The 117,351-nt window shown below is 37.4% G+C and overlaps 2 protein-coding genes across 2 annotated transcripts; both read right to left on the bottom strand.

Moving 5' to 3' along the window:
• Positions 1–13,070: 13,070 nt before the first annotated feature.
• Positions 13,071–60,603, bottom strand: LOC118591964 (transmembrane protease serine 11C). The gene is made up of 10 exons (XM_036200394.1): positions 60,500–60,603; positions 54,074–54,189; positions 44,895–45,013; positions 32,628–32,695; positions 28,626–28,786; positions 23,917–23,955; positions 20,524–20,695; positions 18,820–19,079; positions 17,234–17,376; positions 13,071–13,507 (listed from the first exon to the last, which is right to left on the bottom strand). Exons 1-10 carry the CDS (start codon positions 60,553–60,555, stop codon positions 13,346–13,348), a joined length of 1,296 nt encoding a protein of 431 aa, XP_036056287.1. The 5' UTR covers positions 60,556–60,603; the 3' UTR covers positions 13,071–13,345.
• A 14,846-nt stretch (positions 60,604–75,449) lies between these two features.
• Tmprss11d (transmembrane serine protease 11D) lies at positions 75,450–105,250 on the bottom strand. The gene is made up of 9 exons (XM_036200376.1): positions 105,070–105,250; positions 101,856–101,974; positions 98,223–98,290; positions 93,856–94,010; positions 87,863–87,901; positions 85,754–85,931; positions 80,696–80,955; positions 78,573–78,715; positions 75,450–75,611 (listed from the first exon to the last, which is right to left on the bottom strand). The coding sequence occupies exons 1-9, from the start codon at positions 105,248–105,250 to the stop codon at positions 75,450–75,452; spliced, it is 1,305 nt and encodes a 434-aa protein (XP_036056269.1).
• Between the last annotated feature and the right edge of the window lie 12,101 nt (positions 105,251–117,351).

Below are 117,351 nucleotides of genomic sequence, written 5' to 3'. Positions count from 1 at the left end.
TTTTTATACTGTATGCTATTCATTTATTTAGCAATGAATTACTGAGTACTACATAGACTTCCTTAGCTTTTGTTGGTCATAAGGCAGTTTTTTGGATATATATTATGAAGAAAGTCATAAATCAAGCTAAGTTTAAAATACATGAGTGGGTGCATTAGAAAGGCAGTTACAGCAAGGTGGGGGAACTTTTCTGTAGATCTAAGATGCTATCTGATGACTGTCTTAGCTTCTGCGCTAGTGGCAACCAGTTGCCTGCTAGGTTATTAGACTTCCAAAGGTTTTCTGTATTAGCTACAGGATGTTAGTTCTGATAACATACAAACAAGGACCAGGAATAGATGCTGTGGGGCTAAAGCTAGCTCAAATTAGCATCTGGACCACATACCACACCTTTAGTCAATCAGACTTTGTAAACACAAATTCTTTCCAGGAATTTTTCTTCATGTGAGAAATAGGCTTTTTAGAAAACTGCAACTCATCTATCACGTTTATTGAGGACAAATGCAGTACAAGCATGCAATTGGCACTCATTGTTTGTCACAGTTATGTTCTATGAACTTCTGGAAACTGAACTAATGAACGTCAGCTATCGTTCCTAGCAAAACAAAGAGTGAAGTCCTATGAGGCAAGGCCGCTTGCCAAAGCCCTGTAAAGCAGCTGCTCTTATCAGAACCACAACCTGTTCTTCCTCATAATGTTTTCCCTGAATAGCAATTGACAGGCATTTTAAAAAAATTATTTTGTAGCTGCAGAACTTGCCTGACCATAAACTTAACATTTTCTATACCTTACAATGGGAAATATGCAACCATGAATTTCTTGGGTTTTGAACTTTGTGTGAACGTTCTTCACTACATTAAAACAAACAAACAAACAAACAAAGACCCACAAGACAGAAAACAGATCTAGTGCAATGAATTATGAATTTAGCCACTTTTCCATAGCTTCATCACAGAGAGTCGATCTCCCGCACTTTCTGGAGCAATCTGTCATGTACAGACTGATGAATTTTGTGAGTGAGAATTCCTGGAAAGAGTTTTGTCTGCACAGACTGATTGGTTAAAACTGTAGTAACAGGAAGATTGTAATGTTGCAAGTCAAGAGGTTAACTTCCTACCTTGGGCTACCTTTGGTACTTTCCAAACCCCTGAGAGCCATTCCTTACCCACTTCTCTGTCAGAACTAATGCCATTTGACAAACAGACAACTTTTGAAATATTTTAACTTAGCACTACAGCTTCCACCAACCAAAACCACTAAGAACGCCATCAGAGGCCTGTGGAAAATCTTCCCCCATCTTGCTATAGCCTCCTCTCTGATGTACCCCCCTGATCCATTTTAAACTTCCCTTGATTTATGAATTACTTTGTTCTGTAAAACTATGAAACTTCATGAAATTGTTTACCTGCTGCAACATGGAATTTGGGGTAACCTAAACCTGTCACTCAAAATGGCTCTGGAATAAACTATTACTTTCCTTTAAGGTGAGAGAGCTGTGCCTCCCCCACTCCTTTTCTGCTGTGGTATGATCCCTTTGTACACCTTGAAGACTTGTCACTATAATTGGTTTACTAAAGAAGCTGATTGGCCAATAGCTGAACAGGATCAGATTAGGAGGGAGAGCCAAACTGGGAATGCTGAGAGGAAGAAGGGTGGAGTCTGGAGGCTTGAGAAGATGCAAGGAGAAGCAAGATGGGTATACCAAACTGAGAAAAGGTACCAAGTCACATGGTAAAGCACAGATAAGAAATGTGTGTTAATGTAAATGGCAGAGTTAGCTAGTAACAAGCCTGAGCTATTGACCGAACATTTGTAATTAATATTAAGATCCTGAGTGGTTATTTGAGAGGCAGCTGCCAGGACAGGAAAACCCCACCTAGACTTTTCATTTTCCATTTTTTATTTTTCTATTTACCCCCTTCCCCTTTATGGACAGACTCTTCCTTTTCCTGGATGGATTTTATCCATAAAGTGAATTAGAACTCTTGTATGTGGTCATGGAGGCATATCAGCACCATACTTCAGAACCATCTTAAATAGAGAAATCACCAAGAAAAAGTTCAGAAGTGTGAAAAGCTTGACACTAAACACACCACCAAAGGGCTGCTTATCGACACTGTGAGAACTAGAGAGCAAAACTGACACTGAGATCTGCCCTGTTCATTTTCCGCTTGGAAACTGTGTCAGGAAGCTGGAATCTTGTTGTTCTGTGTGATTCCATGTGGTGATGATGGAAGGGCTAACAACGTAGGGGTAACCTGTGCCCTAAGTCAGGTATGACCATACTACCAATAAATAGAGCCAGTTTACAGTGAAATGAGAAAAGGGAGATTTTTTTCAATGTGGCCACCTGGGAAGAGTGACAAAGGGATCCAACCAACCCCTCAAGTCCATCTTTGGCATCCTGAACTGAAAGAAGTTGAAACAGAGGCCAAAGATTTGCACATCTAAGCAATCCTGTCAGGGTGAAGTTCTAGCCACCAGCAACTCCGAGTTTCAGGCTCATCTTGTGTGAAATCTCTGTTAGGGATAGACGTTACTTCTCTGGCAGGTGCTGTTGCTTCTCTTAGCATGAGATTCCTGGGGAAATTCCCATTTCTCTGAGGTTTGCTGTTTCATTAGTTTGACAGTCAGATTCAGAGACACAAATGTATCTTAATTATATCTTTATTTTTGCCAGGCAGGTCACATTTCCCCACTTTCTGATTTAGCAGCAATAAGCAGAATGCAAGTGGGGACCAAAGTTAGAACCGAGTGGATGGTATAAGAATCCTTTTTTCCCCTTTCTCCACATCCTCTCCAACATAAGCTGTCTTCAGAGTTTTTGATCTTAGCCGTTCTGACAGGTGTAAGATGGTATCTCAGAGTTGTTTTGATTTGCATTTCCCTGATGACTAAGGATGTTGAGTAATTGCTTAAATGCCTTTCAGCCATTTGAGAATCTTCTATTGAGAATTCTCTGTTAAGCTCTGTAGCCCCTTATAGTTGGAGAGCTTATCTCCAGGTGCCACCAAGCCCCCACGGTCCTACAACCCATGTATAAAATAATCACTCAGACGCTTATATTACTTATAAACTGTACGGCTGTGGCAGGCTTCTTGCTATCTAGTTCTTCTATCTTAAATTAACCCATTTCTGTCAGTCAATAAGTTGCCACGTGGCTTGTGGCTTACTAGTACCTTACATCTTTCTTGGCATGGCGGCGGCTGGTGGTGTCTCTCTCCCAGCCTTTACTTCCCAGAATTCTCTTCCTCCTCGTCCCACCTACCCTATCATTACTGCCTGGCAACTGGTCAATCAGCACTTTATTTATTTTACCCAATCAGAGCAACACATTTGATATACAGAACATCCCACAGCGGCCCATTTTTTAATTGGACTGTTCAGTATTTTGATGTCTAGGTGTTTTAGTTGTTTATATATTTTGGAGACCAGCCCTCTGTCAGATGTGGGGTTGGTGAAGATCTCTTCCCATCCTGTAGGCTGTCGTTTGGTCTTATTGACATGTCCTTTGCTCTACAAAAGCTTCCCAGTTTCAGGAGGCCCCATTATTAATTGTCGCTCTCAGTGTCTGTGCTACTGCTGTTATATTTAGGAAGTGGTCTCCTGTGCCAATTCGTTCCAGAGTACTTCCTACTTTCTCTTCTATCAAGTTCAGTGTAACAGTATTTATATTGAGGTCTTTGGTCCACTTGGACTTGAGTTTTGTGCATGGTGACAGATAAGGATCTATTTGCAATCTTCTGCATGTTGACATCTAGTTATACCAGCACCATTTGTTGAAGATGCTTTCTTTTTTCCATGGTACAGTTTTGGCTTCTTTTTCGAAAATTATATGTTCATATGTGTGTGGATTAATGTCAGGGTCTTCAATTCGATTCCATTGTCAGCCACTCTGGAAATCAGTATGGTGGTTTCTCAGAAAATTGGGAATAAGTCTTCCTCAAGACCCAGTTATACCACTCTTGGGCATATACCCAATGAATGCTCAATCTTACCACAAGGACACATGCTCAACTATGTTCATATCAGCATTATTCATAATAGCAAGAACCTGGAAACAACCTAGATGCCCCTCAACTGAAGAATGGATAAAGAAAATATGGCACATATACACAATGGAGTACTACTCAACAGTTAAAAACAATGATATCATGAAATTTGCAGGCAAATGGATGGATCTAGAAAATACCACTGCTGGCAGTGGTCCAGAGGGTGCCTGGAGTGGTCTACTCTGGTGACTAGCCTAGCAAATAACCTAGCTGTCATTATAGAGCCTTTGTCTAGTGACAGATGGAGGCAGATATAGAGATCCATGGCCAAGCACCAGGCTGAGCTCTGGGAATCCAATTGATGAGAGAGAGGAGAGATAGTGCAGGCGAGGGACTTTGAGATTATAATGGGAGGATGTGCAGAGATGACCGGCCACACTAGTGGAAGCCCATGAACTGTGGACTGGTGGCTGTGAAGCCCCCATGGGACTGGAGTAGGCCCTCTGGATACGGAAGATGGTTGTTTGGCTCAAACCGTTTGGGGGCCATCCAGGCAGGTGGATTGGGATCTGTCCTTGGTCTATGGGCAGGCTTCTGGAATCCGGGGCCTGTGGTGTGACACCTTGCACAGCTTTGGTGCAGTGGGAAGGGGCTTGGACCTGCCTAGGCTCAGTGTGCTGGGCTCTGCTGACACCCCATGGGAGACTTTGATTTGGAGGATATGGGGATGCAGGGTGGCTTGGGAAAGAGAGCTGGGGGGTTGGAGGAGGGAGGAGGGGGGGTCTGTGGATAGCATTGGAGTGTGTAGAAATTTTCTTAATAAAAATGAAAAAGAAAACAAAACAAAAACAAAAAAACAAAAAAAATAAAAAAGAATAATTTTTCAAGTGAATAAAAATTTTTCTTAATAAGAAAAACAAAACAAAACAAAAAAATAATAATTTTTCATAACTTCTTGTGTATAGTTACTACATCACCAAGAATGTTGTGATTGGGTTACAAGTAAACATTAGAAAATCAATAAATTTGCAAATATAAAATTTTCAGAGTACTTTCAATAAGGAGGATCAGTTGTAAATAAGAGTAAGCAAAAGAAATTGAAGAAATTTCAAATTCCACTACATATCTCAAGTAAATTATATTGCAAAGGACTCATAACATTAGAAATAAAAATTTTGCCCCCATTTCATAATATTTTAAAAGAAACATTACTTTATGAACTTTCGGGGATTGAGATTTTAATGAAGAAAGTGAAATCATGTTTACATAGACTATAAATAAAATATTTGTGACCATAAATGTGCCTACTATCATAGTTATAATGACTTCTTTGTGAGAAAGCAGTTCTAATTGAGATAGCTTAGTTTTCTTTAGAATTCAAAATATACCAGACAGTTAAGCTGATCAAGGCCATGTACTTGAAACAAAACAAAAAACCAAAAAAACCAAAAAACTCCAAACAGCAAGACAATCAGTGGGTTAGACTGATGAACCTGTAAAGTTAGGACATATAGGCCAGCAACACAAACCACACCAAAACCAGAGCCAAAGCTACACCAAACCAAAAGGAAAGGGAAAATATTCACGGTAAAATCTCTTTATACAGAAGCAGCTTTTGCTTTTCCTGCTCTGCTTTTTGCTCGTTTGTTTTCAGCGCTGGCGGGTAGACTGAGGGCCTTGCACTTGTGAGCAAGCGCTACCCCCTGAACCACTCTGCTGTTTCCTTTCCCTCCCTCCCTTCTTTTCCGTCTTCCTTGTCCCCTCTTCCATTGCTACCCCCTCTTCTCAGTTCCTACTTCCTGTCTCCTTCTCTCCCTTCTCTTCCTTCCTCTCTGCTTGTCTTTCCTTTATTGTGGAAGAAGTCATAACCTGCAGAGTTTTGGCAAGAATACAGGAGATAGAAAAAAATAAAAAAGAAAAGAAAGAAACACGTACACTGGGGTGCTTTTCCATTTTTATAGAAAGGATTTTATTTTTGTTCAGTATTTGATAACGCAATATGTAAAACATCTGCAGTTTTCAGAGTTGATTGATATTTTTTAATCAATGCTGAAAATGCTGCTTCACATAAGTTTGTAAGTTAAAAAGTCAATTCTGAAATTCTATCCTAATCATAAGCCAAAATTCACTTAATTATTTTTTTTGGTTTTTTTTTTTGTTTTTTGTTTTTTGAGACAGGGTTTCTCTGTGTAGTTTTACTGCCTGTCCTGGATCTTGCTCTGTAGACCAAGCTAGCCTCAAACTTACAGAGATCTGCCTAGCTCTGCCTCCCAAGTGCTGGGATTAAAGGAGTGCACTATTGCCACCTGGCTTAATGATTTCTTAAAATGAAATCTAAGTCAGGAACTCAAACAACATTAAAAAAACTTTCATTAATTCTTTTTAGATTTCACATCATGCATTTCAATCTCACTCATCTCCCATCTCCTTACATCTGCCCTCTGCCCATGTAACCTCCCCCAATCAAAACCAAATTTAAAATAAAAACCAAAAACCAAGCAAAACGAAGAAACAAAAAATAGAAATAAAAAAAAGAAGGAAAAAGGATGAGGATGAGGATGAGGAGGAGGAGAATGAGGAGGATGAGGAGGAGGAGGAGGAGGAGGATGAGGAGGAGGAGGAGGAGGATGAGGAGGATCATCATCTTGTCATGGAAGCTGTAGTGTGGCGCAGCAAGTCACATGGTTTACCTTTTAGGCCATTAAACAGCAAATTTTAAGGTCGGACATTCTAATACAATTTGATCCAAAGGCATACTAATATTGTATTTACATACTAAGGAATAATACTAGAAAACATTAAACTCTGTTTTTCTATAATTAAACTCTCATGTTTATGTTAGAGCAGAAAATTGTGTATGTACAGTAAAAACACTGTGATTCAGAGAATACCATAACCTGGCATCTGAGCTGAGGTGTCTCAGGCAGCACATGTTGCAGTTGCATGGATGACAGCACACTAGAATGCATGTTTTATGTTCAGAACCATGGCTGTGGTGAAGTCATGTGACATAACATGGTAAGCCATTATAGAAAATCCTCAGATTAACTGATATTATGTATATATAAAACCTCTTGAGTTATAAAGAAAAATAAATTTACAATTAGGACTGATTTTTCAAGTTAGTTGTGGTGGTTGGACACTCAACAGCCCTTTATCATTGCCAGTTTTATTACCCCTGCATTCAGTTATAAGATGGGCTGTGTGATCGAAGGTTCTGTGGCTGGGTTGGTGTTCCAGTCCCACCACTGGGAGCCTTGTCTGATTACAGAAGATGGCCGGTTCAGATCCCCATCACTAGGAGTCCTTGCTACGGTCACCCTTACGGGTTTCAGGAAGTTTCTACTGCACTAGGTTACCATCCTCCCCCAATACACCCCAAACTCCAATTGTCTCTCCCCATACTCTCTCTCTTTCTCTGTCTTTCCCTCCACAGCTTGATCCTTTTCCATCCCTACTCTCCCCCAGTCCACCAACACAATCTATTATATTTCTGTAGGTAGACTTTTCCCCCCATCTGCCAGTTCCCAAATAACTGACGTGGAGACTTAATATTACTTACAAATTCTTGACTGATAGCTCAGGTTTGTTACTAGCTAACTCTTACACTTAAAATTAACCCATATTTCTGATCTACCCTCTGCCACTTGGTGGTACCTTCTTTCAACACGCACGTTCGTCTTGCTACTTTTAGAGTCTCTTGAAATTTCTGAGACTCTGCCCTTCTTCTTAGAATTCTCTCTGCCCTGAAAATCCTGTCTCACTATTGGCCAGTTAGCTTTTTTTTCTTTCTTTCTTTCTTTCTTTCTTTCTTTCTTTCTTTCTTTCTTTCTTTCTTTCTTTCTTTTTTTTTTTGGCTTACTGTTTTTCTTTTTCTTTTCTTTTTTCATTTTTAATTATTTAGAACTTTTCTATTCATTTTACAGACCAACCACAGATCCCGCCTCCTCCCTCTTCCCATCCTCCAGGCTTCCTCCTCCCAACTCTCCCCCCCATCCCCACCTCCTCCAAGTCAAGGTCTCCCATGGGGAGTCAGCAGAGCCTGGTACATTCAGCTGATGCAGGTCCAAGGCCCTTCCCCCTGCACCAAGGCTGCACAAGGTGTCCAAAAAGGCTAAGCACTAGGCTCTAAAAAGCCCACTCATGCACCAGGGACAGATTCCGAAGTTCAAGCTAAACAACTGTCTTGTGTACCCAGAGAGCCTAATGCAGTCCCACGGGGGCTCCACAGCTATTGGTCCACAGTTCATGGGTTTCCACTAGTTTGGCTGTCCATCTCTGTATGCTTTCCTATCATGATTTCAGCTTTTTGTTAACAATGAGAGCAACACATTTTCACGCTATACAGAAGGATTATTCCACAGCCATATTTTGCCTCCCCAGGGAGATCCATGCATTCCCTGCTAAAACCCTCTTTGCTACTTAACCTCTCTGAGTCTGTGAATTGTAGCATGATTATCCTTTACTTAACAACTAATATCCACTTATAAGTGAGTACATATCATGTTTATCTTTCTGGGTCTGATTTTTTTTCTAGTTTCATTCATTTGCCTATAAATTTCATGATGTTATTTTTTTTGGGGGGGGAACCAATTAAAAAAAACTTTATTAAATTTTTACACAAGTGAGTAATGTTCCATTGAGTAAATGTACCACATTTCATTTATCCATTCTTCAGTTGAGGGGCATCTAGGTTGTTTCCAATTTCTAAATATTATGAATAAATCCACTATGAGCAAATAACCCTGTGGTAGGATGAAGGATCTTTTGAGTATATATGCCCAAGAGTGGTATCACTGGATCTTGAGGTAAATCAATTCCCAGTTTTCTGAGAAACTATCTTACTGATTTTCATAGTGACTGTACAAGTTTGCACTACCACAAGCAATGGAGGGGTGTTCTTGCTCCACATCTTCTCCAGCATGAGCTGTAACTTGTGGTTTTGATCTTTGCATTCTGACAGGTGTGAGATGGAATCTCAAAGTCATTGTATTTAGATCTCTTCTTCCCTAGTCATTCTCTTTTTAAATTGCAATTAAGAAACTATACATTTAAGCTGACAGTATAGAATTATAATATTTATTTCAACAGGTTTTTTTTTTGTTTGTTTGTTTTTTTGTTTTGTTTTGTTTTTTTTGCCGGAGCTGAGGACCGAACCCAGGGCCTTGCTCTTGCTAGGCAAGTGCTCTACCACTGAGCTAACTCCCCAACCCCCTATTTCAACAGTTTTATTAACTGAACTTTTATTGACCACATATTAGGGCATACGTATGGGATGCAGAGACAGGCTGGCTAAAACTTATACTTGATCTTTCCAAGCTTGTTTGTAATCATGTTATTGTGAGATACTTTTGTTTACATGAAACTGAGATGAGAGTACTTTTTATTAAAACAGTAAAATTTAAATTCCACTCTTGAACAAAAAATACATTTTGACATATTTAAGGATTTCTATCTCATAAAATAATTCAATTTAAAGTATGTCTTCATTCTATAATCTTCAGAATTAGAAGTTTGATCACAAAATATCTGAGAACTGTATTATTTAACCATTTGTGATAAATAAAAATATAAATGAGAATTCAAAATATCATTTGGAAAAATACATGTGATTATTGAGCACACATAAAATTGATATACTATTCTAAAGTACTATATAACATACTACAAATTTCATCCTTACCCCATTTTCTTATTCTCCTTTTAAAAGTATTTCCATCAAATACATTTATAAGAGTGCTTCATTTAGTCCTAAAATTCCCTGATGCTCCTTTCAATAAACATTTGTGAAAAAAAAAAAACCCAAACATTTCTGCTTTAAATTGTGCTCTATGTCTCACAATCAAGAGTGCTAAGATTTAATTTTCTCTTAGCTAAATTTCTGAGGATTTATAAGTTTTGTGAAATACTTATTGCACCCATGTTTTTAGTGTGTCAAACTCTTGTAAATAAACATTTTTAACAAGTGCCAATGTAAGAATTATATGTCAGGAACTATGCTAAGTGCTTCATACATATCTGTATTGAATAGTCATGGCTACCTTTGGAGGTAGAAACTATTATTTCCTTAATACTACAGTGGGGAAATGGAGTTATAGCATTGTTAAGTGACTTGTCCCAAATCACATAGCTGTTATGAAGCAGAAATGGTTTGGATCTAGATTAAAAACCACACATGGAATTGACTTTTATTCTTTGTAATTCATAAATATTTATTTCAGAGTCAACATATTCTTTGAAGGTATATTTTCATTGGACAGCATTAAATAATATTCAGGACATAAAAATAAAACATAATTGAGCAGGGCATGATGGTACACATCTTTAATCCCAGCACTCTGGAGGCAGAGGCAGGTGGAGCTCTATGAATTTGAGACTGCCACGTTGAGGCAGGGTTGTGTTGTTTAATTAATGCAGTTGTTCTCAACCTGTGGGTTGCATATCAGATATCCTGCATATCAGATATTCACATTGTGATTCATAACAGTAGCAAAATTACACTTATGGAGTAACAAGTAAATAACTTTTTGGTTTGGGGTCACCACAACATGAGGAACTGTATTTGTAATTTCTTTAGAAACTTTCATAGTATTTTTCACAGTGGCTTTATAAGTTTACATTGTTAATAACGGTCCTCTTCCTTCTTGTATGAGGTGACAATGACTGGTTTAATTTTCACCACTGTGATGTTTATTGAGGTCTGAGACCCTTTTTATACCCCTGCTGGCCATATAGACCTTATCTGGAAGAAATGTCTATCAGGACATTTACACATTTTAAAATCAGGCTTTTGGTTCTTGTTTCTTTTGGCACAGGGCTGCCTTGTCTTCTTGTATATTTGTTGTCTTGGGTATTTGTTTATTATATACTTGTCAGATCTATGGTTCACACATTCTTTCTTCCATCCTGTAGGCTGCCTTTTCATTTTGTTGACTACTATGCAGAAAGCAGCTTTTCAGTTTCTGTAGTTTGACTGTTTCTTTTATTATTTATCGTTGTATGAGATTTTGGTCTTATACCCACAGAAATCTCTGCCCAACTAGTGTCAAGGAGCTTTCCCCTTAAGCCTGTATGGAAAAACGGGGGTTTTACAGCTTCAGGTAGTATGTGTGAGTCTTTACTGTTCAGCTAACTTCTGTGAAAAATCCAGTTTAATTCCCTTACATGTGTTCTCATCATGCAGTCTTGCCAGAGACTTTTTATAGCAGAAATACCTGTATCTGAAGGGAGACCCAGTAATTATGACACTGATGCCCAAATAGAGAAAAACCATTATTACTGTTTGTACTTTCTGTTTTGACTTATTTTGAGGAAAGGGAATCTATTATTATACAGTGTATCATCATGGAGCTGGGTCATTTAAATCATCTTTATTTGAAGGTATACTCTGACAGTGCATGTGTCTTCATGTGAAAGTATGTTCTCCATCAAAAATTAAGTATTTTATACTTTTCTAACATAGGCAGTTCATACTTTTTGCATATATTAAGAAATTAAGTGAAGGAGAGTGCTGGTAGTTTAAGTCATTAATGTGTATTGATTTATTGATTTTTCCCCCAACAGAACAGAATATACATGGCATGCAGAATCTGTCACTTAAAACTTAACATTAATAAACACAATATAGTCTTTATAACATTATATGACTCTGGGTAATATTCCATTAATTCAGAACATATATTTCACATTGGGTAGTAAATAACTAATTTTTATTCTTTTTTTCTGTGTCTGCTTCTACTTAATTTGAGGGGTTGTTAACCAAAAGCCCCACTTCTTCTATGGTCAATGTCAGACCTGGATCCAAGCTAGGTCAGTCTTCAACAATATGCATATACTTTTATTTTGTTTATGCCTTTTTTTCTGAAACAGCAAATTAATAGAAATACCAATTCTTAGGAATATGTAACAAGATAATTTGAACATTATAAAAGCATCTATGTAATACACCTACACTTTATCCGTATGTTTCTGAAAAATTCTGAAGAATGTAATACTAGAGACCTAGTCTGGTTAAACTATCAGTAAATCATATATTCTTCACCAACTTCTGTTTTCTAATTTCTTTTTGAATATATAGCTCATAATCATATTATATAAAATAACAAGCTGTTAAAAGTGTGAGCTCTGAAATAGAGTTTTATGATTTCAATCCCAACTTAGGCGATTAGACACGCTTTGATCTTCAGAAAATTGCTGGCCTTCTCTACACATTAGTTAACTTATCTACAAAATTGAAATACCAAGGGGATCATTTCCCTGGAATGATTTCAATGTAAAATATATATAAAGATTCCTGGCAGTAGTAAGAACCAGTAAATATTACCTATTTTTTAATACAATTTAAGGAGGTATTATCAAAAGTTACCTCGTGGTGAGAGTTGTGGTAACTGTAAATTGCTAGTAATGAAACAGAGAAATATGAAGTCCTGTAGAGACAGTGATGGGCTCCTGTCTGAGAAAGCACTCAGATTCCATAATGTTTTGGAGCAATGGCAATTGAGCAGCAGCATTAACATAATGTTGCAGTTACAGACACCTACCTCTACCCTCCATGCGTGAAAAATCAGAGGGATATGAAAGCAAAATTTCTACACTGTTTATTTAATTGCTGATTTGTACTATTGAGGAATTTTAAGAGTTTGGAAACAAACAGCGTGGCATTGTTTGCGTTGTGAATTGAAGCCACCTATTGAAACAAGATTAACATGAGCATGGATGTTGTTACAGTTGCATGATAACCACTTCCTGAGAGAAATCTAAGAGAAGTAAAAGTCAGTAAACACTGCCATCTATTAACACACACCATCGGGTTGTCATTTTGTTTCCTATCACTTAACACAAGAAAGAATTAGAAGAATTGGTTTTGGTGCAGAGACCAGAAAGAAAATGATTTTTTTTTTTCTGAGTAACTCTTATGGGCAGCATTACTGCTGTGACTATACTCCATCTTTAAACACACTGATCCTGGGGACTCCATGAACTGGTCAGCAGGAGACGGCTGGTATGATCAGAAACACTTATAGCTAATATTCGTGTGATACATTACACAAATATCTGTCCCTCCAAAGTAGCAGAAAAATTTTCCTTAATAAATAAAAAACCATATTCACTCCTATAACTATATCCAACCCAAAGATGAGTAAAGGAGAAAATTATATACTTTGGTTCATAATCTCACTAAAGATTTGTCAAACTTTAATAAAAAAGTCTTAAACCTAAAACTTCATGCCTTTAAATTTTCTGTCTAAATTTGTAAAACAAGAAAAATATCTAAGGAAATGTGGTTTTGGGGATTACAAACTTATTTAACGGATCTACAACTTTTGAACTTTGCTCTATAGAGAACAACCACACTAGACACCAGTTTTCGATGTGATCCAGTCTCGGTAGTATGTTACCCGAGTGTAGACACCAGGCTTGTTTGGAAGTGCACATTCATCTCCCCAGCTTACAATTCCAGCAAGGAACCAGATGCCCTTAGAATCCTCACTAACCAATGGTCCGCCTGAATCACCCTGGAGAGAAAAAAAAGATCTCAATAATATAAATTAATGTCATTTTGTAGAAATGGCAGGGGACACCAAAATGAGAACAAAACAAGAGCCGCCTCCCCTCCACACACACAGCTGTTTCAGTACTTGAAACGGTGCTAGCCTAATGTATTTTTTTTTCTGTCTCATTATCATTCTCTAAAGCCCAGTATGTCAGTATAAAGCTTTGGCTAATGCAATCTAATAGTGAAAAATTAGTATGAAATGTTTCAACTTAGTTATCAACTAAGGAGTTGTTTCTTCTTTGCAGTCATTACTGTATTGAGGAATACTCTTCCCTCTGCTACTATTATGTTGGGGGAAAAAGAAAGGTGTGTACATTCATCCTCCACTAAAATTGGTCATACTATTCCATTCTTGAGCAAATGTTGTTCCCTACATTAAGGAATGTAACTTTTTACATCACATATTTACTTTCTTATATGAGAATACTAAGATTCTGCTTTCATCACAATTCAAGTGGATAATTTGCTATTATAAAGTAATTGTGCTATATATTAGATCCCCAAACTTACAATCTTTTAAAGCAACATTTGTACCCTGTTTTGAACTGTATTTGCTGTGGGATGTTCTGTATGTCAAACATGTTGCTCTGATTGGTTAATAAATAAAACTGATTGGCCAGTAGCCAGACAGGAAGTATAGGTGGGACAAGCAGAGAAGAGAATTCTGGGAAGTGGAAGGCTGAGACAGAGAGAGGCTGCCAGCCGCCATGATGAGAAGCAACATGTTAAGATACCGGTAAGTCACAAGACACATGGCAACTTATAGATTAATAGAAATGGGTTGATTTAAGATATAAGAACAGTTAGCAAGAAGCCTGCCAAGTCCATAGAGTTTATAAGTAATATAAGTCTCTGTGTGTTTACTGGGTTGGGTCTGAGCGGCTGTGGGACTGGCGGGTGAGAGAGATTTGTCCTGACTGTGGGCCAGGCAGGAAAACTCAAGCTACATGTATCTCTCCATATCTTCCCACTTCCCCATCCTTGATAACCACTTATTATTATTATTAATTTGTTTTAAAGCTGTATTTTTATTTCTGTGCATGAATGTGCATTCTAGAGCCTGTGGAGGACAGAGAGGAGCTTGGACCCCTGAAGTTGGAGTTAGAGGCAGTTGTGAGCCCTGTATACTGGTGCAAGGATTGAAAATCACTCAGGTCTTCTGCAAGAACAGAACATGCTCTTATATGCTAAACTGTCACTCCGGCCTTGACAGACATCAGTATATTCTGTTTCAGTGAGTCAGTCTTTGAAGATTCCATGAGATCCTGCAGTATTTGACTTTCTCTGCAGACTCTTTTGTTTGTTTTTGGAAGTACCATGCTGTTTCCTATCATGACTGTGCCATTTTCTACCCCTATCACTAGTGTATGATTTTCTCTATATCATTGCAAACATTTTTTCTTTTTATTATAATCATTATATCATCTTAAAGTGATATCTCATTGTGTTTTTTAATGTGCATTTCTTTGATTATTGATTTTGAGTATTTTTCCTATGAAAAAGTGTGTGTGTTTTTGTGTGTGTACATGTGTGTGCATGTTTGTGTTCATGTAGAGATCACAAATTGGTGTCTATTGTCTTCCTTGATCACTTCCCATCTTATTTTTTTGTGACAGGGTCTCTCATTCAACCTGGAACTCACTGGTCTAACTAGACCGCCAAGCTAGGGATTCTCCTTTCTCCATCTCCCCAGGGCTGGGATCATTGCTATGGACTACCATGCCTGGCTTTTCCCTCCTGAATACAGGGGAATATCAACTCAGGTCCTCATGATTGGGTGGCTATCTCCCCAGACCCCATTTGTATTTTGTCTTTGGAAAAATGTCTATTTAGGCTATTTTTCCATTTTGAAGTCAGAACACGGTGCTTTCGGTGTTGATTTCTATGAGTTACAGGAAGTTTCTAAGAATTGACTTGGATGAGGAATTTGCTGACGTTTACAAAATGTGCAGAAGGGTTCAAAAGAATGTGGAAGCTAACATTAATAGAGAGTACAAGTCACTGTGCAGATGGGAGGAGACAGTGAAGAAAATAGGCAAGCAATTAGTTTTAAATAGTAGAAGACATTTGCTAAAACCAGAGGGAGGAGATGGGAATGGGGGGTGGGTTGGGGGGAGGGCGGGGAGGGGTCGTGGGAGAAGGGAGGACAGGGGAATCCGTGGCTGATATGTAAAAATAAATTAAATTATAAAAGAAAAAAAAAAACGGAGGGTGGACATGGGTACATATGTGATAGAAATGTATCACAAAGAAAGGAAATTAAAGTTGCTTTTTTCTCATTTCTTCATTTTTTCTAGTTATTAAGAAAACTGTAATATTCTAAAGAAGATTGGGACATAGGGTAGTATGTAGGAAAAGTCCATGGTGGAGATGAAATAGTACAGTAAGATACATCAGCGTTACATAGATAAAGACTCACATGCTGTTATATTCCTTAGCTTTACAAGAAGACAGTAGTGCATCTAGTGAGTAGTAGCTGACAAAGTTGGCAGATTACTCTGTGACTCACTGTGATTCAAGAATATTAGGATAGGTGTGGGGGGAGTAGAAGATGAAGCCGCAGAGGGTGCAGTAAATGAGGTTGCTGAAGAATGGATCTTAGGCTGTGGCCAGTTAAGAGATACAAGTCTACTTAACCAATTAAGTACAGTGGGAATTTAAGCTCTTCATCATCTCCAAGAATAGGTTTATTTTGATTGAAAACTAGAAATATGAACACCTGTAATTAGAGAGGACAATTTGTGTTATGAATACTTACCTTGTTTTTAGAGTATAGTAATGTGCTCGCTCATTTCAATATCTCTAAAAGATCGTACAATAACTAAGTTCTACATAGCAATTGAATCAAGTGAGGTTTTTCCTGGGTTCATCGCTAGTTGTTCCTGCCTGGACTACTTCCCTTGTGTGTTTTGTTAGCTCCAGGACTATTACTTATTAACAGCATAGGGGGATCAGAGGCACATTAATAAGGAAAAGTAACTGGGTTTAGGGTTCAAAGAATGGACACAAGATCAAAGTTCCTCCATTTAAGCCCTTGCACTATCAGTTCAATTAAATGCACTGTCTTGTCTTTTTGTCTGAGCTCCTCATCAGAAATGAGTTTCAAACTAAAATATGCTGCAGAAGATTACCATAACTAGAATAAACAAATATTCTCAATGATCTTAAAACTATGCCTCATATGTGGGATTCCACTCAGAAGTTGTTTAGTAAATAAAATAATTAGGATGTTGGAGCCAGGGAATGAAAACTCCATAACCGAGTAGTATTAGATTAAGCTGAAGGTTTCTTGGCAGTAGACCAGTCAAACTATAGTTATCAGTGATGTGTTTCATCGATTCACTGCTCATCCTGAGTCTCTTCCTCATTTCCACACATCGCTTCTTGTAACAAAATTGTTGACTTAGAATCATACTATTTTACAGAGATCAATATACATATTAGTTAGATGATTTGCCTATAACACCTACTTATACTTTTAAGATTGAGAAAATTGCACTGTTCATTGGAAATATAAAACTATCAGAAAAGAAAGAGGCAGAGGGAGACAGACAGACAGACAGACAGACACACACACACACACACACACACACACACACACACACACACACGAGGAAAGAGAGAGCGAGAGACAGAGACAGAGACAGAGACAGAGACAGAGAGAGGGGGTGCTGGGAAGAGTTACCTGGCAGGCATCAACACGGCCCTCCAGGAAGCCAGCACACAGCATTCCAGGTTTGATCACACCGCCATAGGCCTTTCCACTGTTGCAGGTCTTGTTATCTATAATCCTCACTCTTCCTTTCTGGAGTATGTTAGGACTTTCTCCTGAAGAAATAATATCATATAATTTTTTAAAGAGAACTTAAAAATTATATTTTTTACATTTGTATGTCTGTTTACTATGTGAGAACATACGTGCATGCACATGTATACATGTGCATGTGCATGGGTATGGAGGTCAGAGGTCACCCGTGGGGTGTTTTCTCTTTCTACTGTGTAGGTTCTGTATATAAGCTCACGTTCTGATGCTTGAAGGTAAGTGCATTATCTGATGAGCCGTGTGGCCAGCCCTCCAAATTGTAATATGTTTTTAGAAACTCACTATTAGTTTCTATGAATTTGTATTTAATTTTAAAATAATATTGCTTTTCAGGCAATATAAAACACATTTTAGTTAAAGCAATATTTATGAACACGCCACATACCAATCTATTGCTGAAAACAATCTCGTTTAGAATTAGTGTAGTGGGTAGCTATTCCAGACTTGGCCTGGAAGTTCCAACACCCATTGAGACTTCGGTAATGGTCACGCTAGACGGGGCTGAGGGAGGAAGCTGAAGTACTAGGATCAAGAGGAGAGGCCTCTCTTGGTTCCAGGACCCTGGACACTGGAGGTAGACCGAGCAGAGTTCTCCAGAGAACACCGCCGGACTGCGCCATACCTTTCCCAGATCCTGCAATCTACCCCTTCATTTGTAAGCTACCCCACAAAATTAACTTCCCTTTTAACTATGTGGAGCGGCCTTAATAATTTCACCAACACCTGGCACCCAACATGGGGCAAATTCCCAAGGCCTGGGCGGCTCCCACCCTCAGCCTCCTCCCCTGCTGGCGAGTACCTAAACCCGCCTGCAAAGTTCCATTTAACCAGGGAACGCCTACACGGTTACATTCCTGAAAAAGGGAGCAGCTAGTCCGGTCTCAGTTCTTATGTATCACATGTAATAGGATTTTTTCTTTTAAAATGTTTACATTTAGAGTTTTACATTTTCTATGTATGTTTTAGAAAGTAAACTTAAAAATTTACATGTCAGAAGCATATGTTTCATAATCATTTATAAATTTTTATCTAAGCTTACTACTGTGGTTCTAAATCTTAAAATCATTTAGTTTTATTTTCCTGCTTGAAAAATGTATTTTGAATGTATTTTGACACTAATTCTAAGATTAAGAATGCATTTGACTAGTAAGTTTTGTTCAAATATTACCTTGCTGATGAAAGATAAATATTGATTAAGTGATGAATGGCACGTAGGAAATTAGATATCCAAATGAAAAGAAATGTATGAAAACTGACATTATGAGGGCATTATGGCAAACAACTCAATGAGATTAAAGTTTCTAAATGAATGATGCTGAGCACAGTTTTCAGTACATTGCACATTACACTTTTCTGAATGATCTGGAGAATATGTTTTTCACATTGAGATGTAATTCTGAATGTATTTCATTTTAATTCCTGAAGCTTGAGAGATGTGAGAACCTTACCGTCAGACTTTAGTGTTCCCCATCCAGTGACCACCACGTCTGAGTTGGGCGGGAACTTCTGGGTCACTTCTGGTAAACATGCCCTTCGGATGTTGCTTGCAAATAATATCGGCGAAGACAGGCGCACAGCAGCTATGTCGTTGTCATGTGCAGGGTAACTGTAGTTCTCATGGATTATAATATTCTTGATAGTTCGTTGTGCTTGTGGTTTACTTAAAAGAAGCCCAAAACTAACTTTCCAGTCTTTTGGATTTGCATCCCTAAAGGAAATAGATTTATTTATTAAAACTTCTATATATTATAGCTATAGGCATTAGTCACATAATCTTTGAAAACTAATTAGGTCATTTGCATTTCCATAGTACTTTTTTTGATACAAGGTTTCATTGTGCATTTCTGGCTGGCTAGAACTTACAATGTAGAAGCAAGTTTGAGGCTGTCCTTGAACTCACAGAGATCTGTCTACCTCTACCTCCTGAGTTTATGCTGAGATTAAAGGTATATACCACTATGGCAAGTTTTCCCCCACCCCCAGAAAAACTGTATATAAGAGAAGAAATAAAAACAATAGTATTTGTACACATTTTGGCAACTCTATAAAATACAATTTAAAAGATAATCAATAGCTGGGCATGTGAGCCTAGCACTTGAGGGATAGAGGCAAGAGAATGGTGAACTTGAGGCCACTCTGGGCTACATAGTAAATTTGAGGTCATTCTGAGCTGTGCATAGCGAGACCTTAACTTAAAAGTAATTAAAGAGAAAAGACAACTTATAGAAAGTGCATTTTATTTCTTGGCTTGAATAGAAAATACTGAAGGAGATTTAGAAAGGTAAATATGATAGCATAAAATGACAAGATTTAATAAAAAGTAGATGGGGATGTGAACACAAATAATTTATGGAAATTATATCATTTAAATCTTTTCACCGTTTTATGCAACAAATAACATACTTTTGTCTTCCTCCTTTAGTTGCTATTTGGTATTTTATATACTATCGTCTGAAAAGTAGTCCTGTTGGAACATTTCTAAGCTCTCTACTAAAGTGTTATCATAAGCTGACCAAGTGAGAGATGAAATTCTGTTTTTATCCATCTCAACGGTAAAGTGCTTCCTGGCATGCATGAGACCCTGAGTTGAGTCCCTCGTGCTGAGGAGAGAAGGGAGGATAGAGAGGTGGCAGTCTCTCGGTGCAATCATACGCTCTTCAAAGCAGTCATTATCTCCTCCAGGTGTGGTAGTCCACAAGTGTAATCATAACACTTAGGAAGCAGAGGCAGGGGGATTGCAAGTTTGTAGTCAGTTCAAGCTATACAGTCAGTTTGAGGCCACTCTGCCATTGAGACCATTTTGCCAACTCACCTTCGCCAATGTTTTGGAGACACTATTGTTGTTAATATTGACATATTACTGGTGGTTAAAGGAAGCAGTGCTGCTAAATGTTCTACAATGTACAGGCCAGCTTTCCACAATAAACAATTATATCTAGTCCAGAATGTCAACATTTCTACTTTTGACGAAATTCTTTAGGAGGACTACTATATTTACTATTTTACTGATAAATCAGTGAGCAGTTTTGAGGCTGTACCTCACTGGACTATTAAGCAGTTGGAGGCATAGTTGCATAATCACACTGAGAGGTAGATATTATTAGACTTTTAGTAATTTAGTGCCTTTGTTACCTTCATAGGTCATATCTTACCTTATGAAACAGTGAGCAGCAGTGATAAGCCAGTTGTTACTAATCAGAGTGGCTCCACATCGGTGGACACTATTCTGTTGAAGGCTTGCTTGCCAGGGCCATTCCCCTTCCTCAGCATCCTGGCCTCCTGCTACTTTGTGGCCTGAGGGAGTAATTGTGCGTCGTCCACAGCCTATTCAAAGGACAGTTCATCAGTGTTGATAATGCTTATGCATGTGTCTTGCTATAGTAAATAAACTACCTATAACATATGTTCCTATTAACTAGTAACTCAGAAAAATTTCACTGACTTGGAGAAATTCAGATGGATTTACTGCTGATATGATTTCCTGAAAATATATTCCAAATACATTGACATCTCCTCCTCCTGTGCCTTTCACTCACATGTATTCTATGTCTGTCTTGTCTTACTATGACTTGATGTATGAGGTAGGTAGAATTATAGGTTTGGTTTTTAAAGAGACCAATCTTACTACATTGCACAAGGAAATATGTAGTTTTAAACTTTATGAAGGCTAGAAAGCAATACATACCACGAAAATATTCATATGAAAGTGTGAGTGACTATGAATGTTATGAGATAAGGTAAACAAAAGTCCTAAAACACAATAGTTAGACAGAAGAAATGATGTGAAGGTGGCCAGAACTTCCAAAGTCACATGCTTCTGTGAAGTAGGCCTGTACATTATTGTCGGCTTAGAAACATAGAAACAGCTAGACTCTGATGTCTTGAAAGCAAATTTGTAGTAATAGTATAGTTCACTATTCATCAGACTGATGCTGGTTCTCTTGACTATCTTAATTTTACACCAATAAACTGTTGAATTTGTTCTTTAAATTTGTCTTCTTTTACTAGAGATTACCATCTCACCTGTAAATACTTTTAAAGATTAGGAATTATGCTTTTTGATAAAAATATGTTTAGAACCCACCATAGAAAACATATATAAAAGGAACTCAATGAATATTTGTAGAAATAAAGCCCGTAAAATTTGAAATAAAAATACTTGTTTATTAGTCATTTGGAGAATGAAAAAATGTAATTAATTCCAAGCATAGATTAAGGCAGTAGCTAGTATTTGGCAATGTTGGAGACACTTTGTATTATTATAAGTGGGTGGGGGTTTGGGGGAGTATCTACAGATATCCAGTGGACAAAGTTAGTATTGCTAACTACCTTATGGTAAACTGGAGAGCCAAAGAAACAAAGAATTAGCTGGCCTCAGTGTCAATAGTCTTAAGAGTAAGACACACTAGGCAACAGAGTTGACTTGTATCAAGAAGAAGAACATTTAGCCAGGCGGTGGTGATGCACTCCTTTAAAAAGAGCATGTGGGAGGCAGAGGCAGGTGGATCTTTGTGAGTTTGAGGCCAGCCTGATCTACAAAATGAGTTCCAGGACAGCTAGAGCTGTGGCACAGAGAAACTCCATCTCAGAAAAAAAATAATAATAAAAAGAACATTTAAACATTTAAATGAATTAGAAAATTTAGCTAGTCAGTTGCTTCACAATTGATGTATGATTATAGTGGCTAAATATACTTTGAGATCTTCTTTCCTGAAGGTAGGGAGGCATGAGAAGTGTAGGAGAGTCACGTATACTTTCAAAGGTTCTAACCGACCTTCTGAAACCTTTTGGTTTGCACACTCTTTTTTACACATTTCTAACCTCAGGTTAAAGCATCCTCCTTGAGTCACTTAGCTGTGGCTGCCATGTCTAATGAGTACGCTCACACTGACTCATAGAATGTCACTCCCTTCTCTTTTTCTTTCTACTCCCACATCATTGACTCTACAGAGGATAAAGCAACTAATCCAGAACCCAGGGAATGATGGTTCCTCCCTACCCTCCTTTCTGTTTGGGGTACTCCTAAAGGAAGTTGGCTTTTTCTCAGGTTCCTTCAGAGAGATATAAAAACAAAGGTCCTTCTCTGTGGGATAGGCACCTCCCTAGGAGGCTTGACTTCACTGTTTCTGACCTTACTCTTGATTCTTAATTTCTATCCATTCATCAACTCAATCCAAAGCTCCCATTTACTCAGAATGTTGTGTCTGTTAAGCTTTCAGTCACCACCTCTGTAGCCTTACCTTGTTATTACTTCTGCTCAAGTCCTACATGGAACCTTGGTGCTTTATTATACCAAAAGGGAGAAGATGGTAAATTTCAAAGATTTAAAGAATACAGTGAGGATTGCTGGCTGATGCTTTCAGAAACATCATGGCATCTACAGGGTTATTGCCATCCTACCCTTTTACTTCATATACTTTATTATGTCACACATTTAAAGAATGGACATAAAATGATGCTCCATTCTTTAAATTTATTTTGTTTTTCTGCACACCTTTTGCCTTTTATTACAAATGTGATCAGAACCCTAGATAGATCAAGTCAAATTCTGAATTCTGATATGAAAGAGTCTTAGTGTTCCAGCTGGGGAGTAGATAAACTGCATGACATCTTCATTACCATTGCTCACAGACCTGGAAAGACTTCTATGAACCTGACAACCTTCCAATTGTGGATTTTTCAATTTACAGATACTGTTGATTTCACTGGAGTCATTTGTTTCAAGATGCTTTATTAAATTACCTGTGGGTTGTTTCATCAAAGTCTATGAAAAAGAAAACCTAAATAGCCTTCTGTTTAAATTTTGTCCAAGTTCCCCCTAAATAACTAAGCAGTGACTAAGGGCGGTAAGAGTAGCCTGGGTCAGTGTCACCTAGCTCTAGAGGGTGAATGCTCTAATCTGGCTACCACAATCAGTCTCAGTCCCCAGGTAAATGCAGTGCTTTCCTTGACAGCTTGCTCTGAGTTTCAGCCACTTTGAGGATCATATTTCCTAAGACAAGTAATGGAGTGGGGGAGGGGGAGGGGGTGAAAACAACGCCTTGTCCAGCAAGGAAGAAGTGGGTTATATATAAAGCATAAAGCTTTCTGCACACAAATTTAGTTGGTAAGGTTGGAATTCCAGAGAGAGTTCCTAATATACTGAGTGCTAGCTGTCAGCGCACGTACTCTGGTAAGTCATTTATTTCTATTATCTTATTTCATCTTCAGACTAATTTGAAACTAAGGCTTTGGAAAGTTAAGGAACTTATGCCAATTCTTCCCTTTAGAATTTGGCAGATCCGAAACTCCAAATGCACATGTAGCTGATTTTAGATTCTAAGTTCTTAATTACCACCGCATGTCCCTAAGTCCTCCCTGCCCATTATGGCATGTGACTATGCTCCTCATTTTTAATCCATGATATCAGCCAATTTAAGAGCAACTACAGTAACATCCACACACATTTCTGGAAGGCAGGCAGGCTTATGAAACCTTGACTGCAGGTCTTCTTGGCATTCTAAGGACAGATTTTTGATGGAAAATAACTTCGTTGATAAACTTACATGTATTGAGAAGATCTTCTGCTATAGGCATTGCAATGTCTAAAAGTCAAGAAAATGAAAATATTTACATTTATAAACACATTTTATTCTTAACATTAATGTTAAGTGGTTTTTTTCAAATATCCTGAAAACATTTTATCTAAATCTGCTCATAAATTAGCACAGAGAAAAATGAAATATTTATACTTATTTTTTAAAAATACGAACGTTTCCCACTATAATTTATTTGCAAAGTACTTTAAGTTTTGAAATGTCCTGAAATGTATGAGAAATAATGTCATTCCACCAAATCCAAGAACACCTTACCAAATAATCCCAGTAACTATAATGTTGTTACATTTACTACACTTTTAAAATTAAAATTAATTTTTTGGTAAACATGTAGAGAAATGGGTTTCACTTTGATTTTTCATGCACATGTAGTTATACTTTGTTCGTGTTGCCTCTCAGTCTTCTGGATGTCTCTCCTATTCTTGCTTACTCCTTAATATTGGCCTCATTTCTGTTTTCATGACACATACTCCATTTACCCTCCCTTGTTCCTACCTCTTCATCCCTTTAGACCTCTTTCTCCTCTTTAATAATTTGCCCTGATGGTCAATACACACACACACACACACACACACACACACACACACACACACACACACACACAAAGAGAGAGAAAGAGACAGAGAGAGAGAGAGAGACAGAGAGAGAGAGGAGCAAGGCACATACAGACACATACACACATGCACAAATGTGTGCATGCACACTTTCAATCAAGGTTCTACAGATGAGAGAAAATGTGTATTTGTCTTTCTGAGTCTGGCTTAATTGAAATATCATGTGTAGAAAACTGTCAGTTCACTAGATAGTTCTACTGGAGAATTCTAAAAGGCAATATCAACTGCAGTATGAGGTAAACATTATAGATGTCTAGGTTGATTTATTTTATGTTCTTGATTTCTATAAGTCAAAGAAAAAGTATCCATTTCTCCATATAAATTACAGTTACAGTTTTACATTTGGTTGCATAATAAACTAGGGAGACAAAAGAGTTCTTTCCCAGACATTGACCTATCAAAACAAAAGGCAAGGGCACTTAGCAGTCAGCTGGACTAGAGAAGAATGGGGCTACGCCTACTCAAAGAGAAATCTGCCATAATTTCGTATACCATTTAATGTTGCTTTACAGAGGTATGATATGTCTCGTTTAGTTTTGAATTTTTATGCTTGGTAACTTCTATCAAATCATATTTAGATTTTTAGAAACAGATGTTTAAATGGACTGAATAAATCTTGTTCTACACTCAAAGAACTAATAGTTTAAAACTCCATGTTATTCATACAAGTTTCTTCCTTTCTTGAAGTTTTCTTTATTAATATATTAATTCCTAAAGAAAACAAATGCCTTGGACTTGTAGTTTACTTTTAAAAGTTGTGCTCTTCCATAGCTCAATAGAATAGCACTTGGGTACGTGGAAGACAAACTACAATGGATTGAGAAATGACTTGAGTCATTTTCCTCTCAAACTGAGTCACAGCTGTGGCTATCTGTATTTTCTGCCATTTAAGTCTCCTGACTCACACTCAGAGGCTAGAAATCTTGTGGATAGGCCTCACAATCACAAATCCAACAGTGTAACCTAAGAGACTGTTTTCAGTGTGCTCTATTAAGGAAGTGACAGAAAACAATAGCTTGGTCTCTGCCAAGGAGGAGATGGATCAAAGGACACAAAGAATCCTGGGAGTGGTGGCTCCCAGGTGTAATTCTAGCACTCCTAGGCTGAGGAAGAAGGAGTGAGGCTGAGCCCAAACCAGTTTATAGGACAATAAACTGAAAGACCAAACAGCTCAGCAAATATGCATTGGACTTCTCCAAGGGCAAAGGCATCAAAGCACAGGCATGAGTTTATTCTCAGTGAATCAATTTGTTGGAGGTGCAAATTCATAATAATTTAAAAATAACCTCTAGTTATGTTCATTTTCCTGTGGTAGGTTTAATGGCTGACCTGTAGATAACTGAATGCATGAACAAAAATTGTTAGGATAAAAGGGAGGATTTGAACAGTTGACAAAAATATTCTTTTGGAAAGGAGTCAAGGAATTTATTTTAAGGCCAGAGAAACTTGGTATGATTGGTTGGAGGTGAATATTAGATTTGAAACATGCTCTCTATGTTAGTCCTGTAGACTGTCCATGATTGCTATTCAAAGCTGGGAAGTCTGAGAGGCAAATTCAGATGGACTGGTAAGAAGGAGGGCCCCTGTCCTGGGCATGGTGTTGCCCTCCATGAAAATCTTAGCACTCAGATGGCAGAGGCAGACGGATTTCTGTGAGTTTGAAGCTAGCCTAGTATACAAAGCAAGTTCCTGGCCAGCCAAGGTTCACAGTAAGATTGTCTCTCAAAGAAGGAAGAAGAGCAGGAGGAGAAGGGAAAGGAGGAGGACGAGGTGACAACAACCAAGAAGTCCTCCTGTGATTGGTTTAAGCGTTTACCCTTATACTCTGTAATCCTAGCCTGTGCATAGTGAAATCTGCCTCAAATAAATAAATAAACAGATGATAGACAGATAGATGGTATATATAGACAGATGGTTAAGGTATTATACTAATTAAAATATTTTAAGGAACATTTTGGTAATAAAATAGGTTTGTTAAAGCTAGAAATTGGTTCTCTGTGGTCAGTGCCATCGCTGGGCTGGTCCTGAGTTGTATAAGAAAGCACACACTGAGCATGCCATGAAAAGCAAGCCAGTAGACACCACCCCTCCTTGATTTTTGCTTTGGTTCCTGTCTCTAGGATTCTGTCTCCAGTGATGTGTGTTTCATCACTGACTTCCCTCATTGACATAGTGTGATCCACAAGTTATAAGATGAAAGAAACCCATTTGTTTGCAAGTTTCTTTTGGCCATGGTGCTCATCACATAGAAAACCTAACTAAGACAGCTTTCAAATCCATAAAACATATAATTGAGTGGTTTTGTTTTCTCTGGATTAAAAACTTAGTAATTAGTTAATGGCTTGTGTTTAACCTGTCTTTAAATGCTCTTTATAATATATCCATTCTCCAACATCTTCACAACAACCATAAGAAGTATTTTTTATTTTAATTCTTATTTCTATCATGACATGGTTAGACAGAGGCGTTCAAATATTAACTAAATTTCCCAAAGTCATACAGCTAACATATAGAGGACTGAAAAAATCCAAATATCAAACCATCTAACAGCAGAATCTGTGATCTCAACCACTGTCTTATAATGATTTTTTTCCTTAGTCACATTGTAGGATACTTGTGCTATAATCAGCCATTTATTTAAATTAGCAGTTCTGGCTAGTGGCATGTAAGGCTTTGTCTTAAATATATAGAGATTTTTTTGGTATATTAAGCAGCATGTATGAAAACATACTTCACAGCCTTGGCGTATCCGTTGTAAGTAGCTGAGTTAACTCATCATCCTAAGAAGGTCATGGTAATTAATAAATTGCTGACACAGCGACTTTGCCTGCCAAATAAATTTCAAGATCCCTATGGCACAGACCTACTTATGTCTCGAGCGATGATTAAAAATTCATCTCAGTGAGGGCTGTCCTGGGTATAAGCCCTGTATTAACGTGTTCCATTGTGGTTTTGGGAGAATGGCTTTGTCAGCTGCTGGGTTTGCTTCTACACGGGGGAGGGGGGGAGCCCCAATGAGTTTTATGAGGCACCTAACTTCTGACGAAGAGGGAGGGACAGAGAGTTTCCAAGGCTTAAGACAACACCAGAGCACAGCCTGTACTTAACCTGCTTCATGTAACTGCTCCTGACAACATTTAACATTGCAATAGGACTTCTAAGAAAAGTCAGTCGTTTGGAAGAGACCACCAGAGTGCGTATTTCCCTGAAATCCTACGTAATATTTAAAAGGATGCTGGGAATATAATATTTCTTTTATGTTTTTGTTTATGTAGTTAGCAGATAAATTTCTAAAATTATTTCTTTGGATCTTAATTCTCTATACCTTGGAAGGCTGCTTTCTTCCTGTCTTTTTTGAGGTCACTATGTACATAATTAGGAGAAAGGCTGTGGGAAGAAACATCCCAGGGAAGCTACAATTCATCAGAGGCTTCTTATCCAGGAAAAGCACATTCAGATTTTGCTTTTTGATGCTTTGATGCTCAGTGAAAAGGAATGCTTGTCCTTGGAGCTCCCACCCCAGACTTTTAGTCCTTCCTGTAGAAGTGGTAATTCTGTCCCCGAATTGTCTGTCTTATTCTTATAACAGGATCTGTAGTTCTAGGAACTGACAACCTGTCCCAGAGGTGACTGTATTTATCATGCTCCACGTTATTCTCACAAACCCCGAATAACTTGTTTCCTCACTAAGACTAATAACCAGATTCTATGTGACCATGTGAGACAAGTTCCATTAAATGTGTGTCAAGAAGGAAGATGGATTTTAAAAAGTTCCGTCAATCCTGGCAGTCTGCATTGTTGAATACCACCGTAAGAATGAAAGTGGGCATCATGACTGCAGAGTAAGCCACAGTGTAGGCTGCTGTGTTTTGCCAAAAAAAAAAAAAGGTAATTTGAGATTCTGGTTACTTTCACAGTGCACAAAAGTTGCTATCATTTTCTGTGGTACAACATTTAAGGGAAGAAATTCTGCTTCATGTGTATAATAAAACACCATATTCAGATTGAAAGATGAAAGTCATTCCATACTATATGTATTCTTACCTGAAAATTTAAATGAGTAAAAATCTATAAGTAATCCAGTTTGGCCTTTGAGCTTCTGATACAAAATGGTTTCAACGCTGTCCCAGAATTTTTCTACATTATTGCTATAACAGGCTTTAAATTTCAGCACAACATGTAACACTACTTTCCCATTGGCTTTGCTGTAAAACAAAAACAGATTGTCATTTCATGATGGAACCCCTGTCGTTTTTAGTAGCAGGGTAGAGAGTTCGTAAAGGGGCAATGGTTGACACAATACAGTAGAACTATTCTGTTTTGTGAACTGTAGAGTCCTTCCCAAAGGAGAGAAGACAATATTTTATGGATATAATGAATGAGTTGTTTTATTTTTATATCCAGGGAAACTGAGTTTGAATTTTATATCTAGTATCTGCCACTGTGATGATATAGCAAGTTGCTGCCATTCACTTTTCCTGGTTCTCATCTCCAAAATTGGATGATAATCTCGTTTACTAGTTTTTATAAAAAAAATCATTACAGAGCAAGAGCTTCTTACTAATGGATATAGAAGAATTTTGAATATCACAGTAGTGAATGAAAGTTATTTGTTAATACAAATGAATTATGAATCCTGTATGAACTCTGTAGGGAGAATAGTAGAAAATAATGAACAGAAAAATAGGTGAAAAGGAGTCATTTATTATCTCTTGTTTTGTTTTGTTATCATTTAAATGGAGTCACAGTTTACAACAGTGAACCATTATCTATTTACCTGTTGAATATCAGGACTGAGTGTTACATAGTGAACTCATTCTACTTGTCATTCTAAATTGAAGATGCAAATGCATAAACTATACATTTTTTTTTTTTTTTTTTTGGTTTTTGGAGACAGAGTTTCTCTGTGTAGTTACATTTTACAAGGAGGTAACTGCAACTGACTCTAGAGAAGGCCTATTATTTATGGCTTTCTATTTCTGTGTCTTACAATGGCTTCCTAGAACTAAAATGCATTTCTGCATCTGAAAACCAACAATCTGGAGCTCTATGTAACTTAGAACCCTATAGTACCCTCTTTCAAACTCTCAGAACACATGTGAACAAAAATGGAAACTGAGCCGGGAGGTGGTGGCTCACGCCTGTAATCCCAGCACTCGGGAGGCAGAGGCAGGTGGATCTCTGTGAGTTTGAGGCCAGCCTGGTCTACAAAGTGAATTCCAGGACAGGCTCCAAAACTACAGAGAAACCCTGTCGCAAAAAAAAAAAAAAAAAAAAAAAAAAAAAAAAAAAAAAAAAAAAAGGAAACTATGCTCAAGATCCAGGATTCCCATAGTCCCATAGTGACAACAAACCTTATTTCTATTATTTTCTTCTGTTATATATATATTTTTAAATGTGATTATCATGTTATGCCTTACTGGAGAATTTATTTTAATTTGTTATAGGCTTGATTAATTTTAACCTAAATTTGAGCCTTAAATATATACAGGCTGATTTCCAATTGTATTTATTTTTAAATATCTAGGGAGATAAAAATGAAAATTTAAGTTTACAGGCATTTATATAGTCTCATATATATTCAGCTAAACTCAAAATAATTTAAAAATGCTGGTTATTTTTGTTGATCATGAAGGTTTAGAAACTTTTTGCTGGATTTTTGTATGATTGTTCTCATAAGGATATGGAATTACTACATTTTAAGAATGGTTTTCCTTACATGAATGATTGACTAATTCATTTTGGATATGTCTCTTCTTTCCTGAGAACCTCTTGACTTTAAGAATGCATCAAAATTAATTAACACTAAAGAATCATTAGAAATGAGAAGTTTGGTTTCACGCTTCTGTGTGTATCTAACCTTGGGCAGAAAAGGCAAACTACTGTGTCTCCATGGGTGTTAATTATTTAGTTCCCATATAACATCATGCACAGAATTTTTCTCATTGTATTTCAATAATGATACAGTATTTAAGTAGCAAGGAACAATGTAGCATACATAATCAAAAGGGGAAACTGTCTTATTTAAACAATAATCATTAGCATACTCAAGGACATCATTTCTATGACAGAAGTCAGCAAAGGCCTCCTAGTTTTGCTCAAGTTCATGCTTCTATCCTGTTATCACAGCTTGGTTCCACCTGGGGTCCAACAGAAATCTGTGTTAGTTTTTGTCTACATGACTGTGCTATGTGAGGATTTAGCAACTAAAGGTCCCCAGTACCTAGATTATCAATTGTACATATTTTTTACCTTCATAGGAACTAATTAATGATTTAATTATCTAATTGGTTTCTCAATTAGTAATGAGAGCATGAGTTGTATTTTATTCTTACTGAAACTTCCTAATGCCCAGCAGAGCTCACAACAGTTACTTGAAGTGATGAAGAATTAACACATATTTTAAAACTGAATTTTATTAGCTCCGTTCTAAGCTTGTAGATAGAATATTCTGGATATTATTTCCTGTTAGGTTAAAAAAAAATCTAGTGAGGTAGGGACACATAATAGGTGGCAAATAGTTTTTGAAGAACCGTTGTTAACTGGGATCTGTTTCTTTGTGACAAAAAATTTGTCTCCTTTATTCACTCTCCTTTCCATGGGACTCCTTGTCACAGAGGTGGGGTCCTAGGGACATGACTCCCCACATTGTCAAATATGTGAACTCCTAACTGCTTTTGCTTCTTTCTGTTCATACCAATCTCCTGATTCTTTGTTCTTGATCTATACATGTATGAACATCTTGACTATGGATAAAGCTGTGAAACTTGACTTCTGTAGGTTCCCAAACTTCGAAGGAGGGAAACCTAATATGCACTATGCATGTGTTTTGTCAATATTTAGAGTCTGTTGCAAACTGCTAAACACTCAGTTCCTAGATGTTTTTCCATCTATTATTTATCATTTATTTTATCTCTATACTTCTTAATGAGCGATGTTTTCATATGTATCCCCATCTGGCTTAGAAACTGTGACCCCCTCGTTTCCTCAGCTTCCTAGTCATGGGGTTACAGGAATGTTCCACTATGCCACAACAGCTTTTGTCTATTGTTGCCATGTGGCATGGAGGACTAGAGTGGTAAATGATTTGATTTTTAAATAAAAATCCCTAAGTCCTTTTTAATGTGAAATGTCTCTACTTTGATATCAAATACAGTTTTTAAAATCTGTTTACAAGCCCCCAAGATAATTTTCCCAAATTAATCCACACATTCTGCATATGCTCTCTTCATTTTTGAATGAACCGGTTACAAAAATTATTTTTTTATTCAATGTTTGTGTGTGTGTGTGTGTGTGTGTGTGTGTGTGTGTGTGTGTGTGTCTTAGCAATCACGTTATATCAGAATATATCCATGCCTATTACATCAGAGAACAGCTCTCTAGTGTCAGATCTCTCTGGGATCCTAGGATCGAAATTAGGTCACCAGGACGTGTCCCAGTGCTTCTTCCCTATAAGTCATCTCAATTACCCTCTCTTATTCATGTTAAAAAGTTTTAAGTATACTCTCAATTTTAGATGTACTTTTTTATTTTTGTACCCTCAAATAAAAGCAGACCACTTAACTTTTATCTGATGCTCATAATTAGTTGAAATTCATGGTTGTGGTTTAGTCAATTTGTGTTTTTACTGTGTTTAGATTTATTTATCTTATGTTATGTGTATGAGTGTTTTGCTTGCATGTATGCATATGTGAACTATGTGCATGCAGTACCCAAGGAGGTCAGAAGAGGGTGTTGGATCTCCTGGAATTGGAATTATGGATGAGTAGGAGCCACCATGTGAGTGCTGGGAACTGAGCCTCATCCTCTGCTAGAGCAACAGGTGCTCTTAGCTGCTGAGCCTCTCTTCAGTCCTCTAACCATTCTCTAAAAAGTGAAAAACACTTTATATACACATATATGTAACATATGTGTGAAGCATGGGAAGTTTTACTACACTCAATTCAATCTTATTTTACACTTAAAGTTGCTCACCACCGAAACACATTTTGTTGGAAAGAAATGTAGAGGTGAAGGTCAAGCTATTTCTCATGCTGCTATGCATACCTTACTTGGACAGTGTGAGATTTGACGTACTGTTTTCTCAGTTTTGATTCATGGAATGTTTCATTCATCTAATGAAAAGAAAAAAAGGTTAATGACATGATTTTGGTTTTATTAAAAAACTTTCTATTACTTTGGAAAACTTGAAATAAACCTAAAAACAAACAATAGTGCAACAAACCATCATCCAACTTGACCTCATATGCTCAAATATACTGAATTTTATTTATTTATAAATTACTGAAATTAAATTATTCCTAATTTTCATAAAATATGTAATGTTCATATCTTCCAAAAATCATGAAGATCAGCATGGTGAGTTATTTTTTTAAACTTTTTAAAATTATATTTGTGTTTTAATTTTACACATCAGCCATGGTTTCCCCTGTCCTCCCCCCTCCCCACCCCCACAGCATGGTAAGTTATAATATTCATTTTGAAATGGTGAATTCAATGAACTAGTGAATATTATTATATTATTTTTATTCCATGTGAAAATTCTACTGAATATCAATGTAATAAAAGTTTGCAGTAATATGCATAGAGGAGATGTTTCTAAATTGTATGTGTGTGCATGCATTTCTGTGCATGTATGTATGCATGTGTGTATATATGCTATGGCAGACCTGTAGTGCCTATACGGCAAATTATTTTTTTCCTTTTTCAATATATGTTATTGATAGGCCTAAAGGGAAATAGTATGGCATAGGAAAGGGGAGAGGAGAAAATTGGTGGGATACTTTAACTGGGGGGGAGGGGAGGAAGGTTAATATGGAAAGAGAAGGAAGAGAAGAAATAACACTAACAATGTTTGAAAAAATACATTATTTTATAAGCGTATTTACATTTATTGTAACTTATATTGGAGTTACATTCACATGAGGTGATAATGTACTCCCCCCCTACACACACACATACATACACACACATACACACACACACACACACACACACACACACACACACACACACAAGAGCCCTAGACTATCTAACAGAAACCCTAGTTCCAGGCACGTAAAATCTTCTTTTGAGTTATTAGTCAGGAGCTTCTAAGAGACTCGCTAAACAATATAGGCTATTATTGCCATTGGTTGCCTCCCAGAAATTGAAGATAAGACCCTACTGCCACAGACACACTTCATTTTGAACATAGGACTTGGAAGAATCAAATTACAACTGACTTGGGAGCCTCCTCCCTGAGGATTAGTTTTCATAATATCTGAAGGTGCTATACAAGCTGCCAAGGGAGAGATGCAATCAATAGTCCTACCTATAGTGCAATGTGTGACAGCCATATCTTGGAGAGAGACATAGTTGTCTAGCTAGACTTAAGACTGGCTCAATCTGAGAGAATTCATGGCTGCTACTGTAAATGTAGCCAATTATTAATGGCTGGAGAGATCATAGAATTAGAGGAGAAACCACTCTTCCAATGTTTTCCTAAACTAATATAATTTCTAATTGTATTCTAAATGCTTATCCATATATCAACATGTAAATGTAGCTCTTAAAGAAGAGGCTCTTTTTGCAGAAGATGAAGACTATTACAGAGATTTCAACTGGTCCACATGCAGAGAATAAATGTCAGTGATGGAGCCCAAACCCCAGTTGATACATCTACACTATAAACCCCATAGCTAAGTCTTAGGGAAATCACAAAAGAAGGTGTGGAAAGGCTTAAGAGCCAGAGAACCAGGATGCCTGATGCAAGACAGTGACTTTTAGACTTAATAGGGAAGCTGTGTTTGTGAAATCTCAACCACCTGATTGCCTAAAAGAAGACCTGCATAATGACCATACAAGTCAACATGCAATCATGGGTTGGGGATACTTTTATAAGACCCCACCCCTAGATGAAAACTTCCAGTCAATCAATGGCTGCTGAGAGGGAGAATTAGTTTTCTTCATGAATAAGAGAGCTGATAATTTTTCCATGTGTTCAGTCCTAATCACATGAACACATGATAAACCATCAATAGACTTAACAGTTTGTGTGTTTGTGTATGTGTTTGTATGTGTAACAAAATTAAAGGAGAGGTCTTGCATCCGACAAGGTGTTGGGGGCACAGGAAGTTAGGAGAGAGAGTGGAGGGGGCAGAAATTATATAAATACAGTATTCATGTATGAAATTCTCAAAAATTAAAAGAATGCAATGTTATACAGAGAAGTCACTTTCTCAATCACTTCTCCATTTTGCAGTATAATAGATGACTTCCTACAACAGGACTTTAAGCATCACTAGATAAGTTTCGCATCTGCTATAGTTTGCACGTTGGCAATAACACTCCTCATAAACATCATCATGTTGGAATCAACACATGGTTGAATTTTTATTTTTCTTCCTGCTGACAAGTAATTGTAATTAGTACATTTATTCAATAAGAATATTATCTTATGGAATAAAACTATAATAGTCTTACTTTTTAAGTGACTTAATGGAGGAGAGAGATGATTAAGCATAGCAAGAAATAAATATATAAGTACAGTTGTTTGAGATGTGATTGATATAAAGTATGTGAAATAATGAGATGGAGTTATTCAGGCCTCAGATAAGGCTTCTTTGAAGGAGTGATATGTGAATGAGACCTGGAAGATGGAAAGTATAAAGCAAAGGGAAGAAAAGGATAGTTTTCTAGGTGAAGGGAATAACAATTGTGGAGGTCGCAGGTAAGAACAGACTGGTGTATTTGAGGAATTTATGACTCAAGTGACAAGTGTCAGGAAGACATCAGACAAGTTGTGTTTGCACAATATATAGAAATGAGATTTTAGAGGGTCTTGTAGGCCAAGGTAGTCTGGGTGTTATTGGTAAGTTCAACAAATACAAATATTATGAATATTAATAATATTCATGAATAAATAATCATATGTTCTGTTCTTAATTCCAATATATCCTCCTCTCCTTGGAGTAGAGACAATTGAGTTTTTATAAGAATCAAGGAAATAGTGAGATGATAAAAAATTTTCTTCTGTATGAATGAATCAGGAATCCTGAGAATGTTCTGTAAGGAAGGACCCACTTCAGCCCTTGGAAAGGCTCAAGATATCTGTGGACACCCAGGAATGACGTTGACTCCGTTTTTTTCTAGATCTTTCTGTAGCTCCATAAAAGCCAATAAGCCAAAAGGCCAGTCTGGTCACATAGCAAGCTCCAGGCCAGCCAAGGCTACATAGTGAGACCATGTCTCAAAACAAACAAAGAACCAACCCCAACCCAACCCAACCAGAGACTGGACAAAGAGGGTGAAACAGTTCTATTAGTGTGATGTGCAGAAAACAGCAGAAGGTTTCTTTATGGATGTGTAAAAGAAGAATGTCTTGGCCCCAGTGTAAGCTGGCAGGATTTAAGCACATCTCTCTTTCCATCTCACAGGGTTGCCTTGGATAAAAAAGCAATGGCCAGTGACGACAACAACAACAACAACAACAAAAACCACAAAAAACAAAAACAAAAAAACAAACAACAAAAACAAGAATGAAAACAAAGGAGCCCAACAGGCTGAGAACATAAACAGATTAAGTGTCCACCCAAACAGAGCTGCCGGAGAAAAGATCACAACTTGAACAATTGCAAAAAACATAAAATAAAAGCAAATTAAAAAAAAACCCTCACATTTAAGAATACTGAGATACATAGAGAAAGGGAGTTAAAAAGCTAGTACTGAGAAACAAAAACTTCAAGATTGAAAATTTAGTAGTTCAGCCAGGTATGGTGGTGGCACATGTCTTTAGTCTCAGCATATGGAAGGCAGGGGCAGTGAAACCATGAGTTTGAGGATAGTCTGATCTACAAAGCTAGTTACCAGGCTAGCCAGTGCTGCATAGTGAGACCTTTTCTCAAAACAACAACAACAACAAAAAATAAATAAATAAAAAAATAAAAAAACCCCAAAACTTAGTAGGTCAATTGAAAAACACAAATTTCTGTTTTTGAGACATGAATTTTTGATTTGAAATGCTAACTGGAGTAAATACCAACATCTCACGTATTAATGATATTCTTGACTACATTTACCAAGAGGTATTATGAAAAAGTGTTATTGATGGAGGTGGAGGAAGGGATTCAACTGAATTTACTGGGGGTAATGTGAGTTATTTTAACTTTTTGGAGAGTTACATGGAAGCATTTCTTAAAATTATAATCTTATTAATTTTATAAACTTTAGTCTAGAAACTTCTCAAATGTGAAAAAAATATAAGGATGAACGTAGAATGGCTTTGTTTGTTTGTTTTTTTACAATGACTATTTATGTTAGTCAAGGCCTGGATACAGCAGGTATCCACAAATATAGAAGCTCTTGAAAACATAATGCTGTGTATGGTGGTTAGAAAGAAAATCGCCCCCTAAATGGTCTTATAATAAAAACCTGGAGCCAGATATTGAGGTAAATGCTAAAAGATCAGAGGAAACAAGCCACATCTACTTCTCACCTTGACAACTCCTCAGCCGATCTTGTCTCCATGAATCCTCAGACTGAATGCTCCTGAGTCCTCAGCTGAAAAGGCTCTAGTTCCTGTCTCCTCACGCCTTATATGCCTTTTTCCACCTAGCCATATCATTTCCTATCTCAGTGTTCCTAGTGCTGGGATTAATGGTATGTATGGCTCCCAAATACTGGCAGCAAAGGCATGAGATCTCAAGTGCTGGGATTAAAGGTGTGTGCCAACACTGCTTGACCTCTATGTTTAACTCTGTGGCTGACTTTGTCCTCTGATCTTCAGGCAAATTTTGTTTCTTAGATTACAAATACATCACCACAATTAAGAGGTGTGGCTTTGTTGGAGTAGGTGTGTCCTTGTTGGAAGAAATGTGTCACTGTGGAGGTGGGCTTTGAGATCTTATATATACTCAATCCACACCCATTGTCTCAGTTTACTTCCTGTTGCCTTTGAATCAAGATGTAGAATTCTCCAGCACCATCTTTGCCTGCATACCACCATACACATAGTAGTGTGCTCCCTGCCATGATGATAATGGACTACACCTCTGAAACTCCACTTCAATTAAATGTTTTCTTTTATAAGAGTTACTGTGGTCATGGTGTCTCTTCACAGGAACAGAAACCTTAAGACACTGCATCTCTACTGAAGAATGTTTTGGGATTGTTGAGAATAATAATTGACCTTATCATTGAGGAGACTCTATGAGGATTACTGAGAAAAATAAACAATTTAATGACACTGTATATAGTGAATCCATTTTGATGAAATACTGGAAAACAGCATTCATTTTTATATGTTTTGCATTTCTAAACATGTGAGCATAGTAAGGAGATGAAAAGGGAAGATAAAAATATGGGTTATGGGAGATGGAATTTGAAGATATATGTGATGGGAAAAGGAAATTGCAAAAGATAAGAGAGAGAGAAAAGGGGTCTGTATTTAAAATAGTTCTTTCATGGAAAAATTAGTTTTCTCTGATGGACTCTCACTGGGTATACAAACGACACTTAAAGGAGGTTCCTTGCCGAGTAGCAGCTGGCCGACACAAAACAAACTCAATGGTATTCTTGGAGGGTTTTATTTTTTTTTTGTCTCATAATGCTTTGCTACACATTTTAATTTTAATCTTACAGGTCTTTTGTATGTGTCTTATGGTTTCCAATGGTATATTTTTATGGGATTCCTCTCTCTCTCTCTCTCTCTCTCTCTCTCTCTCTCTCTCTCTGTGTGTGTGTGTGTTCTGTTTTCTCTTTGTCTCTCTCTCTCTCTGTGTGTATGTGTGTTCTGTTTTCTCTCTTCTGTTTTTTCTCTCTCTCTCTTTCTCTCTCTCTCTCTCTCTCTCTCTCTCTCTCTCTCTCTCTCTCTCTCTCTCTCTCTCTGGTGTGTGTGTGTTCTGTTCTCTCTCTCTCTCTCTCTGTGTTCTGTTTCTCTCTCTCTCTCTCTCTCTCTCTCTCTCTGTTCTGTTTTCTCTTTGTCTCTCTCTCCCTCTTTCCTCTTTTTGTTTGTTGTTTGCTCCTATTCTCTCTTTCTTTCTCTGTGTGTGTTTGTTACCTGTTTGTTTTCTAGTCAGAGAGAGAAAGAAAGGATGTGGGTTTAGGAGGGTGAGAAGATAGGGGGGATCTGTGAGTAGTTGGGTGTAGAGAAACCATGATTAGAATGTATTGTATGGAAAAAATTCTTTTTTCAATAAAAATTTTTACTTTGTGTGATTTCATTTTATTCCTCTTTTCATGTAAGTTTTCTAAAAAAAAGTCTTAAAAATTATGCATGTGTATGTCTCTGTGTTTGTGTCTTTGTAGACCAGAAGAGGGTGCCAGATCCCTGGATCTGCCTGAAGTGGGTACTGGGAACTGAACCTGCATCCTCTGAGTGAGCAGCGAATGTTCTTATCCACTGATCCATTTCCTCTCATCTAAGATCTGCGATTTTGTCTTTTTATTCTTTATTTTTTATATAAGTGTGTATAAAATTTAAAGTCTTTATAAACTTTTAAAGACAGTGAGGTGACATCATTTTCTTTTTGAGATGATCACTTTAACTGCCGTGTGAATGGGTTATGAGGGTATCAGACTAGGAGCACAGACAGCAGTTTAGAGGCCGTAGCAGAATTTTTGGAAAGAGATGGTAGCAGTGAAAGAGAGAAAAGGATAGATGTAGGTTATATTTTGGGGGTGGATTCAATGTAATGCTTTGGTTTGCTGATTTTGAGTATCCCATCATTAGCTTTTAGATAGATCAAGTGGATTGTTGTTTTGCTTTTTTGCTGTTTACTGAGATGGAAGAGACTAAGGGAAGAAAGACTAGATTTTGGGTTTGAGGATCATCAAAATAGGTCTTAAATTGTGGGTTCAGTGTGATAGTTCATAGGGAATGGCAAAGACAGAGGTGATGGGAAAAGAGCTTGACTCTGAGTAGCCATGGCTGAGTCACAATTTACATCTGCAGGTGATAATGAAGCAGCAAATCAAAGGGAAACAGCGTGTGAACATGAATAACATATGGGAAAGGGTGTGTTACACAAGTGAGGAAAGGAGGAGTGTGCAGAAGTGAAGGAACGTATTTATAAGAGGAAGGACAACGATTTGGCAGCAGCAAGGTCTTTGGTGATCTTCATGTAAGCAGCTGAAGGGGGCGGTGAGAGATCCCTGTTGGATGGAACAGAGGTGATTCAGGGAAACAGAAACGTGCTTGCCTATTCAACAAAAGTTTGCTAAAGGAAACATGAAAATTATCCAGAGAAGAACATAGATTTGGAGAAAGGTTTTTAAAGATAAAAACCTTTATCTTTAAAATATGTGATCTAGTTCATGATGCATCTGAAGACCATAAAATACTATTCTGTATTCTAGGAGAGCAATAACATTACTGTGTCATTTTTCCTCATTGGAAAGGGAATCCTAAGGTAAAGATAAAGTCAGATAGTTACTTATATGCTCAGAATAATTTTAGTGTTAGCTCATACGTGCTCCAGAAGTAATTCTATGGATTCTGTAGCTCTTGTTCTTCCCCTCTAAACAATTCATCTTTCTTTTCCTTTTGTAGCATTTCCAGTTTGACTATGTTTTCTTTTCTGTTTTACAATGCTATTTGAATATGGTCAGCACTGTCTGGCATCAGTACTTAAGAAGATATTTGAAACAATAGGATCTAGAGAACGTACTAACAGCTGTAAAGGCAGATAAAATTGGATTCTTTCTGAAGGTATGCCAGTAACCAGCACCACCCACCAGCCCTATATCAACAGTAGAAATTTATCAAACAGTGCCTATCAACAGTAGGAATTTATCAAAGCTTGAATATATGGTTATATTGAGAAACTATGTAAAAGTACAACAGTCTACCCTTTGAAAAAAATCAGAATGAAGTCAAAGTTCTAAAGATTAATAAATAGCTCATCATTATTTCCTCTTTTAAGAACAATTTTTTATTGCAGCTCTTATCTTAAAATTATGTATATGCATGTGTATCTATGTATGAGTATCTGCATGTGAAGGTGGGTGGTTATGGAGGTGGAGGCATTCCATCCTCTGGAGCTGGAGTTACAAGTGGGGCTATGGGTCCCCTGATATGAGTCTGGAGAACTGTATGTTCTCTTAACCACTTAGCTACCTCTCCAGGTAGACTATTCTTTTCTCAGCAACTTCTTATTTTTTAAATACCAAGTTTTAGAGTAGCATTAGAAAAATAGAGTCTGTTTTATGATGATTTTCTTATAAAATTTTCCTCATTCTTATAAGCTGACAAAATATAGAAAATATTTTATTGCTCTTGCCATGTTACAAAGGATTATAAGATCATATACCTCTAAGTGATAAATGCTGTCACAGAGAGGAGATAGCACATATCTAGTAGTTTGGCATTCCCAATGTGAAGTGAAAGCTGGGGCTATTATCTCTTCTTTAATTTACAATGATTCCCGAGGCTGAAGATATCCTGAGCATTTAGGATTGTGTTTTTTATATCTGTATTTTTCAGCTGTAGAAAAGAATATTATCATGGTAGTAATTTTTAATGTTGCCTTCTGTGATAGTTAGCTTTATTAATTTGATATAATCTAGAATCACTTGCACACAGTAGTCTCCATAAAGCATTGTCTATATTGGGTTGGCCTATGAGCATATCTATAAGGGATTTGATCAAACTGGTTGCTGTGAGAGAGCCTAGACCACTCGGGTGTCATTATTTTCTAGGATCGGGGATCATGAGATGTGTAGGAGTGGAGAGACGAAGTGGAGCAGAGGCAAGCAAGTGACAGACGTGTAGTCGTTTCTCTGTGCTCTTGACTGGCCTCTTCAGACTCCTGTCAGGGTGACTTCCCACAAGCCCCAGATAGTCCATCTGACAGACTATCATGTGGAACTGTAAAGCAAAATGGAGCCTTTCTTCTCTAAGTTGCTTTTGATCAGGAAATTTTTCACAACAGTAGAAATGAAACTAGGAAACCTTCAAACCCCTTGAAATAGAAATAATAAATGCCATAATGTTTATTGCATCCTTGGTAAGTTTTGAGTTACCTCAGTTCCAGTATGGCTAGAAACCTAACAGAGAATTGATTAGCATTTAATGAATCAGATAAGTATTATGTTTCAAAAAAGATAATATAGTAATACTTGAATTTAAGATTTTTGGCATTTACTTTTCTTTTTTCTGATACTTGAGGGTCATAGAACTGAATGAATGCTAACGTAATTTTTACTCAGATTGTAATATTAGTTATCCTATATTAAATGGAACAGAACAAACTATTGTTATTTACTTTTTATTAATTTTTTAAAATGGCATGCTTTTTAAATCTGATGAATCCTATAGAGAACCTGTCATTTGGCAGACTTCATCAAAAAGAGGCATATGTCCTGAGGGGCATATCCTCCTAGCATGCTCTGGTTACCTTATGGGAAATTTTATTCGATGAATGCCCTGGTTGTATGCCTAACTAATATGTCCCTTAATCTTGGGTACTCCAGTAAGTGGTTTAATGTATAAAGTTGGCTGACTGCTTTATACAGGTGACTTGACCATCTATAAACCCAATGCATTTATGTGGTGAAAACCATATTGTATTGTATTAAACCCATTTGATTATTTATCTGATAATATTAACTTCCTACAAATGGAAGTGTGCTCAGATTTTGTAGTATTTTGGTGGTCTTTGAAGAAAGGACAAAAAATCATGAGACTGAGTTTGGTAACTTAATCTCTTAGTTGTCTCAGTTTCTTTATAAGACATAGAGGCATTCTGAAGATTAAATATTGTCACACAAGTACTTATACTGAAAATTAATAAAGCCAATTATATTAATAAGATGTTGTGGCATTGTTGATTGTTCTTAGAACTTCTTTTCACTTATTTGGATATCATACCTGCTGGAAAACTTAAAATAGTACAGGAAGGCATAGAGATTTCTTGAGCTGCCTGTTAGAAAACCATATAAAATATGTTCTGGAAGAATGTTCTCTATCAAGACTTTTCCACCACAGTTTTTGGTAAAGCAGGATTTCTCTTGATCCAAAAAGAAAATATATATTTTCTTTTTAGGATGAGTCATTGAAAGAATTATATAGTGGCAATCAGAATAAGAGAGCCTACAGGAAGAATTGTAGTGACTTGTGAGATTTCTGTAATGATTTGTAACTCCATTTGGTACATGTTATTATCACAGTGTTGTACTTATGAATGTTTTTTTGTATATATATATATATATATATATATATATATATCTATATATCTATATCTATATATCTATATATCTATATATCTATATATCTATATATCTATATATATATATATATATATATATATATATATATATATAGAATGAAGCATTATTATATTCAGTGAAAACAGAAAGAAAGCAAGTATAAAATCAAGGCATTGCATGACATTTATTTGGTATATGTTGCTTTCAAGCAGATGTATTGGAAACTGTGAATGGAGTTGTTAAATAAGCTTGAAGGAAGACATCATAATCACTGCTTACCAAGCAAGGATGATGCAGTAAGTAGTTATACCAAATGTTCTAGAGCAGTGGTTCTCAACCTGTGGGTCACGATCCCTTTGGGGGTCAAATGAACCTTTCATGGGGTCATATATTAGATATCCTGCATATCAAATATTTACACCACAATTCATAACAGTAGTAAAATTATAGTTACATTATAGCAAGGCAAATAATGTTATGGTTGGGGGTCACTACAACATGAGTAACTGCACTAAATGGTTGAAGCATTAGGAAGGTTGAGAACCCCTGTGCTAGAGTAAGCAGGGGCTAATGGATTTTAGTGAACTGGTCTGAAGCTTGTTTTAGGATGATTTTCTTAGAAACTCAATATTGGCATGAAAGCCATGGGAATAACTATGATTTAAGATCCTCTTTACAAGATGAAAGCCATACCTAGCATTATTGCTGGGCCAAAAACCTATGACTAGACAGATCATAAATCCTAGAAGAGAGCTACTACTATTACACTGCTAAATGGATATATTAAACTTACTCTAAATGACTTGTCATTATACCCACAGATTAAGGCTATCTTTTTAAAAGACTGACAAAATAATGGGACTTTGGCTTATATCACATTTCACCTTCTGTGATGCCTGCAACACCTTATTATGTTGGCATTTGTGGTCTAATGTCCACATAAAGAAGCTGAATTGAGGGAAATTAAGGAGCTATAATGTCATACAGCTAGTAAAGCACCAACTTTGGAACAAGGCCCTTGAGTTCATTTCTTTCTCTCGTTTTGTATTTACTCTTAGTAGTATGCACTGTTTTAATGCATACTTAATGGCTTTATTATGACACTTTCATCCAGGCACATTCCAGGCTTTGTTTGCTGTGCCCTACACCCCGGTTGTGTCCTTGCCCTTTGCCTGCCCATTCACTGCTCCCCTTCCTCTTCACAACAGTCCCATCGTAATTTGATATTCTATGTATATTTTCCAAGTCTAGATTTCACATATGAAAGAAAAGAAGCAGTATTTTTTTGCTCTGAGTCTGGCATATTTCACTGCAGGCTTTTTCTTATCCACTATACCATATTGCTTTGTCCTGTTTGTCCTAAATCTAAAGGCTCTGTTTTCTTCCTCCATTTTCTAATTCTTTCCATGATGGCAAAACCACACTAGGACTTTCAAGGACTCTGACTTATTAAAAACTTGTGCATAGTGGGATGGTTTGGTTTGGAAGGACTACAAGCTTTTGTCAGATAAGTGAAGTCTGCAAAGTCCTATCAGGAGTTTCTAGCAGAAATGCCAGATGAATGATGTCATCACTGCTCCTGACACTGTCCATCTGCTTAACTAAATTACTTTGGTTAATTATAGTAGTATCTATGAAAACAGAAGCTTCAGGCTGAAAAAGTCAGACTCATGGTTGAACCTTTAACTGGGTGAACATGAACAGAAAGCCAATTCCTAAGCAAGAGATTTATGACCGTCCCTCAACAGCAAAGACATGCAAAGTGATCTTCGTTTTGGTCACATTGTCTTTCAGGTTGGCCAAGCTTCTTCCTCAAGGGGGTGGTTAATTTTTGAACCAAGAACTGCATGGCTTAAGTTATGCATCTTAGAGATCAAATATATATTACTTGTGGAACTGATTAACTCATTAGAAGTGTTGACTTTCTTTCATGTGCCATTTTTCTTAGTCTCTTGAAGTGTGTCCCTTTGCATATTTCCATGTTCAAGTTTTCAGAGGACTTTCTGAAAGGGCTGATTCATCTAATCTGTGACAAGGTATTGGTTAGAAATTGTTTTGAACTTGCAAATTGACTGCTAGAGTCTTAACGCTTTTAGGAATACACAGAAAAAAAATCATTCAACTTACCAAAGACACTATCTTTTTGTTTAGGTCCATATATTCCTGAGAATATGGCTTTGCAAATTTGCTGTCATAGTCAATGTTGTTAACTTTAAAGCTGACATGGTAGTAGAAAGGTGCCTTTCCTGAGGAGAGAAAAGAAAAAATAGCTTTTCCATTTTGCACAACCACATTCATTCTGAGAAGTCCTGTGCTCATAAAATGTCAGGCTACGTGACATCTAAAACTCTTCATGCCCACTGAGTGTAGAAATTGCCTGGGTGTAGAAATGCTAAATTATCACCTTTCACCAAAAATGTACTCAAGATTTTTTTAATGTAAAATTTTAATATGCCAGTTTTCAAGTTTAGGCAATGCATTATGAAACAAAATTACATTAAAATATAGTAATTATCTTGGCCTTTGTGATTGCCATACATTACATTTCTGAAAATCAGTCAAATCATAGGATTTCTTACTCACAGAGTACCCAAGAAATTAAAATGAATAAGGGAAAAAATTAAACAAGGCATGACTTGAAAGTCCTGCACATTGAGTAAACTGAACAAAGAAATGAAATGTGCGATTTTAGACAAGCAAAGGGGGTGAAATGGGCCAGGGATGAGGTTGTCCAGAACCACACAAATCTCTCTGACAGAAAAAACGAAAACCTCTCTTCTTAACTTTTGAGGTGACTCTCTATGCCTCCAGTTTATGAACTAAGGGCAAAGAGTAGAGGGGCAGGGGAAGGCAGGAGAGAGAGAAACAGCATTGAAAAAAAAATTGAAGAAGTTCATTGTACAATGCTTTGAGAAAAGTCTTCATATCAGTGTTTTTTGTTTGTTTGTTTTTTATTTTTGTTTGTTTGTTTGTTTTGGTTTTTTGAGACAGGGTTTCTCTGTGTAGTTTTGGTGCCTGTCCTGGAGCTCTCTCTGTTGGCCAGGCTGACCTTGAACTCACAGAGATCCACCTGGCTCTGCCTCCCGAGTGCTGGAATTAAAGGCATGCACCACTGCTGCCCGGCCTGTATCTGCATTTGTAACTAATTATTTGGTGTGGTCTACCATGTCTTTCGCAAATAATTAAATAAATGAAAAGTAAAATAATACAGTACTTTGTATATGTAGTGTGTGTGTGTGTGTGTGTGTGTGTGTGTGTGTGTGTGTGTGTGTTGACCCATGTGTGGGTATATGTGGAAGCCACAGGTTGGTGTTGGATCTGACTGTTTCTATTCCCCAGCACCAGAAGTACAAGTGTGCATTGTTAGGAGTAGCTTTGTATGTGTATCCTGGGGATCCTGATTCAAGCCTTCATACTTACACAGCAGGCTCTTTATCCACCAAGCCATCTCCATAGACCACCATTTTGTTTGTTTTAGATTAAGTTAACAAAGATGACAGTTCAATCAAGCAATCAGTCTATGCAGATGCTCTTATAGCCTGTCAGGGGAATGGAAACCAGAACACATTTTTGGAAGACAATTTGGTAATATCACCAAAACCTTGACAGATATTCTCAGATTTTGATCTGATTCCTCCTTGCAGTTCCACGTAAATCTATACATAAAAATTGACTATTTGGAACAGCGTTTGGAAAAGGAAGCCTAACCTAACCTAAGAGCGGGAAATTAACAGAATGAGCTGCTTGCATGTAAATAAGTCTTGTTTGTAATAGAATATTATGTCACCACTAAACTCATGTTTTAGAAAAATGTTTGATTAATAACGTACACATAAAACAAAGTGAAAAGTTTAAAAAAAAAAAAAGGAGGTGAGCTAGAATGTTACATTGTTCTGACTAGAAACTAGGATTATTGATAATTTCTATTTCTAAAAGTCTTTCAGATTTGTTTTATTTTATGTGTATGAGTGCTCTGCCTGCATGGCTGGCTGGAATTTGTACCTAATGGCTATAACTAGTCCAGATGGCTCAGACACTGGGGCGATGTTGGCAAAGCAGGACACACACGGCAGAGCAACATGACTAGAGGAGCCTGGATTCCTAGCACCTTGAGATGATATAGTGAACTTGGTCACTTCCTCTGAACCTCCAAATGTCTTACTCTCTTATGTCTGTTTGTCTTCTTTCTAACCACATTCACACCATAGTGTTCTGAGGAAACTTTTTTTTTTTTTTTTTTTTTGTTGCCAGAACTGAGGATTGAACCCAGGGCCTTGCGCTTGCTAGGCAAGCGCTCTACCACTGAGCTAAATCCTGTTTGTCTTCTTTGAGGTCAGCTGTCCTCAAACTTGGCTGCCCACCAGAAATACACAGAGAACTTTGGACAGTACAGGTTCTACTACAGATAACATCGCTGGGAATGGGTTTTGTGTACAGATTTTTTTTTTATTCATTAGACTACAGAAATAATTTTACTTTTAATTGACATAATAATTGTAAGTATTTATAGGATACCATGCAATGTTTTAATACATCTATTTATGTAGTGTGGAAATCAGGGTATAATATTTATATCTTCAAACATCATTTCTCTGTGATAAGAATATGCAAAATCATTTTGTCATAGCTTTTAAAAATGGACATAATTTTAAACTGTCTTATAAATTTGTATCTCTATGTCAGCTCTCAGAGCTCATCATGGAAATTTCTTTGTGCAGTGGACAACAGTTAATTTAGGGACTCACAATTGATCAAATTGTAGAGAATAAATGTATAATGTGTAATACTCAGATACAAATGTGATGTCTATAATTATACCCTAGACCAACCAAGGCAAGACTCAGGGGCATTGTAGGAAAAGGGGTTGGAAAGATCATGTGAAAGCCAGAGGTTAGGGGAAACTGGGATGAAACAGTGACTTTTGTGCATGTGACAGGGCCGTGATACTCATGAACTCATAGCAGCTGTGGGTGCAAGATGAAATTCAAACTAGTCAACATTCCAGCCTGGAAGAGCTGGGATTCATGAGTCCCCACCCCAAGCTTAAGAATTCTGGAGGGTGGAGAGTAAGTTTTCTTTAAGAGTGTGTCTTCTGACAGGTCATCCACCTACGCTCTAGTAAAGACCTCATACCCATGAGTATATGGGCAGCACAAACTGGAATCAATGGGCTTAAAAAAAATGAAGCCATGAACTTGGAAGGGGTTTGACGATGCACAGTGGATTTGGGAGGAGTTGGGGGGGAGGCATAGACGTGAGTATAGATCAAAATTTATGTTGTGTATATATGAAATTCTAAAAAAAAATAGTAAAATGTTATATTGAGACAAACAAAAATGCATTATATTTTCTTTTTTCTTTCTTTTTTTAATGGAATTTTTTATTCATTTTACATATCAATCACAGATCCCCCTCTCTTCCCTCCTCCTGCCCCTCCAGCCTTCCTCAAACCCACCCCATATTCCTTCCTCCAACAAGGTAAGGCCTCCCATGAGGTGTCAGCAGAGCCTGGTACATTCAGTAGAGGCATGTCCAAGCTACTTCCCCTGCATCAAGGCTGTGCAAGGTGTCCCACTGTAGGTAGTGGGCTTCAAAAAGCCAGCTCATGCACCAGGGATGGATGCCAGGTGGCCCCTTAAGCAGATCAAGCTACACAATTGTCTCACTTATGCAGAGGACCTAGTCCAGTCCCATGGAGGCATTATATTTTCAACATCTGTGGTCACCCTACCATGAAATCAAACGTCTGAACTTATTACTCCAATAGGACTATAACTTAGGACTAGTAGACTAACATTTGATAATATTTTCTCTCCTCCTTTCACCTTCCTCTCCTCTCTCTCTCTCTCTCTCTCTCTCTCTCTGTCTGTCTTCTCTCTCTCTCTCTCTCTCTCTCTCTCTCTCTCTCTCTCTCTCTCCTCTCTCTTTCTGAGCCACTGGGGAATTGAACTTAAAGATTAATGCAACCCAAGCAAGTACTTTATCACTGACCTGTATCCACAGCCCACTTATGAGTACTGGAGAAAAGTCTTTTCAAGTGATTCTAAGAGTTGGTGCTAAAATTCATTGATTTGCAATAGGGATTTTCAATGATGATTTGCAGGACCCAATCTGGCTTGTTTTTGGATACTCTATGAACATATAATAGCCTATGCATTTAGAAAGTTTGAAAAACTCAAAATAATAATGATATTTGGTGATATGTGGAAATCATGTAAAATTCAAATTTTAGAGTCCCCCAAATTACTTGAAAACTTTACCGTGTTAAGTGCTTAGTACATTTTAGTTCAGAAGTAGTCACTCAATGAATGACTGTTAACTCAGTTTTTGGACACTTTCATGTACCTTTATTCCTTTTCTTTTTCTTTTACTTAGAGTACTAATTGCCTCCCTTGAAAAGTTAACTAAATATTGTGATTAGAGAGATGGAGGTGAGAAGTTCCAGGTTTTGTTAGCATTATCCACATGGTGGCTCCAGGTCCAGAGGATCTGATGCCCTCTTCTGACCTCAGGAGGCACTGCACTTGTGTGGTTCACATATATACATGCAGGCAAAATACTCATACACATAAAATTAAAAAGTAATAATAAAAACAAAAAATAAGGTAAACTAACTAGAAAGCACATGATTATCATTTAGGGTAACATGAAGCAGAGAAAGGAAAGTACCCATGAGGGAAAACTGTTCTGTGCTCTGGTTTGCTCAGCTGTTCTTTAGCTAATTACTGATTCCAGTGAACGAACAGTTGTGAAAATATGGTCCATTATTTCTCGGTTTGGAGTCTATGATAGTGAACTACCAAACAGTTAAATACTACAGAATATTTGAAAAGGAAAATGGTATTTGTCTACCTCTGTATCCTTCTGACCTTTGATTTGAGCTTCCTGGCATTGCTGGAGTAGTGTTGACTACAGTTCCTTTTCATTGACAAATTCATCTGTTTATTCATGTGTTTATTCCTTTTTGAGTGTTTAGGTCTGAGACTCCTCTGGCACATCGTTATCCAGAGATCTAAATGCTCTGTGGGTTGCTTCTTGGATCAGACCAAGGATGAAGATTCTTTGAAGAAAAATCTCTACTTGCTCCCTCAGAAACACATCATTTATGCCCTTGGCTCTGGCTGTTTCTGGGGATCGCTGAGACACCATGAACAACTTCTATTTGTTTTAAGGTTTATTTATATTTATTTGTGTGTTTGTGTGGTGTCTGTTACCTGTATGTGGGTGCCTCCAGAAGACAGAAGAGGTAGCTAGGACCCAGGAGCTGGAGTTACAGGGATTTGTGAGTTGCCTGATAGATGGATATGCTGGGAACTGAACTAGGGTCCTGTGGAAGTTCAGCAAGTTCTTTTGACCACTGAACCATCTCTCCAGCCTGAAAACTCATTAATTACATTTTAGATAGTCCATGTGGAAGGCAGACTTAAGTCTGCTATGTTCCTTAGTCTGTAAAAGTCTTTTCAAGATAACATTGATCTTTATGAAGTCTGTTCATGCTTGATGTAAAGGGGAAATACCAACTCCTCATATGTTAAGTTGGTGATAATAATGCAAGAAATGAAAGCTCCTCTATTTCCAAACATAATACTAAATACTAAATACTAAATACTCTCTTCTTATCTTCAGTTTCTGGCACCCACTCTTGATGAATGACTGAGTTTAGAGTCTATCTTTTATTTTTGGTGTGAGCCTAGCCTTTAACAGCTGAGCCATCTCTCCAGCCCTAGAGTCCATCTTTTTAGTGAGAACTTCTTACTCATAGTTTTTTTGTTTTGGCACATGTTATGACTATAATTTGTGATTTAGCAGTTGTAACAGCTATCATTGCAATCTGTGTAATGAGTGTACATGGAAGATACAGCTGAAGTGATACAAACTCCCTACTTCCTGGGTTGGGTGCCTGATTTGCTCACTCTGCACAGTTTTCTCTGTTTCTGTCTGTGTTGGTATTGTTTTCCTGTTGTAAACTCCTCCCAACCCCTTCCCTCACTTCCCCTCTGCCCCCCACCCACTCTCCCTCTGTTTCTGTTCAGAAAGGGGCAGGCTGCCCATGGGTGTCAACAAAGCATAGCATATCAAGTTGAGGTAAGACTAAGCTCCTCCCCTTGTATTAAGGCTTGGTAAGGTAACCCAGTATGAGGAACAGGTTCCCAAGAGCCAGTCAAAGCATTAGGGAGAGCCCCCTGCTCTCATTGCCAGGAGTCTCACAAGTAGACCAAGCTATACAACTATCACACATATGTAGAGGACCTAGGCCCATCCCATGTGGGCTCCTTAGCTGTCTATCAAGTGTTTGTGAGCTCCTGTGAGCCCAAGTTAGTTGACTCTGTGGGTTCCCTTGTGATGACCTTAGCTATTCTCACACCTTACACCTATAGCCAAAACTTCAGACAAGCCTTGCCCATTACTCTAAGATTGGCTATAAATGTTACAGCTAGTCTTAATGAGGTTTAACTACTGTTCGAGCTTTCTTACAGGTTCACACAGAGATACCATAGTCCTCCAGTCAGCAAGAAGCAATTCTAAGAAAACGATACTCTCCCTCTCAGCAGGTTTGTTTTCCCAGGTTTATGGATAATTGTCTTCTGTTAGGGGTTACTTGTAAATTAATAGGGGAGAGGGTGGATCAATAAAGTTTAGACTCAGTAATCTCTTTGAAAAGAAAAGGGGGAATACAAAGGATAGGATAATAAGGTAGACTATTTATCTGCTTGTAAACTAATTTATCAAAGTATCAGCTCTAGATAATTTGCATTGGTATGGATTTTTGTATATTGATACAAATGTAAAATTATATTTCTGTTCCTGTTTAAGATAATTTTTATATTGATACAAATTTAAAACTATTTGTCATATTGTTTATTTGTTCCTACTCCTGTTTAAAATCTTTTTGTATATTGATACAAATGTAAAATTCTATTTTCATGCTGTATGTTTGTTCTATCTCTATTTAGGATATTTTGTATATTGATACATATTAAGGTTATTGTTATCATATTATGCTATACATTTATACCTGTGATTGAGATGTTTTGTATATTATCACAAATTTTAGGTCATTGTCTTTATACTGTGCATCTGTTTACAGATTGTTTATTTTTATAGTGTGAAGCTTTAGTCTTTAGGCTATTTAGGTTCATAATACCTACAGGTTAATAGTCATTCATGCTTGTCATACTTATGTTAGTTAGGTTTCCTAGAAATACAGAAATATATGTTAGATGGATAGATACTCTTCAAACACTTAATAGACCTGGAGAATATGACATTTAAATGTTTGAATAACTTAGAACTCTGTTGACATGAGACATAATTGCTCCTGGCAGCACCGATCTACTCCCAAGAGGATGTTGGGCACTGAAAACACTCCATATGGAATTTGTCTTCTTCTTGGCAAATATGATCTATTGGGCACAGAACTGCCCTTGCCTCAACTGCTGACAGTAGCATGCTGTCCATTCTGGACAGACAGTACACAAGGAGAAACAGTTGCTGAACCTTGCCAAGACAGGATAGGACAGTCTTTCAAATTTTTTTGTTTTTGAAAATGGTATATCAGATATTTTAGGCCTGTAGCCAAAAATGGACATTAGACTAAAAAGGGGAAGTATAGTGGGTATTTGCTTCACCTATGACCTTGTGCTACCTGGCCTGATAGAAGTGCTTCTTGTCTGCCTACCTCTTAAAAGTGAAGAGAGAGGGGGGTCATGCTCTCTTCTGGGTTGTGGAGACTGAGTCAGACAGCATGAAGGGGCATCACCATCTTTCCCGGACAAAGCAGAAGAACTCTGCAACTGGATCTACCTTATCCTGTACCCATGAGTCTGTATTCCTATAGCACTCATTAATAAATTGATTTATATTCTTATATACACCCCTTTGGTTCATGATTCAGCCTACAATACTTTTTTTTAGATTTTATTTTATTTTTTTTCATCTATTTTACATACTGACCACAGTTTCCCCTCCCCGACTTCCATCTATCCCCATCAGTCCTCCTCCATGTCCATTCAGAAAGGAGTGACTCCTATGGGCTTGAACAAAGTGTGGCACATCACGTTGAGGTAGGACCTAGCTTCTCCCCCTGCATCAAGGCCAGGTGAGGTAATCCAGCATGGGAAACAGGTTCCCCAAAGCCAGCTAAGTGCCAGGGACAGGTCCTTATTGCCTATTACTGATAAAATTTTCCTCTTGTACAAATGTAGATATTGTTTTTTTCTCACTCACATGTGGAAACTATAAAAATTGATTATATAAAATCAAAGAATAGAACAATGGTAACTAGGAAGTGCCGAGAAAGGGGAACAAAGAGAGGTCAGATGACAAATGCCTGAGTATGGTCAGATGGAAGAAATGCGTTCTAGTGTCCTATGGTCATTAAGATGAGTACATTTTATGATTATAAAGAACTAGAAAAAATCATAAACACAAGAATGATATAATTTAAGGAGATGGACATGGTAATTGCCTTATTATTAAACATTATGTACATGTATCAAAATATCACACTGTACCCAATGTGTACAATAAGTATTTTTAATGATAAAAATCATGCTTAAAAATGACCAGAAGAAGACACAGAAAAGTTGGCACAATGCTCTACTTAAAAAAAAACCCACTGACCTCATAATTTTTCCTATTTTATGTATAAAATATATTGAAAAATTATAGACATATTTTTCCTTGACAGTTGAATATTTGAGAAGAATCTACACTTAAGGAAGAATTTTATGGGTAGGAAATATTGTATAGAAGAAACACAGACTTTGGAGTAGGAGATCTTGTTTCTATAGTAAGAAATCTCAGGTCTTTAGCTTTCATATTTATTTGTTAGCTCATTGATTAGCTCCTAAGTTCAACAAATAGAGACTGTGTCTACTTTATTCATTAAAGTGGTCTCAATCCCCAAATCTTTCCCAAAACAAAACAAAACAAAAGAATATCATGTCTCTAGTGTAAGAATGCACTAGAATAAAAGTTACTTGAGGACAAAGTCTGAGGACAAATTTTTGGGGTGAATATTTTTGGGGTGAATATTTACTATCTTAATTGTAATGATAGTCTCGTGACTCATATGTCAAAACTTATAACAATATATATTACATGTATAATTTTTATATATTACTTATCCCTCAATCAAGTCTTAAGTATAAGTGTAGTCAATGTTAATGACCACAAGGGTAAAAAAAATGCATAACAAAGAAACAAACAAAAAGTTATGTTTCCTCTCCTTCTTCAAATTTCCTAGTTTTCCCAGTGTAGAGTCAGTGCATATTACTGTAAAGATAAACATAATGAGTACTTACCACAGGCGACAAAATAGGCAATGAGTCCAATTACTACTGCAGCAACCACTGTCATTAAGATGACTAGGGTAATCTTTCCACATCTTGTGAGCTTTATTTTTGTTTTGGACTGTGTTCTGAGGGAAAGGACAGGAAGGTGTCAGTAAGAGCTTGATTCGGAATCTTGGAAATACATATGAATTTAGGTTTAAGTGTAGAGGTGTGTTATTTTACATTAATGATGTATTCAATAGACTGATGAGTTTGGAAACAGTATAGAATTAGTGGATAAAGTATCAGGGATGCTTATTTTTAAGTACCTATAATTGCTAATGGTAATACTAAATCAACATTCATTTATCCCTTCTAAGAGTATTTGTAATTGGTTTTCCCTGCCAAGCACTAATGTAGGAACAGTCACCTCTGTCCTTATGCAGCTTATAAACTACTGAGTAGACATAGAAAAGACATACATAAATAAATAAGTCCAAGCTTGGCATGTTAGGTAGTGTGGTTGGAGCAGTGGATGAGGGGAGTGTAGTGGGAAAGTATGGTTGAGAGGCATTAAGGCCCAGATTTCCTGAGCCTTGTGATATGATTTTGATTTTTCTCAGCAAAATGGCAGCGTTGAGCAGCTTTCGGTGGTAGATTGTGATGAATTGGCCTAATGTCTCGATGGGACACCTCTGGATGCTGTGAATAAGAAACTGCAGTGGACAAGTAGAAGGAGAGGGTAGAAAGAAAGGAAGAAAATACTACGATGACTGAAACAGAAGATGGTGTTGGCTGAGACTGGGGAAATACAGGTGGAACAAAGAGGTTGGATTTTGTATGTATTTTAAGAGATACCATGATGGAAAGATGGGTTGTAAGAGGAATTGAGGACTTTTTTAAAATTTATTTACCAGGACCACATAAAAGATGGTGTTGTCCTTATATAAGATGAAAGACTTTTTATGCAACAGTATTGTTGTGAGGGTTGTTCAGCAGGTATTTGTGAGGCCGTGTGGGTCAGATATACAAGTGTGAAATTTGGAAAAGGAGTGTGAGTTGGTCATGTTAGTTTGTCATCCCTGAGCACAGAGATCAGAGTCTGGCAGTGGAGGTCAATACCAAGGGATTCAGGGAGGGTAGAGAAGAAGACCAAGATAGGTTCACTTGTGTTTTTTGTTTTTGTTTTTGTTTGTTTGTTTGTTTTTGTTTTTGTTAGAATGTTAGAGAGAAAGAAGACCTAGAAAAGGTTAGATGCCAAAGGAAACAACCAGTGAGGGATGTAAAAGGCAGGCAAAGTGGATCCTTGAGGCCAGTGGAGGAGAATCAACAAGGAACAAGCTAAGCTGTGCTCAAAGGTAGCTCAGACAGACTAGGGAAAGAGGACGGAAATCACAGATGACTTGATGGGAAGCTTTAGGAATAGCACTGAGTTTAAAAGACAGTGGAATTAGAAGAAATAGAGTCTTGACTGCTGATCTTTCCTTCAAAGAGTTTACTGAAAAGAGGAGCAAAGAAAAGGGGAGGGAATAGAATAATGACTGGAAAAATCTTAATACTCATTAAAAAGACATCAGTTAATCAGATGGCCACATTCCTATTTCATAAACTTAAGAACTATTAATGTTTCACAGTGATACTGACTTCATGTTTTTATGTAGCTTTTTCAAGTAGTTACAGTGAATTCACCTTGGTAATTTATGTTTCATCTAAAAATTAAGAATATTTTTCTGTGATCAGTGATACACCTAGTGAAGCTACCATTAATTTCTTAATATCTTTTAATATTAAGCTCACATTTATCATCATCAAAATGTCTTTTACATACTTTTATTTGGGCTGAACAGAAATCAAATTTTTTACATTGTGTTTGGTTGTTATATGTCTCAACTTTTTAAACCTGGAATCGTTCCCAAATTCTAGTTTTGTTTTTTTTTCCTTTCTGACATTGCTCTGTTGTAGTTCCTGGTTAAATTATTTTATAGGATGCTTTCCCTAGATATGTTTCTCTATTTATTTTTAAAATGTTTAAAAATCAGTGTTCCACTTTGAAGTGATTACAGACTTTTATGTAACTATAAGAAATAATATAAATTCTTCATATCTTTTAATTAATTTTCTTTGACAGTGATTTTTACTATAATATCACAACCTGGACATCGACATTCATGGAGCCAAGATACTGAGCATTTCTGTCAACAGAGGTCCCTCGTATTTCCTTTTGAACATGTAGTCCCTCCATCTCCTTCCTGTTCTCTTAACTTCTTTAACCCCCAGAAATCACCATTCTGTTTTTCCTTCCTATATTTTTGTAGTGTAAGAACATTATAGAATGAAATCATACACTATGTAATTTTTGGAGATCTGTTGTTTTTCACTCAGCTGTGGAATTTTTTCATTATCATTTACAAATCATAGGGTTGTAAATTTTAGGCATTAAGCCACAACTTGGAAGCAACAGATGGACAGCATAGAAGAGCATACAGAATTTTAATTCATTAAAAAAATATATGTGTATGTGTGTATGTGGTGGTGTGCAAATGTCTGTGGGTGTATATGTATAGGTCAGAGATCAATGCTATGTGTCTTTCTTTCTCTCTGCACCTTTTAAATGAGCAAATCCAAATTTACTTTAACGACATGCAATTTTAGAAACCTCATAAGTTAGTGAGAGCCCTGGTTCCCTGGGATAGGATTCTAAAGTTATGGAAATGTGTCACATTTCTCTGCAAGCCCAGCGAGTCATCCAATTCGAAGTCACAATCTTAGAAAGCCAACTGTCTCTTCATCCAGTCCATCTCAGTTTTTGAGTCATTCACCTGGGTGAATCCAGTCAGACCTCCAAGATCTGCTTGTCTTTGCCACACCCACACTGTGATTATAGGCACTGTGCTCCCAAACTTGGCCTAGTACCTGGGGTCTGGGCCTCTCAACTCACATCCTTATGCTTGCACAGCAAAAACTTCACCTTTGAGCCCTCCTCTGTCCTTCAAAAGTTATTATAAGAAGCTGTCTTATGATTTACAAATTGGAAGCAATCTGATTTTAATGCATTTATGATTCAGCGTGGTAAATGCTGTTTTATTTTTCACAAATGTGAAAGAAGTATCTTTAGAAATTAAATGAAGAATTTATCGTACCCATATTTGTTAACCACTTTACAAATTTAACTTGTTCTGTGTGCTCTGTCTTTCCATCAGCTTTCAGGACTGCCATAAGTTCCACAGCCTAGACACGGTAGTGCGGGAAGTTGCATTCTTACTTAGGGAAGGTGGAAACCTGAGAATAAGATTCTGGCGGATTCACAAACTCCCAAGGCCAAACTTGTAGGTGAAGCGTCTTCCCCTTGTCACTTCACACTATAGCTTGTTCTCACGTCCTGAACCCTCCCTCCTCTTATACGCACAGCCATACTGTGTTAGAGTCTATCCAATAACCTCAGCTTAATAAAAATCACTCCATTTAAGTTTTTCCTAAATGCATTCATGTTCTGACATATCAGGGGCCCTATATTAATGTATGAATGGGAGGGCACAATTCAACCCATTATATGTAGGTTTTATGTATATATTTTGATTTGTATTAACATTATGAGTTAAAATAATACTGCATAAATATCAATATTTTTTATATTAACACAAACTCACATGTTTTATATGCCATATTATATACTTTATGTTCTATATTCTATGTAGTTTATATACTACCTATATATGTGTGTGTTTTACATACTTACATGCTTATATGGATGTCTTAGAATATTTCTAACACCATGAAGCATAAATACATATATTTAGTGACTATATGAAATACTGATGACTTTGATTTACCTATATTAATGCCTATATTATTTTGATTTTTATTTGGTAACAAAATGAAATATCTGTTATGAAGCCTGCTTTTTAGTTAGTTAGCACAGATTCCTTGAGGGATAGTTTTTTCTAAAGAAATAGTGTCAGCTAGGGTTCCAATATCGATGACATTTTCGTAAGTTTTATTTTACTGTAGATAAGATTCTCTTTATTAAAAAGTACATTGTTTAAATTGGTGTCTCTCAATGTTTCCATACGATGCTTAGGAACTTTTTGGGTTGGAAGAAGAAAAGGAAATTACTCCAGATATGTAATTTTCCCTCCCCCTCCCTCTTTTTCCAGATTAGCCTTGAAATTCTGTGTTCAAGAGATTCTTCTGAAAGAAGACTGAAATTATGTTTCCCCCCAGTCTGATCAGCTCACATATTGAATCTAGAATAGTGTTTACAATTTGGGGTGAAGTAATTGACTCAACGATATGGTAAATCCCGTTAACTTAATCCTATGTAGGAGCATGTGCTCTCAGACATTTTCCTCCATACTTTACCAGTAAATGCATATGTATTTTATTTTTACTCATACAGCTTGCTACAGAATACGTCCCAATGAAAATGTTACAAATGACAATTTTGATGTGACAAATATGTGGGGTCTATTTTTCAACTCTTCTCAATGTGTGTCCTTATGATAGACAGAACCATATAGAATTCTGCTTCTATGAATGAAAAAATGAATGCTAACAGTCTCATAATAATTTACTAACTTATAGAGACTTATAAACTACTGCTTTAGCGTCTGATTTCTACAAAGCTATATAAAAGTGATTTTTGGACACAAGAATTTGTCTGGTAGGGAGTCAACATAAGACTTCAAACTTTCTAATGTAGCTTTCCTGGACGGAGAAACTTCCTGGTGGGGAGCTGGGAGGGAATTTGCGAACCACCCATCCTGTTTTTAATTTTAAAGAGGGGGAGACAAGCTTTATAGTGATCTTTCTCTCTGGGGGGTGCAGAGGAGCTGCCTTATGACTATCCTCATAACTTAGGCGAGGTGAGGATTAGCACCCCCCTCTTCCTATTTCCGAAGTCTTTATTGGTTTCATTGTGGAGCAGCAGATTCCTAAACTCAAGAGGAAAGTCCCACTTTGTTATTATTCTTTTCTTTAGAACATTCCTATAAACAACATCAGTCATATGGATTCTACTTTTCTAAACTCCTATTATTAGATGAAATGTTGTTTGGAAAACAATCATTTAATGCCCAACATTAAACAGAAATCAAGTCTTGGTTAGGAGTTGAGGTAAAGGACAGAAACAACTTGATTTGATTGTAGCAACGCATGTTTATTTTCCACACATGTTTTAGTAACAAATTACATATTAGAATCATTTGAGTGCAATAATGCTAAGATTAGTGGTGTAATTTAATGTATTTATAAAGGGCATACAGGGATTTCCAACTTTAGCCTGGACCTAAAATGATTAATCCCTTGAGATAAAACTAGAATCTGTCTTCACAGTATTGCTCAGATAATATTTATGGAATATAAGAGGTTGATCAAGTTGATCTGAAGGAGGCAGAATACACTACTTAGGACCCGAGGTTTCATAAGTTTTGTTAAGTAAGTATTAACTTAATTTTATGGAAAATGTTTCAATATTTCTCTAACAGTTAAATAAGCTAAGTATTGATACGAAAGTGAAAAGTGGAATTATTAATGCAGTATACTAAGAAGTTGCAACATCCCAACATATTCTGGTCACCCAGAATCTAGATTTTTGCCCAGATTTGCGTCATTTTTTTTTTTTTTAAATATAGTAGTTCCCAATGAGTTTATCAATGCCTGCACTTTGTGAGAGTGTTGGAAAGAACAATGTGTGTGGAAACACTTATTTTCATGTTTATCTGATTAGCTTAAAAATTAAAACTTAAATCTAAAATCTCTGGTCTGTCTGTCTCCTTTATAATGATAGGTCAGCACATCTCTTTGTCTTCTAGACCAAGTGCATCATCGCTAATGTCAAGAATAAAAATCTCCTTTTGGTTGTGCCTATACTTCCAAACTAAATGTAAAATCATGCTGCTAAATAAGACCTCCATTTTGTTTTGCCACTTGTAAGGAGAGAGAACAGCATAGAAAATAAAACAAGAAAAAAAGCTACATCCCCATCTCCCCACATTACCAGAAACACAGACACGTAATTATGTGTGTGTGTGTGTGTGTGTGTGTGTGTGTGTGTGTGTGTGTGTGTGCGTATTTAGTGTCTTTTCTGTATTCATAGTGAAATTGTCTTTTAAAGATATGCCTGCCCCAAATTTCCAAGTTTCAGTTGTTCCACAGGAACCCTTTGCTTATAATTGAAAGGTTTCTCGGGAAATTTAGAGTAAGCTCTAATGGTGAAAAATTTTCCACTGGATTATTTTTCCTTCGGCTTTGAATTTGTATTTGTCCTATTTCCTTTTAAGGTGGGAGGAACTACTCTTTTTGTTTGTTTGTTTGTTTGTTTGTTTTTTGCTGTTGTAGTGGAAATGCTTGTTTTTAAGAACCCGAGAATGCAGGTTAAGTAGCTAGCTGCTTTAATCATTTCCACAGTGTCTTTCTGAACCTCCTGCGGCCGCCCCCCCCCCCCACCCTTTCACACACCTGTTCTGCAGGGATGTCCATGGCTCTTCGTTCCGCCGTGGCTGCCCCCTTGCCATCCTCCGCTTGAGTGCTGCGTGGCACAGTCATCCTCCACCTATTTAGCTTACAAGAACCTATGGCTTTTATTGTGTTTTATGATAATGGCCTAATGATAATACTTAGCACTTACACAACTTTTCATCTTCAAAGTGCTTTCCAAACATTTACTAATTAATTTTAAAACATTAGTAAACCATGAGCTGTGTCTATGCCGATCCATAAATAATAAATAGTCGTAGCACCCTAGTGAGGGCAGAATTTAGAATTCAGTTGTGGTGACTATGGAAGTAGCAGGACTGACTGAGCTGAGAAGGGTGGGTTGGTGTGTCCTGCACCAAGAGACAGTTCTCGCTCCTCCCACTCCTTGCTCAGACCTCACTTCTAACACTTCTGGCGATTTCTCTTTGGTTCCCTGTGAACAGCCAATGGCTCTTGAAGCCCTAACCTTCCATTAGGATCTGAATGTTTTCCAACCCACAACTCTCTTGCAAGCGTGTCTCATCCTTCCATGAATTCCCTCCTGCAATTTTTACTGCTTCTTTAATTCTAGTGCTCTGTAAAGAATGTTTGATACTCTGAAATCTACAGGGTGTTGATTTTTAATTAAAAGATATGTGGGTTTAACCAGCAGTTTCTCATGTTTTGGCCAGCATCCTGGCTTCTCGCAGCCAATTTTGATACTGGTGTAAAGGCGAGATAGGACACATCTTAACCTTCAATTATGTGGAAGAAATTTAATTTGCTAGAGGCCAGGGACACAGTGAGGGTTTAAGGAAGAGTCTAGATTTTAGTGCTGTTGCAGAAAACATTTCCTGGTTTAATAGTCTTTTCTTTCTTCTTAGGCAGAGTCTCAACATATGGCCCAGGCAGGCTCTGAACTTGCAATCCTTACAAGTGCTTGGATTACAGGTGTGCTCCACTCACACCAGGCAACAGTCATTTTAAAAGAGGTTTAGCCTCATGATGCCTGTGCTACCTTTCTTTTCCTCAAAACATGTCTAGGGAACGATAATCAGAGATACCATGATAAATCAATAATAATAATAATAATAATAATAATAATAATAATAATAATAATAGAACATAGTGGCAGTATGCATTTCATTTGCTGATAGGATCTTGATGAGAGATCAGCACCATGTAAAAATTTAGACCTTAATTGTATTTAATTCATCACTACAGACTTTTCTTACAGTATTTTTATTTTATAATTAACTTAATTTCACGTATCAGCCATGGATTCCCTCATCCTCCTTCCTCCCACTCCCCAGCCCTCCCCCTCAACCTACCCCCTAACTCCAACCTCCTTCAAGGGAACGTCTACCCTGGGAAGTCAGCCCAGCCTGGTAGACACAGCCAAGGCAGGTCCAGTCCCCTCCTCCCTGCACCAAGGCTGAGCAAAGTGTCTCAGCATAGGCCCCAGGCTCCAAAAAGTCAGCCCATGTATCAAGAACAGGTCCTCGATCCATTGCCTGGGGGCCTCCCAAACATTTCATGCAAAACAACTGTCTCACATATCCAGAGGACCTGGTCCAGTTTCATGGGGGCTCCTTAGCCATTGTTTCACAGTTCACGCACTTCCAGTAGTTTGGCTATTTGTCCCTGTGCTTCCTCCAACCATGGTCTCAACATCTCTTGCTCATACAATCCCTCCTCTCTCTCTCACACCTCTGAACATATGATTTTTGACAAAGAAGCCAAAAATGTACAATGGAAAAAAGAAAGCATCTTCAACAAATGGTGCTGGCGTAACTGGATGTCAACATGTAGAAGACTGCGAATAGATCCATTTCTGTCACTGTCAACAAAACTTAAGTCCAAGTGGATCAAAGACCTCAACATAAATCCAGTTACTCTGAACCTGACAGAAGAGAAAGTAGGAAGTAGTCTTGAATGCACTGGCACGGGGAGATCACTTCCTAAATATAACACCAGTAGCATAGACACTGAGAGAAACAATTAATAAATGGGACCTCCTGAAACTGAGAAGCTTTTGTAGAGCAAAGGACACGGTCAACAAGACAAAATGACAGACACTACTTTTCTATATGTGCTTTTCTTGCCATTCTCTGTTGTCTCTATAAATTGTGTTTATCCTTTGAGGTTTCTTACCATCTATCTGAAGCTTGTAAACTCTATCAAACTAGTGTTCTACTACACAATGAACACGGGCCTTGGGGTGCACTGGACCAGCAACAACATGAAAAGCTTCTTGAATTATTGGCCTAGAATGGTGTTGGAGATCAAAAGATGCTCAGGGATGACACTTCATTCCCTCATCAATACATATCACACAACTTGGGGAACTATGCATGAGTCATGGTCTTAGATGCTTTTGATCTTATGATGAAGGCTTAGATGCGTGATGAAGGCAGTGAGATAATGTGGCAGTTAGAACACATAAATATAAACATGAGATAGAACACACACACAAATCGCCCCATGAACACAGAACAAAAATCTAATCCTAGTGTTATTGGTGGGAGTCAGCCAATGAGTTATGTAGAGGAATTCAAGGAAAAACATTGGGTTACACTTGTAAGATTCTATAGTAGAAGAGCATTATAAAAAGATTTTACATGGAGATTGTAATTCTAAGCATCTCTTAAAAATCACAAAACTTTATGTAGAAGTTTCTTAAAAATCAATTTAAACAATTGTGATGATAGAAATTGGAATGTTTCTGAATTTGGAAAATAATTTTCTTTATTTTTCTTTTTGTGACTCTACCATCTACCTTAAAAATGCCATTAAAAATCAACCTATTTGCAGACTATTGAATTCAAATTAAGTAGTTAAAACCCAATATTTCTATTACTATAGTGCAGAAATACATTTTGTGTTATGACTGTTTTGGCTTTGGTGTTTCCTTTGACCAACAAATCTATTTCCTCTATTGTATCCTCTATACCAGAGATTCTTTCTTCCATCTCTTGTATTTTGTTGGTTATGCTTGCATCTGTGTTTCCTGTTCATTTACTCAGATTTTTTATTTCCAGCATTCCCACTGTTTGTGTTGTCTTCATTGTTTCTATTTTAATTTTTAGATTTTCAACTCTTTCCTTCACATGTTAAATTGCTTTTTCATGGTTTTCTTGGCTTTCTTTAAGGGATTCATTGATTTCCTCCAATTTTTTTGTTTGTCTTTTCCTAAATTTCTTTAAGGGAATTTTTTCATATTTTCCTTAAAGGCCTCTAGCATCTTCATGAAGCTATTTTGAAGGTCACTTTCTTCTGCTTCCTCTGCATTGTGATGTTCAGGTCTTGTTGTAGAAGGGCTAGGTTCTGGTGATGCCATATTGCTCTTTACGTTGTTGTATGTATTTTTGCATTGATGTCTGTCCATCCCTTCCTCCAATAGGTGCAAGAGGTGCCCGTGTCTGAGCGAGCTGCTGTTGGTTCACTCTGCTTGTTGTGTCTGTGTCCCAGTGGCTCCTTTGGGGCCAATCTTAGCTCTTGGTCTAATTGGAGCTGGCAGATTCTGAATCTCAGGGAACTGCACTTGGCCCAATCCAAACTAGTTGATTCTGTGACTCAGGGAGTCACTCTTGGTCTTATCAGGGCTCTTGGTCCAATCAGAGCTGGTATATTCCTTGTTTCAGGAAGTTAGTGGGGTCAAAGGTAGATGGGTATTGGGGTAGAGCTTGGGTCATATAGATTGCAGGGTCTGATGGGGGGTTTTAGTGGGGGAGCCTGGCCACAGGGAGTTTTTCCTGCTGGCCAGCAACTGGGGAAGAGTTGCCTGGGGGTTCCTGGGGACTGGATGTGTCCCAGGGCCTGGGTACCAGAGCCAGAAATACATAAAGCACATGAAAACACCTTCTGACAGAGATGAACATGAGAAGTCGACTCTGGAGGAAGGAGGAGTAGGAAGGGCATGAAAATACATTTTATATATATGAAATTGTCAGGGAATAAGTTTTCAAATAAAAATGAAGCAAAAATATATTTTTGATACATACAGAAAGACTATAGGCATAAAATTTTGCTCTATATTTTCATTATTCATAATATATATGTATATATATACATATATATGAAAGTGAAAATTGTTATTTATTGTTATTATTTATTGTTTGTGGTGTTACTGATCTTTAAAAAATTTTTTAAAAATTTATCTATGTTTCTCTCTTTCTGCCTCCCTCCTTCTATGTGTGTGTGTGTGTGTGTGTGTGTGTGTGTGTGTGTGTGTGTATGTTTCGTTCAGAGAACAACTTGTGAGTTGTTCCTTCCACTATGTGGGTCTAAGGAATTAATCTCAGGTCATTAGGCTTGGCAGCAAGTGCCTTTACCTCCTGGGGCATCCTGCTGGCCCTAAATAAGTTTTTAATTCCGTGACATTGTTATTGTACTGCTTACACAATACATTCTTTAAAAATTAAGTAGTTTTAAAAAACGATCTTTTCAGCTCCTTTTTAATTAACTTTCGACAGTTTCACACTTGCATGAGATGTAACTGTGATCCTATTAACTCCCTGTCCCCTGATTCTCCTCCTGCCATCCCTCATCTCCTTCTTGTCAAATCTGTCTGTCTTATTTCCTTTGTTTGTTTGGTTTTGGTTTTTTATGCCGTCCTTTTGCAGGTGATCACAGTTGCTGTGTGTCCATGATTGTTGCAGGCACACATATCTGGAAGACTGTTTTATAGTACTTCCCCACTCTCCGGGCTTTGCAATTCTTCTGACTCTCTTCTGTGATGTTCCCTAGACCTTGCGGGTGGGATGATACACGTGTCCTCTTTCAGCTGAGAATGCAACAGCCGCTCCAGCTCTTGACTGGTTATGCGTGTCTGCCTTGTTTATAGCCAAAGAGGTGTCTCCAATCAAGTTGGAGGACTGCACTTGTCTATGGGTGTAAATACAAGCACTTTGAAAGCAGTTTTACACCATATCCATTTAGCATAAAACTAGAGAGCCACATAGAAGAGCTGAGAGAAACTTACCAGATCCATGAAACTGATCCATGCCATGACTCTAAGGCTCTAATTTCAAATAAAGTCAGTGTGTTCTTGTCAGTAATAGGGAATGAGAATGGGTAATAAGCCTTGAACATCAGATTGTCAGAACACTATCACTCCCATCGTGTGGATCTACTGAGAGCATGAGTATCACTGAATTTATCTGTCTATCTATCTATCTATCTATCTATCTATCTATCTATCTGTCTGTCTACCATCTATCTATCATCTATCTATCTATCTATCTATCTACCATCTATCTATCATCTTATCATCTATCTATCTATCTATCTACCATCTCTCTCTCTCTATCTATCATCTATCTATCTATCTATCTATCTATCTATCTATCTATCTATCTATATTGTGTATGCATGTCTGTGAGTGTATAAATGCCATGGATATTTGGAGGTTAGAGGACAGTTTTCTGGAGTCATTTTTCTACCATTTTGGCTATTAGGAATATATGTGAAGTCATTAGGCTTAGTGGCAAATGCCTTTGCCTGCTGAGCCATCTTGCTAGCCCAAGAGTTTGACAATTATTGCATCAAGTAAATTGGATTTAGTGATTGTTGGATTGAAAATTGAGCTTAGGAAATAAGAACTGGATTTATATGTGAACAATTAAGTTAATACCAACAATTAATTTTATAAAAGTCTAGTATACAGGTTTAGAATTTCAAAACCGATTTCAGATCTTAACTTTACTCTGTGATCTTAGATGTGTTATTTGGTTTTCCTGAACCTTAGGTGATTCTTCTTCAAGATACAATATTAAGAACAACACTTCTCCCAGATTTATTACATAGGAGGTCTGCTTCATAAATAATTTTATAATTACTATCATTATTATTTTTATTGGGTCAGCTGATACTTTCAGTGATTAGATTTTTATCCACAAGGAAACATAGCTATTTGTGTTCAAAGTTTACTTATTAATTCCAAGTGAGATTTTTTTTCCTCACACAGTTCATGCTTTTTCCATGACATATGGCATATTATGTATTGACACCTGTGCCACTGATCTCTCTGGGGAGAGTAATGCATAATTGATGGTAGCCTCATAAAATAATTCAGAGGGTGAAACTGTCAGAAACATCACTCAAATGTAGCATGTGTATGAATACAGTGGTCAAGTCATGAATCTACAATTTACTGTGTGAAGCCAAATCTGTATTTTCCCTATAACTGTGGGTGCTGAACTTTTTTTTTTCATAAATTTATTGCAAGTTTTTATTTATTATTTTGAGAACAGTCTGTTATAAATATTTTTCTCTCTTTCTACCTTCCTTCCTTCGTTCCTTTTTTTTTTTTCTTTTCAATATAGGGTTTCCATGGCTGTCTTGGATATTGCTTTGTAGATCAACTACTTCCCAAGTACTGGGATGAAAGGCATATGCCACCAGGCCTGGCTCAGGATGAAGCTACTGTGAATAGAACTTTTCCTCTGATGCCTTTCTTGGCAAGTTCATTTTTTTTTTTCATTTTTCTTTTTTCTTTGGTTTTTCGAGACAGGGTTTCTCTGTGTAGCTTTGCGCCTTTCCTGGAACTCACTTGGTAGACCAGGCTGACCTCGAACTCACAAAGATCTGCCTGCCTCTGCCTCCCGAGTGCTGAGATTAAAGGCATGCGCCACCACCACCTGGCTGATTTTTCTTTATTAAAAAAATTTCTACTCACTCCAATGCTATCCACAGACACCCCTTCCTCCCCCTCCCCCCAGCCCTCTTTCCCAAGCTACCCTGCATCCCCACATCCCCAAAATTGAGGTCTCCCATGGGGAGTCAGCAGAGCCCAGCACACTGAGCCTAGGCAGGTCCAAGCCCTTTCCCACTGCACCAAGGCTGTGCAAGGTGTCACACCACAGGCACCAGACTCCAGAAGCCTGCCCATAGACCAGGGACAGATCCCGATCCCCCTGCCTGGGTGTCCCCCAAATAGTTCGAGCCAAACAATCGTCTCCTGTATCTAGAGTGCCTAGTCCAGTCCCATGGGGGCTCCACAGCCAGCAGTCCACAGTTCATGGGCTTCCACTAGTGTGGCTAGTCATCTCTGCATGTCCTCCCATCATGATCTAGATGTCCCTCGCTTGCAGTATATCTCCTCTCTCTCATCAATTGGATTCCCGGAGCTCAGCCTGGTGCCTGGCCATGGACAGTTCATTATTGATGCACTGATTTTTGTGTATTTAATTACGTATTATGCTGTTTTGCCTGAACTGCTTGTCAGATCTAAGTGCTTTCTGATGCAGAATTATAGTATAATGTTATGACATTTGCAAATAGAATTAACTGTACCTCTCCCTTTCTATGTGCATCTCTTTTATTCTTTATTTTGCCTTTATTGCCTGGATAATATCAGGAAAATCTTAGCTTCATGGAATGAGCTTGGTAATCTTCCTTCTTTCTTTTTTTATTTTTATTTTATTTTTTGTTTTTGTTAAGTAGTAGAGTAGTAGAGTAGTGTTGGTTTTCCTTTAAGGTCTGGTAGACTTTGACAGTGAATTAATCTCTAGTCCTGGGCTTTTCTTTGTCGGAGGCCATGGCAGAATTCTGTTGTTCATGCAGTAACTATGTGAGTTCTTTATTATCTTCTTGATTCAAGTTTGGTAGGTCATATGTGTCTAGGAATGTAATTATTTCTTCTAGATTTTCTACCATCTTAGACTGTGTTTTCTTTAATGAACCCTGGAATCATTGGCCTTTGTTTTAATACTCCTTTTTTTCATCTTTGATCAATTATTTTATCTATTTAGACAGGGTCTTATTGTATAGCTCTGGCTACACTGGAACTTGACAAGTCTGGCTTTGAATTTACAGAAATCTGCTTGCCTCTGCTTCCCAAGTGCTGGAATTAAAATTGTGCACCACCACACCCAGCAATCTTTGATTTTTATTAATTTAGATTTTTTTTCTCTTGTTATTAGTTTGGCTTAGGGTTTATAAACCTTTGTTATTTTTTTCATAGAATTGGCTCTTTGCTTCATTGATTCTTTGTATTGTTTTAGGCTGTATTTCATTATTTTCATCCTGGTTCACAATATTTCTTTGCATCTATTTGTATGGATTGTTCTTCTTTTTCTGAGACTGTGAGGGCTGTCATTGAGTTTATTTGATTTCTTTGTTGTCATTAGCATAAACAGTCATAAAATGGCCTCTTAAAACTGCCTTTGATATATCTTCTAGGTCCTGGTAAGTTGTATTTTAATCTAGAGTTCATATCACCTCAATTTATTCAGTGACTTTCTGATCATTCAAGAATGTGCTGTTCATGGATAAGGAAATAGCTCAGTGGAAAACGTGCTTGACCTGTAAGAATAAAGGCTGGGGTTCAGATTGGCAGAACCTACCTGAAACCTGGCAAGTTTGGCAGCTGCCTGTCATCCCAGTACTGGGAAGGCAGAGGCAAATATCCTTAAAGTTAGCTATATTATTGATATTGACAAACTCTGAGTTCACCAAGAGACTATGTCTCAATAAATAATGTAAAGCATGATTGAAAAGGACATCTAATATTAATAATGGACTCTCACATACACAAGCATGCACATGTACCCGCACACACATGAATGCACACTCTATACACACACATATTTAAAACATATTTTATTGTTCAAGCTCTACATAATTGCATAGTTTTTTTAAGTTTTCTCTTGAGATTGATTTTTATCTTTTCTGCTATCATTTGATAAATAAATTATTTGGTAATTTTTACATTTGGTATGACTTTATGCCCTAAAATGTAATCTATCTTAGAGGAAGTTCCACAAGGAGTTGAGAAGAATGAATATTCTGCAGCAGTTATATGGAATATGCTATAGATGTCTCATATATGTGCAATTTAACTCTGCACTTTCTTTTTGGACATTTTGTTTGATTTATTTGTAAATTAACAAGGATGGATGGGGTGCTGAAGTTATCCACCCTGAATATATTTGCACCTATCAGTTCCTTTGTGTTTGTGTTATGAAATTAGGTGCACCAGCATTCGGTACCTATGTTGTTCCAATTGTTGTGTGTTCTTGGTGGACTCTTCCTCTTATTAGTAGGTGGTGACCATTTTTTTTTTTAATCTCTTCCAATTTTGGCTTCATAACTACCATGCCGGGCATAAGTATAGATGCTCCTATCCTTTCATGTTCAGTCTCTGTGTCTTTCTTAGTGAGGTGGATTTCTTGCAGACAAAAATAAAACAAGCTAAAGCTTTTGGATCTTGACTTTCAATCCAGACATCCAGTCAGAATTTTGTCATTGGAAAATTAGACCATTTATATTTAGTTAGGCCATTTGCAGGGAGAGAAGTTTGGAGATTCCTGCAATTTTGTTAATATTTTCCTATTTGGTTCAGATATTGTCTTTCTTTTGCTTCTCCCATTCATACGGGGGTTTTCTGGTTGGCTGAGTTGTATATGATAGAGTCTTTCCTATCCTTCTTTACCTATTCCTTTCATGAAATCTACTTTCCTATCTTCTCATGACTGACATTCTTTATCCTCTGTAGGGTTCCTTTAAGTAATTTTAGGCAATACCGAATAAGACCAAGAAATGCTTTAGTTTGTTCTTATCTATAAATATCTCTTCATCTTTCCATTGATTTTAAAAGTTAACTTTACTGGGTATGGTAACTTTGATTGGCAGTTAAGTTCTTTCAAGACTTCAAATATATCATTCCAAGGTTTTTTGTTTTTTACCATTTTCAATAGAAATTATATAATTGGAAATGGGGTTAAGTTTATAGTCAGTCCTGCAAATGTCTCCTTTAATTTTCTTAAGTATTTCTTCAATTTACTTCAGTTTTTATTATTACTTAATTCAATCCTTTTTAATTTTTTTCTCTTATTAAAACACATTTTTATACAATATACTTTAATTATGACTTCCTCTCCCCTACTCCTCCCAGTTCCTCCCCAGCTCCCTTCCCATCCAGACCCACACACATTCTGTCTCTTGTTAGAAAACAAACAGGTATCTAAGAAATAATAATAAGGCCAGGTGGTGGTGGCGCACACCTTTAATCCCAGCACTCAAGAGGCAGAGGCATACAGATCTCTTTGAGTTTGAGGGCAGCCTGGTCTACAGAGTTAATTCCAGGACAGGCTCCAAAACTACACAGAGAAACCTTGTCTCAAAAAACAAAACAAAACAAAACAACAATGACAACAAGAAACAAAGAAGAAATAATAATAACATGCAATAAGATCAAAGAAAAATAAATTGCAATAAGACAAAAAGAGCAAACAAGCAAAAGAGGCAAAGAAAAAGCACAAGAAATGCATATAGACACAGAAACACGCATATTTGCACACATAGGAATTCCATAAAAACACAAAACCAAAATCCATAATATATATATATATTATATATATATATATATACACACACATGCATGTGCTCTCTCTGTCTGTCTCTCTGTCTCTCTCTCTCACACACACATACACACACACACGGACCATAAAAGGTTTAAAAAATTGCCCAAGTTAACATTTTGAGACAAAGAACCTCTAAAAGTGCTGTTGTGCTCCTTTTGTCTTGGCTGTCTACAGTTGGGCATGGGGTTTACCCTTAAGATTATTTAGTTTCCCTAGTAGACTCCCTAGAAGAAAACTAATTTTCATTTGCTAGTGGCTGTCAATTAGCTTCTGGGTTAGGAATGGGGACTTGTGTCTACTTCTTTCAGATCTAGAGCCCTATCTGGTACAGACCCTTGCAGGCCCTGTGCTTGCTGACACAGCCTCTCTGAGTTCATATGTTTGCCAACCCTGTTGTGTGCAGAAGGCCTTGATTCCTTGGTATCCTCCATGTACCCTGGCTCTTACACTTTTTCTATCTCCTCTTCCACAGAATTTTCTGAGTCCTGTGGATAAAAATTTGATGGAGACATCTTTTTTAGGACTGAGTGTTCTAAGGTCTCTTGCTCCTTGCATATTGCATAGGTGTGGATCTCTGCTTTTGTTCTCATCTGCTGCTGGAGAAAGCTTCTCTGATGATGGCTGAGGAAGGCACTGATATATGAGTATAGCAGAATGTCATTAGGAGCCATTTAATTGTCATGATCTCTTAGTAGAACAGTAGTATGTGGTTTTCCTCCTGGATCCCTGGGCTACCTAGTCTCAGTTTCTTGGCCATCCAACCAATGTTGGGAATGGGTACCATCTCAGTCAGATATTGGTTGATTGTTTCCACAAGCTCTGTATCACTTAATCACAATTCTGATGGCTTTGATTTCATAGATGATTTATTTTTGTTTTATGGTTGTCAGCTAGATAAAGCACAAATGTAAATGCTCCCAATATTTAGCAATTATTTTTATTGCACAGATGTTCCTAAAACTAAAAGCTAGTTGCTTGTTTTTGGTAGCCTCTTAGATTGGGATAAGATTTTGGACATTACCTGATCTTAAATTTAACTAATCCCAGAAATTTCCTCAATATTTCTTCATGCAACCATGCAGTTTTTGTTGAACAATATTTCATGAAAATGGACTTTGTTCTTCAAGAAAACTGCTTTTTCACTGAAGTGAATCACCAGAATTAAGAAATATTTTTCCTTTAGAAGATTATACAAACTAATTGTTTAGCAATAGAACAAATTTAGCTTGTGTGTGTATATGTGTGCTCCTGCGTATGTGTGAGTATACATGCACATGTATGTGCATGCATGTTGAGGCCTCAGTGCTCTTCCTTAAGAAACATCCATATTGATGTTTTGGAGACAGGATCCCTCACTGGGACCCAGGACTCACCAATTCAGTTGGGCTGCCTGATTAGTGAGACCCAGAGGTCACCTGTATCTGCTTGTTCAGTGCTGGGGTTGCAAGCACATACCCTAAACTCATTTTTTTTAAATGTGGATTCTTGGGATTGAACTCAAGATCAAATGCAGACACAGAAAACAGTTTATTCCTTGAGTTATATCTCCAGCTCAGAGTTTATTTTTGAGTTTTCAATTAAGTAAGAATGTAAAACAAATATAGAAAGGAAAATCTATATAGGGTTCTGAATAATTTCATGTTTAGTCAATGAGGAAAAAGGGAAGTGAACGGTGAAGGTTAGATCCTGTTCCAGATGTGAACATGCATTCTGCAATGTTACCAGTTCCCCTTTCCTGGTACAGAGGTAGTTATCAGGGTTATGACATATGGGTGCTCCAGAAGATTAACTTTCATTTTACTATAAAGTAATTATATTTTCTACTAGTTCTATGGTCTTTCCCATTATCTTGTTACTTATCACATAAATGTGCTATTCTTTATTTTACTAATTACATTACACAACATGCATGTCGTTATTGCCTGAGTATCTTAAGAGCAAGGAGTCATTTGCTTTTGTTTCATTCATGCCTCAAAAAGACAGTGGGAAGCAGAAGTAGGGCTTAATAATACATTTATTAAATGAACAAACTACACTATGAAATTGAGATTTAAAATCTCAATCTACTATCTATAATCTACTTTATAGTCAATTGTTTACTCTGTGCTTTCTTAGATTATTTATCTTTTCCTTAGTGATGTTCACTATTTTAACTCCAGTTTGAATATCAAATACTCATTTTTTATTGTTAAAATTGGTTAATATGCATGATTGTATATATTGCATTGGGTTTTTCTTAGCGCTAATAATTCTGAAACTCAATTATGATCCTGAGAAATTTCTTTAGGAATTCAGTAAGAATTGTTAAGGTCTGCAAGAATTTATAAATCACTGTGTCTCTTGTGAAGATCTTGTGAAGTCACTTAGATCTCTGTTATGTGGAATCTATCAGCAACTAAAAGAGAGAGGGAGAGAGAGAGGGAGAGAGAGAGAGAGAGAGAGAGACAGAGAGAGAGACAGAGAGAGACAGAGACAGAGAGAGACAGAGACAGAGAGAGACACAGAGAGAGACAGAGAGAGAGAGAGGAGCTTCTCAGCTTCTCAACCAGCCGGCACATGTTCCTTTGGTTTTAAATTATCTCTTCAGAAAAAAAAAAAAAAATATATATATATATATATAAAACATTTTAGCACTTCAATGAATTTGCTCCAATTTCTGAAAAATAAATGCTATCTTTGAAGTAGCTTCTAGCATATGAACAAACCACAGCATATCTGTTATGTGATGACATATGTGCACTCACACACAAATAACATGTACACTCTTGCACAGACACCCTCCCCTTGAGGCTTGCTCTGAATAACCAGTTTAATGCTGTCTTCACAGGATGCACCAAGGGAGTGTCCAGCTGGACGCTGCCTCAGTTATAGAGCTTGATTATAGTTGGAAGAACTTGCCCAGCCTTTAGAGTCTGGCTGTAAGTTCTCTTATTAGACAACCAATTAAAATAAATTGTTCTGGGTCATCCTTCAGCAATCATAACTTCCATAAATAATTAGGCAGAAAAGATTATAAAAGTTTATTTGGAATAAAATATGCACAAGATTTGTGTATGCATTTTCCAAGAGTTAGTTACATTTTCAAATCCTTTTCTGTCAAAGAGTTTGCTTTAATCCAGACCTCACAATTTTCTTCAGGAAGAACAAAAAGTTTTCATTATGTTGTCTTGAACTTCTCTCATCTCCAGGTGTAAGGAATTAGTTTTTAGAGGGAAGCTGTGATACATAGGCAATCGAGCACAACCAAGCCTTAGCTACAGTGGGAGCCTGTAAAAACTGATCATTTGTGAATCAGGTAATACAGACTGCTGTGACGTTAGAGTTTAATTGATTCTATTTAGTTTTATTTAATTTGTACTCCTTGATGATAGTGGTTGTATGTGTGAGTGAATGTGTGTGTGTGTGTGTGTGTGTGTGTGTGTGTGTGTGTGAGAGAGAGAGAGAGAGAGAGAGAGAGACAGACAGACAGACAGACAGACAGACAGAGGCAGAAAGAGATAGAGACAAAGAAAGATAAACACACAGAGGGACACAGAGAGACACAGAGAGACAAGAGAGACAGAGAGAGAGAGATAAACACATGAGAGACAAGAGAGACCGAGAGACTGTGGACCTGAGACCCTTCTGTCTGCAGAACAGATTTGTTGATGTTAACTGTTTAGTCTTTGCCTTTACAAACGAGCTCTTTAACTCTTCTCAGCTCTAACTTTTAATTTGTTATTTAAATTTTGCTATTGAGTGTCAGGTTACTCTAAAAAACAATGCCAATGGTAGGAAGTTGTTAGTAGGAATTTCTTCCCAACAAGCCTTGTGGTTGCAAAGATAGCTGAGAACAGGCTGTGTGGATTCATTGCTCAGTTTCTCTGTGGAGGAGATATGTCCTCTTCTCTATGTAGATAAAACATTTAAAATTAAAGTTCGTCATTAAAACTGCTAGTTAGTTTTAGTTGTTAGTTTCACTTGAAAACAACTGTTTCAGCTCTGATGCTCAATACCCAAGAACATCTTGGGAGATCTGTATAGGAACACAATCTTGCCAAATAATTGGGATAGCTACAGGTTTTATAATTTTTGTACAGTGACTTCAAAATTTAATGTTAGGACTAACTTTTTCTATAAAATATTGACTATCCAGACATTCTAAATACTGTTTTTCTATCCTCATACAGCTATTCTATTTATAATATGCTCTGACTTCTTTTACACAATCCTTCGCTCTACATACTACCAGCTTCAATGAGATGTCAACAGAGAACTCACCTGACCCTTCTTCCTTGTCTAGGTTCCTCTGATACTCAAGGCACCTAATTTCTCACTACTAGACCTTATCGTTCCTATAATAAAATTATTAATTCTATAACTAGTTTAACATATTTCCTCTCTTATTATCCACGAAACAATGCAATGTTCACATGCTTTTTCCTGAGAAAGTAAAATTCCATACCGATAAAGAAATATTGAATACTGTTTGTTAAGGCATATTTATAGACTAGGATGTTAAAAGGAGATAGGTGAAAAGCAAAGGTGTGACATCTGAGTCAGGCACACTTGCATATGCACTACACAGAATGTTTGCCTTTGCTGCACTAGATTCCAGTTTGCTGTCTGATCCAGTCTCGGTAGGTTGTCACTCGGGTATACACGCCTGGCTTATTTGGCTGGCCACACTGATATCCCCAGCTCACAATCCCCACCACAAACCAAAGCCGCCGTGAGTCTTCTTGAACGAGTGGACCACCAGAATCACCCTGAAGGAAACAAAGCCATTGATTATTTAAATGTAAAAGCAACATGGACATCTTCAGTTCATTTCTTTGGCATAGACGGAGTCCAGCCATTACACTAGACTGTGTCTTTCTGAAAGGTAATAAGACATGGGGGGAAAATACTGAAATCCTTCAAGTATACAAGCAAGGCTGAGAAGGTGTAAAGCTCAGTAGCTAGCCTTCCTTCAGTCACTTCCTGGCTGCTTCCTCTTCTCAGGCTTCCACCCGAGGAAGCCTTGTATGATCTGCTGCTTTCCTTTGCATTTCCGTCTTGGGGTTCTATTAGTTTCTTGCTTTGCTGTCATATTCTGTGGTATCTGTGTCACTGTTTCTTCAACCTTTTATGAAGTCTGGCTTATTCCCGCCTGTCAGCTCTGCTTGCATTAGCACACTGTGTATTTTGATACTTGGCCAGTGTCTGTGTGGGCAGTGCTCAGGGAAGGGAACATCCTCCTTCTGGACACTGCTGCAACCTTGGTCTCTGGCCCATGGGAGATGCTATAGAAATAGCTTTTGAGTGCATGAGTTTATAGACATGTTGCTTACCTACCTTTCTTTACTACCCAGTACGATGCTTGATGTACAGTAAATCATCCACCAGTATTCTTTTGGTGAATAATTGGAAAGAAATTTTTATGGCAGTAAGCAGAGCATTTCTTATGAGATTCTTACCAGCCAGTGGCAATCACTAGCTACCTAAAAAACACTTATACATGCAATCACCCAGTTAGGGAGATAAACTTAGAAGACACTGTATTGTGGGTTAATTCTGTGAATTCTGGAGCTAGATAGCCCGAGTTTGAGATCTCCACCTGTCAGCTAAGTGAACTCCATTAAGCTCTTTAACAGCTCAGCACTGCAATTCTCTTATCAATAAATGATGTTTTTTATGAGTTTAAGTGATCTTAACACACAAAGCACTTTGGGCACAGCTTGGTGTATATAGTCAGTACTAATAAAACCCAGCTGTTATTACCAAACGTATGTCTAGAAAAGTTAGCTATTCATTTGACTGCTCTCAGTAGTTAAGTTTTTCCATACCTATTTAATTAATAGTTTAGATGGAGAGAAAGGTCAGTATGTGAGTCACCAGCTTGCTTGACAAGTACTGCATGGAGCTGGCTGGTACCTCATTCCTTTGGATGATGCATTTGTGCTCCATTTGCCTAGTTCTCAGTATTGTGTTGTTATGCTTTTGATACTATTTTCCTATATTGACAAAGTTTTCTGAATTGTAGCTTATCCACTATGTATAAGCAAATGCTAACTACAAGTGCCATGTAACTTTTATTGTGCCTAGTTAGTTTTGCTGCCTAGTGGCAGATATTTGAAGTTGTGTTTTTGTTTCTAAACATGATGAGTGCAGGGAACATCTAGTTGCATTAACACAAGGAATGTTACACAGACATGAATAGATGTATTTTTGAGTGAATGTATGAAATTGATATTATAAACTTTTTGGTAAAATGTTATTTATTTGTTATATTTTTGAGACAGAAAAATCAGTGTGCTAGAGTGTTTCAAGTAACCACCAATGAGGCTTGGAGTGGAATGAGGGAAAATTTTACAATAGTGATGTCATGAGCCTGCTCGAAATGAAGAGCAGATTTTGTATATACAGAAGCTGAGGGAAAGCATGAGAGAGTGAAACCAAAAAGAACATGTTAATGTGTTATTCCCTCAAGCTGTTGTAACCAATATGTTTGGTAGATCTGAAATTGCCAACCTCGGTTACTCTGTGACTGTTTGAGTTCTTTGGAAAATCCATGGAAGGCCATACCCTTTTGGGTGAGGGTGAAGTTGGGGGGTAAGGTTAGGGAGGGGAGTGGGAGGAGGGATGAGAAGGGGAGCTGTGGTTGGTATGTAAAATGAATAAAAAATTCTTACATAAAAATAGAGTAAAAAATCACATAAAATAAGAAGAAAACCTTATGAAACTTGAGAATTTGTTGTTATGGACGGTGGGCAAAGGTTCCACGCCAAGAAACATCTCACTTAAGGAGAACAAGGAACTGACTGGATAACAATGTCTAGAACATCATTTGAGCTTCTGTGACTACACTGGTTTAATTTTAGACAAAGAAATGGAACCTATTGAGTTTCATTAATTTCATTAAAAGTTTGATATTAAAATTTATACTAATCACTATAAGGAGACAATTGTACATCTACCATTTGTTTTTGGACATTTAATTAAAAAATTTACAGGCTGAAAAAAAAGTTCTTTTCCTCCATTTCCTTTCCTTTTCCCCTTCCCTCCTTTTATCTCCTTCTCTCTATTCCCCTCTTCTCTTCTTTCTTTTCCTTTTCTGTTATTTTTAAAAGTGAAATTTTAGTTTATATCATTTAAGATCTCTTGTGATTTAAATAACTAAGATATTGTATAAATTTTCTATCTTTAAATTACTTTAAAGCTTAGATATTTTTGGTGGCTGCATGTCATAGTATTTTTATTAATTGGGTTGAGAATGAGGTGTGTTTACAAATGAAACAGTATAACTTAAAAATTAACTATTACTTATAAACTTGAAATAACTGATTATTTTTATTGTGAATTCATCATTATATACCTTTGTAGGATAGGAAATGATTCTGTGATTTATGGGTACAATACTAAAAATCAAACTAGCTGACATCTCTACTACTTCAAAACCTTAACATTGTTCCTTGTGATAAAAACATAAAAATTTACTATTTAGCTATTTTGAAACATACTATACTTTATCCTTAAATATCACCATGTTGCATTTGATGATTCATAGCAATTAAAAATTAAAAGTTAATATTGTTATGATAGATGAGATTCAAAAATTTTTTTCTCCATAATTAAGGGCATACATTTTTTGAGGATCAGAGTTGTGAGTTGTAGTTGTTGTTATCTTTATGCCCAAGACGCCTATAAACTTCTTGATGATGACATTGATAAAGTTGTCTGGCACTTACCTGGCATGCATCCACTGCACCCGAAGGCACTCCAGCACAGAGCATTCCAGGCAAGACGCTTCCACTGTAACCAGCTGGTTCATTGCAAACATCTGTACTTATTATTCTGACCTGTCCCTGCCATAGATCTGTGACTGTGTTGCCTATTTAGGACAAAAACAGAAATGAAACAGAGTTCAGAAAATATGAAATATTGACTCTATGCTGAATTTGAGAATGAATAAATACTCAAAACATTATCTATTTTAAAAGGGAGGCACCAAAAATACACATTAGAGCTTCCTCTGAGCAAAGATTCTTGTGGGAGAGAAGGGATAACTCCTTTTGGGAGACCAGTTTCTCTTTTCTTTTTCTTTTTGGGTTTGTGATATATTTTCTTTTATACTCTTAGAGCTAATAAATAAATTGTTGTATGTGGTGACACAGCTGTAATCCCAACATTTAGAAGGTAAGTACAGAAGGATCAGGAGTTCAAGGTCAACTCCAGTTATGTAGTAAATTTGAGGTCAACCTGGCTACCATGAGAACCCATCTCAAAAAACTAATGAAAAAAAATGTAACAACAGTGATACCCTAATACTTACGTTAAAATTGACTTACACTATTTAAATTATGCAGTGATGGATTTTGGATTAGAAAACTGCACATTGATGAACATTTAGCAGCAAAGGAAAAATCAGTTTGGTCTTAAAGAACTAATCTGTAATATCAATGTTCCCGCAGAACAGCACTGTCACAGTTTTCCATGACTAGTATAAAATTTATGTATTGTATCAAGCCACTTGGGTCAAAAGAACACAATGAAATATTTTCTGGGACAGTTAAGACTTTTGTTAGCCCCTGGAGAAATAATCACTACCATGGCTGTAATAGCCCAAGGAAATTGCCAATGTTTCTCTTCTACTTGCCACCAGATAGTGTTTTTTTTCCTTCTTGGCTTTAATTGTTCTTTCGAATTGTGCTGCTTATTTTAATTTCAACTTTATTCATTCAGTGAATAAATTTGATCAATATTTTTCTCTACATGGAGTTCCTTGCTGTGGCTGCAGGATTCATTTCATCGCAGAGTAAATTAAAGGCAGTACCTTAGGGCATATTAAAGTCTCCAGGTCATAATCTTTTTAAGTCTCCCCTTCATAGAAAAGCATAGACTTTATATATCAATATGGAACTTACTGAAGGGACTCTAGTGAGGCCAAGCATGGCAAACATGGCTCTGGCAGGCTTTGCTCTTCTCCCTCATTCCCTCTGCCTTGCTGAAAAACTGTTAGATTACAATCCTAAAGCTAGCCCTCAAGGTCCATTCCCTTGTTTGGCCACTTTCTCCTCCTGAGGCTGACTACCAAAGTTCAGCAATCAAAGTATTGATGCCCAACAATCAAAAGTCCCTTTTATGCCCCCTTAATTGACATGCCCAATTAAAATGAACCTAATGCAGGAATTCTGCTTTTACCTTTATAAACAGCCATTTGCCTATGGACCATGTCGTCTCCTCTCTATCCAGAAGCAGTCCTTTGTTCCTTTGGGACAAATATACCTTCACCCTCTCCTTTACCCCTTCTTCCCTCTCCCTGTTCCTTTCTCCTTCTCTCTCATTCTCTATCTCCTGTCTTTGTCCCTTAACCATGTCCTCTGCCCCTTTGAGACAAATAAATCGCCTTTGTGCTGAAAACTTAGTATTGGGTTGTCTTGAGCTGACTCTGAGGTCCCTACACTTACATTTCTGCATTCCTTTCTTTCACATTTTCCTCTTATAGAAATTCTCTGTCTAGAATGCTCTATGGTTTCTAAGCATATTACTTGTTTTACATTCCTGAGGCAGCAGCTGTAGCGAGAGTCAGGGACAACCAGATATACATGGTTCTGTATTAGAGGCTATCCTCAGGCTGTTTCCATACCTAAGAATTTACAAAGGTGGACTTAGTGGTACATGCCCTTATTCCCATCATTTGGGAGGCTGAAGCAGAGGATTATGAATCTGAGGCCAGCCTGGGCTACATAATGAATTCCAAGCCAGCCTGGATTAAAGTGAGACCCTGTGTCAAAACTCAAAAACAAATTTACATAGTAAAAAATAACAGAAGATTTGTCATTAAGCTGTTTTATTTTCCAGAGACACTTACCTCCATAAGTAAGTGATCCCCATCCTGTGACATATGCCATAGAACCAGGTATGGTACTTTGGGTTGGAGCCGGGAGACACACCCTATGGATATTTCTGCTAAAGGTGATAGGTCTTTCAAGTTGTATAACTGCAATATCATTATCACGAGTTGTCGGTCTGTAATTGTTATGGGCTATAATAGCTCTTACTCTCACTCTTAAGAGAGGACGTATTGTAGAAACACCAAAGGTGGCAGTCCATTGTAGAGGATTAGAGTAGCTAAAAATGAAAACAAAAACACGCTACTAAGTAGGGAATTCACAAGCACTTCCTATGTTTGTATTTGGCTTGTGTTTCAATTATATTAGGTCTTTGAGAATTTCATATAATGTTTTGAATTTTACCACCAACATCTCATTGATGCCTTTTCCTGAACTGTAAACTCAGCAGTATCGATCTCCTTACTAGCAGCTTAAATGGCCATTCTATCCTAACGATACAGAGAAAGAGTTTTGGAAAACACATCTTAGAGTGATAAATTATCTCGATATTTTTTCTATCTCAGTGAGTGTATCCTAACACTACAGTGAATGATAACTAGTGTAGGGGAATGCTATGGTTTCTTCTTCTCCAATAGTCCCATCCAAGCAACAAAGAATTTTGAAATCATTATCTTTTCTATTGAAACTCATTCCCTTTGAAAATTGTTTTTTTTTTCTCTTGTTTTGAGTAGGAAGATATATTTAAATAGTGGTAAGGTTGAAGGCCATCTTTCTTGTTAGTTAATGAATGATTATTTTGTACTCAATTTGATATATGTTATATCTATAAATAGTGTATAAATGTATGCATATACATATAAAGGGAGCTAATTTCCTAACATAAAAATGTAGGAAATTATTATTGTAGCTTGGAAACTATAGAGTTTTTTTAGGTATGCCCTGAAGACATATATGTAAGATAAAAAATGGATAAGTTTTATTAAATCAAAATTAAATACAATATATACGCAAGTTTATGAAGTAAAGGAGAAACCATAAGAAAGTACTGTGGTAAAGTCAAAGCTTAATATTTGAATTTTTGAGATAGTCTCATATATCCTAGGCTTGCTTGGAACTTGCTAGATGGCTGAGGACTACTTTGAACTCCAGATCCTTTCCCTCTTCATTCCAAGTGATGCCACTGTTCTCAGGTAATATCTACAAGCTTTGAAGGCTAGAAAATAATGTCTGTATATCAATAATAAATCGTCTGGGAAGCCACTGAAGAATGAGCATAGAATATTAATAGGAAATTCATGGAATGGGAGGCCTAAACACCTCCTAGATATAAGAAGAGATGCTCAAACCCACTGGTTATCTAGCAATGAATAACTAATGTATATTAATAAAAATGATAAAAATTAAGCAAGAGCATATTACCAGGTGTTGGCTAGGCAGAAAGTTGGATTTCTTGTATTTTTGGTCAAACTAAACATTTGGAAAGCTTTATGGTATATTTATCAAGTTTCCTATCTACTTCTGTGTATGTATCAGAAAAATTTCTAAAGACTTCATGATAGTATTCCTTTATGTGTATTGTGTCTGTACTTGTGTATGTCTGGGGTATGTGTTCTTTGTGGCAGTGGGAAATTACAGCAACCTAGTGAGATGAGGTAAATGTGATGACTGCTCATGGTGGATTCATGTGCAGCAGTGGTTCAAACTGTTGGAAATTCACATGATTAAGTGGAAATCATGAAGAACAAATAAAACTTTACAATCTGCTATTGCCACAAATCAAAAGCACATATATACAGAAGTAACTATAGGTTTAACAGGTGTGTGAATACTTACAAATATTTCAAACATATTAGGTCCAGTAAGGCTGTGGAATTAGGGTAGTTAAAAGTGGGATCTAAGAATGTGAGGAGAAAAAAAATACAACTTAAAGGAGGTCTTTTGCATCCTGATGAAAATAAGTGTTTTCAAGTTGTTTAACTTAATATTGCTCCTCAGACTGAAAGAGAAGCAAAATGCAATTAAATAATAATTTAAGAGTTTTCAGAAATTTACTAAAAACTCAATATTATATGTGTAAGAAGTTCTTGATTATACATAAATGAACCCCAGTTATAAACTGTAAAGACAAACTAAAAACGAATATGAGACTTTGTATGTAAATCTTATCTCTGCAACAAATTAGCATCATTATAATTACGCCCACTGAGTACCTCATTCCCCAGGTTATGTGTAAAATGTGATTGGCTATGAAGTACTAATGAAATAAGAGAACCATACCAGGCATGGTGCTTGGAACTAAGTGAACTGTCACTGAATAGTTATAATTCTTTCCATTCACAGCTCAACAAGCCATGGCTGTCTGTATGAGGAAAGTCTCTGGGAATAACATACTAAACAATTATGATTTTCTATCCTTTAGGAATTCAATACACTAGTTGAAGAGACAAGTATACTATCAACAGAAAACAGCAAAGATTATTGAGAAAAGTAAGAAATTGCCATGCAAAGTAAGAAAATACCATGAGGTGATGACAAGAGAATAATCTTCAATAGCTTCATCACATCTCTGTACCTGGATGTAAGGGTGGCTATCTCTCAACAAGCCCCTGCGCATCATTCTCAGTGATAATCGCATCACTAGAGAGGATACCGGGACATGGTCCATATAGTTTTTCAGCTCTGATGGATCCACAAGGTGATGAGTAGGTTTGTGGTGAAAATTAAAAGATGTTTCCTGTAATGCTTTGGCATTCATTGTTGATACTTGTGGTTATACCTTTCAAGATAGTGACATCCTGTCCTTGGTTTTTGATACCTCAGTTCTAACAAAATACAGATCTAATTCTGTTTCTAGCGCATCCCCAATCACACCAAATGTCTGCTAAGTCCAGCCCTTACACTTTCAGTTTCCACACTAAGGGTGTGACTGGAAACCAATGGTGTCAGTCACACTGTTGGGCATTTCAGGTGACACTGATGATTGCAATGGTTTTATGAATATTGTTCCCTGTGTTACCTGAAATGCTGCAGCAAGTATGCCTGTTTAAACCAGAATCATATGGTTTTTAAGGGGATCGCTCAAATAAATTTCAAATGCATTACCGACATTGAGCTATAAAACAGCAGCAGAAAAATTTAGAAAAAAAGTGAGGTTTCCTAGAACCTTTGTTCAGAAACTGCATGCTAGCTGTGTTCCTGTTTATTTTCGCTTCATTTATTAAATGGTCCTGTAAAAAACACTGTAATAAGAGACAGGGATCTCAAGAGTGTGTCTGGAATTGTGATGATCCCAAAGATTTCCAAGATGAAAAATGGGGATTTGGAAATGAAGACATTTTAGGGAAAAACAGCAACTTGAGATAGAGGTTCATAAATGGAGAGATGTAAAAAGAGCCAGATGAGAAAAATGTTGCAAGCCTGAGGTTTAGGATGCATACTTTTGAAAACAGGTTTGGACAGAGTTGACTGTGAATGCATTTGTATAGATGATAAGGATGCTGTATTTTACTAATTGGAAAAGACTGAGAAAAGAAGAGTTATGGTTAGGAGCACACCTGGGTTTACTTTTCTGGGTGATTTTTTTAAAATTTAGTTACCCCAATTTTTTAAAGCCTTGGGTGCCCAGGACCAAAATATGCCTGAAACTAGAAGATTTCTTCATGTTGAACACAGAAAAAATCCTTTTATTAGGATCAGAGTGAGCTTCACCTTGTACCAACAGGATAAGTTTGCACAGTTACTCTCCAGCAGTCACTTAGCCTAATGTAAGTCATAGCCTGCAGTCACTCCAAACGTCTAGTTGTCAATGGCCTAATATAACCACTCAGAAGTAGTGGTACTACTCTGTACTTGGTGCTTCTATGATGCATCATACTGTGTTCCATGTAGGCATTAAATCAATTTTGGAAAATTCAGTTAGTGAGATCGTAGTCTCTAGGCCGACCATCAGTCTACTAATTAGCTTCTGTGATATAATATGAAAATTCTTTACAACAAAAAATTAAAAATTATTTTATTAATTTAATTTGATGAGTATGAATGCTTTGCCTGAACATACATATGTGCAGCACATGCATGTCTGGTGCCTGTAGAGGCCAGAAAAGGGTATTGCATGCGGTGGAACTAGAGCCACCATGTAGGTGCTGATAACATTTTTTTTAAAACAATATTGTAACCAGTCCTACCAGTTAACTTAGATAGTAGTGTTGCCTCTAGTTTGAAAACAGAAAGAAGTGATGTAGTAGGAATCCTAAAAGTTCTTATTAATAAAATCAAACCTGAGGCCAGTTATTGGGGTGAATGCTGGAAGATCAGAGAAACAGAACAAGCCACAGTTTCCTCACCTCATCAGTTCCTCAGCTGATCCTGTTTCTCAGACTGCAAGCTTCTGAGTCCTCATCCAGAATGAATCTCAGGTGAACTGTGCTGCTCCAAAGCTTTAAAGCTTAACCAGCCAAAATGCTTAACCAGCTAAATGCTTCTAGTTTTTGGTCTTCATATCTTGTATATCTTTCTCTTTTTGCCGTCACTCCCTGGGATTAAAGGCTGGATTTCTGGGATTAAAGGCGTGGGTCACCTTGCCTGGCTGTTTCTAATGTGGCCTTGAATTCAGAGATCCAGAGGTATTTCTGTCTCTGGAATGCTAGAATTAAAGGCATGTACTGCCACTGCCTATCCTCGTGTTTAATTTTGTGGCCGTCCTGTTCTCTGACCCCAGATAAGTTTATTTCAGGGAACACACAATATTTTGGGGAACACAATACCACCACAAAGTGGTGTAAATTTTATATACTTTTATAACAAGATTTAAATTAACCACTCTAGTATGTGATACTTTTTTCCTTTGCTATGGCGGAGTACTGTCATTTGAATAAGAGAACTATCAGCAAACCATTAAGCTAAAGGAGAAAAGACAATTATGCTTCCATGGATAAAGAAGAAAAGACTCAGAAATAATTCCATTGAGTTATTTTGGTGTCAATCAGATCATGTTTAGTCCTAGGGGTAGTGGGTAGATTCTTCATGTAGCTGTCTTTACTAATTATTCCCAGATGGAAGAGTAGCTGTGGACTCACCTTCTGAAGCAGTGAGCTGCTGTTAGGACCCACGAGTTACTGATCAGGATACCTCCACAGTGGTGGACATTATTGAGCTGTAGACTGACTTGCCAGGGCCAATCACCTGTCTCAGCTAGAGTGCCTCCAATGATTCTCTCTTCTGACAGTGTTATAAGGTCTGGACGGGCTCCACATTCTAACAAGAAAATAGAATTAACACGCTCACCAGGGGATGGTTCTTTCCATTTAGAAAATTACTGCAAGGTTTCTCCATCATTTATGATTTTTCCACCTTTTTCCTAACACATATTGGATATTCCAAAAGAATGACCATTTATTTTTCTTTGAGGCAGTGCCTCATATAGCTCAAGCTAGCTCCAAACTCTCTAAAGCTTCTGATCATCTGAATCCCAATCCCAACTGCTGTGATTATAGACATGTTCTTGTATGTCTGGTTTAATATGTTATATGGACTGCATTACAGAGCACATTTCTGAAGTTAATTGGATAAGGCCATCAAATTCTTGAGTAGCTTCATTATGGTTTGGGATACTCCGTAAGTGTGGACTAACACGGGTCAGTGATGGATATGCTACCATCAGGCCCAAACTCCTATAAGATTTCCTTTTCCTGAGTAGACTAACTACTCAAAATATGACCTGCAGCCCTATACAATGATTACTCCTGGAAACTTGTTGGAAATACTGGCTTGCAGCCCCACACCATGGAACAAGCCAGAAACCATTCTTTTGAGGGAGATGCACGTACACAGTGAAGTTGGAGTGAAACTGTTGCGTCCAGAAGCCTCCCAAGTGGCATTGTAGTTCATCATGGATGTTTCGGTCTCCCCTTCCTGGCTGTGTATAAGTAAGAGCACCTTTGGAAGGAACCCACTGTGATAGAAGGTTCTAATTTCTAGAATACAGGTGTAGGCCTGGTGAGGTGGCAGAGCTGGTGAAGGTGCCTGCCTCTAAGCCAGACAACGTAAGTCAATTCCTGAGACCCATGTAATGGAAGGAGAGAACTGACTCTCCTTTATAGTCATGCCAGAGCATATGTGTATGCACAGACACACACTAAAAATATAATTTAAAGATAGATTATAACTTTATTTAAATACCTTAGGAATCCTACAAACATTTCAATTCCAGATGTGAAATGGACCGGGGTGGGTTAATTTGCTCAGTTCTTCTCAACCCAAAACCTTATAATATTTCTTCTTGTATTTAGTCTAATATTTTTAGTAATAATAGAGGTATATCACTAATAACAATTTTTATTTCTGGGTTGGTAATAGGTTCCTAATCCTAAACATTTGTTTTCTTACAAATTTCCCAATCAAAGAGGACTAAACATTAATTAAGAATATACATGGATATGGGTTTCTTTTCTGCCTTCTCCAAATAAATTCCTTAGTGACTTATTTTTATTACAGTTTTGCTCAAAAATAATTATAAATGAAACATAGAATCGAATTGAAAAATATCTTGGAGTGAAGTATCATTACCTTTTAAAATCTCCTAAGTATCTAAAATAAATCAGAAACCTAAATATATGGAACTGATTTCTAACTATATTTGGTTGATCTGAGAAGCAAATTTCATGTTTTTAGGGATTCTATGCCTGTCCTCTTAGCCTGAAAGTATATATGGAGTGATATTGGAACACGACTTTCCCTTCAAGTTTTAGGCTTCAAACTGACAATACTTTTTACAATTTATTACCTTATGATTAATCCAAATCCACAACAAAGCAAGCTACTCTGGTGGTTCAAAAAAGCTACTTGAATGTTGTCATCAAACATAATTTACAAGTCTACAGAAACACTGCTTTAGAACCACGGGAATAAAGCTTCCCAGAACTGTCAAAATAAATTGCCCGGAGCTTGGTGTTGAGTGTCAAGTGGATTAAACTCCACTGCGGTTCCATTCGTTTTTTTCTCTAGGAGGAGAAATTACTTAAACATTAGTGTGAAGAGCAGTGCCTGCTTTCTACGAGAACCCTGCAGGTGAACTCAGAATGAAGGCATCAACTTTACAGACGAGGCTTTGGGCAAAGAGCTCAAAGGATGTGGATTTAAAATCCTTATAATTTGATAAGTACTTACAAAAGAATTAAAAAACTTACCTTGAGTCAAAAAATTTTCCGTATCCTGGTCAGTGAGTGCTAGCGTTAAAAAAGAAAGAGTGAGAATAAGATCGACAAAATAGAAGCTGAAAGTCATTTCACCTTGATTCATGAAGCTCAGTGCTATAGGGTAACCAGACACACAGTCACTGGGAGGGTCTGCTAAATTCAGATTTCTGGGCTCCACCTCCAGCCTTTGGAAAGTACTTCTGAGTCATGTGCCCCAGAAACCTCTCTTTGCAACCTCATCCTACTTTGTTGTTGCACACAGGCTGTTGGGAGTTTGTGCTTACATCCTTCATGAAATACTTAACAGGCTTCCCTGCTCCAAAATCACTCATTTCTCTTGGCAAAAGAAAGGCTTAAGCAGTTATTAGGATTCAATGTGATATCACATAGAAGCCAATCATTCATTTTTCAAAAATACATGGGAGTAGACATTGGTATGTGCATGTATTACTTCACTGTGTGCTGTTTCTTCAATAGTGAGCAAAACAGAGGCTCCCTCAACATATTATTTACAGAATGATACTAACCAAGAAATTGTTACAAATGAAGAAGTCAAGTGCAGGAAAGGGTAATGATACCAGGAGAGTCCCAGGTGTCATCAGGAAGGGCGTTTACACTGTACTTTGAAACTCTAGGGAATGGTACATGAAGACAAGAAGGAAAAGACATTCTGAACAGAAGGTGAGATAGGATCTCTGCTCCAGGATGTAAGATGTGTGTTGTGCAACAGTCAGTAGGCTACTACACGTGTTGCATGCAGGGTTGTTGGGAGTGCCAGACAAGACAACAATGACATCATTGGGTAGTGACAGTTTGTACGCTCTACTTCCAGGTCTGCATTCAGCACAGTTTCCTAAGGCAGGTCTTGTAGTCATCTCAAACTCAGTATGGACACATTTTATCTAAAATTTGCTACTTATTTTTTTCTCATTTAGTAAGAAGTACCGTACCTATAGGCAGTTAGAACTAGTCTAAAATACTGCTTTTCTCCTTTTCATTCCTTTGAATGATTCTCATCCTCTTTCCTACTCCATACTTTTGTTGTTTGACATTTGTACAGTTATGATACTTTCAAATTGATTTCCCTGTTGTTACTTTATAGGACTGATACTTTCTGAAACTATGTCAGATTATGTTCTAGATTTGATAGTGTTTAGTGTGCCACCAATGTTCTTATTTTCAATAAAATAAAACAGAACTTCATAAGACAAGTTATCATAGTTTTTAAAAACAGTTTATGCCAAAATTATTCCCAGTTTCATAAAGTTTGAGTGTTTCATTTGCTTTTGTAAGCACCAGTAAGGCCAAGTCATCCTGTTGGAAGCAGGGAAAACAATTGGTGACTTTTTTTCCTTTGAACAAGGGAGACTTGAGTTTGAATCCTAACTGCTAACATACTGACTCTGTGATCCTGGGCCCTTGTCTATGCTTTCTATATGGGAGTAAAAGAACCTATGGGATATCCATCAGCTCTTGTTTCATTGTCCTGCCAAAGCATTCTGTTAGAGTACATGATTTTTCTCCATCCCTCCCTCTCAGCAAAGCTTCTTCTTTTCATATCTCAGGATACAGAGATCCTTCTCATGTTTGTAAGTTCATCTGTCCTCTAATCTCTTTCTTTTCTGGATCCCTGTATCAGTCACTGTCTTTATTGGGGAGGCTTGATCTGGTGGACCTTTTCTCTTGCTTCTTTGTTTTTTTTTTTTTCATGTTTTGCAAACAAGCCAGAGTCTTATTCCTACAATGGAAATCCTCTCCACTCAACTATATTCCAACTCTGTATATCTTTTCTTGATTGTCAAGTCTGTTATCTAACAGATAGAATATTTTTTTTGCTTCAGCTTGACTATGAGCCTCTGGAAGGTAGAAACTGCTATTGATTTGCAAAATCCTCAGCACTCTGCCAACTATATAACAAATGCCCAAGAAGCACTTTGGAAGTATCCTTTAATGTGTAGGAGAACAGGTAATATTTGCTTACTTACTAGTTGGGGAAGTGATCACAGTCAGGACACAGTGAAGCCATGGAATTGGAGCAGTGTCTACAAGTTCTTTACTGGGATAAACATCTTTAGTTGGAATGAGAGAAGAGAGTTCAAGGAAGGGAAATGTAGACATTCAGAGAACTTTGTGGGTCTAACGCAGTGATTATTTACTGTTAGTTAAGCCTCTAACACTTGTAACCTGTAGTAATGTTATATAGTAGGTACATTCTAGACTAGGGTTGGACCTATAAAAAAACATTTGATCTTGAGCTCATTATGAAGTCATGACTTCTACCAGTAGTGCAGGCAGAGCCAGAGGGGTGTTCTTTATTAAATAGTTCATTTATTTCAGTCATGGAAGAATTACTTATTGACTACCGATTATGTATCGTGTTCTGGGTAATAGAAGGAATATATTATAGTAGAAGGAACAATTGTGTGAACAAAACTTACCTGTTGATTACCATTGCTATTACGGAAAATGGTCAGGGGGTCTCTCAGAAAGAAAGATTAGAAATAGAGCCACGATATGATCCAGCTATCCCTTGCTGGGTAATCAAAGTTAGTTTTAAGAGTGAGATCACACCTCAGGTGCACTGTAGAACTGCTCAGAATCACCAAGATGATGTTTAGGTATGGTCTCTATAACTGTGGTAAATACTGTGACCAAAAGCAACCTGAGAGGAAAAAGTTTACTTTGGCTTACAACTCTCAGGTTATGCCTCCATCACAGAGGAGAGGCACGCAGGAGGTCAAGGCTGGACCCTGGAGGCAGGAATGAGACAGAGGCCACAGAGGCCAGCTGCTTCCTGGCTTCGTTCTCATGACTTGCACAGCTGCTTTCTTAAATTATCCAGGACCAAGGTTGGCACCACCTACAATGGGCTGGGCTCTTCCACACCGAAGGGTAATAAAAAAATACAACCGGCTGGCTTGCTCACAGGCCTATTTTGCCAGAGAACATTTTCAATTGAGGTTCCTCTTCGCAAATGTCTCCAGCTTGTGTCAAATTGCCAAAACCCTAGCCAGGAAAGTCGACTCCTTGTCAACTTGACACACTCTACAGCAAATTTTCCTTTCTTGTTTGTCCCCAACATGGAAAGCAAATATTAATATCACATTATAAAGCACTTAAACTTAAAAGTCCCACAGTCTTTAAAGTTTAAAAATGCTTAAAGTTCAGTCTCTTTAAAATATACAGCATCACTCTAAAATGGCAAAGTTTCTCTAAAATATCAAAAGTCTCATATTTGTGTGTTTCTATCCAATCACAATAAATGAAAGCCTTTCTTATTCCAAGAGGGGATGATCAGAGTACAGTCACTGTCAAATCAGAGCAAAACAAAAGTCCTACAGAACAAAGCTCAGTGGCAGACTTCTGGCACTCACCCATGATCCTCTGGTCTCCAAAGGGCTTACCCCTGTCCCCACAGTAGGCTCTGACTGGCTTTACTCCATACCTGTTACTGTCCTTGGTAACACCCCACGGTATTGGCATCTACTACATGGTCTCCTCTGTAACTGGTCTGTACCAAGCCAAAAGTTCCCTGCATAAACCCTTTAATCCTGGGACGTCTACTGCAAATGAGGCTGCACTTCCACCAGTGTCCTCTCCTGACCTCTCACTGTACCCAAGCTCAGCTTGTCTTTATGACCTCTTCATGCTTTCAAAACCACTGCCACCTGAGAGACTCTTACGTATTACCAAGTTCAGCTGCCAGAATCAGGTATAACCTTAGCCCACTCTGGACCACAGTTTCTATGTGATGACTCTGAGGAAACACTTGGCAGATTTCACCTCAATGATCCTAGCCTCTTCTTAATCACAGTTAATCCTTCAGTCCCAGCTAACTAGAACCATGGATTTTTAATTCAAAACACTGGATGGCTCCAACAGAGTCTATAAAAGGGCCCCGCCAACTTCACAAGCCACTATCATCTGTATTAATCTCAGTATTATTTTGTGAGGTCACATAATAGCTCATTATGCTCTGAACACTCAATGGCTTTGCTAGCCTAAAGTTCCAAAGTCTTTACACTTTAAACCAATCTCAAGTCTATCACAGAAATATCCCATGAACCCGATATCAATTTTTTGTATTAATTAGGCTTCTATTGCTATGACGAAACACCATGATCAAGAGTAATGTGTGTGTTGGGGGCATGGGGCTTATTTTGGTTCACAACACCAGATCATGATACATCACTGGAGAAGTCAGGACAGAAACTCAAGGCAGTAACTTGGAGGCAGGAACTGCAGCAGAGTCCATGAGGAAGTACTGCTTACTGGCTGGCTCCACCTGACTCGCTCCATTTGTTTTGTTTGTTTTTTAATACACTCCAAGACCACTTGCTGAGGAGTACCACCCCAAAGAGCAGGCTGGGCCCCCCATATCAATTGTAAAAGAAGAAAATGACCCACAGGCTTGCCTATAGGTTGAGTTCCCCCTCTCAGATGACCCTAGCTTGTGTCCAGTAGACAAAAATCTAGCCAGCACGATTCTCATCAGTAATTTACAAACAGATAGGAAGAAGTGGTACATAAGCCCCGTGGAACATTATGTAGCAATAAAACAACAGAATTCTGCCATTTGAAATAACATAGGCCAGGAAAGCATTGTCCTAGTAAGAAGGCACAAGCTAACAAGGACTGTATGTTCTCACTAGCATGTGGAAACTAAAACATTAAGCTTAAAGAAGTAGGGAATAGGATAGTTTTTCTCTGCACCTATACACGAGGGTTTCTAGGAGGGAAGAATGGGGAAAGGATGGACAATGGACTGCCAGGTAAGTATGGGTAAGAAGGATCGCTTTCATGTTCTACAGTTATCATGAACTATGGTTTGTAGTGGATACCTGTTCTATCTATGACTTTGAAGCATCACCTCTAGAGATGTAGCAGGTAACTGTCCCACCTACCTATGATATTGAAGTACCTACTTTGGGCTACCCTTAAGACCTGAGATGCTCATAAGCGGCTCTCCTCGCTCCCTTGTAGGATTTGGATGCTGGGACAGTCTCAGGTAGAAGAACAGCATGGGACTGTGCCTAACCATTCCAGGACCCTGTGACAATTCCTCTGCTCTGTGTGAGTTTTCCTTTCTTAATAAATCCATTTGCCCTTTTAGCAGACTCTGTGGATTTCTTGCATTACCTGGTGCCCAATGTGGGGCATAAACCCACAACCCAGAGATTAAGATTCTTATGCTCTACTGACTGGTTGATAACAATTGATGAACATTTAAAAATGCTTAGCAGAGAAGACTTTAACTGTCCTCCAAACAAAACACTGTTGAATGTCTGAAGTGGTGGATGTGTCAATTTCTAGGATCTAGTCATTGTGTAATATATACACGTATTGAAATGCCTGTGTGTCCTGTGTATAGGCCTAGAGACTACATGCCAATTCAAATATGGTTTAAGCATTTATATTTATTTGTAAGTTTTTCATAATAAATTTTATAAAATTTAAAAAAGCATTTTCACATTTTTTTCCCTCATGCCAGATTGGAGATATCAGTCAGGAATTATATTCCCATTTTACAAAGATAAAACTGAAACCAAAAGTCCTTTTAAATCTCAACCTCTAAAATTCACTCCCAGTGGAGCAGCCTTAACTTATAATTTCAGAAAGAAAGTGAACATGTTTTCTTTATAATATTATGTCGCTCTATACAGGGCTCAAAGCAATAGAAAAAGACATGGCAGAACAAGTTAAAATGTATTGTCCTCATGTGGACACTAGGAAATAGATCTCTTCCCATGTTGAAATTATTGCACTTCAGAAGAAAATCAAATTTTTAAAATATTTATGAGTAGAAAAGAACATCTTAGAACGTTTTATGTTAGAGAACTATATATTAAATGTAGAATTGGCAGTGGTATAGTTTTGGTAGTTCAATTATGAATAATGAGGGGAGACTCTCCTTTAATATGTGAATTTGAATGAGTAAACTTGAAAGACATATTAAAATGGAAAGGCATAGAAATGATACTTGCATGTTATCTCATTTGAAGGGGCTATTTCCAAGCTTCCAGAGGTGCTCAGTGCTCGTAGCACAGATTGAATTCTGCTTTTCATGGATCTTCTATTGCTACGTTTACTAGATCGAAATTTCATGACAGCATCTGCGATGACACTGTTCCCTTCATTCCTGTAAGTCATAAGAAATAGACACTTTTGATACTTCTCTACTATTTATGTGCTGTTCTTGATTAAACTACCCTAAAAGAATTCATTTGGGAATATATTTGCATAACAGTGCACACTTGATGCTATCTCACAATGCTGTCTCCCAAATTTGGTTTTAACACAGCTCTTTGTAATCACCATACAATATAGCATTTTGAAATAACAATGCTATCACCATACGACTTTTCATAAACTATGTAAGTTTCTTAATACACTGTGTCTAGAAATTTTACTGTTTTAAATGTTTTTTTGTGAAGATTATATGCATAAATTGATAGAGAACTTTTGGAAAGAATGCATGCAATCACTAAGTGCACTATAATAAACATTAGTTGTTATTAAACTTTACCAAGTTGAGAAAAATATTTATTGTATTAAACAAACTTAAAAATTGATGAGCTTCCAAATTTATGTGAGTTAAAACATCAATTTTCTGTTACATAGACCCATTCATCTGACCATAACAACAAATTTATAGTCATATATTAGGATTTTATTTCTGTTTTTGTTGACCAGAAAGACTCATTTCTCACAATTAACTTGACATCAAAACCTAGATAAATTCTATTTTCTTCATATCAGTAACGTTAGGTCCAAAGTGGGCTTCCAAAATGGCAGTGCTGATGACAATGTCCTAAACAGATGGTCTTTGGCTGGGTAAACAGAAGGACTGTTATTGGATAAACAGAATGCTAAATTCAGCATTCCTAAGGAATTTTGTAAGGTATGTTTCTGTTTGCCATGAAAACCACTGCCTCCTTTATCCACCCCAAAGGTCAACCATTTTGGGCAGAGGCATCTAGTTCTCAAACAACTTAGACCATCTCAAAGACTCCACTGACTACCATATCAAATTGGATTGCTTTCCTGAGAAGTTGATGTTCTCTGTTCCCCAGATAGCAGTTTATCTTATCCTAACAAAATTTTCTTTCTACCCATGGAGTGATCCAGTTGGGTGGTTTCATTGCACCCTCAATTACAAATAATTAACATCATAAGCCATTTCCGCCATCTGGTGTTGGCTTGTGTACTATCTAGTTTTATGTCAATTTGTCACAAGCTATAGTCATCTGAGAGAAGGGAATCTCGATTAAGAAAAGCTTCCAGGGGATTTAGCTCAGTGGTAGAACACTTTGCAGCATTTGCCTAGCAAGCGCAAGGCCCTGGGTTAGATCCTCAGCTGCCAAAAAAAAAAAAAAAAAAAAAAAAAAAAAAAATGCTTCCAGGGGGCTGGAGAGATGGCTAAGTAGTTAAGAGAACGGGCTGCTCTTTTAGAGGACCCAGGTTCAATTCCCAGCACCCACAAGACTGCTCACAATTGTATGTAACTCCAATTCCAGGGAATCTGACACCCTCACACAGACATACATATAGGCAAAACACCTATGCACATTAAATAAATAAACAAACAAACAAAGAAATCTTTTAAAAAGACCTATAAAAAGGAAAAAGTAAAAGAAAATGTTTCCATAAGATTAGGCTGTAGGCAAGTCTGTAGGATATTTTGTAAATTAGCGATTGATTGATATGGGAGGGACCCCAGGCCACTGTGTGTGATAACATCCCTGGCTGGGAGTCCTGGGTTCTATAAGAAAGCAGGCTGAGCAAGCCTTGAGGAGCAAGCCAGTAAGCAGCATCCCTCCATGATCTCTGCATCAGCTTCTGCCTCCAGGTTTGTTCTCAGTTTGAGTTCTTTTTCTGACTTCCCTCAGTGATATAGAAGTATAAGCCAAATAACTCCTTTCATACCCAGGTTGCTTTTGGTGATGGCGTTTCATCACAACAAGAGTAACCCTAATTAGGACTGTGGGCTTCTTTTTGGGGAAAGCCAGTAGGCAAATGTGACTTGAGGTCTGTCATACACGTCTTGGTTTCATCCTGTCCATCTTGATTGCCAGTTCAAATGGCAGACTTACCGTCTGCATCAGGAACTAATTTTCCCAAAATATTCTAGGTACTGAAAAATCACTACTGTCTTAGAATTTTATATCCACACTAGACCAAAGTTCAGGTCTCTAGAATCCATGTGAAAGCCAAGAGGATGTGGTGGCCTATCTACAGTCCCAGTTCCTGGGAAGCAGAGATAAGGAACCGAGATGCCAAGATGACTGAACAGGTCAGCTTGAAAGGCAAGCTTCAAGTCCAGAAAGATATCCTCAGTGTAAATGGTGGACAATGGTCAAAGAGGGCATCCGGTGATACCCTTGGGCCTTTGTATACACACTCACATGTGTACCTGTACACATGCACGCATGTGTGCCTACACTCATACATACCTATACACCACATTCATACATCTGTAAAAGGAAATAAAGTGTAGCTAGAACACTGCTAGTCATAATTTATTATCACAGTGATAACTTATTATTATCACAGATAATAATAAAACAAGAATACCAAATTCCTATATCATTTGGAAGAAAGATAGGGAATTATGCTAGTTCTTATTTATATTTTATTGCTATTCAGTAAAATAGAATAACTAGAATAGAAAGCCCCTAATAACATAAATAGTATGCTATTTTTGCTTAAAACAATATTTATGTTTGATATGTTCAGTGGGGCAAGACTAGTAAGGAGACTCATTTGGAGACAAAGTCTAGGAAAGAGAAGGACAATTACATTACATTAGAAGTTATGGATCTGGGAGGTATTTCAGTAATCTAACTGTGAGAATTAGGGAACAGGGTATGTGGGTTTGTGAGAGAGTCAAGAATTAAAATGACTCCAAGATTTCTTTCATAAGCAACTAGTTGATGGCGATGCCAAACACTGGGATGGGCAATGCTCATAGACTAATACGCTCGACTGAGGAGGCTAGACAGGTACAGATATCTATATATTAATTTTAAGTTATCTAAAAAAATTGGTTACGTTTATTCATATCTGGGGATTAAAGATCACCATGTCAGAGATGCAAGTTCAAGAATAATCCACAGTGACCATGAAGCTACTGAAAGGTGAGAATGTGAACTGAGATATGTGACTCACAGTGCACACTCATGCTCAACATGTGAAGACCATACTAGAGCTAGCAAAGGAAATAGAGAGGATATTAAGATAGGTAATAGGAAAATCATGGCTGTGAAGAGACCTAAGAGGCCGGGAATGATATTTCAAGGGCAAGCCAACAATGCCAATGGTGCTCAAGGTGCAAGAGCAGAACTAAAGTCATTTTTTTAGATTTTGTGATTTGGATGCTGTTAATGAAAAAGGCAAGAACACCTTGTGTTTGGGAGTGTGGCCAGAAGCCAGACTAGAGTGGATTGATGACAAGTGGGAAGTTAATGAAAGGAACACAAATGGGATGGCTTTTCCCATCTGTTCCTCGAGGGTTGACTTGAAACTTTGAGCATTACAAGCTAGTACAGACACAACAAAGCACCCAAAGGGATGCACATTGAACAGACAGAAGCGTGTTTTGTATTCTTCCATAGTTTCTCCTTCTGCCTCTAATTCCTCATCAAAACTCAATTTAACTATAATTCTGCCTATTTTGTGATGTTAATTAGTACTTGAGAAAGCATTCATGCACCCTTTTGGCATAATAAAGAATTTTCACATTGTCATGTGAAGGGTTGAGCAATGTGGGCATTTAGGACATTTCTGGGAACATTGCTCAGTGTGACTGTTTTCCTTGGAAGAGCCTCTTTTATCATGTCTCATGAAGTACAGATTCCCAAAGCCTGTATGCTATGACTCATGTGATTAGTCCACTACAGACTCGTCATGGGTTTTGCTACAATATCATCCTTTTATTATGACATTCCGGGCAAATGAAGACAAATATTTACTTCTGGTGGTGGCATGGTGTGCTGATCTTGGATGAACACATCCCAAGTATTGTGCAACCTGAGGAGGCACTGTTTACAGACACTTCTTTATGATGTCCAGTGGATTTACATGGCCCTGTTACTGTCCCCTCACACCAGCTTTTCTTGTATCTTTTCTTCCTTCTCCCATTAAGAATGCAGTGATATGGTTGTTTATATCAATAGCAAAATAATACAGCGTTTTACTTTGTCTTTTAGCTGGCCCGTTTTCTTACTATCTTTATTTTCATCTTATTATAATAATTATATGAACATGCCATTTAATATCCATAGTGCAAACAGAAGTCAAACATACTAAGTTGCATCTTGGCAAATGCAGTTTTTGATATATTTTCACTTACCTCAGTTTGACAACATGTGTTCTGATAAACTCACGTTTTAAATTTGATTCTCGGAATGCATCAGTAATCTGTGGAAAGACAATGGGAAAATAATCTCACTGTAATTGTCATCTCTCCTTTCTATTTTAATGACTCTGTAACATGGGGCTTATATGATGAGAAGCTGAAATCTAGCAGATGAGGTTTGATTGGTTTTGTTACAGTATAGGACCAATATAGGCAGATAGTATAACTTTCTGATGTGGTTCCTATTTCACAGCTATTAATCAGAAATGATCTGGATAGGGCATTCCCTCAATACAAGTCACTCTAACTACATCAAATGTTTTACTCCATGAAACATTATGATATATGATTTGCTATTTGTGAATGAGGTAGTTGAGGTAGAATCAAGTCAACATTAGGGAAATCCTTTCATATAACTGGATAAATATGTGTGTGGTCCCCAATGACTGTGCTTCAAATGGATGAAATTAGATTAAGGCTAGTTAGTGATTAATTAGATGATTAAGGCCAATTAGTGTTGAAAATCTGAAGGGAGGGTGAAAAGAAGCAAAGAAGAGTGTTTTCCCTGTTATTTTTTGATTCTTGCCTAATCTACAGTCATTACTTATAGCATTTGCTGATAATTTCTTGACCTAACAAGCCTAGCTGTTTCCTAGTAGAGGTAGTAGTCTTGGGTATAATGTTCAGTTTCACAGTTAACAAGGCATACTGTGTCAGAGTTCTCCTGTGGTACAAGGTCAGATGGTTTTATAATAAAGAGTGGATTGCTTTCACTTATATGATGCGGTTGCACCCCAGTGTATGTCAACATGAGAAATCAGAAATGGGGAATTAGGCAGCATGCTGGACATCATATTTATTTAGGATGTGAAGTCAACTTTTCTTCAGCTGATAAAGTTTATATGATTTCTATAATACTATAATTTTAAAATATTAATTCCCATTAACAGATTAATAGCAGAGCCATTGATATGGAAAACAATTTTGTTTTTCCCCATACAGACCTTAAATTTTCTTAAAAATAGTGAAACTTTGGCCTTATTAAAATAATTTTTATTTTCTTTTTAAAAATAAGGAAATACAGAAACTTTAAAGAAAAAAGACATAAATCGCTAAATTATATAGTGTAATATGAGCTATTTCTATCATTTATTGGTCTATATTTCAGTTATTTATGTAAAAAGACATGAGGATGTAGTGTATGAAAGAAGAATAAAGAAAGAGGAAAAAAAAAGCATACTCTAGCATTCTTGCCAGTCACATTTATGGTTTTTTAAAGACTAGTGTGAGTTATATGTCATTTAAGTAAATGCCAAAAATTAAAACATAAGTGATCAGCATCACACATGTTAGTAGAGTAGGTCATACAAAAGCATTACAAATAGAATGAAAGGGTAGCTGTTCCCTTTTTGCCTTTTGGAGGGAAACACTATAGCAGCTCTGTGTGTTCTATAAATACCTTTCCTAGTCTGTTGATGGCCGTTGCAGTGCGTCTTGTTATTGTCAGGTGAATAGTGGAGAGGGTGTTTTGTGGTCTTCTTTACTATTCGTTATCATATTTTGTCACTTTCTTGAAATTCAAAGATTTAGGGAGTTAGATCTGGGGGAGAGGGGGTAAAAGGGAAGTGGGAGGAGTGGAGGGGGGAAACAGGTTGTGAGGTACTGATTTGTGTCTCTAATTTACATACTATATACTAAGGAATATATAAACATTTGTTATGAAAGCCTGGTGTGGTGGCTTGCATCCTTTAATCCTGTACTCAGAGGCAGAGACAGAGGAAGGCAGGTCTCTGTGAGTTCGAGGACAGTGTTGTCTACATAGTGAGTTTCAGGCCAGCCAGAGTTTTGTGGTGAGAACTGTCTCATTAAAACAAACAACAACACACATACAACAAACAAACAAACAAACGAACAGAAAAACATTAAGCCCACTTTAGAAACAGCTAAGCATGGTGACCCATGCCTTTAATCCCAGAAACCCAACCTTTAATCCCAGGGAATGGGGGCAGAAAAAGAAAGGTATATAAGGTGTGAGGACCAGGAACTAGTAAAGTAAAGCATTTAGTTAGTTAAGCATTTGGCTGGATAAGCATTCAGGCTTTGGAGCATCACAGTTAAGCTGAGATTCATGTGGAGGAGGACTCAGAAGCTTCCAGCCTGAGGAAACAGGATCACCTGAGGAACTAGCAAGGTGAGAGAGCCGTGGCTTGTTCTGCTTCTCTGATCTTCCAGCATTCACCCCAATAACTGGCTCCAGGTTTGATCTTATTAATAAGAACTCTTTAAGATTCATGCTACAAAGTTTAAGAAACTCCACTGTGTTCCATGGTCATAGGAACCCATGGATATTGAGAGTTTAACAGAGAGGACCTGACAGATAGAGAGTGAAGCTCTTCAGGGATAATCACTGCTTGCTTTCATTTTAAATTCTGCTCAAACTTCTATAATTGGATCCCAATGAAGTTTGCCTCTAAGTTGTGTGACAAGTTGTTTGTTCAGTTCTGCAGCAATGATAGTGCTTATTGAAGATCAACTTCTGTCTCCTGAGTGTGCTATGTAGACAAAGTGTCAGTACCACTTTGAAACTAGTTAAAAATGTGACTTGGGGGGTGGGAGGGGCCACAAAGATTTATTGAGTCAGAAGTTGAGTCAGGGGCCCAGAAATCTGAGGTTTAGCAAGACTATCAGATGACTGTGTTATATGTTAAAGTTTCACAAGCTTTGGATTAATTTATATATTTAGGTCTTTTAAAAAAAGGTGAGGGTAAGTGAGCAACCTTAGGCTGGTCAACTCTAATCCTGGACTGAAAGCTAAAAGCTAGTCAAGCTCTCTGTTGGTGCATGAGTGCCAGGGGTCTGCTTGTCAGGACAGGGCAAGTAAACAGAGACATCTTCATGCATGAGGTGAGCTCGCTTTGAATACTTCCATTCAAACTATTAGACTTATCATCACACCAACTTGGTATCTAAACTATCTTATTCTTTGTATAGTGAGCATATCCTCTCTCTCTCTCTCTCTCTCTCTCTCTCTCTCTCTCTCTCTCTCACACACACACACACACACACACACACACACACACACACACTCTGATTTTTCAAGATAAGGTTTCTCGGTGTAACAGCCCTGGCTGTTCTAGAACTCACTCTGTAGACCAGGCTGGCTGTGAACTCACAGAGATCCGCCTGCCTCTGCCTCTCAAGTTCTGGGATTAAAGGCGTGCGCCACCACTGCCCGGCTGTGAAAGTATCTTTTAGCACCTACTACTTTATGTGCTTACTCAAATAATGAAAGAAAAAACAAAGAGTGAAAGGAATACAGAAGGGTAGTCTTAATACTCAACCACACAAACAACAGACTTCCAGTCTTGAAGTCATAATCAAATAAAATCCATAGTTATTTATGGCCTTCCTATTTTATTACAATTATGACAGGAGAAAATGTGAACAAGAACCGGCAAATTCAATCACTTTAGAGAAAGCCCAGAAACACATTTCTCACTTCTCAAGGGAAGAAAAGATACAGAATATTCAGCAACATTATTATATGAAAATATTATGATCACATTAGACTTTTTTACTGTTTTCATTTTATGCAGCAATAAAAAACAAAGGCAAGTATTAACCTACCATAGACTCAATTCTTTCGCTCAAATGCCTGTATTCCTGTGTAGCTGGTGAATTTAAAGCCTCGGTGTATTCAACATTTAGGATTTGAAAGCTGCTATGGTAAAAGTAAGTTCTTTTGTCTGGAGAAGAAAGGAAGGTGTGATTACATTAGTGCTACTAAGTAGATTGATTTTTATTTTGTACAGCATTATGAGAAGTTATACAATTAAAATAGCATTCCTTAAAAGAAAGAAAAATTCAATACACAGCATAAATGTAGTGAGATTATTTGAGTTTTCAAAAGAAAATGGACAATGCTAAGATTGTTAAGGTAAAAGAAGTGGGACTAGCATTAATTGGTTCCTTCAAAGTTACACAAAAGTACTATGATTTTATTAGTGGCACGTCTAAATACTATTTTTGATTTACTCACTCAGTAAACATTAATCAATATCTAAGGTATGTGATTGTTCATTGGTTAAAAAACAATTTAAGTAATGGAATACTTTAAACTTTTCAAATATTCTTTTTAAAAATTATTTTGTGTGTGTGGTATATATGTGTCTGAGCTTGTGTGTGTGTGTGTGTGTGTGTGTATGTGAATGCTAAATATCTTCTTTAATTATTCTCCACCTTAATTTTTTAAGGCAGGGTCTCTTACTGAACCTGGAATTCATCATTCCAGCTAGACTGTTGGCTGGCAAACCCAGGATCTGCCTGTCTGTGGCCATCCAGTTACATATACATGAATCATGCCTGAGTTCACATGTGTGTTTCGGCAGCTGGCACTTTGTACACTGAATACCCTCCACATCCCCTCAGACAATAGTTTTTTGTAGAAGAATTAGTGATTTGACAATTTTCCTGGAATAAGAGAGATATTCTCACACATGTCTAGTCTGGCTGTCTATTGTGAGTTATTTTCACCAAAAGGGTCTTTTGGAATAAATATTCAGTGTGAAGAGGTCAAGAATCCTTAAAATACACATATGTAACTAAGAAAGTTATGAATATGGACACAAATTAGCAGCCCCTCTTGGGGAAAATCCCTACTTTCTTCTGATCATTCATACACACAACTCATAGAGAAATAACTATTGTAAGAAAGAGCTAACAACTCTAGTGCCAAACTAATTGGTTTAAATGGGAGTGGGGTAAGTCATTTCTATTCCATAAGTGATCACTAGCGTATGACTTGAATACAATTACCTGGGTACCTCTTCTTCATATATATGTGACACTGTGAGGTCATCACTTTTGACATTCATTAATTTAATATGAAGCTCAATGATATTTCTTTTTCTTCCATCTATAATTTATTTGAAGGTTGACTTCATGTAATTTGATAGTAAGATGTTGAGAAAAACTCAATTTAGTTATAACCTTTACATTTGATCAGCTGAAATGATTATTTCTCATTACCAATAATGTTATTTTCAACTATTTTTGCCTTTTTATAAAAAGACATACCATAATTTGTTTTTTTCCTTTTCTGTTCATATTCATACATATCTACTCATACAGCATACATGAGGGTTAACATAATTATTCCTAAAATAGACTCAAAGTGTATTTTAAGGGACAAATTATATTTTATTTAATATGTTTTGTGTATTAAAACTTCTGAAGTAATATTAACCATATATTATTTATATTATTATATAATTACCATACATATGATTCATTTTGTGTATTAAAAATTCTGAAATAGTATTTACCAGAATTTTAGAGAAATCTGTATAGATATAAATCTTTTTTGTCCATGCTGAGTCTACTAATGATATAATATAAACTATTTTAAAGGTTAGCTAATACTAAAATCATATATCTTATTTAAAATTTGGTGTTACACCTTTCTATTTCTCAGCAACAGGCAAAGTAATCTGTGGCTATATAGAGAATAGGCCATCCTGGATTGTATGAAACACTCCTGATCTAGCTACTTCAAAGATTGCTTTTAGGAGACAGCATGAGTTAGCAAACACTCAGGCACCTCTGAGTTTTGTGAGGTGAGACTCAAGGTTGTTTGCAAGATTTTACTTTCATGATTTTATCAGGTTATTAATTGAAAAAGGCAATTGTGGTGTTAACACAAACAGCTGTTAAATGTTAGCAGGAAAGAAGTAGTAAGTGATTTTATTTTTCAGTTAAGAATGGTTCTCGTCTGTCTAACAATGTCTGTTATATTAAAAGATAGGCTTTATTTGAGGGTGCCTTCCTTCCCCACGGATGGGGCAGAAGCGGGAAGTGGGGACCTTGCCCTGCCTGTGGTAAGATGGAAATAGCTTTCCCAGAGACGCTTCAGTCTTACTGCTCAGGCTTATTCCAGAATAAGGGGAGATACAAAGGCTGGGAACAGTGGCTAGACATCCCCTGATTTGCATTAAAAACAGCTGGCTCCCATGATAAGGTTGGGTACATGACAGCAGAGTCCTATAGCAAAGCTCCTGACATGATGTCTGACTAACATATGGGCAGCAGGGGAAAGCTTCTGCAGGGAACTGTGTCAAGGGTCACACTAGACAGAAGACAGATATCTGGGCCTAGAGATAGTCTCCAAATAAGGTCATAGAGAGCAGGAAATCCTCCACCAGGGAGGGTATGGGGTGGGGGTGGGGGTGGGGAGAGAGGGAATCCTCAGTGTTGCTGAGCCTAGGAGAGCTCCCAGGCCATAGCAGACTGCAACCTCTGACCAGCAGGGCCTTCCAACATTTATTTATTGGTTACTTTGGAGTTTTTGAGGGAGTGTTTTATACAATCCAGGATGGCCTTGTATTCTCTATACAGCCCCAGATTACTTGGGACTCCTGGTTCTCCTGTTTCCACTGGTCAAGTACTGGGATACTTTGTATATTTTAAAAAGCCAAAGCATTACTGCCCTCCACCCTAAAAATAAATAAATAAATAAATAAACAAACAAACAAACAAACAAATAAATAAAATCCAAATAAAAAAACAAATTAAGGGGTTGGGGATTCAGCTCAGTGGTAGAGTGCTTGCCTAGCCAGCACAAGGCCCTGGGTTCAGTTCTCAGCTCCGAATAAACAAACAAAACAAAACAAAAAACAAATTAAAATGCTCATTGAGAAGCAATACAGATATATATGAATATATACTTAGCGAAGAATTCTGAACAACACTACCTCATGTTCAGAAATAGATAATAGCCATAAGGGGAAAGACTACATTTTTCATTTGAGAATATACTTAATTATTTAGTCTGAAAGGTACTTACCAAAAGCTAAAAAGTGAATGAGTAGACCTACAGTCATAGCCAGGAGCAGGACTGTTGCTATGACAAGGAAGGCGACTACAAACGGACTGAAGAATCTTGACTGTGGTATCACTGATCTGGGCCTGAGAACAGGAATCAAAGAATGTCTCTCAGTTCGCTTGGAGATGCATACTTTCAGCATTCATGGCTGTCTTTATGAGTCTCTTAGCTTGTCCATGAATCTCATCATAGAAGCACAGTCCTAAGAATCAACCTGAACCCCACCAGGGTGTTCTTAATATTTTTCCTTTTGGAGTTTTCGTTTGTTGGTTTGTTTGTTGTTTGTTGCACAAAACTGTTGACTTTTTGAAGTAGTTTGGTGGCATAATAAGAATGTCTGACCTATGGTGTAGAATCACTTTATAGTTTTCTACCAGTCAGTATACTTTGGGATTTTTATTTGTTTGTGTTTTTGAGAGAGGGTTTTACTGTGTATCTCGGGCTGGTTTGTAGACCTGTGTAGACCAAGCTGGCCTGAACTCTTCAAAACCCATCTACCACTGCTTCCTGAATGCTGGCACTAAGCATATGCCATACAACTGCCCAGCCCACAACTGGAACACTCTTAAGATTAATCACTAAAGATCTGTCACACTGCAAGGCCTTCCAGACTCCCAGACTTGGTACTATCACATCAATCCATCTCAACTAGGGGCCATGACAAAGGGTGTGCTGAGGAGAGACAACATCGAGTGTGAAGGATGAAAGAGGAGAAAGGTGGGGTGGGGTGGGGTGGGGAAGGGGATTAGAACAATAGCTTCCTTCAAGATGTTACTTCACATTGTTACAGATGATGACTCGGACAAGGAAAGCAGCAAGAGCAGCAGTGGTTCTCAAACTTTCTAGCGCAGTGACCCTTGGGTACCATTCCTCAGGGTTGTGCTGACCCCTAATCATGAAATTATTTCCGTTGCTACTTCATAGCTGTAATTTTACTACTGTTATGAATCATACTATAAATGTGTGATGTGCATGATATCTGATATTCAACCCTTGTGAAAGTGTCCTCCTGTCCCCAAAGGGTTGAGAATCAGTGGATTAGAGCCCTCCAACAGCAGATGAGGCATGTGACTTATTCCTTAAGACTTCATAAACTACAGTATAAGCCAACCGATTTGTAATATACTATCTCATATTTCAGTAGGCATATCATTTTGAACAATCTGACTCACTGTCTCCTTTCCTCCAGGAGAGACATGGCCATGGACACTACCCTGGGGAGGTCACCAGGCAGCTCTTTGTTTGGGTAGTCATCATGTTGTCATTTGCCTAAAGAAATGGGAATAACTGTGCCTATCTCACAAGGCTATTTGAAGACAAAATGAGGTTATATAAGACATGATTTAAAATGTTCCTAACTAAATAGGTTAATCTGTGGATTCTTTAAGAATAGATATTTTTTATGCTGTTCTTTCTGATGCTCTAGGCTCTAGAGGGGTTAGGCCTACTTCAGGGTTTTATAAATATTTATGATATTTATAAGTATTTATTGCACATGTAAACTCCTGGGTGTGTTTCATATTTTAAAATCTTAACAGAACAGGGGCTCTGTTACGTTTGGGCAGATTCTCATCTCACTTCCACTTTTTTTTTTTTCCTACTTGCTTTGAGACATTCCAAGGTGAGAAAGGAATTTTCTAAGGTGATCATTGGTTTCTCGAGTTCAAGGTTTCAAGGCAGGGTTGCCCTGCAGTGCTTGAATTATGTCCAGATAAGGGATTCACAAATGGTGCTCTTGTTGCAATACCCTCTTTGTGTATTATGGGCTGTGGATGGGACCAGCGACACTTTAGAAGATGGAGGTAGATGTAGATTTGCCAACTTGCATTTTTATTGACTAGATATAATATAAATTAAAAATATGTTCCTGATTAAACATATCTTTTAATAATGTATTTAAATACATATAGTAGGAAGGAAATTACCTAAGAATAATGCAATAAAGGGATAAAAAGACATAACTTTACCTTTTAAATCAACTCTACTTCATCTTCTTTATTTTGTTGTACTGGTGAAAACTGGCTTTCTGAGTCCAACAGTTGGGAGAAAACTGGAATTTTGACATTTACAACTCTTTGAGCATCAGTGGATTCGCTTGTCACCTCGGGGGTTGTTGTGCCAGTTATATCCTACAACGGGCCACAGTGTTTGAGTTTGTGAGCTCAGTAACTATTAGTTACTGCTGAGTAGTAAGAGATAGAGTGGAAGCCAGGGTGAACCCAAAGTCTCCAATGGGTCAGTCAGTCTTCTACAGAATAACTATGGGCAAACTTTATTCCTAGAGGTGAAATCTAGTGTGGAGTAAAAGGTAATTAAAAACAAGGAGTAAGCTGAAGGTCAACAAAGCCTCAGTGTTAAAAACCAAAGGTTGGGTATAGCAGAATAGCATTAGAAATCATTTTATTGATTTTATTTTCATGTCAGTAGTGTTTGATCTCTGGGCTATCTAGTCTCTGGTTCATGGTTACATAAACAGTGTCAGGTATGAGTTCCTTCTGGTGGAATGGGCCTTAGATCAAGTCAGACATCGGTCGGCTGCTCCCACACGTTCTGTGCCCCCATCCTAGCCCATGTTATAACAGGTCAAAGAGAGGTTTTGTGGCTGAGCTGCTGCCCACGTTTCTTTTTCAGTAGCCTGAAGAACACGTTTCCACAACAAAGAGACTGGAACATAGAGGTGAGGACTCTAGTGCCTTACCTAGTCATCATCAGAGAGGCTTCCTTTGGCAGCAGATGGGAGCAGATGCAGAGACCCACAGCCAGACATTATGTGGACAGAGTATAAATCAGAGGTCTCTATCAAATTCCCACCCTCAGAGCTCATGAAATCCCATGGAAGAAGAGGCAGAAAAATTGTAGGAGCCAGAAGGGATGGAGCACTAGGAGAACAAGGCCCCCTGAATCTACCAAGCAAGGTACATATGAACTCACAGTAAGCATAGGTCCTACACGGGTCTGCATCAGGTCCTCTGCATATATATTACAGCTTTCAGTTTAATATTTTTATGGGACTGCTGTCTGTGAGAACAAGTGAGAGTCGGATCTTGGACTCCTGGGACTCTTGCTCTTGTTAGGTTGCTGTGTACAACTTTGGTATGATAGTTTTGCTTCATCTTTTATTTTGTCATGGTTGGTGTATCACTTTTACAAGCCTGTTCTTTTTAATGAGAGACAGGAAGAGCGGGGATCTGGAGGTAAGGAGAAGTGGGAAGGACCTAAGGAGAGTAGAGGGAGGGGAAAATCAGAATATATTGAATGAAAAAAAGAATCTATTTTCGGTAAAAGAAAAAAAAAGAATACAATAAAATTTCTAAAATAGAGAAGGAAACAAAACAAAAAACAAAGGTTGGAGTCAGTACATGCTTTGGTTTGGGTGAGCCTCCCCTCCCATGGGAATGTCTTTGGAGCCAACTTTGCCTTTAGTTCACTGAAAACATCTTAAACAGAGAGACTGAGAAGCACCATGAGACAGATGACTCAAGAAACAAAGGGTGTGGAACCTAAATTACCTTAATCTCTCAAGGGACAATTACATAAGAATCGATTGTTCCACCCTGTAGAAACAGCTGAGGAAGTATCTGCTGTGTAACTCCAAGGTAAATCTCTGCATGCTGCTGCTGACAAAGCTTATGGTAATTCCAGATGAATTGTAAGCTTCGTAAACTTACAGATAGTATGTTCACAAACACTTGTTTGAATTTTGACTTATATTGGAGTTGAGGTCTGTGTAAGGAAATAGTTTGCTTTTATTTCAGAATCTTGGCCAGCAAGATTTTCAGTGCTTGCATTAAAACAGAAAAAAACAAAAACAAAAAACAAATATTCATTTGTAGTATGATCACCATGATTACCCAGCTTCCTGTCCTCTGTACAGTTGCCTTTTTAATAGCCTTATTGTGAAAACCTTGTGTCAGATGTTACACATGTGGACTGCTAACTTTCACAACAGTTTCATGAAGTCACTAGTAGAGTCCATCTGAATACAGGGAAAGTGAGGCTCAGATAGTAAATTTTTCTTGATCAAGAATGGCAGAGTTGGAAATGGAAGGCAGGGAGGCTTCAATGAACCACCACAAACTTTCTTACATATATGTCCTAAGTTACCAATATTTCAGAGGACAGAAAAGTGCTGAGTTTCTTATTTCTCTTTATATTACTTTGGGAAAAACAAGGATAACCAAATCTCTTGATTGCCTTTCAAATGTCTAGAATTTTGTCTTACACATGGTATGTATGTATTTTATTGCATAGGAAATATGCAGTACAGGAATTGATTTATTTTTCATTTGAACATATATCTTAATACAGTATATAGAAACATTAAGTTCTGCCATTGATACATAGATATAACTAGTATTTAGCTATGGATTAATAAATTTGATAGTTAATTCACATTATCTACAAGAATGAAACCCTTAATGGCAACATAGTTAACTAAATCAGATATATAGAATATTGTGAATACTGAACATGAACATTTTGACAATTCTACGTGCATTTTAGATGCTAGTTAGTTATGATGGTCTCAATGATTTGGTCACAGTCCTTCTGGTATGTAGTTTTTGCAATGATCTTACCCCATGTTATAGATTTAGCAAGCATCCAGTAGAATATTCTTAAGATATAGTCTTAGCCTATAGATCTCTCTGAATTTTGTACCATTTTGTTTCCAGTTGTTCACTGAATAGCTTATAGAAGTTCTACAATCATCTAAATGGACAGTTCATAGCCCCTTCCCCCAACACACACTGTTTCTCATGTTGGTGACCATTACTACCTACACTAAGGAGTTAGCTTTACTCTGTCCCTTTTGGTTATATCTCAATATAAAAGGTCACCAAACAGTTCTTATTCTACTACCTAAGTCTTTTCCTTTGTAATATCTATATCTTAACTCTGATTTAACAATTGCCTCATTACTGATACTTGAAATACCTTTTAACTGGTCTCCTTGATTTTATAACTAATCAAATATTTAATTAAAAATATTTGGCAAGAGTCTACAATGTTCTAGTGATTGCTTTAGGTGCTAAGTACACAATAAACAAAACCAAATGAACAGACTAGCTGCAGTGGGCTAACTTTTGTTCTTTTAAAATTCATATGTTGAAATGCCAAGGTGATGTGGCATTATAAAGTAGAGTTGGTGGAAGTGATTAGGTTTATGAAGAGAATGAACTCATTGATGGGATCCATGTCCTCATAGAAAAGACTACATGGATTTCTCATGTGTGTCTCAAGGCTGTGGTGAGAAAGTAGGCTTCCATAACTCAAAAAATAAGCCCTCAACAGATTAAAATCTGCCAGTACCTTGATGTGGACTTTCCAGCTTCCAGACTGTGAGAAATAAACTTCAGTATTTTCCAAGTTACCTATTCTATACCAGTCTTTTATAGCAGCCTTCATGGAATAAGATCCGACCTTGGTGATGGGGGCAAGAGTGGCAGACACGACAAAGATAAAAGTGTAAGACAAAAGATAAAGCAGGAAATGGGGAATTAGTGTGTATAAGGTGCTGAAAAGTTAGGGTAGCCAGGAAAAACCTAGAGGTGACATCTGAATAATGATAGGGAAAAAGGGGTAAACTAGACAGGAAGGCAACAGAAGAATGATCTAGGTAGAAAGAATGGGAGACCCTGAGCCTGGGTTCCCCTTGGTGTATTTTAGGGAAAGCAAGAAGGAGGATCAATTAGACTGATGGTCACATGCATTTGTGGGTTGAGGGAAAGGGAAGGATAGTATAAGCAGGTAAACTTAGAGCCATTGGAATAGAGGGTCGTTCCAGAGACAGTCTTTTTGGGTCTGGATACATAAAAGTCTACATTTGAGTGAGACCAGTATTTGAGGTTTTGAGAATACAAAAAGCCTCAGAGCTGTTCTTTCAGTTGGTTCCTCTTGTTCCTGTTAGGGGAGTAGGAGGTCTGAGATGGAGAGGGAGAGAATTAGGTTACTCAGCATTCAAGGTGAAAGATAATGGTGTCTTAGATAGGATGGTGAGTGGCTGGGGAAGTGCTCAGAGTCTAGGCATCTTTTAGATTTTAAGTGTAGAGAATTTGGGGATGAAAGGTCAAATTTAAGTTGAATATAGAATTTTCATTTCTTTCAATCAATGCTTGAAAATACTTCTACATATTTTTAAAAAGAAAAATCCCCACTTTCTATCCCTCATCTGAAATGTGCCTGTCTTTAAGATTACATTTGAACTTTTTTATGTGACATCTAAGATACGTGATGATCACCCTTGCCATTCCACCTTTTGTGGTATAATGCAATAAATCCACACAGTCTGCTTAAAGGGTAAAGAAATTAATGAGGGAGGAAAACTCATTACAGCATGGGAGATTTATTGTAGGGGTCTGGAAGGCTGAGTTACAATCCCATGCTGTTCTTCTGCCTTGGTTGTCTCAGCATCCAAACCCTTGAGGGAGAGAAGAGAGTAGCCTCTATGTCTAGGGTCTTAAGAACAGCCCCGAGCTACACCTAGGAGCAGGTATTTCAAGATCATAAGTAGGACAGTTACCTGCTACATCTCTAAAGGCAGTGCTTCAAGGTCATAGACAAAACAGCTATCCACTACTTCTTCCTCTATTGTCTAAATAAGAAAGTTCTGGACTCTGGACTGACAGCTGGGGAGCCTGCATGGGACCGAACTAGGCCCTCTGAATGTGGGAGAAAGTTGCATGGCTTGATGTATTTGTGGGTCCTCTGACAGTGGAACCAAGACTTATCCTGGGTACATGAACTCACTTTTTAAAGCTCATTCCCTATGGTAAGATATCTGCCTTATTCAGCCTTGATGCAAGGAGGAAGGGCTAAGTACAGCCCCAACTTGGTATGCCAGCCAGTGTTAACCACCCAAGGGAGGCCTTACCCTCTATGAGGAGGGGATGGGAGTGGAATGGGAGAAGGTAGGAGGAGAGTTGGAGAAGAAGAGGGAGGGAGAACAGGGGTTGTTATGTAAAAGGAAAGATTTTTTTAAATGAAAAAAATAAAAAGTTGTAACCTAATACAAAACTATATACAATAGGAATGATTATCAAGTATTGTCCAGGAGAGGGGAAAGGTAATAACATAAACAAAAATGGAAATACAATTAGCAAGAAAAAAACCAAACAAGAGACCAGCTACATCTCTAGGGGGGGTGCTTCAAGGTCATAGGACAGCTATCCACTACAGTGGCATCCTCACCTGTCTGCATACCTTTAGCCAGACTCAGTGTCTATGTGTGGTACTTTCTTGGAAAATATTTGTATTTCAGTTTCCTGGCTTACTTATCTTTAAGAGAAATCAGGAATCATTTTTCACCACTGGGGAGTTCTCTTCTTTCCCACTAGTGCTGTGGGATGTCTTTCTGTATGCTGTGAATATGTGTGGCTCCCATTGGATATTAAGTAAAGGTGCCTTGGCCTATGAAAGGACAGGATAAGGTTAGGCAGTACATTCAAACTAAAGATGGGATAAAGAAGGGTGGAATCCGGAGAGATGCCAACCACCGCTGAAGGAACAACAAGATGCCAGCAGACCAGTAATGCCACAACCATGTGACAGCATATAGATTAATAGGAATGGATTAATTTAAGATGAAAGAGTTAGCTAGCCAGAATCTGAAGCCATAGGCCATACAGTTTGTAATTAATATAAGCCTCGGAGTGATTATTTTATGAGCAGCTGTAGGACCTCAGGGTTGGGTGGAACACAGGAAAACTTAAGGATATGTTGCTTTGGAAAAGAGATTCTGCTTTTATTTCCACAGAAGATGGGAAGCTGTGGATTCCTTCCAGGCTAATATGGTTCCATCAAGGAAGACTGCCTGAGAGGTCTCCAGATGATCCAACATCCAGAAAAGTTTCAAGGCAACTGGCTCAGAGAATGTAGCCTCACAGACTATTCCAGTCAGGACTTGACCATAATTCTAAAATTTTCTTCGTCTTCCTATAAGACTACCAGCGTCCCCAATCAGCGGAAAGTAGCCTAGAAAACTATACACATTCCCAAAAATGGATTATAAATGTTTCTCTTTGTTTAGGGGTTGGTTACAAATTGTTATTGGTCATAGTCAATCTCTTTCTGAAAGAAAAAAAGGATATATTATAGCTATGATAGGCTGAAAGGGTAGGTTATTGAATCTACTTTTAAAGAGCAACAACTTGTTTAAAATGTTTTACATTGCTATGGATTTTAGTTTATTGATACAAATTTAAAGTTTATTTTGTTATACGCTATATATTTCTACTCTTGTTTAAGGCATTTTATGTAACTAATTTTAAAATTGTAATGTATAATTAAGAAATACAGATTAATAATTAGTCATCTATGATGATCAAACTTATAGTCATGTTAGTTTTCTAGGTATACATAAATATATTTCATTTAGGTAGGTAAACTTCAAACACCTCAAAGACCTACAGAATATGGCATTTAAAATGTTTTAAGAACTTAGACCTTTCTGAACAATGAGACACATCTGCTCCTGACAGCACCAACTACTTCAAAGAGGATTATGGGCATTGAAGACACTCATTATGGAGGTTGCTTTCTTTGTGACAAAAGTTAGTCACTGGGCAGAAAAGTGCCCTTGCTTCAATTGCTTGACAGGATACTGTATAAACTAGACATGCAGGACCCATAGGAACGTGACCACTGAACTTTGCAAGGCAAGATGGTCCTTCAGTTTCCTGCTTCACAGAAGAAACTGCCAGATATTCTACAGGATACAAGGAGAAATGACTGATGAACTTTGCCAGAATGGGTGGAACAGTCCTTAAAATTTCCTGCTTCACTGAAAGCTACGCCAGAGACTCTAGACCTGTAGGCTGAGGAATGTCTGCCAGCTGTTTCTGTCAATTCTAGAAATGTGGAAGTTGCTTGAGATGCACTTCCTGTTTATTCAGGTAATGCAATATCCTTCTGGGGTTTTTGATGGAATTAAAGATTAGATGGTTATAATTATAGTTTTTCTTCATCATGATAAAAGGTAAATTAGATATGAAACTGTGGACTCACAGAAATAGGGTAGATGATAGAATATTTTCTTTAATTTTGCCAAATATAAATAGACTAGATATTGTAACTGTGTTTTGTTATATATAATTTTACTATTTTAAAATTAAAACCTTCCTTTTCAGTTAGACGGAAAAGGGGAAGTGCTGTGGGATGTCTTTTTGTATGCTGCGAATATGTGTGGCTCCCATTGGATAATAAGTAAAGCTGCACACTGCTACCCCTCATCTAATTTCATAAGGCTTTGTATGTTTTTCCCCTCTCTTCTACACATTCACACATCAAACAAAGGAATTTCTGCCAGTTTCTACTCACTGGATACTTGCTCAGGAAAAGTATCTCCAAATGTTCTTTCTTAGTCTATGTTCTATGACTAGCACAAGACCATGGAATTTACACAAGCATTGTTAATGGAAAAACTGACAAATCGACTCTACAAAAAAAAAAAAAAAAGATTTAAAAAATAACTTTACAGTAGTTTGGAGAGACTCTTAAAACTTAGGGTGCACATTGTGCATTGTAGCTTTGAAGGCTGATGAGTACAAGTTTAAATCAGGGAACAATTGCAACCAACTATTAAATGCTCACCATGTGCCTGTGCTGTCCTGGGCTTTCCTACATCATCTCATTTAATCCTCATAAGAAATATGCTTTATGGATGAGGAAACAGCAGCTTAGGGCTTAAGTTACTCAGCTAGTAGGTGACAGAACTGTCATAGGAATCTGGGTTTGTCAAGTTCAGTTTGCCAAGGTCCACATCAGATGGGAGGAGAGCGTCTGCTAATTATATGTTTTGATTAACACTCATGACACTTGCTACCTCTATTGTTGATGTTAAAAGATGGAAAATCCAAACATATTTTACTGACCTTACCTTCTGGAATATACAAATAAAATGTGTTTATATTACATGTTAGAGTTGTGAAGAATATAAGAGCTATGTCCAAATGAAGACATTTTATTTTAGTCAGTCTCAACTCCAAGTAGGTTTTTGCCATAAGTCAGGCAGAGGGAACTATCCAATGAAGTGGTTTAGATTTTACTTTTTTTTCTAAGTTAAAGAATGCTTTGTTTAAACAAAGTGTCATTTGAAAACTCAATACTTTAAAACAGATTGAAATAGAGAATCTTCTTTATGGGAGTGGGCTCTCTGTTTCCTGTTTTACCAGTTGAACTCTTTCATTGTTTGGTTTTTTTGTTTGTTTGTTTCATTTCTCTTGATAACCTTAAATAAACAGAATACTCTGTAAAAAGAAAGAAGGCAGCATTCCTCAGGATTGTGAAACTGGATGGCAGCCAGCATCGGAGTCATGGCTTGTTGAATATATTTGCTTAGTAGAGAATTCTCAGTTCATATGGAAGAGAATAATTCTATACTTGAATGAAAAACCTGTATCACTCTGTTAAAATCTATTTTCCTTTAATGATTGGTATTCTCACTTCTTTTTATCTTGAATTGCATTTAAATTAATTTAGTTTTCTTGATGATGTAAACCACTCTATACAACTTAGATACAGAGGCAGGAAATGTGAGGGCCTATATGTTTTGGGAGAAGAAGAAAAAGGCAACTTCTTTAAAGGGGTATTTGGTGAAATTATTAAGGCCACTCCACGTAGTTAAAAGGGAGGTTTATTTTGTGGGGTAACTCACAAGTGAAGGGATAGGTAAGAGAGTCTGGGAAAGGTGTAGCACAGTCTGGCAGTGTTCTCTGGAGAACTCTGCTAGGTCTACCTCCAGCATCCAGGGTCCAGGAACCAAGAGAGCTCCCCCATCCAGATCTCGGGTCTTCAGGGGTCCTTTCTTGGCTCTACCTTGTAGGTGTGACAGTTTCCAAAGCCTCAAAGGGGGTGGTATTTCAGGTCAAAGCTGGGATGGCTACCCACTACATCTCCCCCTTTTATCTAAATAAGAAGTTTCTAACATAATACAAGACTATATACAATAGGAATGATTATCAAATATTGTCCAGGAGTAATAAGGGATAATGATCTAGATAAGAGGGAACTACAACCAACATGAACAATGTCAAACAAAAGACACATACTAAAATCCAGAGAAGTCTGGAGCACAGGTAAATGGCACATTACAAAGATCATTACAAAAGGTGTCCTGTCCTAAAGAACCTGAATCTAATACTTAATATGTTCTATCTAAGATACTCTATATATACTAAGTTGTAACTATAACTGCTAGTCTTCAATCCCATCAAAGACTTGAGAAGGAATATAATGATACCTGAGAAATGGAAGATGGATGCAAGCAACTTTCAGGATTCTTGCAAGAGTAGACAGAGACAGCTGGGAGCCTGGACAGTCACCTAAAGTTTCTCAGCATCATTGGTGCATTCAAATTGGCTACAGGCCTAGAGTATCTGACAGACCATTTTCAGAAGCAGGAATTCTGAGAGACCATGTTATCCTGTCTTGGCAGAGTTCAGAAGTCACTTTTCCTTGTGTCCTGTTTGGCCATTTTGTGCCAAGAATACAAACATCCAAATGGATATCTCTTAGAAGCCCAATGTTCTCTTGGGATAAAATTGGTGCTGCCAGGAGCAATTGTGTCTCACGTCAACAGAATTCTAAGTTATTTAAATGCCATATTCTCTAGGTCTATGAAGTGGTTGAAGATTACCTGTCCATCCAACCTATTTATCTGTAAATCTGGATAACCTAACTAATATAACTATAGAGATGACCAACATAGGTGACTATAAATCTATAAATCTTATCTACCTAAATACCCTAAGGACTAAGGCTTCATGTAAAGATGGTAAACAGTCTATAAGCAAATGTACAGTAAAGGATGATGACTTCAACATTGTGACAATACACAAGATATTTATAACAGAGGTAGGAATGTATAATGCAATATGCAATATGACAATAATCTTAAATACATATCAATATACAGAATATCCTAAACAGAAGTAGAACATACTTGCAGTATGACAGATATAAATTTACGTTTGTATCAATATACACGTATTTCAAATAAGAGTAGAACTATATGTACATTATAACAAATATAGTTCTGTATTTGTATCAATATACAAGTTATCTTAAACAGGTATATAAAATAGTTTACATTTGTATCAACATATAAGAATCCATAACAGTGCAAATTATGGTGCAAATTATCTAAGGCTGCTATTTTACTAAATTGTTTACTAGTATATACAATAATCTACCATACTATCTTATATCTATCCATTCCATTTCTTCTTTTTCCTTTTTTTTTTTTTT

Source organism: Onychomys torridus, chromosome 10 (assembly GCF_903995425.1).
Source record: "Onychomys torridus chromosome 10, mOncTor1.1, whole genome shotgun sequence".
Classification (NCBI taxonomy): Eukaryota; Metazoa; Chordata; class Mammalia; order Rodentia; family Cricetidae; genus Onychomys; species Onychomys torridus.
Note: the sequence above shows the minus strand (reverse complement) of the source record. Positions and strands in the feature narration are given on the sequence as shown.

What these genes read in the sequence shown, in the direction of transcription:
- Tmprss11d (XM_036200376.1), bottom strand. Translation starts at nt 105,250, where the DNA reads ATGCTGAAAGTATGCATCTCCAAGCGAACTGAGAGACATTCTTTGATT. An exon ending in CATTCACTTTTTAGCTTTTG is followed by an intron (nt 101,975 to 105,069) that starts GTAAGTACCTTT and finishes TTTCTTCTCCAG; the next exon opens with ACAAAAGAACTTACTTTTAC. An exon ending in GGGATCACTTACTTATGGAG is followed by an intron (nt 78,716 to 80,695) that starts GTAAGTGTCTCT and finishes TGTCCTAAATAG; the next exon opens with GCAACACAGTCACAGATCTA.
- LOC118591964 (XM_036200394.1), bottom strand. Translation starts at nt 60,555, where the DNA reads ATGGCAAGGGGGCAGCCACGGCGGAACGAAGAGCCATGGACATCCCTG. An exon ending in TGGACATCCCTGCAGAACAG is followed by an intron (nt 54,190 to 60,499) that starts GTGTGTGAAAGG and finishes CCTTTCCCTCAG; the next exon opens with AACACAGTCCAAAACAAAAA. An exon ending in GGGAACACTAAAGTCTGACG is followed by an intron (nt 17,377 to 18,819) that starts GTAAGGTTCTCA and finishes TTATTTCTTCAG; the next exon opens with GAGAAAGTCCTAACATACTC.